The 129,802-nt window shown below is 31.3% G+C and overlaps 9 protein-coding genes, 3 long non-coding RNA genes and 2 pseudogenes across 14 annotated transcripts; 9 read left to right on the top strand and 5 right to left on the bottom strand.

The window, feature by feature from the left end:
• The first annotated feature begins 19,380 nt into the window (after window positions 1-19,380).
• On the top strand, window positions 19,381-20,186 carry LOC140174624 (uncharacterized). Its single transcript, XR_011864361.1, has 2 exons — window positions 19,381-19,508; window positions 19,717-20,186. It is a non-coding gene; the product is annotated as an uncharacterized lncRNA (long non-coding RNA).
• Window positions 20,187-23,205: 3,019 nt separating this feature from the next.
• Window positions 23,206-24,522, top strand: LOC112705442 (F-box/kelch-repeat protein At3g23880-like). Its single transcript, XM_025756272.1, has one exon. The coding sequence runs from the start codon at window positions 23,206-23,208 to the stop codon at window positions 24,520-24,522; it is 1,317 nt and encodes a 438-aa protein (XP_025612057.1).
• Window positions 24,523-31,807: 7,285 nt separating this feature from the next.
• On the top strand, window positions 31,808-33,112 carry LOC112705441 (F-box/kelch-repeat protein At3g23880-like). The gene has a single exon (XM_025756271.1). It carries the CDS (start codon window positions 31,808-31,810, stop codon window positions 33,110-33,112), a length of 1,305 nt encoding a protein of 434 aa, XP_025612056.1.
• Window positions 33,113-38,625: 5,513 nt separating this feature from the next.
• Window positions 38,626-44,577, top strand: LOC112705440 (F-box/kelch-repeat protein At3g23880-like). Its single transcript, XM_025756270.1, has 2 exons — window positions 38,626-39,594; window positions 44,536-44,577. Exons 1-2 carry the CDS (start codon window positions 38,626-38,628, stop codon window positions 44,575-44,577), a joined length of 1,011 nt encoding a protein of 336 aa, XP_025612055.1.
• A 2,748-nt stretch (window positions 44,578-47,325) lies between these two features.
• LOC112707877 (uncharacterized) lies at window positions 47,326-49,979 on the top strand. Its single transcript, XM_025759887.3, has 3 exons — window positions 47,326-48,229; window positions 48,361-48,592; window positions 49,511-49,979. The coding sequence occupies exons 1-3, from the start codon at window positions 48,069-48,071 to the stop codon at window positions 49,808-49,810; spliced, it is 693 nt and encodes a 230-aa protein (XP_025615672.1). The 5' UTR covers window positions 47,326-48,068; the 3' UTR covers window positions 49,811-49,979.
• Window positions 49,980-50,128: 149 nt separating this feature from the next.
• LOC140174874 (uncharacterized) lies at window positions 50,129-51,737 on the bottom strand. The gene is made up of 2 exons (XR_011864907.1): window positions 51,435-51,737; window positions 50,129-51,361 (listed from the first exon to the last, which is right to left on the bottom strand). It is a non-coding gene; the product is annotated as an uncharacterized lncRNA (long non-coding RNA).
• A 672-nt stretch (window positions 51,738-52,409) lies between these two features.
• Window positions 52,410-54,311, top strand: LOC112707876 (UPF0481 protein At3g47200). The gene has a single exon (XM_025759886.3). The coding sequence runs from the start codon at window positions 52,735-52,737 to the stop codon at window positions 53,992-53,994; it is 1,260 nt and encodes a 419-aa protein (XP_025615671.1). The 5' UTR covers window positions 52,410-52,734; the 3' UTR covers window positions 53,995-54,311.
• A 10,382-nt stretch (window positions 54,312-64,693) lies between these two features.
• On the top strand, window positions 64,694-65,887 carry LOC140174875 (uncharacterized). The gene is made up of 2 exons (XR_011864923.1): window positions 64,694-65,062; window positions 65,670-65,887. It is a non-coding gene; the product is annotated as an uncharacterized lncRNA (long non-coding RNA).
• A 3,328-nt stretch (window positions 65,888-69,215) lies between these two features.
• Window positions 69,216-70,994, top strand: LOC112707875 (RNA-binding protein involved in heterochromatin assembly dri1). The gene is made up of 4 exons (XM_025759884.3): window positions 69,216-69,353; window positions 69,509-69,895; window positions 70,293-70,411; window positions 70,682-70,994. Exons 2-3 carry the CDS (start codon window positions 69,516-69,518, stop codon window positions 70,390-70,392), a joined length of 480 nt encoding a protein of 159 aa, XP_025615669.1. The 5' UTR covers window positions 69,216-69,353; window positions 69,509-69,515; the 3' UTR covers window positions 70,393-70,411; window positions 70,682-70,994.
• Window positions 70,995-77,868: 6,874 nt separating this feature from the next.
• Window positions 77,869-80,098, top strand: LOC112705439 (profilin-1-like; annotated as a pseudogene).
• A 623-nt stretch (window positions 80,099-80,721) lies between these two features.
• On the bottom strand, window positions 80,722-83,623 carry LOC112707873 (vacuolar-sorting protein BRO1-like; annotated as a pseudogene).
• Window positions 83,624-94,881: 11,258 nt separating this feature from the next.
• On the bottom strand, window positions 94,882-99,434 carry LOC112707871 (acyl-protein thioesterase 1). Of its 2 annotated transcripts, none has more exons than XM_025759878.3 (10): window positions 99,133-99,434; window positions 98,400-98,491; window positions 98,091-98,211; window positions 97,101-97,137; window positions 96,932-97,001; window positions 96,625-96,729; window positions 96,063-96,213; window positions 95,890-95,972; window positions 95,491-95,584; window positions 94,882-95,288 (listed from the first exon to the last, which is right to left on the bottom strand). In XM_025759878.3, the coding sequence occupies exons 2-10, from the start codon at window positions 98,428-98,430 to the stop codon at window positions 95,198-95,200; spliced, it is 783 nt and encodes a 260-aa protein (XP_025615663.1). In that variant the 5' UTR covers window positions 98,431-98,491; window positions 99,133-99,434; the 3' UTR covers window positions 94,882-95,197. The 2 variants fall into 2 exon arrangements, with proteins under 2 accessions (XP_025615663.1, XP_025615666.1); XM_025759881.3 differs by lacking the exon at window positions 99,133-99,434 and adding an exon at window positions 98,716-98,898.
• A 13,635-nt stretch (window positions 99,435-113,069) lies between these two features.
• Window positions 113,070-120,038, bottom strand: LOC112707870 (pantoate--beta-alanine ligase). 2 transcript variants are annotated; one of them, XM_025759877.3, is made up of 6 exons: window positions 119,734-120,038; window positions 118,051-118,170; window positions 115,390-116,032; window positions 114,654-114,767; window positions 114,381-114,512; window positions 113,070-113,497 (listed from the first exon to the last, which is right to left on the bottom strand). In XM_025759877.3, exons 3-6 carry the CDS (start codon window positions 115,957-115,959, stop codon window positions 113,363-113,365), a joined length of 951 nt encoding a protein of 316 aa, XP_025615662.1. In that variant the 5' UTR covers window positions 115,960-116,032; window positions 118,051-118,170; window positions 119,734-120,038; the 3' UTR covers window positions 113,070-113,362. The 2 variants fall into 2 exon arrangements, with proteins under 2 accessions (XP_025615662.1, XP_072057626.1); XM_072201525.1 differs by lacking the exon at window positions 119,734-120,038 and adding an exon at window positions 119,387-119,556.
• Window positions 120,039-124,584: 4,546 nt separating this feature from the next.
• LOC112705437 (F-box/kelch-repeat protein At3g23880) lies at window positions 124,585-125,880 on the bottom strand. Its single transcript, XM_025756268.1, has one exon. It carries the CDS (start codon window positions 125,878-125,880, stop codon window positions 124,585-124,587), a length of 1,296 nt encoding a protein of 431 aa, XP_025612053.1.
• Between the last annotated feature and the right edge of the window lie 3,922 nt (window positions 125,881-129,802).

Genomic DNA, 129,802 nt, shown 5'->3' with positions numbered 1-129,802 from the left:
AAAAATAGTTCACCCCATAATTTAATAAATAATACAACCCTTTGGAACTAATAATTATGAAAATTTATCAATAAAAAAGTTAAACTAATGAATTAACTAATAAAAATTAAGATTCTGAAAATTGGACTGGTCATTAAACCACTCTAGTTATTGCATAATTATCAGAACCGACCTGGCAATCGACTCGGTCAGGTCACTGTATCACTGGTTCAATAGGTAGATCATAGGTTCAACCGGCTGACCAGGTCATAATTAATTAATTATATAAAATTTAATTTTTTATATCAAATTAATTTATTTTCTAATTCATTAATTAATTAGTATCTATTACATTATTCAAATATATATTAAAAAATATTAATATTAATAGATGTTATATAATTATCAATAACAAAAATATGTTATTGATTAATAAAAATTTTTTGCTTATCTTTTTTAATTTAAAGATATTTAACAAAGTTTAATTTTTTTAATAATTATATATAATTAAAAATAATTCTTTTTTAAAAAAAGTAAGTATAAAATAAAAAATAAAATAAATTAATATGAATACTATTCATTAGAATAAAAAGATAAAAAATATCTTAAATTTACATTACTAAAAGAATTAATACAGAAGTGATTAATTAGGATATGTCTAATAGTTAATAATATATTTATTAAAACACACCATATAATACTAGGAGAAAACATGCCCCAGTGGTTGCAAGGGCTCTTTTGCAACTTGAGTAACTCAAGTTCGGACCCCAGCAGCGCCTAGTATATATTCTCATTTTTCTGAAATTGAGTGATGCTGACATCATTGGTTGACCCGTTCTGGTTCGAGTCTCGATTTAAACCGAGTTTGACCGGGTTGTTTACTTATCCAGTTCAAATGTTAACCGGACTGGTTTAGAGTTCGGTTTATTAATTTTTTGGTCGAATTGGACAGTTTGGTCCGGATTTGATAACTATCTGTGTACTAGTTTATTGGTCTAATCGGTCTAACTATTGGTTCAACCAGAAAAATCGTTTTAGAATAGAATAATAAATAAATTATAAATAAACATTCTGAAATATAATTATAGTCTAATATAAATCTTAAAATATCTTCGAAATTTAAAACACTACATAAAATATCATCAACTAAATACATATAATCTTATCAAAATCCAAACTCAAAAGTTAAATAGTAAAAAAGCATATCTAAATATTAAATCTCAACATCATGGTTTATCAATCATCAAAATCCGCAAGAACTTGTTGCAAATCTGCTTCGGTGGGATTATCTCCACTTTCATTCTCTCTCCCCCCCTGAGCAGAAGAATCAAGAGATGCAGCATAAATTAAAGATCACTACTACCACCGCCACTTTGATATAAATCAGCATCAATTTCACCTAATAAAATACACATGTTATCATTATTACATTATAAACTAACAACATTCTAATAAATCATTATAAAATAAATATATTATACTCACGCAATAAGTCATCCACATTACTAGGAAGATCAGGCTCTTTCTCTACAACCTCTTCAGTCACCCAAAAGTCAACTAGACTGATGCTTTCATAATCAATTGGATCATATTGTATCTTTTTCTTTCTTTTTTCTTTTTCCTTTCTAAAAAAGTTAAATACAATATATGAAGATTTAATAATTTACGTATGAAACAATATGATATTTTATGAAACATATATTATCTGGATTTAAGACGCAAATTATAGGTAACATAAACAATGTCATTCAGTCTATCATGCTCCAATCTATTTCTTCTTTTTGTATAAATCTGGTAAAAAAGACTCCAATTTATCTCACACCCAAAAGAACCACATGCTTGGCTAAGAATGCGAACAACTATCTTATGTAAACATGGAGCAGAGCTACCGAAAGCCTCCACCATTCATCTACCAATTATAAAATCATAACATATTAGAAGTTATCAATTAAGAACATAGGAACATAAAACAAGTTACTATTAATTAAACAAATATTCAGCCATATTCTTACCAGGCTTAAGTTGAGATGCAGCTCGAATAGCTTCTGGTCTATCAAAACTTTCCTTCTGATCTCTATATAAATGTATTTCTTTCATCGCCTCAACTGAATCCAAATTGTTACACTTACAATACAGGGTAACAAGATCAAGCAAAGCTCGCATAACTTCAGGTGCTTCTTTATAATTTTTGTTGAGTTAAGAAATTAACTAAATTAATTAATGATGACAAACATTATTTTTGAGCAAAATAAATAATTAGTGTTGATTAATTATATCTACTTATTAACTAATTGTTTATTGTTGCAGGCCAAATGTTAATAGCCCAAATAGAATAAAAGGCATTCAGCAAAGAATATTGGGCTAAAAAGCAAAATAAAGAGCCCAAGCAAAAGCAAAGGAAGAAACCAAAGAAATTAAATCGGGCCATGCATACTAATACCCGATCCAAGCCCGAAATGGTTTCAGAATTGAAATTCCCTCTCTCTTGCTTATCTAAAAGCAACGCTCTTCTTCCTTCTAATCAAGTCACATCAAGATTTTAGAAAAAGCAAGAAAGAGAAAGAGAAGAAAAGCTTCTTCCACAAGCCATTAACCAAAGAAGCAAGAGAGAGAGAATTGAAGCTTGAAGCACAGAAGCTAAAACAGAAATCCCAAGCTAAATCAAGCTTAAGAAAGGTAAATCATATCATCTTGCATGCATCAGATCTTCACCCTTTCTCCCCTACTCTCTGCTCTATCCGAAAATGGCTTTGAAGGGAAAGTTGCTCTCTGCCCTATTCTGCTGTGTATCTACGGTCTTAATCAAGACTTGGGGACCAAGTTGGTATTCAAGGGTTCAGATTTGGTTGACCATTGGAAAACAAGTTCAGTTACTTCTTCATGGCTTTCGGACAAGTTGAAAAAGTCAGAAGCAAAGGTTACTCTTTGATGTTAAAAATGAAAAAGTGAATCTGTGAGTTGGTGAAGCTCAAGGCTCAAGGTGTTGACCTTGGATGAAGAACCAAGAAACGTGCATGAAGATAAAAGAGGAGCTTGCTGTTCATTCAAGACAAGGAGAGAAAACCAGTGAATAGAGGCTTTGTTCTAAGAGAGCTCTTTGAAGAAGTTCAACTAACTGGACAGTGTAACCTAATCAAAGGTGCATTCCGCCAGTATGAAGAACTGAATCAGAGGCTTGCTAATCTGGTTTTCGCATAGCAAAGAGGCTGTTGATGAAGTCAATCTCCTTCATATTTTACTGATTGTAATGTACTTTTCAATGTTTATCTTTCTGTAATTTCTTGAGAGAAAAGGCATTGTGAGAAAGCTTGAGAAAAAGCCATGAGTGGAAAATGGCTGAGAGATACACTTGAGAGAAAAGCCTAGAGTTATTTTCTGATTTCTTTAGGTTGGTTAAGTGTCTTGTACTTGTTTGGTATCCCTTTCTTAGTTGGGTTAGCACTAAGAGAAAATAGTTAGGTGTTAGCATAGCCAATGTCAAGTTAGGCTAGAACTTGAGTGTGAAATTGGTGTATGTAATACTGTTAACTATAGTGAAATTCTTCCATATTTGTGGAGGAGACTGGATGTAGGTTGCATAGCACAAAGCAACCGAACCAGGATATATGCTGGTGTTAGCTTTTTCTTCTCTGTCATGTTCTGTTTTCTGTTATTCATGAGACAAAAATAAATTGTCTCATAAATTTCCGCTGCTGAGTTCAAACAGAATCAGATTTGTAGCCTTGCTTAAAAAGGGTCAAAACAGCAAATTAAAAAGGAAGGCATAGATTCAACCCCCCTTCTCTAAGCCTACCACAACCTTCAATTGGTATCAGAGCTAAGGTCTCAAGAATCAAGCTTAACCGCTTGGAGCAAAGATCCAATGGCGAACAACTTGGGCACAACCACAATTGCCTACACCCTCACTGAAGGTCAGTCAAACAACCGACCACCTTTCTTCAACGGGAAGAACTATTCCTACTGGAAAGAAAGGATATGGATCTTCATCCAATCCATTGACTACAACCTATGGAAGATCGTTGTGAGTGGTCCAAAGATCCCAACAAAAACAAGTGCTGATGGAGTGGTGACTCCAAAAGAAGAAGCTGAATGGAATGAAGATGATAAGAAGAAGATAGAGCTGAACGCGAAAGCAATCAACCTTCTTCACTGTGCTATCAGCTTTGAAGAGTACCGGAAGGTGTCTAGATGCAAGACAGCCAAAGAAATCTGGGAAAAACTCCAGGTTACACATGAAGGCACCAAACAAGTCAAAGAGACGAGGATTGATATGCTGCGAAAAGAGTACGAGATGTTTAGCATGAAGGATGGAGAAAGCATTGATGAAGCATTTGAGAGATTCTCAATCATAATCAACAACCTTGATGCTATGGGTACAAACTATGCAGAACAAACCTTGGTGAGAAAACTCCTTAGAAGCCTCACAAAAGAGTGGGAAAACACTGCCACTGTCCTAACCGAAAGTAACAACATAAGTCCAATAACCTATGATGAGCTGAGAGGAAAACTCCTTGCCTATGAAGCCACACACACAAACACAGACTCAAAGAAAAAGGGAATAGCCCTTAAGTCACAAATAGAACCGAAAGAGAGTGAGTTAAGTGATGGTATTTCAGATGACGAGCTTTTGTTTTTTGCTAGGAGATTTAGAAGGATGTTGAAGAGCAAAGGCAAATACAAGGGCTCAAGTTCAAAGGAGCACAAGATAGACTTGAGCAAGGTGACATGTCATCATTGCAAGGAGGCTGGACATTTCAAGTCAAACTGTCCAAAGCTCAAAAAGGAGGACAAAGGAAAGAAGGAAAGGAAGAGAGTACTCATGGCAGCTTGGGAGGATCTTGAGAATGACTCAAATGAAGAAGAAGAATCTGAAGGAGATGACAAGGACTGTTTCATGGCTGGAAACAACAATCTCGATGAGGTAAACTATTATGATTTGACCATTGAGGACTTGCATGCTATTATCGATGATCTTACCTCAAACACCTCAAAACTGCTTGATAAATACAATGAATGCAGATCTGAAAGAGATGTGTTAAGAGCTGAAAATGAGTTTTTAAAAGAAAAAGTGAAGGAAACTGAATGTGCTTTAGACATCATTGAAGAAAACAAATTTCTAAAATCTGAACTTGAAAAATTAAAAGGAAAGCACATTGTGGATCCCTCACATGAGTTAATTGCTGAAAATGAAAGATTAAATGACAAAATTAAAAGGCTGAATGGTGACTTGGCAAAATTTGCACAAGGTTCTAGTAACTTGGACAAATTACTTGCAAGTCAAAGACCATTGTTTGAAAAATCTGGTTTAGGCTACATAGCCAAGGAAGATGCTGTTTCCAACACTTCCTCTATAAAATTTGTGGCCTCTTCATCAAATACTAAATCCATACCAAATAAATCATGTATCGGATATGTTTCCACTTGTGAAGAAAAATCTGATGAAGAATACACAAATAAAACTGAAATTTCACCAAGAACTGGTCCGAGTTCAAACCGACCAGGTTTGGGCTATGTTTCGAAAAATGAGGTTGTTTTCAAGAAACCATCATTTTACAACAAAACCTCATATTCGAAAGGCAATAATGTTCAAAAAAATTCTGGTGAAAATACTCTTGCAAAGAGGAATAACTTGAATAAAAATCAATTTGTTAAAAGAAATGTATCTCTTCCAAAAACCAGAAAATTTCAAAGCTTTAATCATTTCAAGCAATATAACTCACATCAGTTTCAGCAACGCACTCAAGAAAACCATTGTGTTAATTGCAAGAAATTTGGTCACTCATATGTACAATGCTTCATTGAGAAGAGAGTTGTAGGAAACAAAGTATACAATGTTGTTTGTGATTTCAATGCACTTGGGCAACCAAGATGGATTAACTTCAAAGGATCCAAATTAATTTGGATACCTAAGGCTACTTGAAACTCATTATGCAGATTTGCCTAGCATCCAAGAACAAAAAGGACATGTGGTACATGGATAGTGGATGTTCAAGGCACATGACTGGAAGGTCAACCTACTTCATCAAACTAAATAAGTATGATGGAGGTTTTGTGACCTTTGGAGATGATGGTAAAGGTAAAATCATTGCTGTTGGAAAAGTAGGTAATGAGCAATCTACTTTCATTGATGATGTGCTTCTTGTTTGTGGTTTAAAGCACAATCTTTTGAGTATCAGCCAACTATGTGATTTAGGATATTTAGTTGTTTTCAAAAGACTTGAATGCTGTGTTGTTAATGAAAAAACAAATGAAGTTATGTTTGTTGCAAAGCGTTTCAATAATATGTATGGACTTACTCTTGATGAACTAAAGAATCAAAATGTAGCTTGTCTTCACTCTAAAGAATCTGAAAAGTGGTTGTGGCACAAGAGATTGGGCCATGAAAGTATGTTTCAAATAAACAAACTTGTAAAGAAAGAGTTAGTGAGAGGTCTTCCTTTGATTAAGTTTGACAAAGATATCACTTGTGATGCTTGCCAAATGGGAAAACAAACAAAAAGTTGTTTTAAACCAAAGGAAGACATCTCCACTAAAAGACCACTTGAGTTGCTACACATTGATTTAATTGGTCCAACAAGAACTCAAAGCCTAGGTGGTAAACATTATGGTTTAGTAATTGTGGATGACTATACTAGGTTTGGTTGGGTTTTATTTCTTGCTCACAAAAATGAAGCCTTTTCGGCCTTTGAACCTTTTTGCAAGAAAATTCAAAATGAAAAGGATTTGAAAATCTCTTCTATAAGAAGTGATCATGGAACTGAATTTGAAAACAATTTGTTTGAATCCTTTTGTGAGGAATTTGGAATATCTCACAACTTCTCTTGTCCAAGAACACCACAACAAAATGGTGTTGTGGAAAGAAGAAATAGAAGCATACAAGAGATGACAAGAGCCATGCTTTGTGAGAGTAATGTTCCAAAATTCCTTTGGGCTGAAGCGGTTAACACAGCTTGCCACATTTTGAATAGAACAATCATAAGGAAATTTTTGAAGAAAACCCCTTATGAACTTTGGAAAGGCTACCCACCAAACTTGGATTACTTGCACATTTTTGGATGCAAATTTTTTGTTTTAAATAACAAAGAAAATTTGGGAAAATTTGATCCAAAGGCTTATGAGTGCTTGTTTGTAGGATATTCCACAACTAGTAAAGCATATAGGGTTTATCATCAAGATGCTAGAATTATTGAAGAGTCCATACATGTTACATTTTGTGATACTAACTTGGTGCAAAGCATTTTGGAAGATGGTGATGCAGGAAATCAAGCTCAAAAGGATGATGAATCAGCTCAGAATCATGGAAAAGAAAATTCTGGACAAGCTGAACCAGAAACAGCAAATGCTGAAAATTCAAGAGACAATTCCATTCTGTCTCATGAACCTAAAGGAAATTCTGCAGACAGCAGCATACAGATTCCATTGGTGACCGAATCTGCCTCCAAGTCCACTAGACCTCGTGAATGGAGGTTCTTAAAGAATTATCCTGAGGAATTTGTCATTGGGGACGTCTCGCATGGAGTGCAAACTAGGTCTTCCACTAGAAAGGCAAATGAAGGTTCAAACATTGCCCTTCTTTCACAAATGGAGCCTCAAAACGTCAAGGAAGCCCTTAGTGACCCATCTTGGATTAAGGCTATGGAGGATGAGCTTCTTGAGTTTGAAAAGAACCAAGTGTGGATGTTGGTTCCAAGGCCAAGTGGAAAGAAAGTGACCGGCACCAAGTGGATATTCCGGAACAAGTTGGGAGAAGATGGCAGCATTGCAAGGAACAAGGCAAGACTAGTGGCACAAGGATATGACCAAGAAGAAGGAATAGACTTTGATGAATCCTTTGCCCCTGTTGCCCGAATGGAAGCCATAAGACTTCTCTTAGCCTATGCTGCATTTTGTGGTTTTAAACTATACCAAATGGATGTGAAATGTGCATTTTTGAATGGGGTGATAGATAGAGAGGTATATGTGGAGCAGCCCCCTGGTTTTGAAAATAAAGAGCATTCTAATCATGTTTTTAAATTGTCTAAAGCTCTCTATGGTTTAAGACAAGCTCCTAGAGCTTGGTATGAGAGACTTAGCTCTTTTCTTCTGAAAAATGGTTTTCAAAGAGGCACCACTGATACAACTCTATTTATCAAGAATTCTAATGATTCTTTTATTTTAGTCCAAATATATGTTGATGACATTATTTTTGGATCAGCTAATGAATCCCTTTGTACTGAATTTGGAAAGCTCATGACAAGTGAATTTGACATGAGTATTGGTGCGCGAAATTGTGAACAATACTTTTTCACAACTCTCATAATCCCCGGTCATGAACCCCAAAAACTTGGTAGTTCAGTACCATGGCATTACACAACTTCGCACAACTAACCAGCAAGTGCACTGGGTCGTCCAAGTAATAAACCTTACGTGAGTAAGGGTCGATCCCACGGAGATTGTTAGTATTGAAGCAAGCTATGGTCATCTTGTAAATCTTAGTCAGGAAAACTCAAATGGTAATGGTGATGAACGAAAATAACACAAAGGTAAAGATAGAGATACTTATGTAATTCATTGGTAGGAACTTCAGATAAGCGCATGAAGATGCCTTCCCTTCCGTCTCTCTGCTTTCCTACTGTCTTCATCCAATCCTTCTTACTCCTTTCCATGGCAAGCTTAAGCAAGGGTTTCACCGTTGTCAGTGGCTACCTCCCATCCTCTCAGTGAAAGCGATTGCATATGCTCTGTCACAGCATAGCGGAATTCATCTGTCGGTTCTCAATCAGGCCGGAAGAGAATCCAGTGATTCTTTTGCGTCTGTCACTAACGCCCCGCCCTCAGGAGTTTGAAGCACGTCACAGTCATTCAGTCATTGAATCCTACTCAGAATACCACAGACAAGGTTAGACCTTCCGGATTCTCTTGAATGCCGCCATCAGTTCTCGCCTATACCACGAAGACTCTGATCTCACGGAATGGTTGGCTCGTTTGTCAGGCGAGCACTCGGTTGTCAGGCGAGCAACCATGCATCGTGCAATCAGGAATCCAAGAGATATTCACTGGAGCCTTGATTGCTTGTAGAACAAGAGTGGTTGTCAGTCACTTTGTTCATGGGTGAGAATGGTGATGAGTGTCAATCATCACCTTCATCAAGTTGAAGAACAAGTGATATCTTGGACAAAGAACAAGCGGAATTGAATGGAAGAACAATAGTAATTGCATTAATACTCGAGGTACAGCAGAGCTCCACACCTTAATCTATGGTGTGTAGAAACTCCACCGTTGAAAATACATAAGCATGAGGTCTAGGCATGGCCGAATGGCCAGCCTCCCAATGATCTAAGATAGCATACAAAATGAAGATAGCTACCAAAGTCCTCTATCATGATCTAAGAACTAGATGTCCAAAGATGAAAATACAATAGTAAAAGGTCCTACTTATAGAAAACTAGTAGCCTAGGGTGTACAGAAATGAGTAAATGACATAAAAATTCACTTCCGGGCCCACTTGGTGTGTGCTTGGGCTGAGCAATAAAGCAAATTTCGTGCAGAGACTCTTCTTGGAGTTAAACGCCAGCTTTAGTGCCAGTTTGGGCGTTTAACTCCCATTTGGGTGCCAGTTCCAGCGTTTAACGCTGGGATTTCTTGAGGTGACTTTGAACGCTGGTTTGGGCCATCAAATCTTGGGCAAAGTATGGACTATCATATATTGCTGGAAAGCCCAGGATGTCTACTTTCCAACGCCGTTGAGAGCGCGCCAATTGGGCTTCTGTAGCTCCAAAAAATCCACTTCGAGTGCAGGGAGGTCAGAATCCAACAGCATCTGCAGTCCTTTTTGGTCTCTGAATCAGATTTTTGCTCAGGTCCCTCAATTTCAGCCAGAAAATACCTGAAATCACAGAAAAACACACAAACTCATAGTAAAGTCCAGAAAAGTGAATTTTAACTAAAAACTAATAAAAATATACTAAAAACTAACTAGATCATAACAAAAACATACTAAAAACAATGCCAAAAAGTATACAAATTATCCGCTCATCAAGTATGATGGGTGAACTTAATTTCTTCCTTGGGCTACAAATTAAACAAACTGAAAATGGTATTTTCATTCATCAAGAAAAGTATGCCAAGGAATTAGTTAAGAAATTTGGTCTTGAAAGTGCCAAAACCATGGGAACTCCCATGCACCCGAATTCTAAATTGGATAAGGGAGAAAATGAGAAAGATGTTGATGAGACTAGGTATAGAGGAATGATTGGTTCTCTTATGTACTTAACCTCCTCTAGACCCGATATTGTGCAAAGTGTTGGATTGTGTTCTAGGTTCCAATCCAAACCTAAGGAGTCACATCTTTCTGCAGTTAAAAGGATCATTAGATATGTTCATGGCACATCCAACTTTGGTCTTTGGTATCCTAAAACTAATGATTTTTCTGCAGTTGGTTATTGTGATGTAGACTTTGCTGGTGACAGAGTTGATAGAAGGAGCACTTCTGGTTTATGTTGCTTTCTTGGAAAATCCTTAAACGTTTGGTCAAGCAAGAAGCAACCAACAGTGGCATTATCCACTGCAGAGGCTGAGTATATAGCTGCTTCTTCTTGTTGTTCTCAGCTTTTATGGTTAAAAACACAGCTTGCTGATTACAAATTAAATGCTGAAAATATTCCCTTAATGTGTGATAATATGAGTGCCATCAATATTTCTAAAAATCCAGTTTTGCACTCTAGGACCAAGCATATTGAAGTGAAATTTCACTCTATAAGAGAACATGTCCAAAAGGGGGATATTTGCATTCAATTTGTTAAATCAGAAGAACAATTAGCAGATATTTTCACAAAACCATTGGCTGAGGATAGATTTTGCATGCTTAGGACGTGTCTAGGAATCTTGAGTTATGATTCCTTGTTTGAAAAACACTGATGTATTTGCTGGAGCTTTTTGTCTCATAAACAGGCATGAGACAATTCTGGGCAAGTGATGAACGTTTCCATCTTGTCAGTGTGATCTGGGTTTGTTTCAAGTAAATCTCAATCTGAGCCAACCTCATTATTCAGATCAAGAGTGGTCCAAGTGTGTTTCATTGATTTCATACCACCTCAAGGCCCAAATGTGAATGTTACAATCTTGTTTGTTTTTTTTAAAGGCTTTCACTAAATGTTTTGTGGCCCAAAAGGTTTTCAAGTAAATTTAATTTTGGCCGAAAAAGGGTTTCAGATTAATTTTGTTGTTTTCAATTTTTTTTATCTTTAAAATCAAATAAAATCTTTCTTTTATGAGGTCATGTCGTGTCAAGTCTTTTCAAATGGTGATGCAGTTGCATGGTTTTGGAAACTTGCTTTTGGGTACGGTTACCAACACTCCCTCTCTTCCCTCCATAACTTCTCCTCAACCCTTCGGTTTCTTCCCTCACACACCAATATGAGGAAGAAAGTCATTGCAAAAAGGGCTCCTCGTGAAAAGATATACAAACTACCTACAAAGCCTTCCACTCACTCTCAAGACCGAACCTTTACCCCTTCTCCTTCTCCTCCAACCTCTCCTCCTCGGTGTGACCCCATGGCTCGGACCAAGAACACTCCAAGGTTTCCAGCCTCTGCCAAACCAACTCCACCACCAAAGGCAACGCCTACCAAACCTGCCTCTTCAAAACCTGGCTCTTCAAAGCCGCCCTCATCCAAAGGGAAGCGTCCGGCGACGGAGGAACCTGTTCCTGAGCCACAACAACCCAGGGCAAGGTCAGTTCCTGTGCGTTCACAGAGAGGTAACACTCGAGTCCCACTCAACAATGTTAAAGAACCAGAAATTGGACCATTTGATCACAAAGCCCATTTTATGACCTCTCATTCAAACTATAACCCCTATAGATTCAAATCTGCCATGAATAATGACTTTTATGAGGGAGTCATCCAGTATCGTACCCTATGCTCTTCATTTCTCGCTGATCTGCCATCTTTGAAAAGAAAAGGTTTTCCTTTTGTTGACAACTTAATTTTTCTGGACTGGAATCATCTTTTTGACATCAAAAAACCTGTTTATCCATTGTTGGTCAAAGAATTTTATGCAAACATGACTTATCATGAAGGCACTGCTCATTCGTATGTCAAGGGCCGAGATATCATTTTAAACAATGAGACCATCAGTGAAGCTTTGAAGTATACTGATGTTGGGCCTTGTGCATATACATCGGTTAAATGGGATGAAGGAGTTGGTATTTCATACAATGATGCCCTGGCTAGTATTTGTGAACATGTTTCCTTGATAAATGGCATTACACCCACACACAAAGCCCTAGGATATGAACGTGCTCAGTTGCACCGAATGGTCAACCACATTATACTTCCTCAAAGTGGTTCATATCAAAGGGTTTCATACACTGACACTCTTGTTTTATATGCCATTCTCACCAAAACTGAAATTTCATTTGCATATTTGATGGTTAGATACATGTTTGATTCTGTTAGGAGTGAAAAGGACAAAGCTCTACCTTATGGCATGTTTCTAACTTGTATTTTTGAGTATTTTGGTGTTGACTTGAAAAATGAGAAATATGAGAACAGACATTCATACCTAAAAGGGGGTGGTTCAGTGAAACAGAACAAAGGACCCACTCGATCTGAACGAGTCGTCCTAGATGATGAAGATGAAGATTTTGTCCCTGAGGATTCTACTGCTCCTTCCACTGAGGGCACTTCCATCTCCACTGGGAAGAAATCCACTCTGCTGAATGTAGTCAGGGATGTTGCTCAAGAGTTTGTCTCCCAATCAAATCACTTAATTGAGTTGAGCAAAGAGAAAAGGAAGCTGGCTAGCAAGCATGAAAACTTCCTGAAGAAATCAAGGGATAGGGTGTCTGTACTGATGACCTTCATTGATAATCTTCAAAATGATGAAGATGTTGCCACTGATGTTGATGAGGATGATGTTTCCGAGGGGAATGGTTCTGATGTCTAGGATTTGTCTCATAAAAACTGCTGCTGCTCTCTGTTTTGTCTCATGATTTCTGCTTCTTTTGTTACTTTTGAACTATTTCTTTTTGGATGACTGTAATAACTCTTAATATTGGTACACTTTAGGCAACTTTATTAGTACTTTGGTCTGTGATCTAACTCTTTTCTACAGGATACAAGACTTTGTTTTTGTTGCTCTTATCCGCCCTTGATGACAAAAGGGGGAGTAAAAGCAATAGGATAGGATATGATAGTAGATCCTAGTACCTCTTACTTAATCTTGCTGCATTAATACTTGTTTTCACATGTTTTCACATGCTGAATTTATTTGCTGATAATAGCTTGATGTTGGGCTGATTATGTGATGTTGCTCATTTGATATCCCTTGTACAAGATATATTGTACATAACTCTTTATCGTGCTTTCTTTAAGAACAATGTGAAACAGGGATAAAGAGGAAAGCATAGATTCAGGGGGAGCTATTGTTGAAAAAGAAAGGGGGAGCAACATAAAAGCAAATGACAAAAATCAAAGGGAGTTTTCTAAACCTAACTCAAACTTATTTCCTTTTGATTATTGCTTAAATCATGTTTGTCATCAAGGGGGAGATTGTTGAGTTAAGAAATTAACTAAATTAATTAATGATGACAAACATTATTTTTGAGCAAAATAAATAATTAGTGTTGATTAATTATATCTACTTATTAACTAATTGTTTATTGTTGCAGGCCAAATGTTAATAGCCCAAATAGAATAAAAGGCATTCAGCAAAGAATATTGGGCTAAAAAGCAAAATAAAGAGCCCAAGCAAAAGCAAAGGAAGAAACCAAAGAAATTAAATCGGGCCATGCATACTAATACCCGATCCAAGCCCGAAATGGTTTCAGAATTGAAATTCCCTCTCTCTTGCTTATCTAAAAGCAACGCTCTTCTTCCTTCTAATCAAGTCACATCAAGATTTTAGAAAAAGCAAGAAAGAGAAAGAGAAGAAAAGCTTCTTCCACAAGCCATTAACCAAAGAAGCAAGAGAGAGAGAATTGAAGCTTGAAGCACAGAAGCTAAAACAGAAATCCCAAGCTAAATCAAGCTTAAGAAAGGTAAATCATATCATCTTGCATGCATCAGATCTTCACCCTTTCTCCCCTACTCTCTACTCTATCCGAAAATGGCTTTGAAGGGAAAGTTGCTCTCTGCCCTATTCTGCTGTGTATCTACGGTCTTAATCAAGACTTGGGGACCAAGTTGGTATTCAAGGGTTCAGATTTGGTTGACCATTGGAAAACAAGTTCAGTTACTTCTTCATGGCTTTCGGACAAGTTGAAAAAGTCAGAAGCAAAGGTTACTCTTTGATGTTAAAAATGAAAAAGTGAATCTGTGAGTTGGTGAAGCTCAAGGCTCAAGGTGTTGACCTTGGATGAAGAACCAAGAAACGTGCATGAAGATAAAAGAGGAGCTTGCTGTTCATTCAAGACAAGGAGAGAAAACCAGTGAATAGAGGCTTTGTTCTAAGAGAGCTCTTTGAAGAAGTTCAACTAACTGGACAGTGTAACCTAATCAAAGGTGCATTCCGCCAGTATGAAGAACTGAATCAGAGGCTTGCTAATCTGGTTTTCGCATAGCAAAGAGGCTGTTGATGAAGTCAATCTCCTTCATATTTTACTGATTGTAATGTACTTTTCAATGTTTATCTTTCTGTAATTTCTTGAGAGAAAAGGCATTGTGAGAAAGCTTGAGAAAAAGCCATGAGTGGAAAATGGCTGAGAGATACACTTGAGAGAAAAGCCTAGAGTTATTTTCTGATTTCTTTAGGTTGGTTAAGTGTCTTGTACTTGTTTGGTATCCCTTTCTTAGTTGGGTTAGCACTAAGAGAAAATAGTTAGGTGTTAGCATAGCCAATGTCAAGTTAGGCTAGAACTTGAGTGTGAAATTGGTGTATGTAATACTGTTAACTATAGTGAAATTCTTCCATATTTGTGGAGGAGACTGGATGTAGGTTGCATAGCACAAAGCAACCGAACCAGGATATATGCTGGTGTTAGCTTTTTCTTCTCTGTCATGTTCTGTTTTCTGTTATTCATGAGACAAAAATAAATTGTCTCATAAATTTTCGCTGCTGAGTTCAAATAGAATCAGATTTGTAGCCTTGCTTAAAAAGGGTCAAAACAGCAAATTAAAAAGGAAGGCATAGATTCAACCCCCTTCTCTAAGCCTACCACAACCTTCAATTTTCATTAAAAAAGAATGAAGGATTCAGGAAGTAAGCTGCCGCATAAATATCTTGAGTTGTAATATCTATGTACGGATGATATGCAGTCGTGTTCTGTCTAAACATCTCTTTAATTGCATCTTCTGTCCTTAGCATTTCTTCATCAATATATCCCAAAGATGATTTGTCATCAGCATCAACAAGCCTCATCAATTTAATCAGAGGGCCCACAAGTCTACATACAGTAAAGCAATCATCCCAAAATTTGCAATCCAAAATAATAGTACTCACAGCTTTACCAATAGCACTCCTTCTTAATTTGTGATTAGTAAAAATTGAATCTACAATCAATACTTGCAAATTCTTTTTACGGTCAAAGATGCTCTTCAATGTGATAAACACAGTTGCAAAACGGGTTGTACCAGGACGTACAATTTCTTCCCAATAAGGTATTTTCTTAGCCAAGATAAGAAAATTGTATGATTGTACACAAATACTGTGATCTTTAAAACACGTATTGTAAGGTTAGAAATATACGTCATGCTACTTATATCTTTTAAAATAAGATTAAGGCAATGAGCAGCACATGGTAACTAATAAATATTATCATATTTTTTATTGATAAGTCTACTAGCAGCAACATAATTAACCGCATTGTCAATCACAACATACACAATATTATTAGAGCTAATCCATTCAATCACCTTATAAAATAAATTACACACTTATATAATAAGTAAATTTCTTCACTTTCTAAGAAATTTTACTATAACAAAATCTTTCTCGGAGTATTTAAGTTAAAATTGAATGTGGACCACCTAAAATGGATTTCGTCGCTCATCCTTACAAGAGCTCAAAGTAATTAATAATAATAAACAGCAGTAATTATTTTTAATATGTAATTAGTTTTTCTTTATTTGTGTTATTTTGTGTATGCAGGGATTCGAGTTATAATGAAAGTGTCTTTGCCTGTTCATCAACACAACAAACAACATGTAAGTTTATATATAAATTCCTCAGATCTCATATATGGAAGTTAGTTAATTTATTAGAAGTTTAATTAATTCGAATTATATATTTGTGAGTAGAGAGGAGGAAAGTGCTGCTTAATTGAGAAGTAGTGGTAGTGAGGAATCAAATAGTATTGGCTGCAAATTCAAAGAAATTAAAGCTAACTAGCTGGCTACCTTTTGTTAATTATTATTATCAACTCATTTTCATTCTTCTCTGATGTCCTCTTCATGTTTTTGGTTTGGCTAAGCAATAAAGTACTTGCATTTATTGACTAGCCACATCATCTTATTAATTATGGAAAAGTATAAGAAGACAATGTATGTTTTATACAATGTGTACAATAGAGTTAATTTGAAATTAAAATTAAATTATAAGCAATTAATTAATTTTGAATAGTTTTCAATTTGAAATTTAAATCAAATATTAAGATTATCGTCGGTTTTGGAAACAAATAAACTATCTCTCTCTCACCTCTCTCTCTCAATACGATTTGTCAGCGTTCTACGTCTTTCTCATGAAGTCTCGCCGGTTCACTAATGCCACGGTCACTAGCTGCCATCGAAAATCGCGCCGACACTATTCCGACTGGCGCCGTTGCCGCACAGACCACCGCCAAAGGAAGACGCACATATTGTGTGGATTGAACTAACGGCACTGCAGCAACTCGGACGTCCAGCGCCTCCGTCGCAACCGGTGTGTGCCTTCTTCCCGACACCGTCCTCACCTCCTCCGATGCGCCTTCGCTTTCTCCCATTCTTTCAAGTCTCTTCTCATCGATGATACCACTATGCTCTTCTTCTTCTTCGGATTCAAGCATGGTTAGCTTCTTTCATGATTTGAGCCCTATGCTTTACAACAGTGCTGTTTTTGTCATGACTAGTCCTTTAAAATTATGTTTCACCACAATAATAGTTTTTCTGTTTATTCATCTTCTTCTTCTATTTTAATGGTCAATTTAGGATGGTCATTTTAGTAGGTATGTGGATGGTTATTTTATTTTTATGTAGATGATTATTTTGATTGGATTGAGTTTAGTTATATATAATTAAAATATGTTAGATGTTCAATTCATTAGGTATGCAAATGATTATTTTTATCCTTAAGTGGATGGTTATTTTTATTAAGGATGAGTGGCGTGTGACAAGCCAAGTAGCGACGGTGAAATAGAATGATTATTGATGAAGGTGAGGTGCCCGCCAGTTGAAAAAGAAAAGAGTATTAGAGGGTCTCAAATTGTTATTTTTTTTTTTGAAATAATTAACTGAACTTTTTAAAAATTTGAAATTTGAAATTGAAAAATTTGAAATTTGAAATTTGATGTGAAATAACTCAATAAGAGTTTTAAAATTTATTATTTTGTGGATAATTTTCATTTTTAACTTATATTGGGCTAAATAAGCAACTCATTGTACACATTGTACAAATACTCTATTAGCTCCCGTAACTCATTAATTATATATGATATGGCAGAAACTCACCTGCAGTCGACTGCAGGTGAAGTTGCTTCTGGATGGCTGACACGTGTTACTCTATGGTTTAAAAAAAATTGGTTTATTTTATATAAATGGTTTATTTAAAAAAACCGGTTTGAATTGGACCAAACAGTTACTTTTATTCCCCTCTTCTTCGTTTCGCACGTAAAATTCGTTCTCTTTCAATCCCTTTTTCAGAACTAATATGAAACTTTCAATTAGGTATGTTCCTTTTATTTATATTTCTCAATCAAATTTATTATTTCAAATGTATTTCTTAATTTATGTTTTTATTCATTCCTCTGTGAATGATAAAAATTATTTAATAAATACGTACATATTTATGTCATCACATCATTTTGATGTTCAGGATCATAAATGTCAAGATAATTCATGGCAATTTCATGTGATGGAAGACAAAAATATAATTATGGTATAACGTAGACTAGTTGATAGCATGAGCATTGTTGAAATTTTGGCATGATCTCTTTCATATTTGTTATATGTCTCTTTAGTTAGTGATGTTATAGTTTATTGTGATGATATGATGGTAGTTTAATTGTATGAGTTAGGTCCTTTTTATTTGGTTGAATTTTTTTTATGGCTATCCTATTTTTGATGGCAATGTCAAAATAAATATTTTCATTAGTTGTTCTTTTTTTTTTCTCTATTTTTAATCAATTTTATTTTGAAAAAATTTATTAAAAATTTTTGTTGTAGACAAAATTAATAATATTATGTTCAATTATTTAAGGAGACCAAATTAATATTTTGATTAGATACTTTTGTTTTATTGAAAATAAATTCTAATTTCATTAAAAAATAAATTCTAGTTGATAAGTAAAAACACAAAAACGTGCATGACAGGAAAATCATAATTTCTAGACAAGTAAATTATAGACTTATTATCTTAAAAAATAATTTATTTATAGAATAATATTGAAAAATCAACAATAATTTACATGAAAATAGTTTATTAGTAAAATAAAAGTTAATTGATTGATTACCATAAAATTTAATTTAACGATAAATTTGCAATTGAACATATTTTTACCGCTTAATTTAAAATCTGTTTACAGCTTAATTTAAAAGCAACTAAAAATGTAAGTTATGGAAAACAAAACAAAACTCATCAAGAAAATAGAAACAGAGACAAAAAAAGGACAGATGATATCATTTATGTCATTTCTATAAAATAACCGTGAATTTTGTTTCTTTTTCAGAATACTAAATTTTACTTTTTCAAACAATTTGTATACATATATTTGACAAAAATTAAATAAAAAAATTTTAGATAAATTTAAAGAAAAATTGGTCAATATGAATGAAGAAAAAGAACATATCAAATTCATCTGTTAGGAATTTAGAAATAACACGCAGAAAGAATTTAAATTATTTTAAAAGTAGTTATTTGATTTATTCAAACCGATTTTTTTAAATAAACCATTTATATAAAATAAATCGGTTTTTTTAAACCATACAGTAACACATGTCAACGATCTAGAAACAACTCCACCTGTAGTCGACTGCAGGTGAGTTTTCACCATATAATATATATTAGCGCTATGTTTGTATTGAAGGAAAGCAAATAGAATTTGTTTATTATGGTTATGACCGGTTTTATAATTTTGAATTGCTGATACATGTTGCAAAGAAGTATAAAAGAAAAGCCAAGAGGTATTGGGATGTCTTCTACAAGCTCCCCAAGGACAAGGTAAAATATATTTTTTTAATTAGTATTAATTATAAGCATTTTTGTCATTGATTTCATTGTTTTTGGAATTATAAGCATTTCAGAGTCCAAGGGTACCTGGTATGCGCCATCATTTTGGTTGCAAAGGAGGTGCTACTGCTAGAAGCTCAGACTCAGAATGTTCTCAGACTCATCATGTCCATTCCTATCATGGCTTGCAAGTGAGCCTTTTATTACTTTTTGTTATTATTAGTTTTCTTGTTGCTAGTAGTAGTATCTGGGATTTTCTTTTGAAAAATATGTGGATGTGTTTACAATTTGGGTTAGGAAGTTAAGCTTGTTCTATGAAATAATTGTAATCTTGTTAGCACTATTGAGAGCTGAAGTTCTTGAGATCATTTTATTTATACATTTGCAAATTCTGTCCAGATATATTTATTGATGAGCAGGGACATTTAATTCAAACTTGCTGGGGCTACATGCATCAAAGCCAAGTCTACTTTGGTCGATCCTTCAGCTTCTGCCTCAGGCTTATGATAAGAAACTTGTTGGTTGATGTCTTTCTCCATCTCTAGATGCACATCATCACCTGACTACTCAGCATCAGGAGTAGTTTAATCAAGTGTCTGTTTGCCATTGGTTTCAACCAAGCTAGAAAGTTTTCCTTCAGCAGCATCTTTTGTTTTCGAATCTGATGAGCTTTCAACCAGGCTAGGACCTTTTCCTTCAGCAACATCTTCTATTTTTGGTTCATCTCCATCCTATTTTTTAGTGACAGGAAAGAGTAAACAGTATCCCAATCATCTTCGCCAAATTGTTATGAGAATTATTTGCAAACATGAATATATGTATGTGAAACGATAGCTAAACTTAATTAGTAGATTTTTACTATTTACTAAGGTTTTGTCTTTTTTTTTTTATTGTGCACAAATTTATTTAATCTATATATATACACACAAAAGTAACTCTATTGTGAATTTTATATTTGTGAATTTTCATGCCAAAAGCAACCCTTTTAGGTGTTTTATATTTTTTCAAAAAAGCAACACTTTTAATGGTTGCATATTTTAGACCAAGAGGCAACACCTTCTGTGGGTTGCATATTTTGAAAAATAGCCTACACTTTAAAAGGTTGAAGACTTAAACTAATAGGCAACACTCCAACGTGTTGCATATTGAAAACTACAGTCAACGCTTTAATGGGGTTGCAAAATTAAAAGAAGAGGCAACATTTTTTTTGCTAGCGCGCGGCAGCCGCAGCTGGATCATTGTCTGTTTTTAAGAAAAGGCAACGCTTTCAAAGGGTAGCTTTCAAAAGCATTGATTTTAAAACAAAAAGCGTTGTTTCTGATCTAAGGTAACGACCGCATCTACAAGACTACCTAAAACATTGTTTTAGGTTTTAAAGTGTTATTATAAATCAAAGGCAACTCTTTATCAAATTTTAAGTAACACTTTCTAAATGTTGTCTCAGTTTAAAAATTTTATTCTGTGATTCTTAATATTAATTTGATTTATATTCTATCATGGATATGTGTAAGTTTCACAAGTATCTCAATTTTGACTATTAATAAATTTACTCAAAAAGTCAATCCACTTTAGAAGTAATTTTGTTTTACCTACTGTGAATATAATATGAAGTTACCTTAGAAGGAAAAACATAAATATAAACAAAACAGGATTGTTTTCTATATTTATTTTAGACACTACAAAAAATATCGATATAATCGACGGTCAAATCGACAGTTTTGTCGTCGATAATATTAAAAATTGACGGCAAAAGCTGACGCTTTTAAATAAATCGATTTTTTTTAAATCTAATAAAATCAACAGCTTGTCAAATCGTCAATAATTTTTTAGTAAAATTGATAACTAATCTAGAGTTTGTCTGGATATATTTAACTTATTAAAATAAGTTAATGAATTTTTTTAGTGTGTTTGATAAATTTTTAATAATAAAAATAAAATACTAAAAATATTAGATTTGATGTTAAAATAAAAAATAGAAACAATGAATAAAAATATAAAATTTAAAATAAAAATATTTAAGATCGAGAATACAATGAAGAGTAACTTTTTGTAAACAACGACTCAAGTATTGATGTAATAATAAATTTAAATTAATTAAATTAATTAATTAAATAATTAAAATAATAAATTAATTATACTTATTTGGCTCAATAAAATAAGTTAAATAAATTAAAACATCTTGTAAATATTTCAGGCAAAAACTATAACACTTTTAAAAACCATTATCAAAATACATAAGAAGAAAAAATTAATACAAATTAAAATAAAAATAATTTATTTATTCCAGTCAAATTAAATAATTAATATAATTAATTAGTTATAGTTAATTTGGTCAAACAAAATATTATACATTTAATATTTATCTCAAACAAATCAAATAAATGATTATTATAACACTTTTAAAAAGTTATTAATCAAAAATATAAGATACAAAATTAATACAAATTAAAAAAAATCAATTCATTTATTCTCGTCAAATCAAATAATTAACGTAATTTATTAGTTATAATTAATGTGGTCCAAAAAATATTAAATAATTTGATATTTATTTCAATTAAATTAAATAACTAATTAATTAATTTATTTATTTAAATAAATCAAATAAAATAAATTAAAAAAATACATTTAAGAACATACCACGTCACCTATATATACTATTTAATCGAAGAAATCCAATTTTAAGAATATAGCATTGATTCATTTTAATTACAGGTGGATTCCATCAAATAAAATGCGTATTTATGATCTTTTCAATTTTCAAACCCTAAATATTTGTTAATAATTTAAAATTTGAAATCCTTTTTAGTTTCAATTTTCAAAACTAATTTCATCAATATTTAATTACAAATGACAACAACCTAATTAAATCTCAATTTAGTTTCGTGAAAATAGAGAATAAAAAAAATTACCAATATAAAATGGTAAGAAGGCTTTCTTTTTAAGATAAAGAAAATTGATATTGTTTTAGGTGATATTAAAAGTATAAATTAAATATGTAAAACATAAAACTATAATAAGTTAAAGAGTCTTGCTAGGAAGCTAATGTAATGATATCATTCTTCCCAAAAGCTTACGCTAATAGAAAAAAGTAACATTAATGGTTATATCTCTAGGATTTGGATCCTCTAAAGTTTGAATTTTATTTTAGAGAGTAAAGTGTGATCTTTCACCATTGATTTCATAGGTGAGACCAAGAATAAATATAAAAGAGAAACTATTCAATGATAGAAGATCACACTTTACTCTCTAAAGTGAAATTCAAATCTTAGAGGATCTAAATCCATATCTCTAATACTCTCTAAACCTCCATTGTACGCATTGTACAAATATTCTATTGGCTCTCCATACTTTCCCTACGTTAAATTGTGAAACTATCTGATTAGTAAAAATTTTATTTTATAAAATTAGTTGCCTTGTTTTAAATACTATCTGCAGGAATTGTAAAAAGTTAAATCAAGAATCTACCCAAAATTTTTAAAATCAATTCTTTCTATAAATTTATTCACTTTAAATGTTTGTGTAATTATATATTTAACCAAATCATTTAAATTATTTAACGGTTTTCAACTATTAACATTAAATAAAGTTAACTGCATCTGGGTTTTACCTGAGTATATCGGTATCATAAAATTTGATATATAAACATAAATGATAAATGATTTAATCTTATTCTCTAGTATTGCATGAATATAAAAACTTGTGATTTTGATCAACAGATTATTTTAGTTTAGATTTGACTAGATTGAATTGGATCGGCCCGTTTGTGATTTTGATCTTGGATTGAAGCCGGGCCAAAGATCCATCAAGATGTTAATGATGATATTGAAACTGAAAAACCTAAATAGAACAGAACAGAACAGAATAGAATAGAACAGAACAGTGGAATAGATGGACAAACACATGCAGATCAAGAATAAGGAAGCGAAGAGGAATGCGTCGAGAGGGCTGGAACTGGTCAGTTGCTCCAGGGCAAGAACGCGGCAGCTGGCAGACCTTTCGGAGGAGATGATAATGGAAATCTTGCTGAGGCTTCCGACAAGGACGCTTGCTACCCTAAAGAGCGTGTGCAGGTCATGGAGAAACCTCATTTCAACCCCCGACTTCACCCGCAACCACCTTCGTCGTTCATGCTTACGCGATTCAAGCCTGACTCCGCCACGGATTTTTTATTGCACTCACGATGGTTGGTATGGTGGTATCGAATCTTTCTTCGAGCCGTCAATGTTGGACAATCCTTCGGAACCTACTAAAGTCGCTCGCTTCAGTAGGGGAGGCTACAGAATCGTTGGTTCTTGCCATGGATTGTTATGCTTCTTTGATAGCGATGCTGATGATGACCACATCCATGCCATCTTGTGGAACCCCTGTACCGGATTCATATTCAAATCACCGCAAATCAACGGCAAACCCTACTTTTCTGGCTTTGGTTACGACCATCTCAGTGACACCTATAAATTTTACGCAACGATAACGAAGAAAGTGCCATCTGGTGTTGAATCTAGTGCCAGAATTTATACATTTGGACCAACTTCGTCTTGGAGAAGAATTGATGATACTCCATCTAGCCTACTTTGTCCCCGAACAGCTTACGATCCTTGTATGGCTGATAATTTGAAAGGGGTATTTTTAAGTAGTGGCAAAGCATGCACTATTAATTGGTGTGTTTATGATGTGGTTCTTTATTTTGACTTGGGTAAAGAGACTTATGGTCGTTTTACCCTGCCTGATAGGGATTTAAATTATGGTTATTCCTGGACTCACTACACCAGCTTATATGTCTTGAGAGACTGCCTTTCTGTTTGTTATAGGAAAACACAACGTTGGATTGTGTGGCAGATGAAGGAATACGGAGATGCTAAATCTTGGACTACATTGGCAATGATTCCCTTTCATCCGCAACTGTATGATCCTTTACAACCTCTCTACATCTCAGAAAGCGATGTGCTTTTGGTCATGTCTCGATCTTTTAAATTAGTCTTGTGTAACTTAAACGATGGCAGCATAGATTTTTCACTGATTGACAGCTGCTCTAATGGCATGGAGTTCTGTCTTTATCTTTCTCAATATTCAAGTTATAGAATGGCTTATATTTTCCATGAAACCTTAGTTTCACCCTATGGTCTTCAAAGTAACTCATCCAAAATGCTGCTGCACTTCATCGAGTCTAAACCCAAACCCAAGCCCAATCTTAGTTTTACTTGGTGAAGCCTTTCTCGCACTACAAACTTTGTTATTAATGTTATTAAATTTATTCATCTCAGTACTATGTTTATGTTTCAATTGGAATTTACTGCTTTAAGAACATTCGTTTGATCTTTTTCCTTTTCTAGTAAAATCATTCTTTGAACACTTTATGCACTGATGAGAAATTGTATTTGCTCGACTAAATCCCCATTTTGGTCCCTGAGATTCACGCGATTACTCATTTTGGTCCGCGAAATTCAAAATTACCTATAATGGTCCTCCAAATTCAAGTTTGGGCACCAATATGGTCCTTCGACTCTTTCCGGTGATGATTAGGCAAATGGAGTGCTGAGATAACACCCTTCCTGTCACGTTGGACACTGTAACGGCTAGTTAATGTAGCGAGGGTTGTATTTGTATCCAATTTAGTTCCTGTTATTAAAACTTTGTCATTATAACTCAGATAAATAATAAGATAATTAAGGTTTCATGGACTAAATTGGATACAAATACAACCCTCGCCACATTAACTAGCCGTTACAGCGTCCAACGTGACAGGAAGGGTGTCATCTCAGCACTCCATTTGCCTAATCATCACCGGAAAGAGTCGAAGGACCATATTGGTGCCCAAACTTGAATCTGGAGGACCAGTATAGGTAATTTTGAATTTCGGAGACCAAAATGAGTAATCGCGTAAATCTCAGGGACCAAAATGGGGATTTAGTCGTATTTGCTCTTGCTTGGTATCATTATTTATCCTTGAAAACCATCGATCATAATAATTTTACATCAATATACCTCTGTTTTGTGGAGAAATAGGGATGCCCAAGATGGATTTCCAGAAATCACCATCATTTACTGGTTTCAGTTTGTTAATTTAAGGGGAAAAAGAATAGTTCCGTAAGTATTATGGTAAAAACTAGTATAAAGTTGCACCTTGATGATTTCTAATAACAAATCCAAACTATCTTTACTGTACTACTAGTTTAAAGTTGCCACTGAATTTTTCCGGAGAAATTAGCACTTTCCATAATACTAGAGAAAGCCTTGGAGAAATTGCGCACTTCACACAATTTGCCTCTCAAGCGTATCCACCTTGTCGTTCACCATTGATGGCAAAAGATCAACTTGCATTTGATTAACTAATAGTTAAAATTTGAAGGACAAAATAGTATTTAAAATGCTAAAGCACATTATAGTACCTGAAATACATCATTGCATTGAGGCGTGTTTCCCCTTCCTCATTAAAGATGAGCTCAAGACTCAAGAGCATGCTGCCTGCAGAAACTGCTCTGAGGCGGTCTTTTTCTCAAAGTATAGATTGTAATAAGATGGCTTTTATCTACCATGAAAGCTTAGTTTCACCAAATGGTCTTCAAAGCAACTCATCCAATTTGCTGCTGCGCTTAGTCAAACCCAAGAGACTAAGAGATAGAGATCAAATTAAGTTTTTGTATTATGTTTGTTATAAAATGTATTGAATTGAGTTATGTCTCAGTATCATGTTTGGTTTAAGATAAATATAAATACTCAGAAGTAGGTTTGAAATTTAAAAGGTTAAATAAAAATATTTTTTAAAAAAATATTTTTGAAGTTTCAATTTCTGGGTTTTCACTTTGTGAAGATACTGAATAGATTGAATTTTTTGTCTCAAAACACCAAACAGAATAATACTTATCTCAATCTCAGCAGAAAACAACCACAACCTTAAAGCATATTTCAAACCTTCACTTGGTGAAGCCTTTCAATCCTACCAACTTTGTTATTGATGTTATCAAATTTATTTATCTGAGTACTATGTTTATGTTTCAATCAGAATTTACTGTTTTAAGATAATTTGTTTAACCTTCTTCCTATTTTAGTCAAATAATTTTTTGAACACTTTGTGCACTGATGAGAAATTGTACTTGCTCTTGGTATCATTATTCCTCTTTTTACAAATCATCGATCGTAATAATTTTAAATTAATATACCACTGTTTCGTGGAGAAATAGGAATGCCCAGGATGGATTTGAAGAAATGACCATCATTTACTGGCTTCAGATTGTTAATTTAAGGTGAAATAGAATAGTTCCTTAAGTATCATAGGTAAAAATTAGTATAAAGTTGTACCTTGGTGATTTCTGACAACAAATCCAAACTATCAGAAAATATTTGTTGGTAATAGCAAAGCAGTAAAATGATATATGGTCTGTTCCCTATCACTAGTGATTCTGTTTTTCTTGTTTGTGGCAATGTGTAAATATATAAGCAATATGTAATGCCTTTTTGGAACAACCGTTATACTTGAATGTTGTTCGGTTGTTCTTATTCACTTGGTTTAATCGGTTATTTATTTATCCACGAAAATTAAGTGATGATTAAGTGCAAATCAAATCATAATGTGGGTATAATGATGATTTAGGGCTTGTTTGGGTGAGCTTCTAAGAAAAGCTTTTTTCGAGTTATCTTTTTTAAAAGATCTTATAGAGAAGTAAAAGTAATTTTATGTTTGGATATCTCATGTAAAAAGGTCTTTTTATCTATCAATTATGTTTGGGTATAACAATATAAAAGTACTTTTTTGTTTATTTATTACATGAAAAACATCTTTTTTTTAAGGAAAAAAGATCTTTTAAAAAAAGATGTAAATTACAGCTTCTCAAAAAAGATCTTTTTTTTATTTTACTAGTGCTTTTACTTTTACTATTAGAAATTTGCCAAACACGTTAAAAAATAAAAGATCTTTTTTTATTGAAAAAATATCTTTTTTAACAAAATAATGGCGCCCAAACATGCACTTAATATGAGGTTCTCTTTAGGTACAAATATTATTATTAGCTCAATGAACTTATCTTGCTAAAACGAAGCTAAACCAAATTATCTTGTGTTCTGTCTCTGTCTTGGCTGTTAATAGGGAAGGGGAGTTGAGTATGCACTATTAATCATGTGGCTGTTTATTTTGATTTGGGTAAGGAGACTTATGGTCATTTTCCCCTCCCTGATATGGATTTAGATGACTATCTTCACTGTACTACTTGTGGTGATCGATTAAGTAATGTTATGCTCATGCATTCAAGATTCTTAGGCTTTAGGATAAAAACACTCCATTATGTTAAATTGTTTATGACTGATTGTATTCAAGATTATTGTTGTTTGGAATAAAAGAAAGGAATAGATTAATGTATTATGTCTTCATCCTTTTAAACTTGTCTATTTTTTTCCATTCATGTCCGGCCAACATTTATTAAGTTGGCTTATTAAACTCAGTATAAGTAACATATACAAAATTGGTGACAAGGCTGTTTAGACTTTAGAGAAGGGTCTGTGTGCCAATGTGGTGATCGATTAAGTAATTTAATTAATGTCCGAAATATTTGTTTCTGCAATAAACTATTGTACCAACATAGTGTTTCTGCAATATTGTTTCAATCAATTTATAAGGAAGCTTATGGAATGCAATTAAAGAATCAAAACCAAATTATCATGTGTCCTGTCTTCTTCAATTTGCCTAAAGACATTCAGTTCAATATTCAGGTGATGAGATCTTCTGGGACTTGTCTTTGGCTGGTTCTCCTAACTCTTGGGTCAAGTTGGTAAAAATCATTGATTCATAGTTGGTAATGTTATGCTCATGCATTCAGGATTCTTAGGCTATAGAATAAAAATACCACATTATGTTAAATTGTTTATCATTGATTGTATTCAATTAGCATTTTTTAGCTTTCCCATTTCTTCCTCGGTAATTCGGTATAATTTAGATATTACCCCACCCCCTATTCTTCTTAAACTCATATAAGTAATGTATACAAAATTGATGACAAGGCTGTTTAGACTTTACAGAATGGTCTGTGTGTCAGAATAATTAATGACCATCGTCAAGTTGCGAAAGTTTCATGAGATTTTGAAGCATTACATAGAGGCTATTGAATGCTGATCACGATTTCTCCTTTGTTCAAATACTGCATTTCAAGTTATAGGTGCTTATGTTATAGTTAGATTCTGAGTTGCTGTATAAAAATAATAATAAAAGAAGACAAGATTGCACTTGATTTAATTAAAGCTTCTACAATAAATACATGGAAGTTTAAGAACAGTTTCCAATGTTCTATTTTGTAGTTAGATTCATCCTTTGTCTTCAAATTTATGTTTCAACACTAGTTTTCTAATTATGGTATTCTCATGTCTGTAGAGCCAGTAGAGTGAGGTAGTAATTCGAATTAAATTGTATAAAATTTAGATTATACAAGGATGTCTCACATACATAAACTTTTTAGAGACTTTATTCTTGATAAATGTGATACTTATAAAAATTGAATGTTAAGATATGTGTGGTTCAAATATTACTTTGTTACTTAGATTCTATTTTCATGAAAATCAAATATACTTAGGAAGAAATGGTAATATTTTGATTTCCTGAAATTAAATTTTTTGAGAATAACTTTTCAAATTTTGAACCAAACATGAAAATATGATAGTTCCATCTTAAAATTTTTAGAAGTTATTTAAAATTTCCTAACCACACACTCTTAGGGTGCACTCATATTTTACATATGATTCTTTTTTTTTCTTTTTTGAGCCGAGCTTTATTTACAAAATTATCAAAATCAAGATTTTTGTTGTTCATGCCTTTGTTAATTTTACTGAGGCTTTTTTTTATTTATATTTTGTTTTAAAGCTACTTTTTATATGTTGTCTTGATTCCTTTTGTACTTGATCTTTTTTTTGTCTATTTGTTTCTAAGGTTAACTCAGTTTTTATTTTAAATTTTTGTCTCTCTCAATTGCTTTTGTGATTTGTGTGGAGAATGGGAAGCAACATGGTGCTTCAATTTTTCATTTTTATTAAGGACTACTGATGATTTGAATCCATTATTCTACTGTGACACATGGTTCAAATGTACCTTGACAAAAAATTCCGGTGGGGATCTTTGCTTTTGTGAATCGAATATTGAAAGAGTAATGATACATAATTAGTAAATATTATTATTATTGGCCAGCAATAATTTATATCTATATTTACAGATATTTTATATACAAAAAGTATATAATTTGTACTTATATTTATTAAAATACTGCATACATAAAGTAATATAATTTGTATCTATGTTTTTTCAGAATTTTCATATATAAATTAGTAAAATTTATTTGTTAAAGATAATTTAATATTTATGTTAGCTAAATAATGATAAAAAATACTAAAAATTGTTAGCCTCCAAAAAATTTATATATTGAAAAGCCATTTGCTTCCCTCAAAATGCTTTTCCCTCGTTTACATTTATGTATGGCAACCATTTAGGCACATATGAATTGTTGCTTAATCTTAATAAAAAATAAAGAATAAAATTTTTTTTAGACACATTTAGGTACACCTAAAAATTATCATGGGTTAATGTATCTAATATTATTTTTAACATATATTCTTAAAATGAATTTAAAAATAATATATATTATTTATTAAAACAAAAAATATTTTAAATATTATATATATATAGTAAAGTGAAATTAATTAAGATAATAAATGACTTATATTTTAACTAAGAAGTCTTGATTTAAATTTTAAACATATCAAGATTAATGTTGATGATTCCTACTTTTCCATCAACAACAATGCTGCTTGTGGCGGAGTTGTCCGAAATTATTTAGGCAGATTTCTAAAGGCGTTCACATGTAATATTGAAAATTGTTCTATTATGCATGCAGAATTATGGGGGGTCATTAAAGGACTCCAACTGGCCATCACCCACAACTAAAACTATGTTATCATGGAATCAGATTCTCTCGATGCTATCAACTTCATTAAACATGGATGCCCTGCCCTTCACTCTTGTGCATCGCTTGTAAAAGAAATCCGAACCTTATCAAGTCGCATCCAACAGGTGCATTGGAACTACATTCCCCGCGAAGTAAATTCACATTCTCCGCGAAGCAAATTCAGTGGCGGACATTCTAGCAAAGAAGGGACAATCAATGCCGCTAGGTCTCCACATCATTGAAGATTCTATTCCTGATATTTTCAATGCTCTTTCTTCTGATTATATGGGTTCTCTTAGATTAAGAGGGACTCTTTAGGTGGTGTTTTTTCTTTCCTTTTGTTGTTTTATTTTTCTGTTGGGGTCGTTGACCCCCTTTCTTCACCAAATTTTTTTTTAAACATATCATAAAAGAGAGCCACTTAAATAAAGACGTCTAAAACGTCTTTTTTTAAAGATGTTTCATAGTAATTAAAATTCAATATATATAATTGATTAAACTGTGTTATTTTTACCAATATTAGATCAGATAAATTAATTTGGCCAAAAAATCGGTGAATCAAATCTTAAATCGATCTAAAGTAATATTTTCTTATAGAAAATGACTACAATACCCTTATTATAGAAAATGACTACAATACCCTCATTTATTTAAAAATGTAATATTAAAAGATTATAAAAATTAAATCAAGATTCTAATCAAAATTTTTAAAATCGTTCCTTATCATAAATTTTTTCACATTAATGTTTGTGTAGTTATATATTTATTGTCTATTAAGTATATCGACATTATAGAATTTTTGACATATAAATATAAATTATTTGATATTATTCTATTGATAAAATTGTGAAAGAATAGGGAAAGCAAAGAAATAATTTTTATTGATTATTGATTGATTGAATTGAACATGTGTTGTAAACTATGAGGATAAAACTAAATATATATAGAGCATTGTCCTATGAAAAATAAAAGTAAAGATAAGATAAGAAGAGAAGATAACATAAAGATAAGATATGATAAAATTGTGAAAGAATAGGGAAAGCAAAGAAAGAATTTTTTTATTTTTATTTTTTTTTTAAAGCAAAGAAATTATAACTGAATTTATGTATTCTGTTGGGCTGAATTTGTGGGTCACAAGACTTCTTTATTGTTGTCATGGGCTAATATAGAAGATTAGTTTAATATCTATTGTATTATTGCATGAGTATGAAACTACTCCAGTCCTTTGAGATTTAAATTTAATTGAATCAATTTAAAAAATTTATCCAAAACCCTGTCAAATTGTGTAGAAAAAGTATATAAAAAATGGGATCCAATTTATATAATTTATTTGAAACAGATTCAACTCAAATCTTTTATGATTATGATCAATATATTATTTTAATTTAGAAGATTTGATTAGATTCAATTAATTGGCCGTTTGTGATTTTGAACTTATATTGAAAGTTTGAAATCGTCTATACCATTGAGATGCTAATGATAATATTGAAACGTGAAAACCTTCATATAAATAGAATACAATAGAATATTAGAATCGATCTAGTCATCTTGCAACGCAAACTCAAACTGAAACGATGACGTTACTGTTCGTAATTATGAATGACGCGGAGAAGAACGCGTCCAGAGGGCTGGTACTGCTCCGTCGTCACACGGCCACCGCAAGAACGCCGCCGCTGACAGACCTTCCGGAGGAGTTGATCATGGAAATCTTGCTGAGGCTTCCGGCAAGGAAGCTTGTTTCTCTAAGGAGCGTGTGCAGTTCATGGAGAAACCTAATTTCCACCCCTGAGTTCACCCGCAACCATCTTCGTCGTTCATGCTTACGCGATCCAAGCCTGACTTCGCTACGAATTGCTTGTTACAACAGTTTGCCCCTCAGAAGAAATGGTGTCAGATACGACAGTTTTGGAATTCTGTCCGTACGGTCAATAATGGAGAACCCTTCTGAACCTACTAAAGTCGATTACTTCAGTGGACAACGCTACAACAGAATCGTTGGTTCTTGCCATGGATTGTTATGCTTTTTTTATGAAGATGGCGACCAGAATACGCATGGCATGTTGTGGAATCCCTGTACTGGATTCACATTCCAGTCACCGGAAATCAGCGGTCAAGCCAGCCTTTGTGGCTTTGGTTACGATCATCTCAGTGACAGCTACAAGCTCTTTGCAATTTTAAGGAAGAAAGGGCCATCTGGTTTGGAATTTAGTACCAGAATTTATACTTTTGGACCAACTTCTTCCTGGAGAAGAATTGATGATATCCCATTTGTCCCAACTGACGAACCTTTCATGCCTGATAATATGGAAGGGGTATTTTTTGGTAGTAGCCGATCATGCACTATTAATTGGAGTGTGAATCATCGGATGGTTGTTTATTTTGACTTGGGTAAAGAGACTTACGGTTATTTTTCTCTGCCTTATACCGATTCAGATGATTATTTTCAGAGGATGAGCACTTATTTATGTATCTTGGGAAACTGTCTTTCTGTTTGTTATGAGCATTTGAACGCACAATGCTGGTTTGTGTGGCAGATGAAGGAATATGGAGATGCTCAATCTTGGACTAAATTGGCAAGTATTTCCTTCCATCTGCAACTCATAAATTTGGGTTTTCCTTTACAATCTCTTTACATCTCAGAAAGTGATGTACTTTTGGCCATTTCTCCCTCTTTAAGAATAGTTTTGTGTAATTTAAAGGATGGTAGCATATATTTACCTGACAGCATGAATTTAAAGGAGAACTATCCTAATCTTTCTCAAAGTATAGCTTGTTCTAAGATGGCTTATATCTACCATGAAAGCTTAGTTTCACCAAATAGTCTTCAAAGCAACTCGTCCAAAATGCTGCTGAAAAAATCCAAGTTTATTATCTCTTAAAACCTGTGTGCACCTTCATTTGGTGAAGCTTTTCTAGCACTAATTCACTACCAACTTTGTAATTAATAATGTTATCAAATTTATTTATTCCAGTACTATGTTTATTTGTGTATTGATTAGGAATTGTACTTGTTTGGTATCATGTTTTTATTTGGCAATTTTGCATTTAATAAAAAAACAAAAAAAATTCCTAAATAAGTAATTCACCACTCTTTTGAAAAAATTTCATACTACCCTATACCGTCAATTTAATACTTGCATCTTTATTTGCTAAACATGCTTAGGGAACTTTGATATTATCTTAACAATATGATTCGATTATAGCTATTTAAGATGATGATGTTTTATTTTTTATATTTCTGTAATTGAATATGTTCCTATAAAAAATTTAAATTTCTACTCATAAAATATTTTAAAGGTTTAATTACTTTGTTAGTCTCTGGAGTTTCGTAAAATTTTTAATTAGGTTCCTATACTTTTTTTCTTTTTAATTGGTCCCTTCATTAAATTTTTTTTTTCAATTAAGTTCTTTTTAGTAGTAATTGGCTTAATTTTATAGGACCCAACTAGAAAAAAGAATTGGTATGGGTACCTATATAAAAAAAAGTGTAAGGACCCAATTAAAAAAAATATTTTAGTGCAAGGATTCAATTAAAAGGAAAAAAATATAAGGACCTAATTAAAAATTTCGCTAAAATATAAGGACCAACAGAATAATTAAACTTATTTTAAATTAACAATGTACATTAAAATAAATTCAATTCAATTTAATTGTATTCTTTTTCATTTTAAAATTTATTTAAATTTTGGATTAAATTAAATGTTGCAAGCATAATGTTCTTTACTATTTATTGTTAAATATAACCAAAGAAAGAAATTTAGGATCAGATTTGTCTGTGTTATTAAAACTTTAACATTGAGAGTAAAAATTTTAAGTACACATTAGAAGTTTAGGAAGATTAACACTATCATTTAATTTTTTAATTTCAAGTTTACTCTTAATTTCTATATTTATTTTAAATCAAACATGATATTGAGACATAATTCAGTTTAGTACAAATACAATATAAAAATTTAATTTAGTTTATGTCTTCGATCTTAGTCTCTCTTTCAAACGCAACCTTTAGATCTTAGTTCGTAACTCACTAATTTCTCAAAAAATACTTGACATCCTAACTTTTTTATCTCCTTTTAGAGTTGCTCATAATGAGTAGTTTTTTTTGTAACAAAACTTGTAAACAGCATTAAAACAGAGAACACAGTGGGGGAGATAAACTTGTAAATATCATTAGAAAAATAGAACACATTAGTGGATAGAAATTAGATGCAAATGTATATAGTAGAATACATTAGTGATCCCAAGCATGTAAATTCTGTTGAAGCAATTGGATTTTCAACCAGTAATTGTGTGAATACATTAGTGAGTAATTAATTCATATATAATATAATTAATATAAAAATAAATTATATAGACATATAATATTACATTTATTACTATTTTTGTTTTGAGTATTACCTATCCACACTTTTTAGATTCAATACACATACACATATATAAATATGTGGTTAATGGAAAAAAAATATAGTTATATATATTTATCTAATAAATTCATTAGTTGTTCAAATGCACAATAATAAAATATTGCTGGATATATTTGTTTTTTGAATATAATTATAATTTTTAGTACTTTTATTTTTATTTTATTTTTTCATTGTTTAATTAAGTATATTAATAATATTTATTAAGTTTTACTGAAATAATGTTTATAATTAAATTAGATTAAATATAGAAAAGGGGTCAACTATCAATTTAATATCAAAAAATTCAGCCGCTGAGAAAAAAATCAAAGCAGGACGTTGTTATAGGGATGAAAAAATAAAACTATTAAAATGGATACTCATATATGTTCATGTGTCCAACTCATCTTTTTCCTAAAGCAATATTTTAATTCAGAAATAAAAATGAAAAATTGGAAGACCATGCAATTAATTCATACTGATAAATGATATATTAATCTTATTCAGCATTTTTCCATTTGGGTGTAATGATACTGACAAATCATTTTATTCATTTCAAAAGATGTTCTAATGATGCATTAATTGAGGCTTAAAATGAGTCGAATTGAGATGAGTTTAGTTAAATTTAAATTTATCTTATGAAAATTGAGATTATTTATGACTTACCTAATTAACAATCAGATGTATTTATAACGTGTAAACTCAGCTCACCAAAAAATTACTAAGTGGCTCAAATAATATGAATATAATCTATATATAATTCTTTATAACTTACATAAAAAAATTATCACTTATGTATATTATCTATCTATTAATTATGATTTATATTTTTTATTATAATTATGTAATCTGTTACACATTCAAATATTATTGTCATCTAAATTTAACTAAATAGACTCAACACCAACAAAAACCACTTTCATTAAAATTGCATAATTATAAGCGCGGGACTTTAAGTTATCGTCGTCTTCTTCTTCTTCTTTGTGTTTCTCCTCATCTTTCTTCTTTTTCTTCTTCTTTTTTTTGCTGCATTTTTTTTCTTTTTCTCCTCCTCTTCTTAGTGATTTTGCAGCATTATGAGTTTCTTTTTTTTCTTTGTTTGATTTTTCTTCTCTTTTTCTTGGTTTTATTCATCTTAAGAGGGTGAAACAACAAGAATTATTATGACAAAATAAAATAAAAAAAAGATAAAAAAATAGTAGAAGATAAAGAGGAAGGTTTTTGAATTGTGCAGAATAACGAGACTAAATGCACCTTAATTCATTCAGAATAAACCAAAATTACATCTAGAATGAACCGAAATTTAAATTCTGAATTCAAAATAAGCACAAACCAAGTGCACCTTATTTAAATCTAGAATGAACCGAAATTAATTAATGACTGCGTTAAAAAATAAGCACACAAACAAAATTGAATGTTCAAAAATTCACTTAAAAATTAATCGAAATTACATCCAAAATGAACTGAAAATTAAATTTCAAATAAATCGAAATTATTAATGATGACGATACACAAACAAACTCGTTTTAAAACAAACACATACAAAGTCACCTTATTTAAATCCAGAATGAATCGAAATTACTTAATAATTGCATTCGAAAACAAGCACACAAACAAAACGAAATGATCAGAAATTTACTTAGAAATAAACCGAAATTACATCCAGAATAAACTAAAAATTAAATTCTGAATGAACCAAAAATTTATTTGATAATGATGATATACAAATAAACTCGTTTCCAAACAAGCATATGTCAAATCAATTTTAAACAAAAACACATCCAAATCAATTTTGGATGAGAATAATATCATCAATATGGCAAAAATTCGATGATAACGATAACAATAACGACGATAACGATAATAATGACACGTATTAGAAGAAGACAATAACAATAACGATGACGATGATGACGAAGGAAAATGATAAAAAAGAAGGAGGAGAAAAAAATCTAATAAAAAAAGAAAAAAAAGAAAAAAAAAAGAAGAGGTGCTGTTGGTAGTAACAAAATTGAAAAATAATAAAAATGAGGAGAAGAAGGAGAAAATGTAACATCAAGAGTGAAAAAGAATGTACGTGTGTGAATTTAAAACAAGAAAAAAAAGCGCATAAATATAAAAAAACTTAGTTGAGCTTAGTTAATTAAATTATTTAGATGTAAAAATTTATTGTATAATTATATATAAAATTTATATGCGAATATAAAAATTATATATTATTACTATGAATTAAAAATATAAAATTCACAATATATTATTTATATAAATAATAATTATAATAAATAATATATAATCGAATTAGTTTAATACAAGTTTGAGCTTAATTCATTTAGCACATGAGTTTAAGCTTACATTTGACTCACAAGTTTGGCTTAAATTGTTAACAACTTAAATTTGAATTGATTCACGGGGTGACTTAACTCACTTTTAATCTTAATCATAACAAAAATTTAAAATAAATACATTAAAAATTTAAATTGTTTATATTTTTAATAAAAAGAATTTTAATTTGTAAATTTAATATGTATCTTTAAAACACACAATAGATAAATCTATTTTTTTAAATTATTAATTTTAATTTTTTTGAAAGTAAAATAACAAATGTTCAAGTATTCTCTGTATAAATGCTACAGTTACCTAACAGCATACCAAATTAAATGCATATTTATGATCTTTCCAATTTTCAAACCCTAAACAATTGATAATAATTTAAAATTTCAAAACCTTATCAGTTTCAAAACTGATTTCGTTAATAATTAATTACCAATGATGACACGTTTTTTCATTAATGGTGAAAATAGAAAATAAGAAAAAGAAACACACTACCAATAATTATAAAATGGTAAAAAAGGGTTTCTTTGCAAAATACTGAAAAATTGAGATTTTAGGTGACCTTAAAAAAATAAATTAAATATATAAACATAAAATATAAAATTATGATAAAATTTAAATTATAAAATTGTTTGTCAAAATAAAATTTTTATCAAATTAGTTCACTTATTTAAAATGATAATATTAAAAGATTGTAAAAATTAAATCAAGATTCTAATCAGATTTTTTAAAATCGTTCCTTATCATAAATTTTTTTCACTTTAATGTTTGTGTAGTTATTATATATTTAATTTATTGTTTATTAAGTATATCGGTATTATAAAATTTGACATATAAATATAAATTATTTGATCTTATTCTATTGTGTTGCATGAGAATGAAACTCCAGACCTTTTGAGATTTAAATTTAATTGGATCAATTTAAAAAATTAATCCAAAACCCTGTCAAATTCATGCCATTCAATCGTGTAGAAAAAGTATATAAAAAATGGGATCCAATTTATATAATTTATTTGAAATAAATTCAACTCAAATCTTTTGTGATTACGATCAATATATTATTTTAGTTTAGAAGATTTGATTAGATTCAGGCTTAGTTTGGTAAAACTTTTACTTTTTAAAAGTAGCTTATAAAAGTTAATTTTTAAAAGATGGCTTTTTAAAAGTTGTAGCATTTATGTTTGGTAAATCAAATCAAAAACAACTTTTAATAAACATAAGCAACATCAATTGTGTTTGGTAAAATAGCTTTTAAAATTTAAAAATACTATAATAGACATAAATGCAAACATTAAATTTGAAAATTAGTTAAGATATGAGGTTATATTAGACTTTTAAATTTTGAAAAGCACAAGCCAACTTTGAAAAGCTCTATCCTAGGTGTTTTCAAAAGTACCCCAATCTTTTAAAAGCTGTAAGCACAAGCACATGATCTTTTTGATTTACCAAACACAAAATGAGGAGCTTGAGCTTTTAAAAAGCACAAGCACATCTTCAAAAAGCTTTACCAAACCAAACCTCAATTGGATCGGCGGTTTGTGATTTTGATCTCGTATTGAAACCGTCCATAGATCCATTCAGATGATATTGAAACATGAAAACCCTAATATAAATAGAATACAACACAAACTCAAACTGAAACGACGACATTACCGATCGTAATTATGAATGACGCGGAGAAGAACGCGTCGAGAGGGCTGGTACCGCTCCATCGTCACACGGCCACCGCAAGAACGCCGCCGCTGCCAGACCTTCCGGAGGAGTTGATAATTGAAATCTTGCTGAGGCTTCCGGCAAGGACGCTTGTTTCCCTAAGGAGCGTGTGCAGATCATGGAGAAACCTAATTTCATCCCCTGACTTCACCCGCAAGCACCTTCGTCGTTCATGCTTACGCGATCCAAGCTTGACTTCGCTACGAATTGCTTGTTACAACAGTTTGCCCCCCAGAGGCAATGGTGTCAGATACAACAGTTTTGAAATTCTGTCCGTACAGTCAATAATGGAGAACCCTTCTGAACCTACTAAAGTCGATTACTTTAGTGGACAAAGCTACAACAGAATCGTTGGTTCTTGCCATGGATTGTTATGCTTTTTTGAAGATGACGGCCAGAATACACATGGCTTCTTGTGGAACCCCTGTACCGGATTCATATTCCAATCCCCGCAAATCAGCGGTCAAGCCATCCTTTGTGGCTTTGGTTACGATCATTTCAGTGACAGCTACAAGCTCCTTGGAATTATCATGGAGAACGTGCCATCTGGTTTGGAATTTAGTACCAGAATTTATACATTTGGACCAACTTCTTCCTGGAGAAGAACTGATGATTTCCCATTTGACGAGCCTTTTATGCCTGATAATAAGGAAGGGGTATTTTTTGGTAGTTCCCGAGTATGCACTATTAATTGGATTGTTAATCGTCGGGTGGTTGTTTATTTTGACTTGGATGAAGAGACTTATGATCAATTTCTCCTGCCTTATACTAATTCAGATGATGATTATTTTCGGAGGATGAGGACTTATTTATGTATCTTGAGAAACCGTCTTTCTGTTTGTTGTGAGCATTTGAAGGCACAACACTGGATTGTGTGGCAGATGAAGGAATACGGAGATGCTCAATCTTGGACTAAATTGGTAAGTATTTCCTTTCACCGGAAACTCGAAAATTTGGGTTTTTCTTTACAATCTCTTTACATCTCAAAAAATAACGTACTTTTGGCCATTTCTCCGTCTTTAAGAATATTTTTGTGTAATTTGAAAAATGGTAGCTTAGATTTACCCGACACCATAAATTTACGGGAAAATTATCGTCATTTTTCTCCAAGCATAGGTTCTAGGATAGCTTATATTTACCATGAAAGTTTAGTTTCACCAAATGGTCTTCAAAGCAATTCATCCAAAATATTGCTCCAAAAACCTAAATCTATTGTCTCTTAATAGCCTGAATGCACCTTCATTTGGTGAAACTTTTCTAGCGTTAGTAGTCCACCACCAACTTCATTATTAATAATGTTATCAAATTTATTTATTCGAGTACTATTTTTATTTTTCAGTTGGATTTATGATAATTCATTTGATGTTCTTCCTATTTCTGATGAAAAATTATACTTGTTTTATATCATACTTTCATTTGGCAATTTTGTATAATAAAAAAAAATCCTAAAAGAATAATTTATCACTCCATACTATCTTATACCCTCGACTTAATACTTGCATATTTATTTACTAAACATGCTTAGAAACTTTAATATTATCTTAACAATACGATTCAATTATGTCTATTTAAGATGATGATGTTTTATCCTTTATGTTTCTGTAATTATTGAATGTGTTTCTATAAAAAATTTAAATTTCTATGCATAAAATATTTTAAACTAGTAATATACATTAAAATAAATTCAATTTAATTTAATTGCATTTTTTCATTTTAAAATTCATTTAAATTTTGGATTAAATTAGATGTTACAAACATAATGTTCTTTACTATTTATTGTTAAATATAACCAAAGAAAGAAATTTAACATCAGATTTGATTGTGTTATTAAAACTTTAAAATTGAGAGTAAAAATTTCAAGTACATGTTAAAAGTTTAGGAAGATTAACACTCTCATTTAAATTTTTAATTTTAAATTTATTCATAATTTTTATATTTATTTTAAATCAAATATGATATTGAGATATAATTCAATTTTGTAAAATTTAATTTAATTTTTGTCTTTCGAGTTTAAACGCAACTCTTAAATCTTAGTAGCTCACTGATTTTTCAAAAAAATAATTCACATGGTAATTTTTTTCTCCTTTTAGAGTTGCTCATAATTATGAGTATTTTTTTTATAACAAACTTGTATATAAACAATAATAATAATAATAATAATAATAATAATAATAATAATGTACCATGTTATAACAGTACCTTAAAAAGAAAAGACAAGCCTTAACTCTATTATTATATTCATAGTACACCAGAATATTTTATAAATTACAACAAAATTAAAGATTGAGAACATTGTCTCTGCGATTCAAGCTCTATATCAATTAAAATTGGACTTGGTACATTAAAATGTTCAAGGCTTAACATAACAAATGTAAAGTGCAACTTACTTTTCTAAAATTTTCAGTAAACGTGTCTAAAATTTTTTATTTTGTTTTCTTTTGCATAAGCAGCAAGTAATGTGCTCCTTCTATTGAAACAGATACATGGATATTCCTGAAAATAAAATCACAATTCACAACTTAAATACCTTTGTAAATTTCTTAGGACCCCCTAGCTTCTCAAGACACATAAGTGAGTATACTGCCTCCCGACCATGTCTCTTTATCCAAATCAAAATAAAGAATCACATGATAAACACTTCGATTAATAGTGTATATCCTGCTATTGCTAAAAAAATCCATACAAGCATGGCATGCATCTTCTAGTAGGCATGTTCATCAAACAAGCATCACAATTTATGGTGCACTAATCTAGGCTCATTAAAAAGGTACACTTCACCTCATCTTATAAATCCAAACAACTCCTTTTAATTCTTTCTGCATGCCTTTATATAATAGTTTATGAAATTCGAAAAATCTTAGGGGCAGCAATTTTTACCAATTTTGGCGAAAACAAATACCAAATTTTTTTAAATATTGATTTATGTGTGGAAATTTTGGTAAATATCAATGTAAATCGTATTGACTTATATATATAATATTTATTGACCTTGTAATATTGCTGAAAAAGAAAAAGCATATGTAAAAGATCAGTATATTGAACATTACACTAATATACCGTTTAATTTGAATTACCACCTTACTCCACATACATGGGAATACCATAGGAAATTAGGGATGAAAACATAAATTAAAAGACAAAGGTTGAATCAAACTATAAAACAGAACGTTGAAAACATCTTTCTATTCTTAAACTTTCTTATATTTATAGTCCAACCTAAGCTTTAATGAGATCAAGTGCAATCTTGTCTTTCATTATTATTTTTACTCAACCATCCAGAATTTAACAATAACATAAGCACCTACAATTTGAAATGCAGTATTTGAACAGTTCATGATCAACATTCACCTCTATTTAATAGTTTTGTTACCTTGCCATGTTTATGATCCGAATCATCAATAGCCTCTATATAATACTTGAAGATTGCATTTCCTACATGCCCTTGTTTCCCAAGAATGAACAGTCATTAATTATTTTAACAAAGAGAACTTTCTCTAAACAGCCTTGTCATAAATTTTTTTATACATTGCCTATAATGAGTTTAACAAGAATGGGGTGGGGTAATCACTATATTATATTGAGGAAGAAATTGGAAAGCTAAAAAATGCTAATTGTTACATCAACAACAAATTTTCCATCAATTTTTTTTTTAAACTTCAGCTTTGCTATCTTAAACCCAGTACAATTTGTCATCAGTGCAAAAAAAGTGTTAAAAGAAATATTTTACGAGAACAGGAAGAAGATAAAACAAATTATCTTAAAGCAGTAAATTGGAATTGAAAATAAATATAGTACTGAGATAAATAATTGATAGCATTAATAACAAAATTGGCAGTGCTAGAAAGACTTCACCAAGAGAAGGTGAAAACATGCTTTTAAGAGTCAATAGGCTTGGGTTTTAAAGTAGAACCTGCTATAAATACCTCGAAGCTTCAGCGGCGGTTCAACAGGTAAAGGAGGCTTCGAGCGCGGAGGTGAGAGCTACCTGAATAGCATGGAGAAGTGGAGAACATAACAAAAAAAAAATTCAAATCAAAAGGCAACCAAACCTGAACCAAATCAAAACAAACCAAACCATCCATGAAACCAACATTAGTGAGCTTTCTAAAAAGTTCTCAAACCTCTCGGTCAATGATACACATAAATTTTTTCTTTTTTTGGTGATTAATCCGGCCAAAGCCTAAAAGAAGACTAAATACAAATTAAATGGGGCATAGAAACTCCTTGTTCATCATCAGCTAAGATGCTAATAACTTCTCTAGGAGGCAGGTCCCAAAAATAAAAGCCTTAGTCTAAGTTTAGACTTTTCCGAGCTAGGTAATCAGCACATCTGTTCTCTCCCTATAAATATTTACAAAAAGAAATTTTCAAGGTTTTTTTTTCACTGGTTAATGTTTCTGATCAAGGTACTAGGGTGTTTGTTAAGATCTTTTTTACCATTAATCATGATATAGCAGCTTGAGAGTTACGCTGTATAATTAATTTCCTTATTCCCAAAGCCCAAGTCAGATCTAGTCATTTCATAATGCCCCACAACTCAACCTTGTAAGCTGAACAACGACCGATGGGGAAGGAGAAGCCGCCAATCCACTTCCCGTCGCTGCCTCTGAGGAGTCCTCCCGCAACCCGCCTTCATCGTCGTGCCCTCCATAGTGCCATCTGTGTTCAGCGCGATCCAATTTGATGGTGGCCGATTCCATCTCACATGGATGGTTTCCTTCCGAGTTTTCAAAGGTGAGATTTTCTTTTTGTCAAAAGCTTCACGAATTTCTCGCACCCTTTTTAAAATCTCCCTGCTTGCATTGGGAGGTCTTTGATAACTGTTCTTATGAAGTTCTCTGTTTCACCAATTCCACATGTTCTAGCATGTGATGATGAAAGTGTCATTTTATTCTGTATTTGGTGAGGTTCCTAGTTGATTGTTGAGGTTTAGAGTGATCCAATCCTTCAAATTGGTTCCGAAGAAAACTTGCACAGCAACCGGTTTTATCACGTTCATCCAGTTGCTTGAGGCAATCAGACAATTTCTGAAAGCATGTAAAGTGTCTTCTAGCTGAGTTCTGCAACTATGGCATGTGTCATCACCACCAAAGGTGTGGACTTTTCTCTGGTTATTAGCAATCTGTCGTGTAAAAGTCTTCACATTAGCGTTTTAGCCTTCTGAGGCCCTTGCCATTTTCATATCTTGGTCCAATCATTTTGTTGGGGTTTTGTCCATTTCTCCAGGCCTTTGTATGTAGCTCCAATGAAAAAATCACCATCCTCCGTGTGCTTTCAGCCTATCTTGTCCTCATCTTGGTATAAGGATGGAGGTGGAGATGCCGTGATCTTGGCCACAATATCTTCCGGTAAGTATTCCTTTAATTTGCTAGTGTCCCATTTTCCTTTGTCATTGGTCCATTCCCAAACAGCGGATTCAGTGTCTGAAATGCTTTGTGTTGCGAATTCCAGCAGGCTATTTATATCTTCTACCCAGGGATCTCGCCAGAAGTTCGTTGAGAGTCCATCCCCAATCTGGCAAAACGTGTCCCTCTTGTATTCTGGCTAAACTTTGACTAATTCTTTCCATAAAGGTGAGTCCGTTCTTCTTGCTCTTGGTTGTATGATTTGTCTGTTGCCATTACAGTATTTGTGTCTAATGACTTCTGCCCAGAGAGAATCTGGTTCTTTATTAAGTTGCTAGATTATCTTCATAAGAAATGCGTCATTCATAACGCTTAGTTTTCTTAGGCCCAATCCCCCTTCATGCTTGGGGGAGCAGAGAATTTTCCATCCTATTGCATGAAATTTTCTTTGAGTTCCGTTGTCTCCCCAAATAAATCCTCTTTACATCTTTTCAATTTCTTCACATATTCCTTTAGGCACCCTTCCGTTTTGCATCTCGAAGTTTACACTGGGACTGATGGCTGATTGAGCTAAGGTGATCCTTCCCGCAAGGGATAAGAAGTTGCTCTTCCAACCTTTCAACTTACTATGAACTCTATCGATAACTGTTTTAAAGTTCTCCTTTCCTTTTCTGTTGTTGTTTATCATAGCTCGGCCCCAGATATCTTCCCAAAGCATTATTTTTCTTGAAATCCGTTCTACTAGTAATTTCCTGTCTGATGTGGGTTGTTGTGTTCTTGGAGAAAATTATGATGGAGTTGTCCTTGTTGACTTTTATCCCTGCAATGGCATGAAAGTTCTCCAACACTTCTTTTATTATAGTAATCTGGCTGACAAAAGCTTCCGCAGATAGCAAGAGATCATCCGCGAACATGAGGTGCGAAATTTTGGGGCCATTCCTCCCTACCCTTATAGGACTCAAGTTTTTCTCCTCCACTTCTTGTTCAATGTACTGTGATAGATAGTCCATGTAAATCACAAAGAGATAGGGGGATATTGGATCTATCCCTGCCTCACTCCCCTACCGAGTTTGAAATCTTTGATTTTGTTACCATTTCCACGATACGAGTGGTGTGGAAGCAATTGTTCATTGTCGACGGCAATTTTGAGGTGCACAAACACAAGCCACAAATACAGAAAAATGGATATAATATACTACATGATGTTATAAAATGTTGTTTTGGTTTTCTACCTCAACTTAAAATTCTATGTGTTGAAGGTATAGGTAAAATTGTGTAGGAAAGAATGTGAAATTGTGTAGCCATATAGAAGTAATTATTTCATTATATTGAAAAAGAGGGCATGTGTTGTTTGATGGACTTTACTTGTGTAGGAAAGATTGGCATTTTGAAAGTACAGCAAAAAAATTTTCAGCGATAAAATTGCTGGGACAGTTTTGTTGAAGGAAAAATTCTATATTTTTAGTATAGTATGCTGACTTCGTATGGCAATATTAAAGAACGACGCGTGGGGGGTGAAAATGGTTGTGAGACAGAGCGGAACAGAAAAAGCATTTCATTCTGCAATTGAGAATAATTAAACAGTAATTAGTTTTTTTTGGTCGATATACAATAATTAGTTTTATAATTAGGTGTTAGAGTAATGGGCCATTGATTTGTGGGCTGTAGGAACTTTATATTTTGAAATGCATATAAGGGCCATAAAGGATAACTTATTGGGTCTTTGTTTCATTTAACATTACCAATGAATGTGGCATGAAGGGAATCATTATTGTTATATTGATTCATGATTATGATGAAAATATAAAAATTAGTAAGATAGTTCGGGTTACTTTTCCTTAATTTAATAGGCATATCATGAAATGTGGGATGGCAATCAGTTTTTGTTTTAGATGGAATCATTGATTTTCCAGAATAGAAAGAATATTTTTTAAAGTACGGTAGAAATAGAATTTTTTGTTTTTGGTTAGGATTTATTAATAGAATTATAGTAATTAGACTAAGATCCGTAAATCAATTATACTATATATTATAAATTTAAAAGTATTATATTATTTATAAATTAATCAGATAATATATATTACTATTAAATTTAAAGATTCATTTATAAAAAAATTTAGAATTTGTGTATAATTTAATATAATTATTTAAAAATAAAAACAAAGAAAAATAAACAACAATAATAACAAAAATTTTGTGAAGTTGGTCTCTTTTTAAATATAACTCTTATATTTTTTAATACTTTTATATAATAAATTTTTTTTATATACTTTATCATAAAATATAATCAATTCTAAGAAGTTATGTTTATTTTTATTTATTTCTATGAATATTTTTTATAAACAAATTATTCAAATTTTAAAAAATAAATTATATTTATTTGTTGATATTTTTGAATAAATGGTGGTTTATAATGTAATTTTTGGAATGTTTTTTGTGTATTTAAATATTTTATTTAAAAAAAAAAGAGAAAGAGAAAAATTAATTAAAAATGAGAGGAAATAGTGGTTCAAAGTGCAGTGGTTTCACTAGAGTCACCAGAGAATAGGGGTGGTAATGGGGCGGGTAGGGGCGGGTTTTTGTTATATTCGATCCTGTCTGAGGGGCGAGTTTTTGCTATATCCGACCCTGCCTCGCCGTACAACAATCTGCATAGAACTCGTTTCGCTTCTACTCGCAGGTAGTAAAACATTGAACCCTAACCCGTTCCGTCCTATCCGCCTCTATAATTATTAAGATCCAATAAATAAAATTAAATTTCAAAATTTATATAACTATCATCACATACATTACATAAATTAAAGTAAAAATTTTAAATATGATATAATATTGTTAATCATTTATTAATATTTTACATATATTATACATATTATATATTAAAATTATATATATTATATATATAGTGGGGCGGGTAGGGACGGGTATTACCTAAACCCGACCCCGTCCCGCTAAAAATTTACCCCGATGTGGGGTGGATAATTATCCGCTCCGAATGGATAGGAGTGGAGTGGATACCCGCAGATTCAGGTGGTATTGTCATCCCTACCAAAAAAAAGTATACATTTAGGCTAGGATTCTCATTAATTCGTGTTTCTCACTTAGTCACTTGAAATTTTTTCAGGATTTTTTTTATTTTAATTTTTTGAGACCTTCTTTATTTTTTTATTTACCTTTTAACCAACATCAAACAACCCACTATATGAACGGGAGTCCATTACCTAACCATCTATAAATTAGTAATTATCTTCTAATTATTTATTCTCCACAAAGTAATCAAAATGGAAGTTATGGAATTACTTCACAGATGCCGTAGTCTTGTATTTACATTTATCTTTAACTCTCAGTATCTAACAATCACACCACATGTAAGCATGTAATGTTTATAACCACCATCAGTATCATAGAATTTCTCTGATTGAAGGAATTAGTTGTTAATTTCATACAAGTGTGAAACTCGTTATTGTGGCCAAAAATAAACATAGATTCGGCAGTGTAGTTGAATGAAAAGAGAGATCATTGCTAAGATAAAGAGCGAAAAAATGACAAAGAAAAGAATTGGCGAAGAATTATTAGGTGGCGATAGAGGAAGAACAACCATTTTATTCAGTATCTTTTGTTAACAAAAATGGAAGTAATTAACGTTTGGTTGTTTTTGTTAAATTTTAAATTTATTTAAAAATTTTTTGTCAATAATATCTTTTAAGTACTATTTTCTCAATTATATGAATCTTTTTAATACCAATTTAATAATTATTCCTTAAAAAACCCAAAAAAAATACCCGTTCAATTTTTTTTTAAAAAATTGATTAAAAAAAAAAGAAACGACTCATTAAACAACTCATTAGAACACATAATGCAATAGTTGTCCATTCCAACTCAGTCTCATACACAAAATTAATTAAGAAATGTTATCCATCGATTAAAAAAAATATATACAAAATACACCGCCGGCGACATAGTTTATTATACATCGGGCTGGTTACTGTGAACGGAAAGTAACCGCCACACCATAACATTGCGTTCCATCTTCTTCCACAGCCGCCATCACCATGCCCCCTTCCAAGGTCGTATCCAAATCATCGTCATCAACATCACCATCACCACCACCACCGCCACGATCATCATCATCGAAATCATGGACAAATAACATATCCTCTGTAGCAGCACGCATCTTCTTCGTCCTCATCATCTTTCAGATCCCTCTTTTCAGGTACCATAACATAAAAAACCTAAAATTCTACCTCTTGAATTGAAATTGCGGCACCAATTTTGATGACATCAGTTAACAGTGTTGTTGAGCATGTTTGAGATTCTCAATTCTATATTTTGGTTGTGGTGCAGGGTGACTTGCAGATCTGGCACGTGCACGACGCCATTGCACGTGACATCGTCGCAGTTGATTTCGAGTGAGATATTCCCTGTTCCTGTTGTGAAGGCTCTTCTGTTCCCTGGTGCTGCTGTGAATGGACTCATCCATAACATGACTGTTCCAAAATGGGGTGATTTGTTGGAATTGTATAACTTGACCAATGTTAAGGAAGCTTCTGCTGTTACTGATCTTCAACGCTTGGAGGTTAGTTAATCATTATGCCTTTTCAATTCATCATTTCGTATGTTTTTTTTTCTTCTTTGGGTGATAATAGTGATGCTATTGATGTGCTACTCAGTAGTTAGGAGGAATGTTATTGCCATGAAAACGAAACAAAATTGAGTGTAAAGGCCAACCAAATCTTAGGTGGATATTTGAGAAAAATTACTAGCCATTTATAACATTGTTTGTGTAAAGAGATCAGCATCTAATCTTACTCGTGTTTGTAAGATGAGACTCGTTAGAGTGTATTTTAGAGGTGATGAATTCATAGTTAGTAGTCAAACTTGATCTAGATTGTCTCATGTCTAAAATAATTATTAATGTCATTTTCATTTTGAGCACGAGGGGATCAAATCTTTATTGAACCATTCCCTTTTCAACGTCAAAACCTCAACTAGCAAAGTAGATGTTTGAATCAAAGATTCTTACCTTTATAACAATAATGATTGCATGTCTGTATCAATTTGTTTCCAGTAAAGTTATTATTAAATTCTTGTGCAGATGTGTGAATGTGATTCCATACCAAATAATATTTTTCCTTTGTATAATTATGGCCTCATGTCCATTTTAACCCCCTTCTTGGCTTTTTGCATTTTGCTATTCCTTTTTTCTTGACTTTAGCAAGGCCATAACCATATGATATGATATGATTGTCATTGGACGAATCAGTTCTGAAATTTTGAATCTCATTCAAGTTAGTTGGAAAAGTTAGTCCTGGAAAAGGGGACCATGTTGGGAATTTAATTTCTCAGGGTGTGCAATGATGATTTAATTAAATACGAACTTGATGTTCCAATTAACTTAGTTGTAATATATCGTTCCCATTCTTGATTAGGTTTCCGCTGCTATGCTTCTTCTATTCGTGCTCTTTATTCTTAATATGCATCAATTATTTACCAGGTTCTTGCTGGAAGCTACTTCTCAGTGGCAGGATCACTTGTGGGTATCCTAAAACCCGGAAAAATGAGCATGTTCGGGACACTTCTTATAGTTTGGGGACTGGTCAAGGAAGGAGTTTTGGGGAAACCAGTAAGTACTGATCCTTCAAAAGCTGCCTATGTCTATCCAACGATGATTCTTGCCTTGATCTGTGCTTTCGCATCTGTAAAGTATGATTTGAAGAAGGCTAATAGATTATCAGCACGTGCCCAGTCAACAGCTAGACCACTTTCTAGTTCATCTAAATCTAAGCTGAAATAAGCATGCTCATGTTGACAAGTCCAAATTGTACGCATTTCTCACAAACTAATTTTGGAACATATAGTTCAGTTTTTTTTTTTTTCAAGAATGATTGCTGTTTTAGTTTTCCTTAATTCTTGTACTTGGATTTGTTGTTATCTTGGATGTGTAAAATAGATTGTTTAGCAAATTATTTTTTGGGAGATGTCAATTAACTGATAAAAAGCTATTATTCTGCTGATTTCAGTTACTTATTTTGGACTAAATACCAATGAACTGATTTTTGTAATAAACTAGTCTATTGCAGTGGACAATTAGATGCATTAGAAATTAATGTAGTAAAGAGAAAGATGGTGTAATATGGTAATATCTAACGAGGAAAATGTGCACGAGGAGCATATAAATATTTCTCCTAATTTAATCTGTGACCTGTATCAGTGGATACAGTGCTACATTGATCATTATTTAGAGGAGAAGCATGACCACAACATATTATAACTCATCATTGACATTAAGGAGATGAAAGAAAGGGAAAATCCAGCCATCGGTGAATGCTTGCATATGTTAGGTTCCCTTTGATACCCAATTACCCATAGGCTGAACAGAGATGCTTTAACCCCGCGAGGAAATTGTTTTGGTTCCTTCCACCACTGCAACCCCAGTATCCAAAACATGCATCAGAAGCGACTGCGACTAATTCTTGAATTGAGCTGAGACAACTTCAGGTTAGACATTGGTTCACCACATAGAATAGGTCAAACCCCATGTTCGATGTTGTTACTTCAACACACTTGATCTCACCCAGGAGGAGCTTGTGAAGGTGATTCTAGTTTATTCTGGTTTCATTGTTGAGCTCTTTTGGAGGCACCATTATGTTAGGGAGTTGGGTATTATGGGGTGTCCAAAGTCTCACATCGGGTAGTATGGGATGCTTGATGTTATATTTAAAGAAAGTGGCTCTTTCTTTTTAACAACAGATTATTTAAGGTGTGATTTTCCACTTTCCTGTTGCTATTTTCAGTGTTTCAATAGTTTTGGTTTTCCCTATAATGGTGACAATGATATCATCATAAGAGTAAACTACTTCACTGATCTGCTTAGAGCTTTTTGGTTGAAACCTATTGGAGCAATCATTGAGGAAATGTGGTAATGCTTAATGGACTTGACATCTTCGAGCAAGATTCTCGGGATCCTGCAGATTGTAGCAGAAGATGGGACTGAGTTATTGTTTTGCAACTTGATACTGTTGGAGCAGTGACATTACCCGAACGAATCCTAGTTTCACTGGATATGTTGCTGAACTGGGATTCCTTATAAGCGCTGTGAACCTTCCGAGGGATGATGATTCTGTTGGAAAGCTCTTGAATGGTGTTTAGAAGAATATTGCCTATGTGAATGCTACTGACCATTACTACCATCTTTGCAGAGACTTGGTTATTTTTTTTTAATAGATATTTTTTGGACTGCTTTTCGGCATAATTATTACAACAGTTTGAAATGTTTGCATCCATTGTTCGAATTATTCTTCTAATTATCTCGGCAATTCAAGCAGTTTGTTCTGTCATTCAAATTCTGCAGCAAGCCAAGTCAAATTATAAGTTTATATTATATTACTTTGTTTTTGAATTCTAGGGAGCATAATTACCTCTAGGCTTGAACAGTTGAACCTTTCTTTTCAATAGAGTTTCACCCTGTCTCTGTAGACATATAATAAGACCGAGTTATTTGAACATCCGAAAATGCATATCAATTAGATAGCCAACATGATTTTGGGGTGGAAAACAAGAATTGGAATGTTGAAGTGATTTCAGACTAAAATCTAATGTTCCCTTATAAAAATAATAACAAAAAACAAAAACACTAGAATAGTAAAATCTAATGGTAGTAAAGTAAGCTGTTGATATGAAGGGTGGTAGACATCTAGGAGGAATAAAGGCTCATGAACAAAGCAAAACAACATTAACATGAAAAGTCCCCCTTGAAATGATTCAAGGAGATAGTTTCAACATATTTTAAGATGTCTCTTTCTCCGTATTCAGGTTTTTTTCTCCTTTTTTTCTTGTTCAATACTTATATTTTATTGTCTTTCATGATCATTTAATAGCCTCTTCTTATTCATCACAAAGAAAGTACTTATCACTACTAAACGAACATATTATTCACCTCATCTTATCTTTAGTCCATCACAATTATTTTGCATTATTAACTGCCAAATCCTACAACAATATACCCACTACTTGATTTTCCAGCAAACATAAATATATATTTTGTTGCAACAAGTTGTAAATTTTAATCAATTATTAATAATTCTAATCAATATTTATAAATAGAATTTAATTAACATATATCTTAGAAAAGCATATATTAAATTTATTTATTATTAGAATAAAATTTAAAAATTTTTATTTTAATAAATATATAAAAAAAATTAAATTTTGTATGTTTTTTATAACAAAAATTTTAATGAATAACATTAAAATAAGATGTCTTTAGGATATATATTAGAAAAATCGTTATAAATATATACAAACTGCATTGCACCGGTAAATTACTAGTTTACAATTAATTACATACACCAAAGGTTATATGTGTACAAAATCAAACTGCAATATTCAGATAATATTGATGGTTTCATTCAAGTACTACTTAGAACTAATAAAACCTCAAATAACAATTTCAGTCAAACATGGAATCAATCATAATAGTGTGATGAAACTTCCTTAGAAGTTGTTTGTGTGCTTCCCATACTACCCCATTAGAGAGACCCCACACGCAACACCACCACAAGAGGATGAAGATTGAAAACTAAGCTGTCTTTTCTTCGACCCCAAAACTTATTGGTCTGGTCAATGGACTCACCTGCACAGCTCTTTTCATTTTCTAGTTGTTTGCTTCTTCACTCTTTTTTCCACTTTCAAGTTATCGATTTGCCTTAGTTGAATAGCATGGACCACAATCATGTTATGAATGATATTAGGAGGATGCTGCAGGGTGCAGAGCCACCATTGACCACCGAATGTTGCATTTACAAGGTGCCCTTTGATATCCGCAGGCTCAACCATGATGCATACACCCCAAAGGTTGTTTCCATTGGACCCTTCCACCATGGCAGCACCAGGCTGCAAAACATGGAGAGACACAAGCTTATATACTGCAACGAGTTCCTCCAGCGAGCCGGCGGCACAACTCTCGATTTGGACAGTTTTGTCAGCCGAATTGAGCAGGCCGAACCCGACATCCGGCGTTTTTACTCCGATATTATTCCCTTGTCACCTGAGGAACTTGTCAAAGTAGTGCTTGTTGATTGTACTTTCATATTTGAACTTTTCTGGAGGCATTTTTATGGGGATTGGTCAAAGGATGATACCCTCTTATGGAAACCTTGGTTGACAACCAACATAAGATTGGATTTGTTGTTGCTTGAAAATCAGATTCCTTTCTCAATTCTTGAGGACCTTTTCAATCATTCTGGTGTTGGTAAGGTCCATTCATTTCTTGATCTTACCTTTGATTATTTCGGGTACTACAATAGCTCTAATTTGACTCCTCATAATGTTAAGATAGAACACTTCACTGATCTGCTTAGAGTATTTTACTTGAAGCCTTTGGAATCATTACCTTTCACCAAGGGTAGGACTAATGAATCTATGATACAGCTTAAGAGTGCTACCGAGCTGGTTGATGCAGGAGTTAAATTTGATGTGAACACTAAGAGCAATTGCGCAATGGACTTGAGATTCTCCGGGAAGAAGGTTCTTGAGATCCCTATGTTGAGAGTGGAGGATTGGACGGAGACATTGTTTCGCAACATGATGGCATTGGAGCAGTGCCACTACCCGGACGAGGCCTACTTCACCGACTATATTGCTGTCTTGGACTTCCTTATAAACACTAGTAGGGATGTGGATGTGCTGGTTGAAAAGGGAATATTGGTGAATTGGTTAGGGGATGCTGATTCTGTTGCCAGTTTGTTCAATGGTCTTTGGAAGAACATTACTCATGTGAATTTCAGTGAGCATTACTATACACTTTGCAGAGACTTGGATCTTTTCTGCATAGATCCTTTGCATAAAATGAAAGCTACCTTGTGGCGCGATTATGGCAGGACTCCATGGCAAGCTGCTGCATCCATTGCTGGATTCTTACTCCTAATCCTCTCTTTGATTCAAACAGTTTGTTCTATCTTACAGGTTGTGCCGAAATAAAATCAAAACAATTGAATTCTGGTGACACAATCACCCATGTACTTGAACCTTGCTTTTGCATCGAGTTTAAGCCTTATAGAGTTCTCTTTTAGCTTTATTCATTTCTTTATTTTATATATATACACATCTTATTTCTCTGTCTCCTCTGTTCGACCATGGTCATGGACCACAATCAAGTTATGATTGAAATCATCCGTGACCATGGAATGCTGCCTTAACGATGATGCTTACACCCCAAGGTTGTTTCCATTGGACCCTTCCACCATGGCAATCCCAGGTTGTTTGGTAACATAAATAGAAATCTATACATTTGATCATGTTATATTGTTAATGAGCAGTATTGCAGTAACATGCTTAACCCATCCTTTTATTTATTAAATATATATGAACATAACAAATATAAGTCAAAATAGTACATACCTGACACTCTATGATGTTTCAAATTCAAGTAGCATATCCAGTTATATATAAAAGTATGGAGACTTAAATTTTCTAATGTGTAACTGTCTCAGGCTGCAAAACATGAAAAGATACAAGCTCATTGGGTTGGTCTAGTAGTTAGCTCACTAGTCTGCTTGAGCAAGTGTTGGGAATTTGAATCTTGTTTTATGCATGCAGCAACTCATTGGCCAAACCAAAATATACTGCAGCATTATTTTAAGTTTGTACTTTCAATCTTCATAGAAGGTATCAAAGGTTTGATGTTTGCAATTATGTTGGCTGAGATTGTATATTCAGCATTTTCATGTTCTTGCATATATAATATATTCTAATGAGAGAAATTTAGCTCATTTCCCTTCACCTCACAAATTAGAGGGATGAATCATTCCTCTTAGAGTATAAGGTATGTGCTTTATAGTTATATTGTTATTGATTCAAGAGAAGTAGAAAAGTCACATTTTGGTTCTGAGTTCTCCAGATTTGCCATGAAGTTTCTCTGCTCATGTCTGTTCTCACCATTTTTTCACTAGATTTTAAGCAACACATCTTTTAAAATTAAAATGCTTTTTCACCTCTAATATTTTGTTCTATGTAGAGGAAAGAGCTAAATCACCATTGATTTTAAAACTAGAAGGTCTTAGAGACAATAAATTAAAGGAGTGATTATGTTAATTTATCAGAAAACAATCAATTGATACTGCAAAGAACAATATAATCACCATTGACATTGAGTATGAATATCTCGTAATTAGAGTTGTTTTCAGCAGAAGTTGTTGGGCCACTTCGGGAAAGAATCAAGCAAGAGAACATAAGATGAGAAGACACCACATCTAACTCAAAACCTTAAGATGTCAAGTTAATGGGTCTCTCATCTTATAAACTCCTCACTCTTCCATGCTTTCTTAGATGTGTGACTAACTTCAACACTCCTCACACTTGCAACACTAACAGAAGTGATAATGGCATGACATTCTATGTCCATTTTGTGTGCATATAAAAGAGAGAACATGAAACCATTACAATAAAGATTAGATAAACAATATAGTTATTATAAATATGAAATCAAATATAGAGAAATTGTAGCTATTCTCGAATTCAAACTTTTTCTGGGGCAAACAGAGAGAATTGTGAAGGTAATATTAAAGCCTTTCATGGTGAAAAAAGGCATAGGAGAACCATTGGATCTTCAGGCTACTCCTGATTGATTCTTTAGACAATAACTATATTTCATTTTGTTTTCAATTTTGTAATATAAAAAATAAATAAAAAAATTCGTCTTTAAACACTAGCTATATTCATAAACATATCTCATTTGCATTGACAATGAAATAAGAAATAAATGAATTATGTAAAAATATTTGAATAATTATTTGAAATGTACAAAAACAAAATTCGATCGCTAGAATTTTAATAACGAAAATGTCTCATTTTTTTTACTTATTCTTATAATAAAAATCATTAAAATCTAATATATAAAACCTATTTGGAGAACATATATCTTATCTCTTGTTATTTTTGTTATATTTTTATATTTTTTGAGAGTCTATTATCATCTATATCTTTCAAAATACAAATTTTTTAGAGTATCATTTCCCTTTCTCTTTTGTGAGAAAGAATGAAAGATTTTCCAACAGATTTTTTTTAACTGGATTTTTCATTTTTTTTTGGTATACAGTTATTTTTTCATGGATTATAACCCCTTGAATATGACCAAATATAGCCCATTCTCTTTACCCAATACTAGGATTAAATATGGGCTATGTTTATCTACATGCAAACCCAATCCATTTTTTAACAGTATTTCTTTTTAAAATCCAAATCCAACTTCAAAAATAATTTGAAAAAAAAAGATCAAGTCAAACTGAATGGACCAAATATTTATTTTCTGTGTAAGTTTATATTTCAATATATTATAAAAAAATTTAAATTTCAATAATTTTAATCGTTAATTTTAATTATATACATATTTTATGATTAAAATTAATAGCTAAAATTATTACAACTTCAGTATTTTTCATATATTTAAAATTCTTCTTGTATTATATATGTAGCAAAGTATTGTCATCTAATATTATTTCAGATATTTTAAAACATTTTAAATGATATGTGTCGTTATAGATTATACTATAAAAAAGTTTTTAAATATATCCAATCCATGTGGCTGAGAGTCCTCACAGTCCAGATACAACGACGCAATTATCAGGGGCGCGCTCCGAAAGTAGCTGCTTCAGCTTCAGCCACTCGAATTTTCAATATTCCTTTTTATTTCTCATCAAACGAATGGCATCTTCTTCTGAAAATCCTAGCTATTCTTAGCATGATATCTCCAGAAAATATTTGTAATTCAATCTTTTGATATACCGTTATTTTAATAATTTTTAATCATTAATTTTAATTATATATATTATATATATTTTTTATAATTAAAATCAACAGTTAAAAATTACTGAAATACTAGTATACACTTAAAAATTTTTCTATACTATATAAGTGAATAAATTTTTTCAATCAATTAATTAAAAAAACCTAAAAACACATTTTATTTGGCCTTTTTCTCTCTTCCTCTTCTTTTTCTTCTCTATGCTGCTGAATTTTTTTTCCCTCTTCTTTCTCCTCTTTACTTCTTCGTTCTTCTTTTTTTTTTCTCTCTTGATTGTTTCCTTTTTTTCTCTCCTTTATGCATTTTTATCCTTCTTTTTTTACTCTCTTTTTTTTTTAAGTATTTTTTGACAATTTTGTATTATTCTTAAAAAATTATATGACTTTAAAGAAATTTATATTTTATTTTTCTGTTGATTTTAAGAAATTTTTGTATTTATTTTCACAAGATTCTGTGTTGATTTATAAATTATTAATATTTAAAAAAAGGAACATGTAGTTTTTTTTTTTTTCGAAAACTTGATTAAAAACTTAGTTGCAAGCAAAAACACTTATTCACCTAACATTTCTCGCTCCTAGAATATATATAACAATATAGTAACTAACTAATTTAATATCTTATGTTTTCATGCTTGCTCATACTAAAAGTTGAAATAGAAAATAAACCAGAAAGGCAAGTACAATTAAATACATATGAAAAAAAATATTTGGAATATATATTTTCTAATAAAATTTATTAGGTCTCTTTTCTCTTTTCATCTATCACACTTGCTAGCTACTATGTTTTATAGATATATAACTATTGTAATTACAAAATTTAAAAAGTAATTTAATAGTATGCATGAATAATAAGTATACTAAATAATTAATTATGAATATTATCCTAATTAACGGACAGAATAAAATAAAAATATGAATTCCTTTTAAAAAAGTAAATTAATTATCATAATTTTATAATCTTTTATGAAACTGTTGTCTATCATTATTAAAAAAATAAAAATGAGAAAACATGAATCATAATATAGAAAGAAAATATTTATTACCCAACGAATTGAACTATAGCTCAAATGACATAGTCTCTCGTATTCATGTAGAGGTCGCAGATTTGAGTCTCTCTATCTTAAAAAAAAGAATATTTAATAATAATAATAATAATAATAATAATAATAATAATAATAATAATAATAATAATAATAATAATAATAATAATAATAATAATAATAAGTGGTGAAGAACAATAAAGTCTGAATAATGAAATAATATGTAAAATAGCTAGATTATCATCAATTAAACATAAAGTAAAAAAACGGCTAGGATTTTTTGTCACAACTAAACTATTCTTCATTTAAGAGGATGCAAATAATATACAAATTGAAGTTTTTAAATATTTCAATTTTTTAGTGAGATATATATTCATCCTCTTTAACAAAACAAATAAACCCCATCAATCCTTAGAAAAAGTGTCCGACTACCTATATGAATTAATATCTCAATTATATATACTTGAGAAATATTAATATAATTATATTATTATATAGTAAAATTATTGGAGTATTTGAAAGAATTATTCTGATCTCTCTTAGTAATCTCTTTCATATATTGGTCTATTCTTTTAGTCTCTCTCAAATTTCAATTTTATAAAAATAATTCCAGAATAATTAGGAGGGAGAATTAAACCTAATAATGAAGCTTGCATTTTGTGCACTAAATATATTAGAGCGGATTGAGTAGAAAACCTGAAATAAAAATAAAAGAACATGGACATTTGAGGAGTCCCAGAGAGCATATTAATAAAAGATATTGGAGGCCTAAAAAGTAAAAGAAAAGAGAAACTTTTGTCATTTTGATGGCGTCACTCACAATATCTTTCTACCAACTCACGTGCATGCAACCAAAATTAAATAAATAAATAAATAAATTTACAACACATAGATACATATATAAATTTTTAGGTTTTTAATATCCAGCGTTAATTATCAATATAATTAATTTGTAATTAGATATTAGACAAATCTCAAAACATCTATAAAAAAAATACTAGCTGCTGTGCATATATAAGAAAACTATATATATTAATTCATATACACTAAATGCATATTGAATATTTTAAAATTTATTATTAAGAACTACATGCCCATGCATGGACTGATGCACAAGTACACGTACCTAGTAAAAACACAAAAGCTTAGATTGCGTTTTATAATATAATATATAATTAAAATTTTTTAATCTGTTGATATGTACGTATAGTGTATCTAGTAATTTTTTTTTTTGAAAATAAAAAAGGAAAAGAAAAAGTAGAAAGCATGATTATGTATACGTTGGGAGTTTATGGGGTTTGGTCATGATAAGGTCATGCATAGAAGCATTTCCCAATGAGAGAATCGAATTAGTACTCTTTCACTTCACCTTTCTTTTTGCTTTCACAGCCTTCTTTACCATTCCCCAAGAAAAATGGGAGTCATTTCTTTTACTCCTGCAAGACTTTACCTTAGGTAAACTCATTATTATTATTTTTTATTATTAATACATACTATGTCAAAATTTATTTATCGTATTTATTTCTCCAAAAAATATCTAAATATATTTTATTTGAGTTTAATTTTAATATAATGACAATGTAAAATATTTTATATAATCGCTTAATTATATTATTTTTTAGATGACTAATTAACTATTTATATAATCAACGTAAAAAAATAAATTTTTTATTAATTTAATATTATATAATTAAATATACTTATAAAATTATTTTACATTTGATCATATATATTGAATTCATCTGATAGATTAATTAGCATTATATATATTAGGAAGAATGATTTTTATTAAGAGATTCAGCAGTGAATGGTACAATTTTTTTTCACATAATTTCTCACAAATTTCTTAATCCTTAAATTTATATATAAATTTTGTTCAAATTTTAACTTGTTTTTCTTTAGTTAATCTTATTTGAGATCCAAAAAGTGATAGACTATACAAAATATCAACAAAAAATATTTTTTAAATTTTAAATTTCTAACTTACGAATAAAATTTATATAAAATTGAACTCACTTTAATTGAGCTGTTGTCACAAATAAAATTTTAATTTTTGAGATTTTTACATATTCACCTACTTTATTGCTAAGGCTTATTTATTTTTACCTCTTCTCTATCTGTCTAGCTATCTAGCACTCTCTTTTTCGTTTCTTTAGTTTCTCATGTTTCTCCCAGAGGGAGAGAGACTTGGAAAGTCCAAATTACTATATGATATAAAATGCTAATAGATTCAGTAATAATACTAAACGTACGACTATTGTTTAACCAAATTTAACCAAGTTGGTACAAGTCGAATAAAACAAAAATTACGCATGCGCTTACAGTTTTTATTTCTGCGTTTTGTAGCATAAAAATTTTTGTTGAATAGAAAAAAAGTTTATTAATATAGCACAAATTTTTATTCATAACACAAATTTTTATATAGCACAAATTTATTAATATAGCATAAAAATTCACACATAATACAAATTTTTGTTGTGAATATATTTTTTTAGTTAGATGAATTAATTGTGGTCCTATAAAATTTTTTGTGTTGTGTATCGAAAATTTTTTGCTGTGCATATAAATTTTTGTAATATGTACCAAAATTTCTCTATTTTGTGAACACTAAAATTTTAATAATATTTTATTTATAAAATACTTTCACTCAAAATTGATAATTCTCAATCTGCTTCTCTTGTAAACAGAACAAATTGAGAATAGGGCAGAGAGAGAATAAATTGGAGTTAGAAAAGACAAAAGAGAATGAGAAAGAAAGAATAATACTACAAGAGAAACACCAAATAGTGGCGGTTTTAACCGTCGCAAAATCGCGTACCAACGATTTGAAAGCATTACGATTAAGAACACAGGCATGTAATTTTGCAGTGGTTTACAAGAATCACTGGCATAATCGGTCGTTTATAAATCCTAATTATAGCGAAAGCCTCATTAGCACGTTGATCTTTGTCTCCATTAGTTATCTAAAGTAAAATTTGGTCATGAATAATTGATAGAAACTAATTTGTAAAAAAAAATATATTTTTACTATAATAAATTAGTAAAAAATTGACCTTAGTTGGTCAAAACCAGAGCAATAACATTAAACTATACTTGTTACTTTTAAAATACATAATTATCATAATAACATAAATAAAATTATACTACTTCCAACGACAGATATAAAATTATACTCCTCCTGCACCATTCTCAAATTCATTTCTTACATGCACTCTCATAGAGTTGCAAAAATAATAGTTAATAAGAAATATCATAGTATCATGCAAGATATGTATAGCACATAAAAGTTAATTAATGAAAACAACTGCTCTTAATAATGTGTTCTGATCAAAGTTGTAGCAGTTAACGAAAGATTAATGTCTGTAATTAAAGATAAAGTCACCTTATTATTAACATCGCTTTTTGTTATATGATGATGTAAGGATGAGATTAATAGCAACATGACTAAGTAAGAAATTAAACAACTCAAGGGTGCACACTCGCACAGGGACCATAAATTTCCTTTGAACTTAAAGGAGGTGTGGATCGGACAATAATTTTAGCGGTTTTGGAACGAATTATATATATTTCGATAACTAGTTGATGCAAAATTTTAAAATATCAACTACGAACTATATAACATAGTTCAATAAACAAAAAAGTTACAATAAATATTGTTTATGCTAATTTCAGCAGATTTCATTTTATATCCATTACAACACCTATAAACAAGAACAAAATATTATAAAAATACTGTAACACTGAAATGCATCACTTTAATATTAACAGAGTAAATTTAACCATAATAGTGGATGAACCAAGCATAATCAATCTTTTGATAAACTCATAACCAAATCATCAATGAACCGTTCAACATACACTAGTTGAAAAACAATCGAATTAAAATTTTGAAAGAGTTAGAATCACACAACAACTGCTTATTAAATTCATGAAATAAAAGTTGAGCTCCTCCTCTTTTAATTGAGAAAAATTAGCAAACAGTTTGTATCCATATTTTATAAAACGAAAATGTTTGGTAGCCAAAGAAAATCAACCAAAAACAGTCATAACTTTCTTTATTTAGCATTCATTAATTGTTGTTCTTTTTTTCACTAATAACTATATTTTTATAGGTCAAACTAACGTCATTAAATATATAAGGGTTTATCTATCTTGTGCCAGAATATATATTAAGGTTACAAAACAAAAATAAAATTATTAAAAATATAAAAAAATTTAAGTTTTTAATAATGTATTTATTTTATATTTATTAAATAAAAATATTTAAAATTTTTCCCTAACAATAAATTTATCATGTACTTAAAAAATACATATTAGCTAAACCTAATATATAATATAATATTTGATTATACAAATTTTTATATTTCTCCTCGTTATTTATAAAATTTTTAGATCTGCCCGATAATTTTAAGAATCACTTTAACTTAACCCTTAATATCCACATGTTTTCCCCCTCTTTGTTATTCATATCCTAAGGCTTATTTATTTACTTTTACCCTTTCTCTATCTATCACTTCTTTCTTTCTTTCTTTAATTTGTCACAAAGAGGGTGAGAGAATATGCAACGATAATGAGGAAGGAAAAGAACATGACAGACAAAAAGCCATAGAAGTGTAACGATAGATGGTGGAAAAAAAAAAGAAAGGAAAGCGAAAAAGAAAAATAAAAAAGATGGTCAAGATTTTTGAAACCTCGAAGACTTAATTCTCTTTCATCATCATCATCATCATCAACTTCGACTACTTATCTTTATCGAAACTCTACCAAGTTTTTCGTAATAGTGCCTCCTCTTTCTTTGATGTTTGAGAATCGTTATACTATATCATTTTTAATTATTATTTTTAATTATTTGAAACGAAGGACGTTCCTTGAAGTAATAATGGCCATGCAACTTTTGCTTTAACTTCGCCTGCTACTGCCTCTTGGGCCTAATGCACATTACAATATTTTTATTTTTAATTTTAATTTTAATTTAATTTAATTACTATATATCCCACTAGATTTTCTTCACCTTCTGACATGCACGAGTGACCCTATATATATATATATATATATATATATATATATATATATATATATATATATATATATATTATCATATAAAGATTTTGATTTAGATGAATGCTCCCAACCCAAATCCTATCGCTATTAGTACCTTAGCTTGATGAATTGAATAGAGTAGTGTTTTTAGAGAAATTCTTGGCCAGTAATTTTTAGAGTCTTTTTAATAGAGTGTTTTTAGAATATTATTTTTTATATTTTTAAGAATTAAATTGATTTAGAATTAAAATTTATATTAGAGTTAATTTATGAAATAAAATTGATATTATTTTAGAAATATAATATTATTTTAATAAAAATTAATAAAATTTTGTCATTTATATAATTATGTTGATAAAATAATTAAAAATAATATAAAATTTCAATTCAACTAATATTAAACATTAGAGGAGAAAATTTTTTTTTTAGTTTTAAATTATCATTTATGACATAACATCTCTCAAATATTCTTGTAAAATCCAAAATAAAACAAAATTAAAACTAATATTAGAGATATTCTTAATATTTTTGTTTATTGTTTGACAGTACAAATATTAAATTATCTTTAACATAAATAAATTTTACTAATTAATGTAGGTAAACTCTAAAAAAATATAAATATAAATTATATTAATTTATGTGTCTAAACTTTAATAAATAATGTAAATATAAATTATATATTTTTATATGTCAAATTTCTATAAATAAATATATATATATATTGTTATTAATTATAAATAATGATATTTGTTGGACATATTACATTATTCTGATTAAAATATAAGGTTGAGATAAAAGTGTTATTCGTGTGTTAAAAATAGTAGTTCTACTTTAAAATATGATAAATTGTTATTAATTATTGGGGTCGTTTTAAAGTGTATTCAGTTCTTCTAAAATTGTATTTTTATTTTAGAAAAAAAAAGTACATTATTAATTACTATTAAATTAAGATAATGAGACTCATAAATAATAAATATTACAAATTTAAAGATAATTAAAATATCACTTTATTACTTTCTTAATATTATCATTTTAGAGGATTTTTTTTCCTTTAAAGCGTAGGGTTAGTGCTTTAAAATTTATATTCAATGATTTATCATGGTATGTTGGAAAATGGACACACATCTCAAGTTCATTTATTAAAAGGATAAATCTTAAACTAATCTCAACAATTTAAGGATCTTGTCCTTTGTAGTTTAGCCCTAGAATTCTTCTATATTCAACTCTAAACCTAAATTCTAAATATTGAAATTAATTGTGTAAATTAAAATAATTTTTAAATTTTTAATTGTACTAATTTTGTCAATGAAATTAATAAAAATATACCATATTAATTTCACAACTTTTTTTTTATATTAAGTGACTCATTATATTATTAAGGATTAACGTAGTATACTTTTAGCTTGCATAAAATAATAGGAATTTTCTTCTCTAAAACTAATTGATCATTCAATCAAAATTTAGTGTCACACAACTCGCTAAATAAAACCTATTAATTATTATTTAAGTTAATTGGCTAGATGGAGTCATGTATCCTAAAAACATATATTAGTTAAACTCCTTTATTGTTTATTGTGTTTGTGAATTAGGGGTATTCAAAACCGATCCAATTCGAATAAAATTGACTAACTGAACCAAAAAAATTGATAACCGAACAAATCGAAAATAAAAAAAATCGAAAAAAATGAAATTTTGCAGTTTTTTACGATTCAATTCGGTTTTTAATTCTGATATAGAAAACTTTAACCGAACCGAACCGAATCGGTTTTTTAAAAAACCTAAATTAAGCAAACCCCCAAAGGCCCAAATGATAGCCGCAGCCCGCAGCAACAACATAACCCTAACTTCTTTCCCCTTTGCCTCCAATCCTCTCAACTCCCTCAATGCCTTTTGCCCTTTCCCTTCCCCATCCTCCCTCTGCTCCGCGTCTCCGCCATTGCTGCCGGTGACTTGCGTCCCGCGGCCCTGTTCTCTCTTCCTCTCCCTTCCTCGTAGCACCGCTCTCTCTCTGTTGTCCTCCCCGGCACGGCTCTACGCAGCACGCCGTCGTCCTCTCCCAGCAGCACACCATCGTCCTCCACGGATCCACGAAGGCCGCAGCAACACGCCATCATCCTTGTAGCGCCTCTCTCTCCGTCGTCCTCCTTGCACTATGGAACATGAGTAAGGTTGGTTATTTTACTTCTGATTCAGCCTCTTGCTATTTTTTGCTTATTAATTTTTTCTGTTTTTCTATTAATTTTTTACTTTTTGGTTTAAGATTCTCCCTTTTTCTAATTTTTGCTGGCTGCTGCTACTATTAACTGTTTTTTTATTTTTAATTGTTATTGATTTTAATTTGTTAATTAATCATTATTATTGCTGCTGCTACTGTTAACTGTTATTGTTAATTGACTATTCTTATTATTGCTGTTTATAATTGATTTGAATCTGAATTTGTTAATATGTTAATTAAAAAGTGGAGACTCCAAATGTGATTTTGGTGGTATTTGTGTGGTTTTAATGAATTGTTGGTGTGATGAGGTTGATAATAAATAGTCATTGTTATTGTGAAAATTTCACTGGTAGAATAATTCTAAATCTGTTTTTGAAACCTTCGAATATGGTGCAAAGGGTACAATGAACATGACAAGTCTTCTTGTGTTATTGGTCTGATGGCTGCTGCTATTTTTTGCTTTAACTTGTTATTGATTTAATGATTTATTGTTATTCTGTTTTTGGGTTTGATTCACTATTGTGTTGATATTTAATGTTGTATATGTGATATTTTTACAGTTTAATCATAGTATGAAGAATAACATTGGTGAAACTGAAGGTAGAATTGATAGACATGTAATGCTCCTTCAAACAAATCTGTAAATATAAGATCACCAACAAATTGATCGATTGAATTATTTTTTCATTAATCTAGCTTTTTATTTATTATGATTGTTCCTTGTTATGTTTTATAGAAGTTGTATTCATTCTTGATCCTAAAGTTTTTTTATGTTTTATATGATTCTTTCTTTTCTTAATTTTGTATGTTTTATATGATTCTTCCTTTTATTAATTTTGTATCATTATGATGAGCTATGTGCTCATATTCATTTTTTTGAATTAATTAAAAAAACCGAACCAAATTAAATTAATTTTAATTAATTTGGTTTGGTTCGGATGATCTTGACAAAAAAAATCGAATCAAATCGAACTGCAATTTTAATAAACGATCGGATCGAATGACTTTTTTTTAAATAACCGAACTAAACCGTACCGCAAACACTCCTAGTATGAATGAGAGAGAGTGAAGATTTGTTTACACCAAGTATAAGTCAATTCACATACATCGTTGACTAACTTCTTATATGCGATAAATTTTATTAATTTAACTGTCATATTATCGTGACAATTAAACATACCAAATTTTAGAAAATTCTAGCATCAATAATAAATATGCAATCTATAGTTATATTTTTAGTATTTTAAAACTATATATAAAATTAAAATATCATAATGACATATAAAATCAATTCAAATTTTATAAAGTTTTATCAAATTGGTCTATACAATAAAATATTAAAGTTTAATGGTTTAATTGATGAAAAGTTATTCAATGATGTAAGTCAACAAAATATACACATAAATTATTAGATTGTAAAGTATCTAATGTTATGAATCATCTGATCTCTTGGAAGTAATTTAAGTTGTTATCAGGAAAGGCACATGAATACTTCATATTTATTGCATCTCTTCACGTGAATTGCATAAGGTTTTTTATTCCTTGGTCTTATTGAATATGAGTCATACCATCAAATTTATATAAATAATTTTATATTATTAATATTTAGGCTCAATATTTTTCTAAAGAACACTAACATGTCTGATATATATGATATCACATATATGCTATATATATATATTATATTACTTTGACTTATAATAACTGAGAATTTTAAGTCCAACCCGTCCCTAAGTACAAGAAAGGAATATTCAAAATTGAAAAGCAGCACCGATTTTTACCATATAGTTTGTTACGAAATCCTTATAAAATTGAAGGTTACATTGAGACATGATATATATATATATATATATAGTGGGAATAAAAGATAAATGGGGCACTATATGGGGTCAGCAATGTCGGATCTTATGGTCTTTCCTTGGAGTGTGAGGAATATTCATTTTGTCTGCTGATACAACAATGAATTCCGTTCCTTCTTATCCAATCTTCTCAGTGATCAATAACATGAACTAATAATTTTTTTTTTTTAATTTCCAATCTAATCTACTTATAATTAAGCTATTTTTTAATATATCCTTAATAGAGTATGAGTCTAAGGTAAAAGTGTGAAAGAAATAGATTCTCAAGAAGTGTATGTAGTGTTGTGACTTAGTCAGCAAACAATTATTCAATCTGTTATTCTGTTTGGCAATTCTATTATTGTCCCTAGAACTATACATATATATATATATATACTACATTGTATAACAAGAACAAGAAAAAGAAAAAGAAATATATAGTGCTAGTAAGCTTTTGCATGAATAGTGATTCAGCAATGTTGCACCTATTATCTAGTTTGGAGGTTGGGAATTTGATGAAGTTGGCAAGCAATGCAATCAGATTACAACAGATAAAGAGAAGCTTTGGAGAAAAAAGAGAAAGTAGATAACAGACAAGCCAGCAATGTCAACAGTTGCAAATTATATGGTCAGTAAATATTATTATTTTTTTGTCAATACTTATTAATATAATAATTTAAATTCATATTTATAGAGTTTTATATAAAAAAATAATTTGCACTTGTATTTATTTAAATTTATATATATGAATTAATATAATTTGTACCCATATTTTTCAGAGTATGCACACATAAATTAATAAAATTCATTTGTTGAAGACAATTTAATACTAGAAATTGCTTGCTCTAAGAATTTTTCGTCGTAAATAATATGTTATTAATTCAAGTATAACTCTTAAGGGTTTAATTAAGGCACATATATATTAAGATAATTATTTAAAATTGTTTATATAAAAAAATACAAAATTTAAATTTTTAATGTATGTGTGATGCATTTATTAAACATACAAAGATAGAGATATTAGAATAGCAGTGAAAACCTTGATGAAAACAAGCAGAATAAGAATGATATTTGATGAACAGTTTTTACCATATGGACTAATAAATTTGCTATGATTCTTTCCCCGCCACTTTAACTACAAATGAGGGTCCAAATTAATATATATCCGCAGTCAAAAAGCTATCATTTATGGACTACAAGATTTTAAAGATGCGGCATGGCATTGTGGTGTTTAGAGGTTACAACGCAGGCTAATTTTTACTTTATGTGGGGACAAAATAGTGCAGCTAGCTTGACAAATTTGAACAAATTAAATTACACTACTTAATTTCCACAACTTAATCCATTTATTTTAGCATTGCTTACGTTTTTTATTTCTTTTATTTTAAAATAAAGGTTTAACCAACAACAACATTATTAAGATGTTAAATGTAGAAAGTTTGTATTTGGAAAACAAAAAACTTTAAATTTCCAATTTATTATGTAAAAATGTATAAATGTTAGTCAAAATTTTCAAAATAGATAATATTATTAACTAGTGCTTTTTGGGCATTTATTAGCAAAATCTTTAAAATAATATGTATGAATTTATATAAGATAAATTAATAGATTTAAAAATTGATATATCTAACAATTTATTATTATTATATATATTAATTAGCTAGTGATACAAAGAATGCATGTATATATATACAGAGAAAATGCTTGCATTGTAATTTAAAAATGTTATTTGTATATCAAAATCAGTTATTAATGTATTTATGTATAAATATATATGTGATTTAATTTATTTTTAATGTATATTTATATTCTAACATATATTTTATACTGACGATTGACTTTATTAAATGATTTTGGTATACACATAATAATATAAGAAAAATTTCAAATGTACCAGAGAATACTGTTGTTCTAGTTGTTTTAACCGTTGATTTTAATTAATATATATTATATATAATTTTTATAATTCAAATCAACGGTTAAAACAACTGAAATACCGATATTCCGGATACACTTGAAACTCTTCCAATAATATAACATAGTTGTTTATAATTAACTGGTGATGGTTGTACTTGGCCACATTGAGAACCCTAAAAGATGGCAATTTACCGCAAACTTTAATTAATATTCATTTATTTAATATATATACTTGGTGTTGTATGGGATTGGGATGACATTTGGGAAATTCCTTTTACCCCTTTTCTAAATTTAGTTTCGATGATTTTTAATTTTATTCTTTATTAAAAGGAAGTAGCAGTCATGAGTGCCAAGTTAGCTAGTTTAATTTTCTCTCTCTGCTGTCTGTGTCTCTCTGTGAGTATAAAAGCAACCTCAACCTTTGAACTCAGCACCCGACAATCGCACATTAGCATTTCAAACTGTTCAAGATTCACTCTCCAAAACTAGGTGAATATATATTATTATCCCTTCTTCATTCATTCATTTTCTCATGCATATATAGTACTTACGTTCCAATGCAATATTCTGAATCATGCATATATATTTATGTGGAATTTGAACTCAAAAACTAACGTGGAATTTTGAAATTTTGCGTTGTGAAGAGAAAAAATGAGTAGGCCAGGAGATTGGAACTGCAGGACATGCAACCACCTCAACTTCCAAAGAAGGGAATCATGCCAACGGTGCGGCGAGCCCAGGGGTGTCGGTGCCGGTGGAGACTATGGCGGAGCCTTTGGGGGTAGAGGCTCCTCCTCTTTTGGCTTCACCACCGGCCCCGACGTTCGCCCCGGAGACTGGTACTGCACCGTTGGCAATTGTGGAGCCCACAACTTCGCAAGCAGGTCTAGCTGCTTCAAGTGTGGTGCTCCCAAGGAGGACTCCTCCGCCGCCGGATTTGACGCCGACATTCCTCGAACTAGAGGCTATAGCTTTGCCGGCACCACTGCTGCTCGCCCTGCTTGGAAATCCGGCGACTGGATATGTACTAGGTATATATAAAGAATAATATTTGTTCTTATCTTTTTAGTATCCTAAAATTCTTATATTATGTCATAAAATTATTTTTCAAAAATTTAAATTAATAAAAAAAAAGTATCTTTAACATATATTTATCTTTTAATTTGTCCTAACTATAACCTTATTTTTCCAAAATTAGACATGGGATATGATTTTATTTATATCCTATACTATCTAGCTTTAATTTTTAGCGGAAAAAAATATTTCTAACGTATAGAGAATAATATTACAAAATGTTTAGCAATTAAATAAATAGATTTTATATTTAAGATGGTACTTGGAACAATGCAAAAATCCACTATTTATAAAATGAACACTTTTTAGTTTGGTAATATTAAATGAAACAGTAATTAAGTATAAATTGGGCAGGTCTGGATGCAATGAGCATAACTTTGCAAATAGAATGGAATGCTATCGATGCAATGCACCAAGGGACTCTTCTAGTTCTAGGCCTCCCTATTCATCCTAGACTATACCTTCTCCATCTGGTAATAATTATCTAGCTTTTTTTTTTTTACTTTTTTTATGCAATTAATTAGATAATCATATGTTAATTATTCATGTTGGATTTCAGTAGTAATAAGTATAGTGAAGTCTCAAATTTTCACTTTAGGAATGGATCAAATAAGAAATATTCTATTGCATAAAAATATATTATAAATTCATTAGCTTAAAGTTTTTTTTAATCAAGATATATAATAAATATGTTATACTTAATTAATAACATGCATTAATATAATCCTTGTATTTTTTTTCAGGCTTGCTGTGGAAGAAGAGAATTGATGAGAAGCAATCCCTATTCGCTCTTAATAGTAGTGATAGTTTTTTTTTCTTCATCACCATCCAGATATATATCTATTTTTGCTTCTTTGATTTTCTCCATCTAGAAAGCTTTAATTATATATTATTATTAGGTGAATTATTATGATTTTGAATTTTTGTTTGGTACTGATGATGATTAGCTAGTTTCTTGATCTAATATTGTACTCTTTATTATTAATTTTTTTCCTACTTTAATTTTGTTTTATTTTTAAGTATCTACAATTTAAATATATCAATTATCAGTGTTACTATTGTGTTTTGAAGAGAAGAGATATAGCCATATAACTTCAATTCTTAACTTCACTATGATTTATTAGTGCAAAAAGTGTTCTTTAAAATATCTAATTATCTAAGATATTTGTATGTTTTTCAGGGAAAAATAAAAAGAAAAAAAAAAGATTCTATATCTTCTGTTGCCTTTTTTTTTCTTTTACTCTCAAAGCTACACATATATAAGCTTTAATTTATAGTGGAGACGTGGTCCAAAGAATAATTAGTATATATTATTTTTACTCATATATATCCATAAAGTATTTTAATTTCTTTAATATGATATAAGGACCACTTTGAGGTTGCACATATACCAATATCATAACAAAGCTGTTGGATTGATATTTAACTTTGTCAATTGAAATTATTAAAATTAAAATTAACTACTGTCCAAAATTTTGCACATATACCAAATGATGAGTGGCTTTGCATTGAGTTAATTGGTTTATATATGCTCAATTTTATTATAGGTATGTATTCTTTCGTAATATAATACATTTATAACTAGCAAAATAAAATTTAAAAAAAAAATCATATTTACTAGATTGTCTTAAATCGAAATTTATTAATATATGTTTTTTCTTTAATTTATATAAATCATTATACAGGAGCTAGTAATTAAATGTTATTGTTTATTCATGAATCGTGTTATCCGGCAACGATTTACAAAAATTATTGTACTACTTTTTTTAATAATAAACAAGGATTTTTTAATTTATTTTAGTGGCCTTATGTATATGCTGAAAATTTTATTAGAATTGAAGATGATAAAAGAGGGGATATGGAAATATAGAAAGAAGATTTGTATTCCTTTTGTAATATATATATATATATATATATATATATATATATATATATATATATATATATATATATATATATATATATATATATATATATAAAGAAAAGTTCGGAAATTATATTTTTCAAGCAATATCTAATTTCCTTCACTCTCTTTTGTTGTCCTAGAAAATGTTTTTGAAAATTTTTTGTAGAATAAATAAATTAATTCCCTAATTATTCAATTCAATAATTATATTTTTCCATAAATTTGGATGATTTAAAGGAAATTATACAAAATTATTTGCCAATACTATTTGTAATTGTTATTAGTAGTAGTATATCCGTATATGATTGAGAAATAGACCAAAATTTTCACTATGTGAAAGTTAGGTGATTACTGTATTTCAAACATTGGAGATGGAGATACAGAAAGACCCAACAATGCTAAGGAACTAACACCATTCAGCCAACAAGTATTGAACGGGCTAGAAAGTCAATAAAACAAAACTAAAACTAAAATAAAAATATATTTTTAATTTTTTTTTCTAATACCACAATTTCATTGCTTATCTACCATATTAGTTATTCTAAATTTTATATTTTAAATATTAAATTTTAAATCGTAATCTCTAAATTCTAAATCTTAAATCTTAAATTATATATTTTAGATTGGTTATATTTTGTTTCACTTTTATCTTTTTTACTTGAATTTTAGATTTTTTTTGTTTTATTATTTTAGATTTTTTTTAATGATCAATTATTGACTACTTTATTGGTTAAAAGATATTGATTCTCAATATTTTCTCTTTTTTTAGTAGGTTATTAGTTTCAATAGTCATCATATAAAGAGTAAATTTTTAAATTTATCCTTAATAAATTTTGTAATGATTAAATTAATGTAAAAAATAGTAAATAGTTTTATTTTTAAAATATTAGACATATTAATCTCTATAAAATAAATAAGACAAATTTTATATCTTGTTAATAATATTTATTAAACAAAAAAATTAAAAGTCCTTTAATTTACTTCCTTTGTATTTTATTTTATCAGATGTATTTTTATTAATATAAGAGATATTGTACAAAATATTGTGATTCTCTAAGATTGACTATTTTTTTTCTCAATATTTATCATTCTAATAAATGATATGTTTGTGGTGGAGTAATTATAACTTATATACTTATACCTCCCTTATATAGATTAAGAGAGATTTTATTTTTGATTCAACTACACATTCAAATATTTCTATTAACTAAGTCTAATTAAATTGACTCAAATTTAATAAAAATTATTCATATAATATACATATAAATTACACACTTCTTTTTTTATACACTTTTTTTTATATATTTTTTTATTGTCATTTTTTTATTGCTATTATTGTTGTTGCATTTTCGTTATTTCTCTTCTGATAATTATTGCCAGTTAACTTTGCTGCAGAGTTGAATTATTTGGACAGTATACCGACCTCGTCGCATGCAAAGCCATCTTCATCTAACAACCATGACCTGCAACAAAAATAATGACTTTTAATCAATGTTATTAGATACTATTGAATTTAAGTTGGTTTAGTGTTTTATATTTATTTTCTTCAAATTATCAAATTTTACTTTATATTGAATGATGCATTTATGACAATCTCATTATATAGGTTATGTTTGCATATATATAATTTGGTTTGTTATGTTATTTAGTTATTTTTATTTGGTTGAAAGTTCGTTAAATTAATCGATAACTAATAAATTAAAGTCGAATAAACATATTATTTTAAAAGAGTAAAAATAATAAAAAAAAGTTAAAATTTTAAAGGTAATCCTAAATTTGGCGGCGATTTTTAACGGCTGCAAAAATAGATCGATTTTTTATTTAGCTGGCATTTAGCAGCGGTTTGTAACCGCCGCAAAATTGATATACCTTTTTCGAACCCCCTACAATAGCGGGTAAAAATCGTCGCAAAACTATTTTTATTACGCAGCGATTATTCCAGCGATTGGCTTAAACCGCTACTAACCGTTTACTCACAGCCTATCTTCCAACGGGTATTTAATCGCCGCAATATGGTTCCAAAACCGCTGCAATCTTCCGGTAGTGTTGTATTCCTTTCGATAATTATTGCAGTATTTGTTATTTATTTTTTTATTTTTGTTAAAGAATGAAACAAAAAGAATTATGAAAAAAAGTGAAAAAAAAGAAAAATATGAAGATGAAAAAGATGATGACGATGACGAAGAAAATGAGAAGGAAGAAAATTTTGAATTGTACAGAATTTATTACAAAAATAGTAATAAAACTTTTTAACCATGACAAAAGAAATTTTTGAATTTTTAATACCGAAATTTCTTAACCGTGATACAAGTTCTTATTAAGAGGGTGAAATAAGAATTATGAGAATGTGAAAGAAGAAGAAGAAGAGTTTTAAATTGTGCATAATTTATTAAAAAATAGCACCAAAAATTTTTAACAGTAATACATAAAGTTTCTTAATTTTGACAACGAAATTTTTGTGTCACAGAATTTTTTGTAACCGTGTCATTTCTAATTAAATAACGTATTTTTTTATCATTGAACTAATTGAATAGTATTGAACTTATATATAAGAGGTCTAGCTATTTTTGTATCATTTACAACAAATTGATGTACCTTTTTTATTCCAAAATATATTTGAATGTATTTTATTACTTAAGTGAGTTATTAAGGTTTGAAAATTGTGATTCTTTAAAAATTTCTTGTGTCATTTATTAAAAATTTCTGTATTATTTTGAACTAAATGATGTGCTTTTATTATCATTGAATTGATTGTGTAGTATTGAACTAATATATAAGAGACTTAGTCATTTCTTTGTCATTTGCAATAATTTGATTTATTTTTTTAATCTAAAACACATCTAAATGTATTTTGTTGGTTGAGTAAGTCGATTTTGGACTTATAAGAGTTAGTCATTTCTTTGTCATTTGCAATAATTTAATTTGTTTTTTTTAATCTAAAACACATCTAAATGTATTTTATTGGTTGAGTAAGTCGGTTTTGGACTTATAGTCCTTTGAAGATTTTTTACGTTACCAAAAATTTTGGTGTCATTTGTTGGATATTCTAGGATTTTTTAATCACAAGATCATCATGTTAAATCATTAAGAAATAAATACTTGAATGTGGAAGCGTACTTGAATTTATGAGCATGATTAGCAGAGTTTGATTCTTTGATCTTCTTCAACTAAAAGTCTTCTGTATCTCTAATAAGGCTAAATCACAACTGCTCTAATGGAAAAAGAGTTACGAAGGTAGCTTTGGTATGTTGGGGACCAAAACTCTGAAATTATTATTTATATTTGAGTGTGGTATTTATTAAACCCTAAAATCTGAATAAAATAGTATCTCTAATTTTGTTCTCATTTAATTCTAAAACAAAAATAATTATGACTTATTCAATTCAGCATTTATGACGATAAATAAAATCATAATTATATAAATTATGTAATGTAAAATGGCATAATTTATGATTATAATTGATATATGTATTGTCCATACATAAATTCAAAAATTAATATTTTTCCAACATCATTCACAAAAAATTTGTGTCATTCATAAATTTTTTTGTGTCATTTACATCTAAATGATGTGTTTTTGTTATAGTTAATTAAATTAGTTGTGTGATATTTAACTAAGAAGATGATGATGATAATAATAATAATGATGATGATGATGATAACAAAATAGAAAAAGGAAAAAGAAAAAAGAGAAGAAATCAAATAAAAAAAGAAAAAGAAGAGAGCGAGAGAAAAAATAGGAGAAGGAGTAAGAGGTGACGACAATAACAAAAGAGAAAAAAAAACATATAGCAACTGTTTAAATATGAAAAAAAATAACAGAATAAACATGTACAATAATTTAGTTGAACTTAATTAAAAATTATTTGGTTGTATAACTTTTTTTTTTATTTTGGGTTTTATTTAAAGGTCTCATGTTTGGTATATTTTAAGATATCCTATTCTCATTTCTCAAGCTGATCAATAGGAAATCTCTTAAAGTTACTTTTCCACTGCATTAAAAGCATTTGATGTTAAGATTCTCTAATAAGGCATTATAAAAATTTGATAGTTGAGTTACCTTTATTATCATCCAAAAGAATGCTTAATTTCAGTTGTTACTTAAGAATAAAATCAATTTCTTTAGATAAGAAAGGGTTCAATCACTTTCTTAATCAAAATCAAGCTTCATTCTTCCTAGATTTTTATTTATTTATTGGGGTTAATAAAAGCTAGCATCAATTGACATAGGATTCCAAAACTTTTCAAGCTTATTATGAACACTTCATGGGTTTCCCCATTGACCTCATTGGATAGGTTTAAGAGCAACATATTCATTGGTCAAAAGTAGACACACTTCATTAGTTGTCTGTTACTACGCTCCATTATATAGCTTTTAACAAGATTCTTTGAAGTTCACTTTAGTCTAAGCTTTATGTTACTTCATTTGCTTTGCTTTGTTCAATCATCTATGTGCTTTATTAATTTGGTGAAGTACCTCCCTCTTGTTCTTGTCTTGCTCAATCATGTGCCTTGCATTTGTGCTTTAATTTAACCCATTTTTAGTACAATGCATATAGTCCCCCATTATCATAATTATTAAGGTAGTGTTTGGAAAAAAGACAGAGACTAAGAGATTGAGACTGAGAAACAAAAACTGAAATAAGTTTTAGTATTGTGTTTGGTGTAAAGTGGGAGATAGAGACTAAAATAAGAATGAAATTCTAATTTAATTTGCACAAAGGATAAAGTTGGAATTAATTAATTGAAATGGGAGTATTTTAGGTATAAAATGTTATTAAAATTTTAGTGTCTGTCTTCAAAAATTTCAGTCCTATGTATCCTTACTTTTTTAAAAATACTAAAATATTAAAATTTTAATACCAGTCTCTGAACCAACAAACATAATACTAAATCTCAGCCTTTCCGTCTTCATTCTAGTACCTCAAAATAAATATTACCTAAAGAAATAAAAATATGTATGCTAGCATATTAAATTTTTATACTCTTATCCTATATATAGAAGAGGGTTTTCTTCATACAAAATAATAGTATGATATTTATTTTTTGGTTGACAAAATAATATATATATTAGAGAGAGAGAGTTGAGGTATGAGTATAAAAAAAAAGGAGCAATCTCTAAGTACAAGTATTTTGCGCTTATAAATTTGAAGAGAACAAAATTTTTTAAATGTGCTGTTTATGTTACGTGCCTCTTTAACAGACTTTTAAATTAATCCAAATCAATTAACGCGTGAATATATAACTTCTATTTTTCAAACGATTTCTTTTTCTTTTTCGAGTTTCTTGCCAAATTTGTTCGATCTCCTTCGTGCGTTCTTTCTTTGCCTTCGATCTCCTTCTGTTTTTTTCGATTTTCATGGTTTTTGAAATCAAACTTTGAAATTGTTTTGAAGATAATAGAACTTAAAAAATACACCCAAATGATTACAGAAATACACCCAAAGGATTACAGAAATACACACAAACAGTTACAGAAATAAACCAAACGATTACAAAAATACAACCAAAGAATTTAAGAAATACACCAAATATCAGGGGGGAGACAGTATATTTCTTCTTGAAATCTTTTAATGTTTTGCTAGTTAAGGATGAGGCACATGGCAGAGATAATCTAGAAAAAAATCTAGAAGAACAATAAAATAGTACCTTGAATAATGTTTCTTTGTTTTTTCTGGTGATTTTTTATGGAGATTTGTATCTTTTCTTCTTGATTTCTTCTACTCTTCGCAGAATCGTAGTTTGTTTCGAATGTCGCTTGAATTTTGACGATTTGCGTTTTGATTGAGGAAGAAGAGGAATAGTGCAGCATAATAAACGTGTTGTAAGACGTATGCGTTGGACGCTCAATTTAAAGGAGTGGTACGCGTGTTTTTTTCTTGGACTTGGACCAATTTGTATAACTTGTAAGTCAAAAATACTTGTATATGTAACAGGCCTCATAAAAAAAATGAGTTCGCATAATTTTTCTAATTTTAATTTGGAATCTATATATTGAACCTTAAATAATTAAAAGAAGTCCTAATGTCTTATTATTATATGGTAATTATATATTAACTAATTAAGGTAAGGATGGCTTGGTGAAAAAAAAGATGCATGCAATTGATTTGTTTCTAAATTTATACTTATTTTCTAAGGTGTTTGCTACGGTACGATGATAAATTAATACGTACCGATACGTTTAAAATGTGGACAAATAACAATAAGTCATGTGGAATTTATTTTCCACGTCAGTATTTAATTTTTTCTTTTTTAAATATATAATATATCACCACTTTTACTAAAACACCCTTTTAATTAAATAAAAATAAAAAATATTTATTTATTTAATTTTATAAAATGACTTAAACATCCTTACTTACTTTATTTGATTAGATAAAAATATCCTTTTAAATTAATCAAATTTTAGAATTTATTTAACAATTAATCTTAATTTTATAATTTTAAATAATTAAAACAACAAAACAAAAACATATTAAAAAAACAAAAAATCAAAATTGTTCTTCATCTTCTCCAATTCTCTTTAACTCTTGATTATTGGTGCCCCCTCTAAAGAAAAGCAGTTAAAGACCCAAACCAAAGCGACAAAACCCTAGCCCGGCCGCTGTCTCCGGGTTCTCAGCGCTTCCGCTTCTTCCTCTTCCCCTGTCCGAAACCAGGTAGCTCGGCACGTCGTACCCATTCTCGCTGGCTTCTCTGTTCGTGGCTTGGAGCAGTTCGCCGTCGGATCACCGCTTGCCGTCGTCTCGCCGGTTGCCGTCGTGGCAAACCTACGTCGATGACCACCTTCTCTGCGAAATTGAAGGCAACCACCTCTCCTCCGCCGCAATCGTCGGCCAAGACGGCAGTGTTTGGGCTCAGAGCTCTAATTTCCCTCAGGTTATCTTTAATACTTCTCAATTTCTCTCTCCAAAACTCTCCTTCTTTCTTAGTGCTTTGTTTTCCAGATTCATCTGTTCTTTTTTTTTTAGTTAATTTTCCTCCGATTTATCAGATTTGATTTGCATGTGACATACTGACATATCCTATGGTTTTGGTGTTAATTTGATACATTCACGCTTTAACCATAGCTGTTTAGTTTTATCAACTGGAGCTAATTGATTAATTTTTCAGTTTCTTAATGTTTCACTTGTTAAGTGCAATTTATGCTATAAATTAAAGCTTGGAGAGAGTCATTAGGAATGACTTGGAGTTTGGACTATGTGATTATCTGATATGAGATGCATTCCTTTTTATTAGTATGTAACAACATAAGATCAATCATACACTCGTTATTGTTATATATGAAATCGGATATTCACATCACTTGTGCAAGTAACATGTGGCTGGGGATTTCAAGTGTGTTTGGTTCATAGCACAAGTCAAGTGATCCTTGCAATCTGAAATAGTTTTAGTTGATCTGTTCTTGATTGGTCTTTTGTGTTGTGCAGTTCAAGCCTGAGGAAATTACTGCTATCATGAACGACTTTGCTGAGCCTTGATCGCTTGCCCCCACCGGGTTGTACCTCGGTGGCACCAAATATATGGTTATACAAAGTGAACCCAGCGCTGTCATTCGAGGGAAGAAGGTACTGACTGTTTCTAATTATAGCTTGAATTTTGATTGCACAAGTTCATCAAAGAAAATACAACAATCTATGATAATGTGAATCTGCTAATCTGATTGAGTAAATTTATGATGTAATCATGGATTCAAATTGTGGTATGTGACTGCTTTAGGCCATAGCTCACAATGAATCAGCATCAGCGTAAAACTCATTGCTGCACCATGTCCATACCGTTGTTACCTTGATGCTGGTTTTGGCCATTGGTTGTTAAAATCTCAACTTGTCCTTGTCATGCAGGGTCTTGGTGGTGTTACCATTAAGAAGACGAATCAGGCGTTGATCATCGGAATCTACGATGAGCTGATGACTCCAGGGCAGTGCAACATGATTGTTGAAAGGCTGGGTGATTATCTCATTGATACGGGTCTTTAAGTCTTCTTTGTTATTTCATGTTATCTGCTTGCTTATTTCACTGGCTCCTATACAAGGCTTCGCATCGATTTGCCAAGAGAATGCTCGATTGTATTGTAATAATATTAATTAATGGTTATTCAAAGTCATGGGATCTGCGTCTAGGGAAGAAGTTATGGTGCTTGAGAAGTGAATGATAACTATAATCTCTGTTGTTGTGATTTTTAGCGGGTATCTGTATACATTTTACAAGTGGTTTTAATGCTACGGGCATAGATTGGCATAACTTTCTAAAACCTTATATCTCCCATCCTTTTTCTTCTCAATTTTATCTATGCCCAAGGAATATAATGTTATTATCATCACTGATTCACGGTTCTGTTAGCATCATAGTATATTTCCTTTTACTCTTGGAAGAAATGTTACACCTAATAGTTCTCATCAATTTTGAGATTTCTAAACTGTGTTCTTGGGGTGTCAAATTATGAGTGGAGAAAATGGAAAGGGATAGAAAATAGGGACAAAGAATCTCAATCCATTGGCTATGGACTTTTGATTAAAGTCTTATGTCTGCATTGTGTCTCCATTTAAAATTTGACACATGCATAAATTTCATCTCCGTTTTCGCCAAGAATTTGGCACTCAGAAACAAATAGGATAGAAACAAATATTTGACTATCCACAAGTACCAAAATATTCATGGCTTGACGCGCACAAGTTTTCTTTAACCTCAAGAACCAGATGAATTTTTTATTAAACATGGTTCAAATAAGATGTTCCCCTTAGGCCTTAACAACATAATTTCTTTTTTAATTCCCTTGTATTTCTTGTGCGTCTTACGATCCAACAATTTCCTTTGTTGAGTTTACGGAAATATACAACATAAAAGTTCACAAGGGACAATCCACATAGTACATTCTTTTAGAGACAAACAATCCCGAACATGATACTACTCATCACCATAAAAGAGGGTAAGAAATCTTTGAATATGTAGTGATACAAGTATATGTTTTCTGACGAGTTGGCATGTATAAATGGGGGAACCCCACTCTGCATAAAGTAGAAAATTGGAAATAAACCAACTGTACTTACAACATTTTTTGTATAAACTATTCACAAACCAATGACAATGCAAACTAACAAAATACAAATCCAGAAACGACCCAAAAAGTACATACCAATTCTCCACGCTGGTCTAAAGCTTCAAGATAACAGTTATATCTAAATCCAATTTGTTGAGGAGATAGCTGACGGAAAGAATAATCTCTCTTATTATAGAAGACGGTTGGATAACACTATTGCTGCTTATAGTATCCACCTTGATGAGGTGGAGGGTATGGAGATGGAACGGTATATGGAGGCCTGGGAACAGAACCAGGTTGCTGAGCCGGCGCATTATAGTATGGACCATGCCATCCAGGATATGCAGGTTGGCCATACTCTGCTGGTGCCTGCTGATGAACCTGATGGGGTTGGTATGGAGCGGCAGATGTTGGTGGAATGTGGTATGGAGGTGGAGGCTGATGCGCTACTGAACCATATGAGGGAGGGGGATGTCCGTAGGAAGAAACCGGAGGCTGCTCAGGTGGTTGATAATAAGGTGTTTGGGGACGAGGATCTGTTTGTTGTGTACTGGGTCTTTGGTTTTGGCTTCCAACTGGTGGGTAGCTACTACTAAAAGCACCTGAGTTTTTATCTTGGAAACTCAGACCAGCCACTTGTCTTTGAACATCTTCAATCATTTCTCTGCACTGGATGTTCCTTGTCATTACGAAGTCATTGCTCTACTGCTTTACATTTGTGAGCGCATCCTATCGAACAGAAATTTGCATAAATAGCAAGTACTTGTTTTCAACCATATATTTAATCATACTCAGATAATTTCTTGCATAATAGAATTCAATCAACACATAGTTGATAAGTTCTAACCTGCAGAGTAACATAGAATTTTAACCCTTCATTAATGTTGTCTTTTATCTCTCGAAACTTGGCTATGGCAGCTTCAATCTGCTTATAGCATTTTTCACGTGAAGCTGAGATATTATAAGGAAACCATGAAAAGATCAACCATCAGACAAGTAGGGTGACTACACCAAAAAAAAAAAAGAAAGGGTAGCATTCTGTATGAAATAATAAGAGCCATTTCAACTATTACCACTGAAATAGAAAAGAAGGTCCATTAATTAATGCATCAGTTTAAACAATTTTCTGTTGCTGGTTAATATTCAGTTTTGTGTACATTAAAATCAGATTCAATATTGAGGAGAACAACCAAATAGATATACCTTTATAGTCTTCAAGATTGAAGAGAGCCGAGAATTCATCATTCTGAGCCTGTAAACAGAAGCAAACGGTTGTTAGAATCACATGATTGAAGATTGTTGCTTGCTCACAATAATCAATGTAGTAAGTAAAAAAGGAACCCCAGAGAATTTTGTATTAAAAAAAAAACCACCAAGACAGTTTGGGAAATATTTCTCTTAGAAAGTTCTAATATGCATCAATTCTTTTTAAGCGAGCGCACATAATGCAATACCTGGATCTGCATCAACAGTTGCTCCTGTGCCTCAATATTTGAGCTATTTCTTCACAAATATGGTCATATTTTGCTATTTCCTTCTTAAAGAGATCCTCATGAGAGCCAGTGGATGTCATCAACTTTGGTAATATATCATCCTGAAGATATTTTTAGAAATACAAGCAAAGATAAATAGTACATGTTATAGATTCATGAATCACGGATTACATAGGATGGAAAAAATTCCACAAGAAGCATCCTAATCAGGTGTACCTTTCTTTTCATCTCTTTAAGCATGTCTTCAAGACCAGCCCTTTGGGCTCCAAGAGTTTCTACTTGCCTCTGAAATAGCGAGCACAAAATTTGATAAGAATTATAAACACATCTAATGCCAATGTTGTAGTCATTTTTTAAAATTATAACCCTATGAAACAATTAGAACATGTATTACTAATATTCCTTTTGTAAACTGAAATCCCTTTTCCTACTGCTAACTCTAATCAATACTCCATTGTCCCACAATATGACACAGATAGGATGAACTGAAGGACTGTAAAACAAAAATATTACTGAAATTGCCAATATAGCAAAAAATTTGTCACATATACCAGAAAATTCTAAGAGAAAAATAACAGTCATATAAATTATTGATTCAAGAACTGGTAGTGAATCTTATTCTTTGAAAATCATAATACACAATCATAATTCATAAAATAACCATAACAGGACCAAAAACAGCAACTAACCAGGCTCTGCTTGAGAGATCCCACAATAGCATCTTCATTTTGATCTAAAGACATAATCGGCCTTGCCAAGGTTGGAAGTGCGGATTCAATCTGGTAAAGTGCATAGGAAGTTCAATGACTGAGCAACATGTCCTAGCCACACCAAGAGCCAAATGAATCATAACAAATAGTACAACAATTTACCGGGCGGGCATCAAGGATTGACATGAATGCCGAATTTTCTCTAACCGAACGCTCAGGGTTTAGGGTTGGGTTTTTGAGTTCTATACTTCTTTCCAAGTTTTCAGAGGGAGAAAGGGCCAAAGGGTATCTATCGAAGAGGGGTTTTTGATTTCTGAATCTGTTTTTTTTTTTTTTTAATGAAGAAATAAAAACGACGGCGTTTGGAGGCCTTTCGTTTTGAACCGGTAACACTCCAAAAGCCGGGCTGGTCTAAAGCAAAAAGTTTGTACCTTGCAGCAAAGAAATGAAGGCTTCAGCAAGATCCGGTGTCAAAAGAGGAACTTTAAGCATCAAGTTGATGTTATTTCCTCCAATGTTGACAGCAACAGAAGCATGGATTCTCACCGTGACATAGAGGGCACCCAAGCTGATCATTCTGAAAGCAACAACAACATTTCCATTCAACAGGTGACTCACATGAATCAAAATGTAAGTATTTCTTCCTCCCATTATACAATGGTTGCCCATAAGCATAAAGTACTAGGTTTAATATTCTTTCATTGATCAGACTGCTACAAAGGAGCTAAGCAAGGAAAGTGCTATGGCCATGATAACAGTTACTTCAGAACAACAAAGTCCAGTTTCTGTTCTTGATCTGCAATTTTACAGTGAAGACCCACCTTCTCCAATAAAAAAGAAGACAGAAATCTCAAAAGATTTAGGTATATTCTACACTTAAGTTTTTGTGATATTCACATAAAATCATCTATAGGAAAGGAGTTTGGATTACATTTTAACTCTTTCATATTTATATTTCTACAGATGAAGCTTTAGCCACTCCTGATAACATAGGGCATGCATTGGACCTTCCTCTTTCATTCAATAACACAAAGGCCAACTTCAGCAATGGAACCAGTGATGATGACCTTCAAACTCAGAATTTGGATAAAGTTCTTTGGCAAAATGACGATAATAGCGAGAAATTCACCAATTGCAGAGAGAGAAAAGATTCTGACCGTAAATACATAGTAGAAATATTGCTCGCATCAGGGCTGCTCAGTAGCCCCAGCTTAATCCAGGCAGTTCATTCACCAGGTCACCTGATAAACCCAAAGTTGTTCTTTGCACTTGAACTATGAAGACAAACAAGCTGCAGTTCAATATGAAGCACAATGCTGGGAAGATTCTTAGGATAAATAATCTTGAAGAAATGCAAAGAAAACTCATATTTGATGTTGTCAATGAGATTCTAGTACAAAAAATTAGTGCCTTAATATATGTATATTTTGGCTAAAAAATAAGTTTGAGATTCTTAATATGCAAGGAAACAGGCAAGCATTGTTTATAAGCCTAAACCAGTACAAGTGATGTGATGATAAATAAATATTTGAGCCTTAATCATTTAAAGAACCTTTACAACTCATGAAACAGCTTGAGTTATATGAGAAAGTGGCAAGAAATTTAACTTTGTTAACCAAAATATCATATAATAAAGCACTCTCAATCATTTTTAACTATGTCACATCACAAGAATGGACATTGGATAGGACCCAGCCAAGTTAAAGGCCACAGGATGCATACCTTTGCAATGGAAACAATAAGATCAATGTCCTGCAGGAATGCAGAACGTGTAATATGCCAGCCATTATCAACACGCTGTAACATGGTTACCGTGTCCATCGGGTTCTGGATAATTGAGTGATAGTTAGGAGCATCTTCGTCTGAGACTGGATAATGGAAGAGATTATATCGCTTGTCATATAATATCCTGCCACAGAAACAGAAGAGACAAAATCAGAGAGCCAGAGAGAGAAGCTTTATGTGTTCAATTAAATATGACAATGGCCCAAGTGAAGCCAAGAGTTCATGAATTTAGAACATATTAGTTGCACTTGTCTTACTTGCAATGCTTATTCGTCACATACTCACATCAGTTATATCAATTTAAAACAATTTATAGATATTTTGGTTGGTGTATTTTAGATAGCATTCAGAGCTTGGTTAATAATTAAGGACTTTAGGATCATTCTGCAACAATGTCATTAGAAGTTTAAGACATCAATCAAACCAAGAACAGGCCAAAAGGTTAAGAAAAAAATGTTTTGAGAATTGCATAGACCTAGTAACAAATCTGGCATACTGAAGCATCCACAAGTATGTTAACCTAAGAATCGTTTAGGAGTCATATAATTTGTTTACTTAAAGGAATCACACAAGCTAGTGTTAACCAAAACATCATCAATCATGTTCTTGTCACTGCTTTTCAAGATATAAGCATGAGCCCACAAACCTAAAGACAAAGCACCCAATCCAGTACAGGAACTAATCACACTTTGCATGGTGTAACCGTCAGGATCATGAATCCTCTGCATCTCACAGAACATTCTCAATGCAGTGTCATACTCACCAGCACTTGCATAAGAGTCAATCATGATGTTCCATGAAACCTCACTTCTCTCGGACATTTTCTCGAACACCTTGTGTGCCAAGTCTAGAAACCCACAAGTTGCATAAAAATGAATCAAACTGTTACAAATATGAGTATCCGATTCAAACCCAAGTTTCAATACATGAGCATTTACCTGTTTCCCTTCAGAAAGAGAGAACAAGTAAGCACATGCCTTTAATACAAAACGGTATGTGTAATTATCAGGAATAACCGCTGCACTTTGTTGTTCTCGTTCCATCATTAACATTGCTCTGTAAAGTTCCATGGACTTGTGTTTTTGATCTGCGGTTCTAGCATAGGCTCTTATGAGTGTGTTCCACGTGAAGGAAAAAGGAACAGAGATAGCGCCGGCGACGATGGAACAGAGCTGCTCGACGGAAAAAGGAGGCGACCCCGGCGACGATGGAACCGAGCTGCGCGACGATGCTTTCAAAGCTGAAACAGTAGCTGCACGATGGTGGAACAGAGCTGCACGATAACGACGGTGGCTTCGAAGCTCGTTTCGGCGACGGCGTCGGGAGATGGACGGAGGTGAGGTAGTGAGATCGATGACGGAGAGAGGAAGGAGGAGCTCGAGGGTGATGGGAGGGATGGGTTCGCGTTTAGCGTTGTGTGGAGCTAAGGTTGCTGGGTTGGGTAATTAGCTAGGGCATCTCAGTAGATAGGAAGAGGAGAGAAGAAGATGAAGAAGACGAAACCTTCAGACAGAGGCCTCAACGAGAAGATTTCTGAATGCACATGAAGAACAATTTTAGTTTTTTATTTTTTTAATATGTTTAATAAAGATGAAGAACAATTTTGATTTTTTGTCTTTTTAATGTATTTTTATTTTGTTGTTTCAATCATTTGAAACAATAAAATTAGAATTAATTGAATTTTAAAATTTGATTAATTTAAAAGGATATTTTTGTCTAATTAAATAAAGAAAGAATGTTTAAGTCTTTTTATAAAATTAAATAAATAAATATTTTTTATTTTTATTTAATTAAAAGGGTGTTTTAGTAAAAGTGGTGATATATTATATATTTAAAAAAGAAAAAATTAAATGCTGACGTGGAAAATAAATTCCACATGGTTTATTGTTATTTGTCTACGTTTTAAACGTATCGGTACGTATTAATTTATCATCGTACCGTAGCAAACACCATTTTCTAAAGGTTAATTGACATTGATCACCTTTGACATTAAATAATAAGAATTTTTTTCTTCATTAAAATTAGCTATTAAAAATTAATTATTAATAAAAAATATATGTTAAAAATAAATTAAATAATAAATATATTTATACAAAAATATATAATAATTGAGTTTCGTATATGTATACACAAGATAGACTCAGGTTAATAAGAGAGGAGACTTACCCCCAAGAGACGATGAAAAAAAGTTTATAGTTATATATGAGTGAATATATTTTATTTTATTACTATATTGTCTTTGTCTCCACATTAAATTATAAATATTTTTTTTGAGAATTATGTTAAAAACATTAATTTGCTAAATTTGTGTGCAGTAATATATATTTTGTTAAATTTAATTTAGTATAAAACTAAAAATAAAAAATAATAAATAGTGATAATGTCTTTTTAATTAGTTAATTACTTAATTATTAAACTAAACTTTAATTTTTTAAATATAAGTGAAATTTTTACTATTTTTTTTCAAAAATTAGTTGAGATAAGAAAAAATATTTTTTATTTATTAAATAATAAAAATATAAAAAACTAAATTTTAATTACCCAACATTAATTAATTTTTCTTTGTTAATTGTAAAAATTCTTATTTTTTAGAGGATTGAAGATTATTTAAAATATTAGATAAATAAAATAATTTAAAAAAATGGCTGGTTTTGACTGAAATTAGTTAAAAAAAAACTAACTTCCTAATTGAATTCTAATTAATATTCTTTGTTTTAATTCTTATACATAATTATTCTAAATATAAATAAAATTATTAATTTTTTTTAATGCGTATATGTAATCTTAGTTTTGAATTACAAATATTTTGTATCTTTCAAATTATAAACATGTCATATTTAACAAAATTTATTTTAGCATGTTTTTATTTCCGTTACAAAAATTTTCTGAATCCATCGTATACAAATAGCATTTTTTTTATTTACATTTACGTGAGAATAATTATTCCTTACCATCCATCCACAAGTGGTGTTCATGCTTGTACTCTTTATGGTAAAAAAAGCTTTACAATTTTGTATTATGTGTGAGTTAGTTGGATACATGCAATTGTAATAAAGACAAGACCTACGAAAAACCCTTTATTTGCTCATGAAAGCAAAACAAAAACATCTTTAATCATGAAGATTTGTAATGTCAGTTGGGTCCCAATAATAAATTAAAACACCATCAATCAACACTAAAATCCAACCCCTTTATTTGGTTTTAGGAAAAATCTCTTATATATACTGTGGTAGTCAAGGATTTAGCAAAAACAAGAGAACTTTTTTGTTATCCAATTCAATGCACGAAAAAAATGAGTTACACTTTCAAAAGCTTTGATTCCCTTTCTTTTTTCAACCCACAAGCTTGCATGTTTAAAGGTTTCCTTTTTCTTCCTTTCAAATAAAATATATGGTTTTAACTTTGATTTATTTTTTCAGGTCAAACCATATCACTATATCCAACTCCAATATTATATATTTGTAATTGAGATGTATTTTGTTGCTCTATCACTCAAAACAATCATATAACCAAAAATGCTAAGTGCATATTAAATACTAGTTATTATATATTTGTATATAAATATATATTATTTAATTTATTTTTTATGTGTATCTTATATTTTAATATATAATTTATATAAATAATTAATTTAATAATTAATTTTTAGTGTATATATAACATGGTTGAAATATATGATAGTCTACAATACAAATACATTTTTCAAAATAAGTTGCATTTACTTTTTTTTTTAATTAAAATTTTCCTCCTTGAATTTGCCTAGTTTTATTGAATCTCCCAACCCTCTCATTTGATTGTATAGTTTTTTATTGTTTGGACTTTGGACTTTTTCTACTCCACAAATAATAAATAAATAAGAAGAGGAAGAAAGATTCATGATAATGGAGTGGATTTTGCCATTTTTTTACCAAGTAGTGACATGGAATTTAAGAATGCGAATTAAAATATATAGTTACTTATTTTTATAAATGATCAAATAAATTTTTTTAAATTTACTTTTGCAAGTTTCGATTTATATTTTTAACCCAGACTTCTTTTAATTTTAGATAGTGTTAATTTTGATTGCTAAATGCCAACATAGCATTCTAACATAATTAAAATGGTATTTTAAATTAGTTGATTCGACTCCATTTAATCTCTCTCAGTATATAAGATGGAAAAATATTGATCCTTCTATTCTTAGTTCATTTATTAGTAAAACCATAACGATATATGGAGAGAATTTTAGGCTAACAACTAAGCCTTTTCAATAAATTTTCAAAATGAAGAGACTTAGTCATTGTTGTTGATGGTAAATATCATGAGTAACACTGAAAATTAAATCCCCTTTTTCTCCTCGTTTAAGTTTCTTTTTTTTTTTTTTATAGGATTCTCACAATGATATGAAAAAAATTAAAATAAGAAAGTCTTTTTTGGGTTATTAAAATAAGACATTTGTTTTGGTTAATAAAATAAGAAAGTTTCTTTTTGTTTTTGTTTTTTGTTATTAAAATAAGAAAGTTGTTATCCATATTAATATTGTTGGGTCGAAAATTGACGTGGTCCAATTAATTTTGGGCTGGGCTTGGAATATCCATTGGTCTCATAAAGTAGAACCCATACTCATAAAAAATAACGTACTGCTAAAAAATGTATCACTATATTATCATCCCACCAAAAAGAGGAACCTGATTAAAACCCAAAGATTATGTCAATAAAACTAATGTCTTCATCAGTATCTTGCCCAAAAAAAAAGTCTTTATCAGTCAACCATTGAAAAAAAATTGGCCTCAAAAAGAAAAAAAAAAATCTCGTATTGGTACTAAAAACAATTTAAATAAAAAACTTTAGTTCCCAACAAATATTTATCTAACATTTTTTGAAAATTATTCTTATCAAACATATTAGTCTTCTGTAATTTTAAAAGCGACTAATTTTCTTATTATAATATTTTTTAACTTAGTTATCTTATAATAAAATTTATTAAGAACTTATTTGTCCTAACACAGTATAATTTATTGAAAACAATGAGGGATCAATTTTTTTGATAGAAATAATTATTGAAGACTTTTAAAGAATAAAAATTTATTAGAAACAAAATATCTAATTTAAATTCTTGAAGATCAATTTGGATATTTATTTAAAGAAAAAAGATTTTCTATGTCAATTTGTGATTCATCAATTTGCTTTTTGTGTATTGTCCCCCCCCCCCCTTTTTCCTTAATAAATAATGATATTTCTATTCTTATGAAATTTTGTATAGAATTAAGAATTTAGTCAAAACTTTAAAAGTCTTTGGAAAAAAAAAGTAATATAATACTCAAAAATTTTCTTTAATGTTTTTCATAAATTAAAAACAAAATTCCAATATTTGAATGGTGCAATAAATAGTTTTGAAAACTTGCGTAGATTACAAGTAAAAGAGGCACAACTTAAAAAAATGTTTATTTTTAATTTTTGGGTGCAATAATAAGATTCATTCATGATATTGGTTAACACAATAATTTTCATGCATGACACGTACACTACTCTGAGCTCAGAGCTTTCCCTCTTCTTCAAAAATGGATTCCTCTCATGAACCTTCATCATCACCACTATTTTCTGTACCATTTCTCTTCCTTTCTTGAAGTTCTTTCATTGCTACTTACTATTATGATCTTTCAAGATTGATGATATGATAGTTAACTAATAATGACAAATGAAATGTGTCACAATTTTTGTCACCTTTTGTTGCTAATAATTTTTTATGCATGTTTCTTTCTTTTTCATCCCAGGATTCTTCCAATAATCTCAACAATAATAATGAAATAATGGATCGTCCCTCTGATGATCTAGAATCTTCCAAGAACAAGAACAATGAAGACACTACTACTATTCCCTCCTCCTTTTCCCCTTTTGTATGATTCAATTCAATTTCTCTATTATTATTGTTATTCATATGTTATATTCTGTTCTTGAAGTTCTTTATCATCACTAATTTAATTATAATTCTTTATTACCTAATATAACTTATTACATTGTATATCTTCATCATAATGTTCAATAATTAACTAGTGAACTACGTGACATGCATTTATTAATTTATTTATTTAATTTCATCCCAGGGATCCTCCAATCCCAGCATCAGCAATGAAGTAGAAAATTCATCTCCATCAAAGCATCATCATGAACATGATCATGATCTTAATGATGATGATTACTTTCTTGGTGAATCATACACACCAGAGCTTGTTCTGTCACCAGAAACCCAATCAATCTTATTAAGGTGAATCATTTTCACAACATTAGTAACAACACCATTCCTTTTTTATTATTATTATTATTTTTCTTTTGTCTAGTGTTGCTGTTTTAATTTCTTGACACAAAATTTGTGTGTATTATTATTGTTTCTAAAAAAGTGGCCTACGTATTGGAGACGATGGTGATCTTCTTGAAGATCTTTGTGATAACAACTTCGAATTTAATGTGGAATCATCACAAGAATGGATAGATAGCAATTTGTTTGCAGATGAGATTCTAGGAATCGAACCTTCCCTTGATCATTATTATTCACCCTACCCCACGGTAACAATAATTAACCCTACCATACATTCTTGCTGTTCATTTTTATTTATTAGAAAAATGTGCATATATGGTATAAAATATATGTTAAACTATAAAAAAAAAATCAATCACCAAATTAGTTATTTATATAGAATATATGTTAAAAAATTTTATACGCATTGAAAATAAGTTAAACTGTATATGTATTTATATGCAAATATATAGTAGCTGATTTGGTGACCGATTTTTATTGTGCATATAATATTTTTGTTATTTGTGCAACAATATAATAATATTAATAATGTAGGGTAATGAAGAGGACATTGACCTTATGGAAACAGTGCAATGTGATGATGAAGTGAATAATAGCGACCTTGTAATAATTGATGCACCAATTCAGGAAGAGGAAGCACCAAACTTCAAGTTGAAGCCTTTTGGTTTGCATTTGAATAGGCTCATAAAATCTACAAAAAGGGTTCATCCTGAGACACATGAAAATGTTGTAGTTGGGAGTAGTAGTAGTAGTAATAATAAAATAAAAAGCATTTTGATCTCACAAGGTAGCAATGGAAAATCAGTAGTAAGAGCTGTTGTTGATGAGACTCAGAGCCATCAAGACACCACTTCCAATGATTGTGTTCTCATTTCTCATGATCTTAACAAGTTAGTGTTCCTCTTCTTGTTTCAACATATGTTTCATTCTCTGTTTTCATTTTTACCAGTGTTTTATATATTTGTAAATTGCTGTTTTTGTTTTGAGAACAGGACAATAATCCAAGAGAATAGTGAGAGTAATAATGGTTGTACATGTAAGAAGAGTGCATGCTTGCTCCTGTGAGTATATTATATTAGTAATGCTTGTTATGATGCACGGACACTGACATGAACACGAGACACGTTAATACGTAATAGTATTTAGGTGTCTAAGCGTGTCGGAAGAAAATTTTTTTATTTTTTTATTAAAACACGGTTTGATACAGAAGATACATATGTTGGACAAGTGTCAATGAGTCTCGTATCAGAAAATATCGATACTTTCATAGCTTGTTATTTTGTTTAAATTCAATTTTGATGCAATTTTTAGGTGCATTCAATTACATAAATTGCTTTAATAAAAATAATTACTTTTTATATATTGACCGAATAAATAATCATCTAAAAGATCAGATGTAATTGGATAAATATGTAAATGTATCAAAATTAAAGTCTATTTAAATGTTAAACCGTATCTTGTTTCATCAACATTAATGCTTGTTTGTTTCATTATTAATTATTGCAGGTACTGTGAATGTTTTGCTGCTAAAGGTTATTGTGCAGAGTGTTGTACTTGTGAAGGATGCTTAAACAGACAAGAACATGAAGACAAAGTTAACGATGCTAGGGACAAAATCAAATCTCGTAATCCATTTGCATTTTCTCCTGAGATGGTTCCATCGGTATAACTTAACACCCTTGCTCTTCACCATATATGCATTTTATTTGAAAGCTTACAAAAGGGTATAAATGACTTTTCACATATATCCACAAAAATACTTTAAAGTAGCATTATATTTTCTATACAAAAAAATAATTACTAGTGTTGCAATAAATGTAGGCTAGTAACCAAGAAGAAGAACATGAAGCAACCAAAGATACATCAAGAGAATTGAAACCAAGTAAATTCTTCACTTATTTGCCACGTGTCGGTTTAGTAGAATCAAACACCATCAGCACTAATTCTACAAAACATGATGATGATGATGACAACATTTCTAAAGAGAAACGTAACCAAACTGGTGGAGGATACAAAAAACAGTCAGTATTCTTTTTCCTTACAACTTTATAAGTTTAATTATTCTATAAGTTTAGTGTAATTGTTATTAATTAACATTAATCTGTTTGAAACAGTGCATCAAACACAAGTGATGGTAAAAGAGGATGTACATGTAAGAAGAATAAATGTGTGAACCTGTAAGTAAAGTACATATTTTTGCAAATGTAACACATGTAATTTACATAATTAATTGAATTCTTGTATGACATGGTTTGCTATGCAGTTATTGTGAATGTTTTCGTGCTGAAATCTACTGTTCTGAGGCTTGTGCTTGCGAAGGGTGCTTAAATAGAGAAGAACATTTACACAAAATTAATGAAGCTAAGGAATATATTAAAAGGCGTTATCCATTAGCATTTGCTCCAAGGATTGTTCAAACTCATCTTTCCTCCCCCAATAATACGGTATAATAACTTTCTTTATCAAATGATTAAAAATAAATAATTTTTAAATATTTAATATTTATCTTAAAAAATAAGTTCATTATTTGATGTATGGTGTGTAGGATAATGAAAATGTTAAGACAGCATCATCATCATCAGCAGCAGCAAGGCACAAAAGAGGTTGCAGATGCATAAAGTCAAATTGTATGCAGAAGTATTGTGTATGTTTTGAGGTAATTTTATTTTTATGGAGCATATGCATATGATATATATATTCTTTAATAATCTATATTTTATATCCAAATTATATAAAATTATGTGATTCATTGGTATCTTTTATTTTCTTCTCATTCTTTTCTCTCCAATAAAACACTCTCTCTTTTATATATATATCTTTAATTTATTTTAGGTATTTAATTTCACAATAGATTAAAATTCAATTATTCTTAATTTTTTATGGCAATGTGTTAACCAATCTCCTTCATCTGGTCCACTACAATTGTCTTTATTTTTTATTTTCTATTTTTTTTTTAATTTTTTACATTTCAACTTCAAAAAAGGTTGAGGTTGGATGCTCCAGTCTTTGTGAATGCAAGGAATGCAAAAATCCATATGGCAAGAACAAAGGTAAATTGGTTCTTTTTATTAGAAATTTGAAATATAATATACATAACCTGAAGAAAACATAATTTGGGTTTAATTTTTTTATTATATAGAAACAACCAACGCCATCAAAAAAATTTAAAAAGATAGAATCTTTGTTGTGAATTGTGGTGTGGTAGTTGAATAATAGATTAATAAGACCAACTTTAATTCATTCAAATATTAAGAACAATGGTACCTAGCTAATTCTATTAATAAAAAAGTCTTACCATAATTAAAAAGTAAGACTCTAGGATTTAAGCATATTGGGCCGTCTAATGGGGATTGTATTAAAGTTTTCTTTCAATTATTATTATTAATTAGAATTTAAAACACATAAAGAAATTTTGAAATTTCATTTTTGGATTTCAGATTCAGGTCATTAGCAAGATGCAGAAATGGATGGCAATGAAGAGCAAATAGTCCCACCTCCATCAACATGATTAAAAATTTATGAATAGCAGTAGTCTAATATTAGTTTTTAAATTGCATTTAAGAATAAAAATGTATACATGTAGCTATAGTGAACAAACTTAAAAATAAATTCCCTGAAAAATAATTGCTTTAATTTGCAAATAGTTGGTCAAACCTGGTATGGGTTAATTTTCAAGAAAAGAAAAAGGAAGGTAGCTAAGGAGAATAAAAAAAATAATCAAAATTTCACTTTATTTAGTACAGGAATACAGAAAACAACTTATGTATATTATCCATCCTAAAATGAAATAAACAAAATTTGCTTGGTGTATAGGAAATTATCCATATACCCCCCCAACCAAAGCATAATTTCCCAAAACCCCAAATCTAGAAACATAGTAGTAATCAAATCCTATAAGACAAATATAGAAACTTTATTTATTTAGTACATGAGAGAGATGAAGCAGCTATACCAAATTACCAATATACCCCCAAAACACCACTATCTATTCTATAGTGCCTCTTCCATTACCCTAAAAAAGCATTCTTCTCTAGTTGAACCTAAACCCCTCAAGTCCCAAATTTGCAGTTAGCCAGCTACAAACTTCATCAGTCTCTTCAGGAACTGTATAGTGACCCAACCTGCACACCACCAAACAAACACCATATTATTATTCCAGTGATGCTAGGTAACCAACTTTTTTCGGCCAACATCGGCCAACTTTTTAAAAATTATTTTATTTATCTTAAATCTAGACCCAAGATCATAAAACATTGACCTTATATCCTAAATTATAAACCTAAACCTTAAATATGATAGCCTTTTACAGAATGAAGCTATTACCCATTATAGCTCCTAAATATAAGATTCCGGAATCCGGCCGCACTTAAGGCCCCTGCGGATTTCTCTCCGAGTTCATATGCAACCACATCGTCCCCTGCGAAAAAGAATTCGATATAGTTTTAGTGGTATCATCAGGTATGAAAGTCAACCCTTTTTTAGACAAAACTTGATGAATACGTAATCAAGTAATGAACACTTGTTTTAGATGTTCAACCAAAATGAAAATGTTAAAATGGTTGATTTAAAAAATTCAGTTAAATTCAGTCCAAAAGAAGTTCAACCAAACTAGTATCTCAACTTTCATATACATCAATTTAGATGAACAAAATAATTAACTCTTTTATATCCTAAATTAGTAGAAAGGGAAAAAAAAAAAGTAATAATAGCAGGTATGAATACCTCTGCCATGGCAGAGAAACAAGGGCAGCGACGCTGCACGCCTTATGCCATCGCGTGATCCTTCAATTCGATTTCTCAAGGCACTGTGTCAGTTAAAGAGGGGAAAAACAAACTTCAGAACAGTTCATATCAGCATAAAGAAAAGGAAATTATGAGTGGCATAGAAACCAAACCTTGAGCAAGGAAGCCAGCCACTTAATGAAACAATTGCACTTAAGTTGATAGGGTAAATGTTTCCGTTCGCGTAGCGCCCCGAAACATGGCAGACAGCTGAATGAAGTGCAGTTGCAGCACCCATACTGAAGCCTCCGATACCGAGTTTGACTGTACATTCAGCCAGCAGTAGCATTTTTAAGTAAAATTACAAGCAACTTGGATTTGTTAACATTTAACAACAGTCCCATGTTTAGAATTCTAAATGTAGCATTTGACTTTGCTCTAAACAATTTCTTGTAGACTCTGGTAGCATAAAATTAAAGATGCATAAGCAAAGACACATTAATTATTATGATTACTTTCATAATCTCAAAATCTTGTTGATAATTTCACTGAATAGTCCTCTAATACCAGCAAACCATCTTCTTTCATTCTTCATTACCATGAGTGCAATTCATAAATCTAGCCATAAGGGTGTTAACTATTTCATATATTGAGTTAACCAGTGAACCATATAATCAAGTGAAAACATTATGGCGGTTGCAATATCGGTATAAATTGTGATCTTGGAAAACCTACTATTTGGAGGCTCGGTCGACAGAAGGTTGGCAACATGTGCAGCAGAAGCATCTAATCCCTCCAAATCATCTGCAGCATTTTCCGAAATCTCCCCAACATCGAACCCTGGTAGAGATTCCTCAACAAATTAGACCATTCTCGACAGTTACAACATCGAACATACAGTATGCATGCAAGGAATTTTATTAATGTCAACAATGAAGTGTAGAAAGCAAATCTTGCAGCCAAAACAAAATGGAAAAGCCATAAAGGAACAAATGATGTCTTCAAGTGAATTATGTTGAATTTTTTTAGCACCAAATCTTACAAGCACTGTAAGGAAATCCACCGAACAGGGCTAGAGGTAGCGTAGGAGCAGTCGGGCAAATCCATTTAATCTGCAGCATAAGTTTCAAAAGAATAAATGGCTTCTACTTATCAAACAAACATGTTTTCCAAATATATTACATTAATGATGTACTTATGTTTATTCTTACATTTGGAAGAGGAAGAGTTTCAAAGATTTGGGACCAGCTGCAAAACAACACAAATTCCAAATTACTAATTCGAAGAAATTTTCGAACTTTTCAACCATGCATAGAAACAAGATAAAGTACAAAAAATAAATAAATAACAGTCATAGAACAAGCTGCAGGCTACATGTTCTGCAAGTAAAAAAAAATGACACTTGAAACTATGATAAAGTTTCCTTCAAGTTACACATTAAAATTATATTAACCTCCTACCTAATTTTGGGACCGCGTATTAATAAAATGGCAATTAGAATTTCTATGCCTAACTAAGTTTTGGGAACAACATAGATGGTGAAGTAGTGGTCCCATTCTCTAATATTTCTAATCTCAGAGTCAAGGTTTCCTTTACTGAAAACTTTCATCAAGAAGAAGAATGCTTGTTTTCTTTTAGAAAAGATTTTTAATAATAACTTTTTGGTGGACAGAGCCTTTTGTAAAAAGAGCAAATGGAACTTATTTAATAACCAAACTTCTCACATCAGAATAGGACAAGATTTTGACATTCCCTTAGAGATGTTAAATTTAATTAGAAGAAAACAAACACAGCATTCTTATTGAAGGCATATTCTCTAGCACAAGGCAGAGGGTATCCACTAGAGTTTCCACTGAAAAAGTGTCACCAAACTTATTCAAATGATTAAAATTCCAAACACCATTAACTCCAAACTGTTGAGCCATGCACATTGACAAGGACAGTCATTTGCACATGTCTTAGGACAAAAAATACAGACACACTGAGATAGTAGAGACAGAAACATTTTGCCTGTCTCTTTCTCCAAGAGGTTTCGATACTCTAACGTTTCCGTATTTTTTGTCCTGAGAAAAACTCTTCCACAAAATCCATGTCATTGATGATGTAATCGATATTCGAAAGCCAAGTAAGGAAAGAGCATACATCACTAAAACTCTAGTAATTGCATAAGGTTAAGATATTGAAAGTAGCGAAAAACAAACCTCGAGCCATTATCACCGAGGCCATGTAGCCAAACTATAGTTGCTTGGTGCCTCCCTTTAGGCCTAACTACATGAGTCCTTCCGAACTCGAAATTCCTTCTACCAGCTCCATTTCCACCACCTAAAAACAAAAGACATTTTAGTTTTCGAAATTCTTTTACATGGTCGTCCAATCAAATTCATTCTTTTGGATGATTCATTTCACTAATGCGGCACTAAATGTTCATACATATTAAATCCTTAAAGAAAATGTCAGAAGCAAATAAATGTAGTGAAATTCGGGCAATGGAAAAGACAAAAAAAACTAACCAGAACTCATTGAGGTGCTGTTGTAGCTCATATTCTCTATAATCTCAAAAATGCTAATGTCACTGCCACAAAATGCTTAAGATGATGAACTTCTGTAATGAATGTAGATCACAAACATAAGCAATCCCTATTTATACCCAAATGGGAGGGTGACAATAAAGCAAAATAATAATAATAATAATGATAATATCAATGAATCTGCATCAAAGGCTATGAAGCTGAACCCTCCTAGAAATTGACAGAAAGTGAAAGGCACCTAATAAAAGGAGATACAAAACTAAATAAGAATAAAAATAAAATAAAAAAAAGTCTCAACTCTTTATGAGCTAGAATCCACGGCAAAAAATGAAAAACTATGTAGCCAAATGTAATGCACAAAGAGAATAACATTGGAGAATCAATGCCCGTGGAAATTGAAGTAAAGCAACATCAACTATAACAACAAGAAGAATATTTGGCAGCTAAAAAAAACCATTTTTTTTTCTTTTTTTTAATGCCCATTTGCCAATCTTCCATAAATGGTGTGCTATATATACCGTTAAAGCAAAATGAAGTTGAAAATTTGAACTTTTCACTTGTGGAAAATGAAGTGTCCTTCATAATCCATGGTATGAACTTGCCTAGATATTTTTTTCCTTTTTATATAAAGAAAAAAATAATAAAATAAGAGAAAAAGAAAATATGAATGAATGAACATAAGAAGGGAGAGTAAAGTTTTGTTCTTTGCACCAACCTTAAACACTTCAAGCTGGTGGGAAAGGGAAACAAACCCAAAAAGCATAAGGGTTTTTTTTTTCTTTTCTCTTTCACTTCACCTCATCACTTTGATTTTTGTCTTGGTTTGGTTTCGTTCCCACAGCTTTGTGTCTGCACTTTTTACTTTGTCTCTTCACACTTCACACTTAACACTTAACACTTAACACTTCATAGTTCATAGTACTCACAACACAACACAAAACCCCAGCATCAGCATCAATCTCTTGTTTCATTACAAATTTTATTTACTATAATGCCCTTTGTTTACACATGAGACATGAAATTACTAACACGGTAACGGATTTTTTTTATAATAAATAAAATATATGCGATTATTTATTTATATATTTTAAAAAAATATTTGTATTTTTTTTATTACTTATTTCATTTGCAATGGCAATATTTATATTCAAAATCATATGACTATATGTTTACAATAGGATTTGAACCAATTTAAAAAGTAAAATTATATAATTTATTATGATTTAGATTATTTTAATTTGATTTTATTTTCTAATTTAATTCAATTTTATTTAAAAGATTGTAATTTATATGTATCAATTTAAATTTATTTTATAATCAAATTATTATAATTTAGATTAAATTTATTTATTTGATTTTGAAAAAATAAAAAAAATTACAAAATTTTTTACTTAAAATTCGGATAGAATTTAATTTAGATTATGATGTTTTTAAATTTAAAATTTAAATGAAATATAATTCAGTTTTTAAAAATAACAATTTAAAATTTTCAAATTTAATTAGATTTGTCAAAGTTCTATCACTACTGTGTAAATACTTTAACAAATTAAATAAATTATAATCTTTTCAAAATTTATTTATTTTGTAACTCTAAGTAATTCCTTTTGCATTTTTTAGACTTTTATTAAGAAAATATGTATAAAAAAAGTTAAAATAGAGTTACAATTATAATAAAACTTCATAACTAAAATCTAATTTAATCAAATTTATATTTATAATCAAATAGATTTACAGTTATAAAAAGAATAAATAGTATATATACATATAGCACATGTTTTTGTATCCACATAAATATTTTTTGTATATATAAAACATCTTCTGTAAAAGATTATTTTATATTTTGTGATTAATATTAATAAAATTTGGAAAAAAATTAATACTATAAATTTTCATAAAAGAACTATATCTATTCATGCAATTTTCTATTAAAATTTTATCAATTGAAAAAACACTACTCACCAATATGCTACATATCAAAGTACACTAATAAAATTCATTTACTCTTTTTCCGCGTCCTTTTTTTTTTCCTTTAGAAGAAAGTTCATTTACTTTTGTATGTTTCAGAAATCGAGAACACCGGTGGGTTATCTCTTTTCCCATTAATTTAAGAAAATCAAAAAGAAGAAGAAAGGAAAAAGAAGAAGTTGGTTTCACACCACACCATGCGTCAAGCGTTTGCGTTTTTAATTTTACTATTTTTAGTTTTTTTTTACTAGTGTCCGGTGTCTATTTACAGAAATTAATTTAATAATGGAGTAAAAGTGGTGTGATTCAAATATATAGGTGTATGGTGTGTTATACATAGATGTAGACTTACAAGTTTATAGATCTGTAAAATACAATACACATCTAGTAAAGAAGGAAAAAAATAAACTGATTGTTGCAAAATAGTAATCTGCCTTTTGCAGAGAGGTGTTGTTAATTTTATAATTAGATTTTTTTAGTATAAAATATATTAGAATTAGTTGTATATTTTTTTACAAATTAAAATTATTCACAATTAAAAATTTAATTAAATTTTTTTCACAAAAATAGAATATAATATTATTGATTGTAAGAATTAAGCAACAAATATGAGATGGTCCAACTTTGGACAATACAATAAAAAAAAAACAAAATAAAATGGGACATTCTCTCATTACGTACTTTAAAACAACTGAGACTAAGAATCCAATAGTTGCTTCATTAATATAGTGTCTTTGCAGCAAATTTCTCTTCCATCTTATTTCTGCTATGGAGAAAATTTCAAAAGGAGAGAAGCTCTTGTCTACGAAAATCTTCATATTACACACTTTCTAGATTTGTCAAAGGATGAAGGTTGCATTTGCTATTTTTTTTGTTTTCTCCCTCTTCTCCCATCATCCTTCCACTCACATGCACCCACCATTTTTAGAATATATCGTCATCTCCTACTATTTCTGATGGTTGGATCCTTGCCAAACATCATACTTGTCTTGATTGAGAGCATGAGGCCAAGTAATGGGTCACCGATTTAGAAGAATTTGGGTATCTAGGGCATTGTGGCGAAGCTGTTGGAAATTGGCGGTTTAAATTCAACTACACTGGAAGACCATTGTGAAGAACACGCCAGAGAAAATTTTTATCTTTGAGAGGGCATTGGATCTTCCAAAGAGCTCTCCACATTTGTTTCTATTAACAAATTTCTGGTAGTGATTTCGGTGGATCGTGGAACATTCTGTTAACAAATTTTTTACTTTTTAGCACTTTGTCCAATAGCGAGTGAGGTCAAGAGATGATTCTCTAGCCTTGTTTTTCTAGCATAGCTAGGTTAAAGGTTTTTAAATCCTTGAAATTTAATCCCCCCCTGAGTTTGAGGTCTACAGATTATATCCCAACCAATTTAGTATTGTATTCTTTCATTCTCCTTTTGTCCCTACCAGAATCTCATTATCATACGCTGTATGTCCTCTATAAGAATCCCAAGCAGCTTGAAACACCCCAATATTTATATCGGAATGGCAATGACTATGACTTTAATCAATATTTCTCTATCTACCGCTAGCTGATAAGGGAGATTTTTTTCAATGCTGTAATTTCTTCGCCACCCAATCCTTAATATAATTAAAGGTTGCCTTCTTCGATCTCTGTATCACTGAAGGCAGACCCAAGTACTTATCTTGGTTCCCAACATGGGAAATATTAAGAATATCAGATAAAGTATCTTGGGTTTCAAGAATAGTATTTTTACTGAAAAATAAGGATCACTTTTATAGATTAACCACTTATCCACTCACTTCATCACTATAAGATTATAGAATTTGGGCTATGTTAGCACATACTTGGGGTGTTGCCTTACTGAATATAATTGAGTTATCTGCAAAAATTATATGAGTAATGTAAGGACATTTGTAGTTCAAACGTATTCCAGTGATCTCATTCTTCTGTTCTCCTCTATAGAGCAGATGGGAGAGTCCCTCTACACAGAATAAAAATAGATAGGGAGAAAGGGGATCGTCTTGTCACAATCCCCTACATGGCTTAAAATAACCATGAGGTTGTCCTTTCACAGCAACAGAGTAGGAAACAGATCGTTACACATTCCTTCATCTACTCCACCCACCTTCTACAAAAAACCCAATTTTTTAATAATAGCCCAAACGAATTTTCATTCAACCCGGTCATAAGCTTTACTCATATCTACTTTCAACGCTAGTTCTTCATCCCCAAACCTCTTATTCTTCAAGAAGTGCATAAATTTATGAGCAATCAATACATTATCACTAATAAGCCAGCCCTTTATAAACACATTTTGATTATCACTAATGATTCTGTTCATAGTATGTTGTAATCTATGCACCAGAATTTTAGAGATAATTTTATAAAAAATAGTACTAAGACTAATAGGCCTCACCTGGTTCATCTTGCTAATGTTGGGAACTTTAGAAATTAAACATATGTGCGTATGATTGAAGGCTCTGAGCATCTTTTCTCCCTCAAAGAAGCTATGAACAGCATTGAGAACATCCCTTTTAATAGTGTTCCAGAAAAACTGCTAGAATTTTGTAGTGAATCCGTCCTCTTCAGGTGTCGAGAGAGGATTAATAGAAAAAATCGCATCTTTGATTTCTTGATCCGAAACTGGTCTAGTTAGAATTTGATTGGTATTATTATCTACCCTTCTATTCAACCCCTCTAGCTCCTTAGTCGGTTCTTTTGGGTTAGAAGTAGTAAATAGGTTTTAAAAATATTGCTACGCAATACTAGCTATTTGTTCTGCATTAGTACCAACCTCACCCAAATCACTTTTCAGCCTGTGCAATTTGTTTTTGCTGCTCTGCATACGAAATTTGGCATGAAAGAACTTTGTGTTCTTATCACCCCAATGAAACCATTGCACCCTGGCCTTTCCTTTCCAAAATCTTTCTTCCTTCTCATATTCATCTTCTAGTTTCTCCTCTAAGATCCAAATCATAGTGGTGTCAGACTCCGCACCTTTATCCTTCTCTACATTCAGCTTTGAGGTTAATTAAGCAATGTTTTTTTTGAGTTAGTAGACGAATTTTTCTGCCATGCAACCAAATTGTGTTTACATTGTTTAAGCTTGCTGAACAATATAAACATCGGAGAACTTTCAACCTCCATATGCCATGAATTTACCACCACATGACTAGCTTCTTTGCTGTCACACTATCTTTCCTGGAATCTGAACCTCCTCTTTGTTTTAAATCCTGCTCTATTCAAAGAAATCAGAAGCAGTCTATGATTAAATCCTGTGTCATCTAAGTGCACAACTGAGCTATTTGGGTAATTTTGTTTTCACTGAATGGAGGCCAAATATCTATCCAATCTCTCTCTAATAAAGTTAACTTCTACCTGTTTATTACTCCAAGTGAACATACTACCTTCATATCCAAGATTAATCAGGCTGCCTCCATTAATAAAGTCTTGAAAAGCTTGAATAGAAGATATAGATTTTATTCTTCCTCCTTTTTTTTCACTAAAGGCTGATATAGCGTTAAAATCACCAGTAATCAAAATATTTTCTCCAGCTGTTTCTAGTATATTTAAGATCTGATTATATTGAATGTTTCGTTGGGCCTCCTTTTTATGCAAATGTATTCCAAAAATCTCCAAACTTCTGTTCTGCACATTGTCTCTCCATGTGAAATGAATAAAAAAATTAATATGCTGAATAATATTAATATCTTCATCGTCCTTCTATATTAATACTAGCCCTCCCGCTATTCCTCTTAGTTCAACACAATAAAATCTCTAAGAACCAACTTTTCTACCTTATTTTTCCACAACAAAGTAGTATTTTTGGTCTCGTATAAGAATACCACTTCGTGGGAATGGGTCCTACATAACCCTTTGATGCTATGAACTGTCAGGAGTTTTTTTAAACACCGGGAGTTTCACATCATCATCTTCATGGGCCTTGGGGTGCCGCTTTTGGGATGGCACCCTAAAGCTCTTCAGAATAAAATTCAGTAGATGAAATAGAGTCTTATTCCTTAAAATACTCATCTTGCTGCTCCGAATTTCGCTTAACACCAACAATCTTACTCCTACCTTTGTCACTTCCATATTTCTCACCAAATGTTTAATTTTTGGTTGTTTACTACTTCTTTTAATACCTCTCTCCGTGCTGCCTATGTAAAACACCCTTACTTTTTCTATCTGAATCAAACCCTTCATACCTCCTGAAACCGGTTCTGATATAGTGTATGGAATAATGTTTTGGTTTTTCAGCGGATTTGAATTATGATACTGAGCTGATGGTTTTAAAATGTTAGTTTGGTTTAGGTGTATTTGAGAATTTGATGGATTATGAATACAGTTGGGGTAATGGTCATTGAATGATAGGTTAAAAAGGGTTTTTAGAAGGCTTATTCGTGTAGGTTTATTGTGAGGTTGAGAGAAGCTTGTTTCCTTTCCACGTGGATTTGGGTGTGAATTGTAAGAACCCGATTTTTGGTAAACAGACTTTTTTGATTTTTTTTAATTTATTTTGCAAAATCTCGAACCACGGTCCAATAAGAAATAGTAAGGCTGACCTAACGGTAATAAAAAAATGAAAATTAAAGAAAAAGAAAAAATAAAAAATAAAATGGAAAAAGGTCATTAATAAGGTCAAAATTGACCTTATGATGGTAATTAATCTCCTAAGCCAAGTTTGACTAGTAAATAATAAATATTAGCTTACTATTAGTTTATTTTTCTCACTAGAGACTTTTTGAGTCGGGAATCCACTTTTAGTGACGGTTTTGCGTGCGTCGAGAAAAACTATAGTAACCGAAAACCTCAGAATCAATGGTCAAAATAATTTCTACCCAACTAAATATGTCTTAAGATTTATATTAGTCATCCATTCATGATTTAATCCTTTAATAATAAATATTAGTCATTAATTATTTTACCACACGGTAAAATTTACTCCGAACTGAATTTCTGACTAATATTCTGCAAACGACCCCTAGAGACTCAAAATCTTCTTACTTGCCACCCAAGTAACTTGTCTCTCCTTCTCAGTCTCTGGGCCAAGACTATCTCTGCCTTTCACCTCTCTCTGCTCTGTTTTTAACCTCAAGTAACTAACTGCGGTTAACTCTAGATAAGCTCGACACGCAAGCGTTGACCAGGCTTTCTCGTTTTCACGCCCCTTATTCATTGAAGCCCAGCTTTGGCTACAAAAATTTCAGCCACTTTTACCACCATAAATTCAGTAAGACTTTGATTTTTTATTTAAGGAAGCATTGGCCACAAAATTCACAAAATACTTTACACATTTTTACACTCTTTCGACCGAATTCTTGAGAGGGAAAGACAGAAAATTCTTGCACTTGTTCTCTGTGCTGCAGTCCCTATTACAACTCTTCTTCCATTGTTCTTCATGTGTTTTTCAAGGACTCAAACCATACAAGCACAAACTGTTGCCTGTTTTCGCTAATCCTTGTGTTTATACCGAAATTTTGGCTAGGTAAACCCCTGTTCTTTCTCCTTTTCTTTTTTATTTTTAAAACATTAGATATGATGAATTCCTACTCTCCTTTATATATAGATAACTCCTCTTGATGTACCCATGGATCACGCCTAAGGAGTTAGAGAGATTCGATCTCAAAGCGGTTGAATTTCGACATTTTTGCGACACTTTAGGCCAAAAACGAAACTCACCACCATCACATGTGTTTCTGACATTGTGTGTATGTTTTCTAGTGTGTGAAAGGTTTACTAAATGAATTACATAAGAAGTAAGCGTTAGGATTAGTTAGAATATGTTTGTGCTTATTTTCGGTGTTTATATGAGCCACTTTTTGGTAATTTTGTGCTTGATTCTTAATTTTGAAAATTTAGTGATGCTTCTCTTATTTTGGACTGTTATTTGAGTGATATATGAAGTTATTTACCTCTGGAAAGCACTTGAGGTTTAAGTTTCATGCCTTAAAAGTCACTAAAAGTGGATAAAAATAAAAAACTGCACCCCTGAAACTCAGCCATTAAATGATCATGAAAGGCACATGTATAAGGGTTAAAAAGAGATTAGAAAACTGATTTTAATCTTATGAAACAAAGGTGTAAAGTAAAAAGGGTGTTATGGTCATTTTTGGATAAAAAGAGGGTTAAAAATGTACTTTAATTGAAAGATAAGTAAAATTCTGAACTTAGAGTCATCAAATATAAATTAGTAATTATATAAATTAATTGGGTCAAAATTATAATTACAATAAAGTTTCGGGCCTAAATAAAAATTTTAGTAAAGGTTAGAAGTAAAACGATAAAAAGCGGTAACTAGAATAAGTAAGTAAATTAATAAAGGGTAAAATAATCTTTTAGGTTCCTAAGGGTAGAATTGGTATTAATTAAAGTTATTATAGATAATTTGGTCATAAAAAAATATTATGATTAAACCGGTAACATTTTGACGTTAAATCAAGTTAAACAATAAAATTAGAGTACTTAAGGGGCATATTAGTAATTTAAGATATAAAGTCAAAATATAGAAAATTATTAATTAACTTAATGGAAGGTAAAAAGGTCTTTTAGTAAAAATATGAAAGGAGAATGATAAAGTAATAACACTAGTGGTGAAAGCGTCACTAAAAGCCTAAAGAAAACGGTAAAAGAGAAGTCACGTACAAAATGGAAAAGTTAAAAATATATAAAAGTACTAAAGTAAAATAGTAAATGTGACAAAGGTCGAGATTTAAAGAGCAGAGACCAGGCACAAGTTTTATTTAAAAAGAAGGGGAGAGAGAAGTCCCTTAGAGATAAAGTTTATTGAGATGTGCCGCGAAAAAAGAATTGTAAACCCTAAGGTGCTAGAAGTTGTCTAGAGGCGGGTATTACCCACTAACTGCTAAAACTATGTTTTCCCTTTGTGCGTATATTATGGTGTCAAGTTTTGCGACGATTGCCTGTTGTCACGGACTGGTGGTATGCTTAACCACATCGACATGTATGCACGGACGGACACAATTGGGAAACCATATTTAGGACTCGGTAACGTCGGGTTGCGGGTAGTCAACCGACGCATGAGCTCATGGCCTGCATAGGACCAGGCATGCATCATACTTGGTTGCTGCATTATCTATATTTGTGATTGCTTATTTGTGTCTGTGATTGTGTTTTATCCATGCTTCTTGTATTTTGTGCTCGTTTACTATTCTGCTATATACTTATACTTGTACTTGTTTGTGTGACTTACCGACCTAACTGTAGAAGCCTTAGACTTAGACTGCGGAACCCCTTAGATTTTCCTGTGTAGTACCCTGTTGGGAACTTTAGGTTCTCACCCCTTACTTCCCCGTTATGCAGATGCAAACCAGCGAGATTTTCTTTGAGTTTTCAACCTTGGGACTAGCGAGCAGCAGTAGCATTACCGGAGAGTGAGAGTGACTTCTTTTACTTTCACACAGCACTTCTGTGTTTCTTTAGCTACCAGGGATCAATGATCAGCAGTAGTTATAATACTAGTAGTAGTAGTAATAGTAGTAATAGTAGTAGTAGTCTTTGCCCTCGCTCAGTATATAGTTTTAGAGGGCTAGGTGCTTTTGCAAATATCTATAAAAACAAGTTAGAACGGGTCCTAAAATAGGGTGACTCTTGTGAGTCGAAGCCTGTTAGTATAAATATGGAGTCCGTAAATATTTTCATGAATAAGCAACGATGTAATACGGTGTGAATTATGATGTACTAAACGAGTCTTCGGGCATTTATGATTTGTTTTTATGTATTTTATATACTTCATGTAGATATTATCTATCTAATTATTACCTATTCTATTATATCTATATATCTGACACGCGGTCTCGATTAGCACTACAGGCTCATATGTATATATTTAATATAATGTCTGGAGTCTCTAGAAAAAGCCGTGTAGTAGCACCTGGCGGCTAGCATTGGTCATGACGTGCTAGAATCTGGGTCGTTACATGAATTCTCCTTTTGCTCTTCCAATCTCCACCCGATCTAATCTGCTTTCAGCTTTATACTCCACCTCTCTCTAATATCCTGTTGATTGTCAGACAATTCCAGGCACTCTCCGCAGTTTCTTGTTTCGTGCCCAATATAACTTGGGTGAACGCAGATCGGATCGGATATAGCCAAAATTTTGATCCGATTTGCACTAAAATCATCGGATCTAATATCCGCAGTTTTTAAGCTTGGATCCGATTCGATCTGATCTGCACATTTGCGGATCAGATATTGGATATCGGATATATCCGCAAAACACAAAAAATATTATTAAAATCTTATTTTTATTAAAAAAATATGAATAAAATTTATTTTTTCTATTCTTTTAAATATGTTTACTCTTAAAATAATATTAAACATACTTTTCTTAAATAATAAATTAAAATAATACAACATATATAATAATTATTAGTTGAAATAAAACATAAAAAAATATTTACTTATTTATTTCTTTATTTTTGTAGATACGCGGATATGCGGATACCTACTCAAAATTTGCAATATGATCCGATAGTCTTGCGGATCGAATCTATATCCGCAATTTTCGAATTGGATTCAGGTAAACATCGCGGATATGCGGATCGAATCCGATCCATGAACATACCCCTAAATATAACCACAAAAACCACAAATGATCCCCAATTTTTCATACTTCAACATAATTTCAAAAACTGCATTATCCGAATTAGCTACTTTTATTGATTGACGTAGTGTTTTAGTCACATCCATATTAACCCTTATTTTCATAATATGGTCCTCCTTGCCTCTCATGGCAAATTTATCAGCCTCCTCCATTATCTCCTCCAATTTTTGACCAATCCTCCGAACTGCTGTTATTGTTTTACAAAATTCAGGCAATCCCCACATTTGGATCCATACTGGAATTCGAGTAAAGTCTTTCTGGTCCACTTTCATACCTAGCTGCCATCTTCTAAGGTGAATCATATAAATTCTTAAACGGCCCTGGAGATCTCCTTTCCACCCTTATCACATATGCTTTCTTAAAAAAGAAAAATTAGAATATATTTTTTCCATACACTTTGACTCTAAATCCCTCATGTTGATTCCAGATCATTTCGAAGCCTCCCTTCATTGTCCTTCCGCTAAACTCTCTATCCGCCATTAACCTCCCTATTGAGTTTTTAGAGCACATTTCGACTCTTTCTCTCACATTCGTTCTCCACCTCCAATGCTACAATCTCCTCCTCTTCTGTTCCAAATAAATTTGGATTCTGTATAACTCTAATATCAGGACTTAAGTGATGTAATAGGAAGGAGTTATGAAAGAGAATTATAATATTAAAGAATGATAAAATTTTACTGTTCATTCATAATGTTTGAAAAAAGTCTGAACTCTTAGTGATTAAGATCACAAAGAAAGAATAGAATTAAAAATTAGGATTCACAAAAAACTCTATCAGGGTCACAAAAAATCTTAACACAACAAATTTAACTAGATCTTTGATCGTATAAATTTTGGGAGAAATATTTTGTTAATTTTAATGTTTTTATATGAAAAAGACCTAATTACAAAATTAAAAATAATTTAAAAATCTAATTAAAAAATATAGAGACTTAATTAAAATTTTGATAAAATTATAAAAAGCAACAAAATAATTAAATATTTAAAAAATTAAAACGCAATTTTGACCTACTACATACATCTACATCCAAAAAGTTTGTAATTATTAATTGGTGGCCGTATCTAGATATCTCAAATTGAGATTGTTATTAACAAACATTATTTATGAAGTCAACTCATCTAAAAAATAATTAAAAAATTCACCACTAAATTATTTAATGAATGATACATTTATTAGTTTAATTGTGAATATATATATTTTACGGTCTCACACTCTCACTTTAGATTTACTCCTTAAATAATAGTAATAATAAATAAAATTAAATTTCTACATACTATTATGTGTAAAATATTTTATAAAAATATTATGTATATACAAAAAATCAGTTACTATTTATTTATATATAAATATACTTTTTGTTTTAATATTTTTAATTGATATTTTATATTTTAATATTAATTTATACGAATGATTGAATTGATAACTAATTTTTTAATTATGGTTGTATAATTGATTTTTTAACATGCATACATATAATCATATACTGCTATATGTAAACAAAAATGTAGTTAAAATATAACTTGCACAACTGTTTTCATATTTATTGTGCTCTGCTTTTATGTATGTAAAGGAAAAAATTATGCTTCAAAAAAAAGTAAAGAGTATAAGGCTCTTTGAAAATTAAATTGCTATTATTAAAGATTAAAAAATAAGAGAAAGGAAAGGTAAAACACTCTCTCTAAATTCTAAATTTTAAAATTAAATCCTAATTAAATTTTAATTTCTAATTCTTAAATTTTAACCATGTATATAAAAGATAATAAATGAAAAATAAATTTATTTAATTAACAAAAAATACATTATTTATTACTTAGTAAAATATATTAAGAATAAGCCGTGGTATTATATATATATATATATATATATATATATATATATATATATATTCTTTTCTTTTTTTTAGCAATGATAATAAAATTAAAATTATTTAGCAAATAATGAAGATCAAGAACTAAATATCATATACAAAATTACCATTTCAAATAGAATACATAAAAGATTAATTATTATTAAAGTATAGAGTACTCATCAATCAATCGCTTACCGCCTTTGCTAGCAAGGGTGTTGAGTTGAAGTTATATATTACATTATGAACATTCCTCCGATTTCATGAAATATAAAGTTTAGAATCTTAAATTTTACTTGTTTTTAGTAGTCAACTCTTGCCTAGAGCCACAAATACAATCCGCAAAAGGAGAGAATCAATTAAGTTGATATATAGTAGCACCAAGCTAGCTAAGGAAATTCAAATTTTATCTCAATTATTCGTTGGCATACAGCAAACAAAGATATTCTCATTTCAATAGTTTATTTATGAATCAACGTACAATATTTTATTTATGAATCAATGTTTTGTCATATGTGTATAGGTAAACTTTTCGTTATTTACAGGAATTTGACGTTTATTTTCTATTTCTCATTATAAAAAATTTTTTTAAAGGTGAAAATTCATCTATAATTATCTTTATATAAAGTTGATATTTAAAAATTATTAGATAATTTAATAAGTTTGACTAAATTATTATCTAATAATTTTAATTATTAATTTTACATAAAATAATTGTACGTAATTTTTTACTTTATTTTAATCCCAAAATAATGTAAAAATAATATTAAGAAAGTAAGTTGTTATTATATATGTATAAAAGAACAGATATATCTGTTGTATATAATAGGAATTAGAAAGAGTTTGCTATACTTTTTTTTAAAATGGCCTTTATTATTATATATATCAATAAAGTATTTTTTATTATTTTAAAATTTGAATTCAAAATTTATTAATTAGCATATAAAGCATTTATTATATTTTAATTTTAATATTTTAGTATTTATAAATATGAAGCATATAGGAGATAAAAGAATATATATTATAAACAAATAAATGTACGTCCTAGAAAGGTAACTAGCCATAATATAATGTTTCTAGGTAGGCTAAGTGTATCTTAATAATAATATGACCGCTATCTCGGAACTGTGTGAAAATATTTAAAAATAGTGTTTGTCGGGCATCTTCATTCAGCGGTTTAAAATTAAAACTATTAAATAACGTTGTAGCAGATATTCTCCATGCTAAATGACACAAGTTCAGACACTACTGTTGAAGTATTTATATTTTATTTTTAAGGTTCATGAAGGTTGACGTTACTCATATACGTTGCGGTTGATGCTTAAACTAAATTAAATTAATTAAGTCGGTGTTCTAGTTCGTTCTCTAGGGTTGAAACTCGAAAAAGTTGTGGAACAGTGACTTGATAAAGTTATTACGCGTTGTTGCTGTGATGCGACCATAGGAATAAGATGATATATTATTCTACATTATTGAATAACTTAATAAATAAAATCCAACAAGAACAACTAAAAACAATTATATATATAATAAATTATTGACTAAAGACAAATCTTTAAATAAAATTTAAATATACAACGAATTAGTTATTCATCTATTGAATTTCGGATACTGTCTTAAAAAAAAAAAATTGAACTTATAGAAAAAAAATTTGAAAAAAAGAAATGATATATAGAACTAATGCATCGAGAAAGGACCTGAACAAAATTATTAAATTATAGTATTGAGCAATACTAGAGGGTCACTAAATTCATTATCTTTTTTTGGTGTCTATTCATTATCTTTGAAATATTTGAAATTTCGGGAGAGACTTATCTCAAAATATAACATGCGTGATTTTTGATATTCTAAAAATAATAATCAAATGATACAATCAAAATTTATATATAACCATTGTCCTCACTTTGTTACACCTTTTTCTTTGCTTTTTCAAATAAATGCATTTTTTTTTACTTTAAATAAATAAATAAATAAGGCAGCCCGTTTAGGTTTAGTGATTTCAAACTGGCCCAAAATGCAAATGAAGTCTTGCCGGACAAAGTAGATCCGTGTATTATAATATCTAAATCAAAAGTTGTCCAATCCATCCGACAAAAAATAAAATTAAGCGGATCGACCCATTTTAACAGCCCTGATAGGTGTGCATCGAACGTAGAAAAGTATGTTGATCCTAGTAGCCATGTGATATGAGGTGCTAGAAAATTTTGCATAAACAAAGCTTACCCATTAAAGAAAGAAAACAAAAAGTCAAACACTTGTATAACATTCCCGACAATTGTCATTTACAAATTCTCTTTTGCAAATGATACTTTTTCATTTTTTTTCTTTCTATAGTTTATGACTTTATTACACTATTGTCACGGAGAATAACCATCGGTGTGTTCTATTATTATCAGCCAACTAACAAAATAAACCTACCAGTAATGAAGAGTAATTCATACCAAGAAAGAGGGGAAAAAAGGTGGTGTATCATTGCATTGTGCATGAGAGATAAGATGAGACATGGTAGCTTAACTATATCATTTCCTCACATCCATTTTTAAGTTAATTTCCATGTTGTCTATAAGTCTCACTTTCCCAAACCATGCTGCAACACACAAGACAACAGGGCCATTGATAAACTCCACTTTCTCCAAATTCTCTTGATCAACAATCTGCAGAAAAAATGCATCTATCTAGTTAGCATGCATTGTCAATGTCTTTTCACTATTCTCTCTATTTCTTGAGACAAAAGTGTCTTTTCAATGTTCTTAATTGATTCTTTGGAAGCCACAGTATACACTATCCCCAAAGAAACTTAGGCATTACCCTAGTGTTTGGATCATGCATGGACAGAGACAGAGATTGCGAAGACCCCAAAAAAACAAAAACTAATTTTGTATCCTATTTGGTATTTGGTAGTAGTGAGGGACGGCGAAAGAAAACAAGAGACTTTTGCAATAGTGTCCATTGTCCCTATTTTCTGAAGATACAGAAAATAATAGATTCTTTTAAGACAGAAAGGCAAAATCCCAAAAGTTGAAATGTGATTACACCAACGGCATGACTCTAGAAAATTGTGTTGATGATGGATCTTGCTGCTAACTGAAATTGGTGCATAAAAAAGAAAAACAACATTTTGAGTTGCATGGATATTCTTTCAATTTACGTTACTCCCTCTATCTATGTATAGTGCAAAGACTTCTGTTCTCTCAAAAACTTTTTTATATTAAAAATTTGTCCAACATTGTTATTTATAATAATAATTATAACCATAATCATGTTAAATCATCCAATGAACTCTCAGGACCATCCATAGAAAGAATAAGGACAACAGCAATGAAAGCAAATCAAATTTCCCTGACCAATTATACAATTAGGATATCTTTAGCAATAATCATATTGCACATCACTTATAAATATCTAATAATATATTGACTGAGACTGAATGTTTTTGAAGATGAATATGTAATTAAACTATAGACTGCCTGCGCATTCAACAAAGTTTATGTGATTATCTCATTAAATAATCCAAATTAATTGAACACAAGAACTCACCTCAACATAATCAATCTGTCCACCAGCCTCAGTAATACATTGGATCACTAAGTTTCTCAACTTCTCAGAATGCACCTGACCATCTGCTGCTGCTGATTTAGCTTTTAACAAAGATTTATTTATAGATAGTGCCTGCAACGGATTGAAGAGAAAAAGGGGGGGGGGGGGGGGGTGTTAGTTATAGGTATTAGGAGAACAATATTAACAATTTTATAAGGTGTAGTGAAGTTAGAAATCTCAAGGATGACATATCTGAATAAAATAAAATCATACATTTTGCCTGTCTTTCATTGAAAGGCGCACATTACGCGAACTCATTGCCAAGCCATCATCCTCACGGGTTATTTCAGAACCAACAATTTTAATGGAAAAATCAAGATCTCGAACCTACAAGAAATTAATCAGTCAGTGTGTAAGAAGTATGAATCAACATCCAATTATAGCAACGAGTACAGCATCAAACCAATCTAGCAGACAATATTTTCTTCAATACTGTTTAACCACCCAAATCAAAATGCTATAATTCACTTAGTAGAAATTATCAGCTGAGACAAGGAAAAACTTTCTTCAAGCATTGGCATCACTCTCATGAAAAATGATTTTAGATCCCTGCTTACTAACAAAGTTTGTCTGTCTAAACAAAATAACAAAGTGATATGATTACTCATTCAAATCAGATAATTCCCAATGCATGCAAAACATGAAAACCACTGTCAACCCATGTATTGGGTAAAGAACAACAATAAAACTTATCTTAGAGATGAGACCAGCTACATGTATACCAGGCAACTAAATAAAATAAAACACAATTAAATTCTCAATAGTTGGGTATCTAATAAGCAGTCATCATTGCAGTCCATCTACTTTGTAGCAGGAACAGATATCAACACTATTGTTAATCACTTAAAATATGTCTAACAGAGTCTAATAATATAATTAAAATCTGTAGGTGTGTGTGTGTAAAATCAGGAAAAAATTAAAATTAACGGAACTTTCAACATATTATTACCATTCTTTGAATAATTCGCCACTGCTGATAATCTTTTTTTCCAAAGACAGCTACATCAGGCTCCACTATATTAAATAACTTGGTCACAATGGTAGCAACACCTCTAAAAAAAATAGGTCTGCTATTTCCACAAAGACCCTTTTGAAGATTTTCAACCCTAACCCAAGTTTCATGCCCAAATCCACCTTGATCAACACAAGACACCGTTTTGTCACTCTCAATTGCAACATTACTATTCCTCTTATCATTTCCATAGTCATACAAATTGTGGGGATGGAAGACAACATCAACACCACCAGGAACAGACATAAGCTTTCGGATATCACCATCAAAGTCAGAAGGGTATGTGGAAAGGTCTTCATTTGGTGAAAATTGCCCTGGGTTTACATAGATTGATACAGCTATAACATTGGCATGCTTGTGAGCTTCTCTGACAAGAGTAAGGTGGCCCTCATGAAGGTAGCCCATGGTAGGCACAAGTCCGATGACCTTGCCCTGGCATCTCATGGCCCTTGACCATTTCCTCATCTCGTCCTTGTTAGAGATCACCAGTGGCTCTTTGGGTGCCATCGGATGGCGGTTTGGAAGCAGCCTCGGAGTGATTTGCTAATTATCTCAATTAGGTGTGTATTTTCCCCTGTTTCTGAAAAAGATCAGAGTTTTCAAGTCAAAATGAAGAAAAAGCATTGGGATGAATGTAAAGATGCTGGAGTCATTCCAATGCCTAGACATTCTCATATGTTCCTGGAGTTGTTAGAGATCTAAATAGTTTAGATATATCGCTTAGATAGAATTTTTGTGTCAAAATAATCCTCTCGTTACAAGCTAGCTTTTTGTGATTAACTTAATACATGCAAAATTTCTGGTCTTGTTGGTAGGTGTAGCAACCGGACATGCCCCCTTGGCCCACCATAGCCCGCCACTAAACAGCGGGCAGGCCTGCCCGACCTAAAATAACAGCATGGAAATTCTACCCTGCCCTCTGATTTTTGAGGGGTTGGCTTGCTCTAAAGGAGCTTTTCAATTTTTTTTTCAAATTTGGAAAATTTTGAAAAAAAAAAAAGGTTATTGTTATCAGGTTAGTTAAAATGAAAATAAATTTCAAAACCTAATAAGAAATACTTGATAAAAGTGTCATTGTACTTGTACCATACCATGCAATTTCTAAGGTGCAGACCCAAGCAACCTCAGGTAACCCATCATCTTTTCCAACTCATTTATTTAAAAATTTATTATCACAAATAATTACGTGCCTATACATTGCTCAGATTTATAACTTTTTATTGCAGATGGATGCTCATGGCCGACGGCCAAAAATCCGCTATAGAATTATGACAGATGGCATTATGGGAAATGACGGAAATGGCGGGTTACCTAAAAAGTTACATGTATGGGCAAAAAAAAAAAAACATGCAGAAAAATTGCATACGTAATAAATTATAATATCTAATCAATTTAAACAATTTCCTACTCATAAGGCATGCAATTAATTCAGCAAATTCAACATATAAACATAACATCTAGTCATAACACACCAAAAAACATAAACATAGGACTTAGAGAGAATTAGAGTCGGGGGCTGTTGGTTGTCTTGAAGTAGACATAATGAATCTATGTAAATTGAAATAAAAGATAGAAAAAGAGAGGTAAAGGAGGATGGAAGAAGAGAGATTTATAGCACTGAAACATTGAAACAGGGGAAAGAAAAAGGGAATACGAAGCAGGAACAGACAAATAGAAATGAACCAGAGGCGAGCAGCGGCTTCGGTTCGACAGAACGGCAGGGAGGGACGACGGAGAAGGAGGAAGTGGAGCTGGACAGTGGTGCCTGGCACGCTTCCGGTGGTTATTCCGGCAGCAGTGCAGCCCAGAGCAGAGAGGAAGAGATAGAAGAGAGTTTTGGGACCATTAGAGGGGAAGAAGCTGTTTTCTGAAGAAAGGAGGCTGAGGAAGGTGAGTTGTTGCATTTAGGGTTTCCTAAATTATCACAATAACCCTCAAATTTTAACCAAATTCCCAAACACGTGCTAGGTTTTTACCAACTACTCGAGTTTGGCCAGCTACACTTTCTTTGCCCTTCACATGTGCTATGTTCCAGCTGCATTATGAAGGCTAATGCTTGAAATGGCACCCCAAATGTTGAAATATCCTAACCTACCTACATTCAAATACCCAAATTTTTTTTCTATAAAAGGGAGTCCTTTAAGCTGAGAAGGGAGAAAAACAACATTTAAGAGCACACATTGTGTAATCTTTGTTAGAAGAGTGTGAGAGAAATCCAGACAGTTTTGTTGAATCATTGCTAGACCATATCAAGTAATGAATCTTATAACTCATTGTTTGCATTTTTATTACCACCTATTCATCATCACCAATATCTCCTACAAACACTCCATTGTCACTCACATTCCCAACATGTACTAAGCACAGCAGAGCAATCTATTTTAGTGACAAGAGCATAACAAATGACAAATCATTATGTTATGCACATTCCAAGTGAACAGAAACTTGGTTTTCCTAATTGGTTAACATCAATAAATCAACAAGATTCGATTATGCAATTTAAAATACCATTTCCGTTTTCCTCAAGCATAGACAGAATAGGAGTTCACTAATAAGGTAGATTTCTAGCACAAACAAAAAGATTTTTTTTTCTCTTACCTATAGTTTTTTTAGAGTGCAAAATTCTTAGCACTATATTTGTATTTCTGTAGCATTTCCCACGTTCTCCACAGCATCACCATGCCCATTAATATCCATTTGATCAATTGCAATGGCAACCTAAACATATATATATACCAGAATAAGAGAAAAAGTTAGTACTTGTGGTGAATATTGCTTACTTTCAATAGTTCGCAAACATAACTAATCCCAACCTAAGGCAAACGAAGATCCAACTTTCAATCTCTATTTGCAATAAATTCAACAAAAAATTCCAGATATCAAATCGGGAACGAAATAAATAAAACAAAAAAGTAATTAAAAATGATTCAACTATTTCAATCATTTATTTGAAAGGGAAACCTAATTGAGGGGAGTAAAGAGACGGATCAAGTAGCATATGCTAGAATCAACTTGGAGTACTTACAGGATCAGAAAATTCAACTCATGACTAAAAGATATATTTCAAGATCTAATGCTCATAACTAGACATCACCATCATCCCTATCTATTACCTTTTTATTATTTAGCAACATGATATATATATATATCTTTTAGTCAGCACAATTTGTTTTTGGATGCCCTTTATCTCATCAAGTATATCTCAACCTTTCTTTCTTCCTTTTTTTTCCTTAACTCATTGTCTCATTTTCTTCCTCAACATCATTTGATTGTAAACCATTATTTTGTAATCCAAAATGGGACCAGAGTGAATCCAGAGATTATGTTTCTTCTTCTCAACTTTTTCAATAATGAATAATAATATTCACCGCGTTCTAATATATATTGCAATTAATAAAATTAATATAGACAATAATAGAAGACAGGAATATGGTTGGTTTAACAAGCAGTCATAAATAGCATAGCCATAAAGGAGTCAATTTACATGAACAAAAGATAAATCAGAAGATGGTCTAGTGAACCTAAATGGCAAGCAAAACAGAAGCAAACTAAGGCATTTATCCTTCCATTTGTCTTTAATTGAATTCAAATGACAAGCAAATCAGAAGCAAATTAAGGCTCCAGAATGTCAATTACTTCATTCTGTCACAAAGCAGCAAGGTTTAATCATACACAAGCAAATAAAGGCTCTATTTGGACAGAACAAATCACAAATACTAAAGAGCTCCTGCCTAATTGAATCAAGCTTAATCACAAACTGTATTTTCATCTCATAAAGAGGCAAAACCGTAACTAATCTAATAAAAAAGAGAGATGAACAAAGAAATTTAAAAATTCAACTAAACCAAATTCTTAACAGATAAGTCATCAATAATCAATTAATCGGAAATCAAGATATCGAAAGAAGCAAAGAAAAGTAGAAGAAGAAACAAACCAATAATGCCCATTCCATTAGGGAAATTCTAATGCCAGAGTTTTAACATTCCAGAAAACGACACAACACACCATACAAAATACCATAGTTTATAAATAAATAAACTTAATTTACAGAAGAAGAGAAAAAAAAATAACGAATATTTCGATAAAATAAAATAAGAGACCCAAATCTACGTTCCAGAAAAGAAATGACGACTAACAGGCTACTTTTGTTTTTGTGGAAAGGTCAGATCATGACATTAAGACAGAGACAATATAACAGAGACATTAAAAATTATTTTTTGGATATTATATTTGGATATAATATACAAGACACTATAAAACATGAAGAACGAGAACGCATACCTAAGTTTCTGAAGGAGGCGGTGTCCTTTGCGGTGCCGGCAGCAGAGTTTGGAGGTTGCTGGTGGATAGAAAATGATGGTAGTTGGTTGGTGAATTAGAGAAGAGGGTAGCAGATGGTTAGCGCGGAAGAAATTGGAACAAACATGGAGTGCTTCATCTTCTTCGTTCTGAAGATGATAGGTTATGGATCAAAGAGTAGGAGGTTTTTGTGTTTTGAGGGAAAGAAGAACAGAGAGTAGATGACAGGAGATGAAGAGATGCTTCCGGTAAATGCTAAACGACGTAGTTTGAGTCAAGGCCTCCAAATGATTAAAACGGTGTCGTTTTAATGTGTGATAATTTGTCACTTAACATTTTTCTTGACAAAATATTGACAGAATTTGTTAATTGATGAAAGGACAAACACAAATAATTTTAAATTTTTTATGAATTAATTTAATTAAAAAATTATTCGGTAACAAATTTGATAAATAATTATTTTTAAAGACTAATTTTAATTAAATTTTTAAAAACTTAACAAAAATTAAAAAATTAGAATATTTTATTATTTAAAATTTATTTTTTATAAGTATAATTTTAATTTTGTTTATTCATTAAAATACTTGCGACCGTCGGCAGAAACACAAAAGATAAATGAAAAAAATTGGTGCTTTTTACCTGCTTGCTATTAAAAATAAGAACAAATTACATTACTTGTTTTTTTTTTTTTTTAATCAAAGAGCTAAACACAAGACGCTATATAAAGCATATTAAGAGAAGAGAAATTGAAAATAAACAACAAAATCAGTATGTCATTTTTAATTTCTCATGTTATATCTGGTATTGACATAGTAATCAATCACAATTCCATTTCTGGTAGTTTCTGAATGAGAAAATTTTTCAATAACAAAATAAAATAAATTTTTATTTTTTTAAACATAATTTTTGGACTTTAGTTTTTAAAATACGATATTTTTTTTAAAATACGAACTCTATAAAAATTGACAAGTTTGTCTAATTCCGACGAACTCTATAAATTTTGTAGAGGTCGCCTAACTCCCAGGAACTTCCTTTTAAATTTTTTGAATTTTGCATTTTTAATCTATTATCATCATTTTCAAATAGTATATAGATCTACAAACAGTATATAAGAGTACACAAAAATACATGGACAACAAGCATGTCTCGTAGTATGCCCTAAGTATTATATTTGTCTACCTTTACAAAGCGAACCCGACAACTATCTTGAAATCATCTATGAGTCCTACTGAGAAATTCACAAAACCCTTTCAAGAACCAAGAGTCATCTCAATCCTTTTTGCTACTCCCTTAAGAAGTTCACCTTTGGTATTCACGAGTTTGAATCAGTCATTCCTTTCAGTGATCTTCAACTCAAGCCTCTTTACTTCATCAAGCGTAATAAAATTGTGTGTAACACCAGTGTCGAGTATAGCCATAATAAATTTTTTATTGATAAAGGTTTTGACATGCATCAAGCATTTCTTTTCTACAGGACTTTACCTCTTTACCCTTCACAACATTTATGAGTTGGACAGATCCAACAAATTCAGTCACTTGTGATTGAATCTCTCGTTTTTTGGCGATAGATGCCAAAATCTCTAGTTTGGGATAGTACTTCATTTGGTGTAGTCTCTTGTACATGAAGCATCCTCATTTGGACACGAAAGCTAAGCTTTCTTCTTTTTTCCTTACTCTTTTTTTGAAGAGTACTTTTCTTTTTTCTTGGTTGAGAAACTCTTCTCCTTGCCTCCTCCACCTTTAGTAGAATTAGACTTGGAAGAAGACTTGGGTTTAGAGTATCCTCGATGACACTCGGTGAGCGATTCAACCACCAAAACGGATTCATCGACATTATTAACATTTCTTCTTTGTAGTTTTTGCTTTGCCCAAAGGTTAGAGTCCATCAATGAAAAAGAACAATGTTTCCTCTCATATTAAGTTGGGGATTTGAATAATAAGAGTAATGAACTCTTTTACGTAGTCGCTAATCGTACTATTGTGCTTCAATTCCCTCAATTTCTTCCTTACTTCACAGACCACATTTTTAGGAAATAATTGTCTTTTCAACTCCCGTTTGAAATCTTTCCATGTGCCTATGTTTCAAGTACCATCCTTCATATTTTCACATCTTTTCTTCACCACAAAGTAGCATTATCAGAAAGGTAGAGAGCTGCAGTGGGGCGTACCTTTATTGCTTCTTCGACCACCCCTTGACCTACAAAGTACCTCTCCATTTGTCATTGGAAGTTCTCCACCTCTCAAGCATCCCTCACGCCCTTGAACTCCTTTGTCTTTGGGAGATCAATCTTTGTCATCTCCCTTACAATGGTTGGTCGAGATTTTGCCTCATCGAACCAAACTCAAACTTTCTCAAATAGTTTCAAGGAATTCTCAAGTTTCTTTTCAATTTGGAGCATGCTTTCTTTGAAAACATCTAGTTCTTCCAATACGTGAATCTCGAGAGTCTCTATATCGTATTCTATCCTTTGGAAGCGCTCATCCATAGAGGATAGAACATTCTCCAATATCGAAACTTTCTCTTCTAAGAAATTAGAGTTCTTACCTCTAGACTCATTTGAAGAGTGTACCTTCTTGTTTCCCCATTGAGAAGGAATAGTATCCCTTCCCTTTTGAGACTCAACATGCTCTATGGCTACACTAGAAGCCATACCCACAAACTACTTGTGCTCCCTCTTAAATCTTGCTATGATGCCTCTTAAATCTTGCTATGATGCCAAATTGTCACGGAATTGGATATACTCCAACGCTATCGTATCGGCACTCAGATTTACTCAACCTCTTGAGTTAAAACCAAGTCAGCTTAACCCTCAACATTTAGCAAGAAAACTAAGAACATGAGAAAGAAAACTTTGGTGGAAAGAACACTTTATTACTCAAGTGTTTGTTACAAATGATTCACTCACTCAAACTTTAACTCTCACCCATATTTATAACTATCCACCTCCTCAATGGATTGTTAAAATTAAATCTAATCAATGGTCTAGATTGATTATCTAGAACCTTCACTACAAATATACATCCTACTACATTTCTCTAAATACTTAAAGATTATTCCATATTATTCTTCATATTTTTATACATCCACACTCTTTTAGAATACTCTACGACCTTTCAGAATTTTTTAGAATCTTCTAGAGTATTTTAGAACCTTTTAAGATATTTTAAAACATTATGAAACCGTCTAAAACATTTTCAAACATTCCAAAAAATCATACAGACATCCTTAAATTTAATCTTTTAAAATTTTGCGTGACAAGACTCATAGAATCCACTTCAAAAATTCCAAAATATAAGAAAAAAAATCGAATAGCTATGATAGAATATGAAGACCAGTAAAAAGAAAAAAAAAACAAAACATAATCACCATTATCAAATACATCACCAGGTATTGAAAACACAAAATACAAATATATGATACAGAAAAAATTATAGATCAACAAAATAAAAAAACAACTAAACAAAATAATGAAAACAAAAACTCAGCACACGACAAAATAAGTTCAAAAATCATGGCACATACCAAGAAATGCAGCCTAGGAAGGCGAATAAGATGAGACAGAACAAAAAAAGGGGACCATCGAACAGGTCAAAGAAAGAAGAACTGTTTAACCACGACATGCAACCATAGAGAACCGGAAAGACCCAAAAGCCAATTTGGAATTTGAGAGGCAGAAGAAATCAAGAACAGATACGGAGAGTGATTCGTGAATTTTATTTACATTTATTTACATTGAACAAACCATTCTCAATTGAAAATAACAATGGTCAATAACACATGTACTGGGGGATATGTGGAATAAAATAAAAGCAACACTACTCAATAACACATATATTGACAAACTGGATCTGCTTGGATAGGTTGAATAAAAGCAGAAAGATTGGAAACATCAATTTTCAGCAAAACGTGCATTGAAAACATGGGCAGAATAAAATAAAAAAAAATAAAAAATACCAGGGAATAAAATGTTTAAAAAACTCATGAACGAAGGAGGAGATATCACATTAGCAGTCAAACCACCGGGTTTAAAGATTTAACTTATGATTATAATGATTATGATTATGATTTAATTTGAATTACCACCTCACTCCACATAGGAAATCAGGGATGAAAACATAAGTTAAAAGAGAGGTTGGATCAAACTATAAAACAGACGATGAAAACATCTTTTTATCCTTAAACTTCCATATATTTATAGTCCAAACTTTAATGAAATTAAGTGCAATCTTGTCTTCTTTTTTTATTATTTTTATACAGCAACCCATAATTTAACAATAACATAAGCACCTACAACTTGAAATGCAGTATTTGAACAGATCATGATCAGCATTCACCACTATTTAATGAGTATTGTTACACCTTGGCATCGGATTCAAATCAATAGCCTCTGTATAATGCTTCAAAACCTCATGATACTTTTGCACCTTGAAGATTCCATTTCTTATAAAGAGACCTTTCTCTAAATAGCCTTATCATAAAAAAATATTATACATTGCTTATAATGAGTTTAAAAAGAATGGGGTGTGGGGAGGAAGAAATTGGAAAGCTAAAAAAAGCTGATTGTTACATCAACAACAAATATTCCTTCTAATTTATTTTTTTTAAATTCAGCTTTTTTGTCTTAAACCGAATACAATTTCTTATCAGTGCACAAATTAAAGTGCAAAAAGAATTATTTGACAAGAACAGGAAGAAGAACAAACAAAATTATGTTAAAGCAGTAAATTGCAATTGAAAAATACACATAGTAGTGAGATAAATAAATTCGATAACATTAATAACCAAGTTGGTAGTGTTAGAAAGGCTTCACCAAGAGGAGGCGCAAACAGGCTTTAAGAGTCAACAGGCTTGGGTTTGGGTTTGATGAGGCGCAGCATTTTGGATGAATTGCTATGAAGACCATTTGGTGAAACTAAGCTTTCATGGTAGATACAAGCCATCCTATACTTGACATATTTATCAAAAACAGGATTGTTCTTCATGCCGGAGCCGTCAATTTCACGAAAATCTACGCTCTCATCATTTAAGTTACACAAAACTATGCCGAAAGATGGACACAATGCCAAAAGAACATCACTTTCCGAGATGTAAAGAGGTTGTAAACAACGAAAAGGATCTGAATAAGTGAAATTTTCATCGACCGGAATCACTGCCAATTTAATCCAAGATTGAGCATCTCCGTATTCTTTCATCTGCCACACAATCCACTTGTATACAATACACTTGAATGTATTCTTATGCTCATAACAAACAGAAAGGCAGTTTCTCAAGACACACAAGTGAGTTAACCTTTTAAAATGAGGATCTAAAGCTATTTTACCTTCAGGTAGAGGAAAATGACCGTAAATCTCTTTACCCAAGTCAAAATAAAGAACCACGTCATTAACAATCCAATTAAGAGTGCATAATCTGCTACTACCAAAAAATTCCCCTTCCCTATTAACATCCCAACAAGGGTCGTCACTTGGGATATCATCAATTTTTCTCCAGGACGAAGTTGGCCCAATTGTATAAATTCTGGTACTAGACTCAAAACGAGATGGCCGCCCTTCCGTCCTTATAGATGCAAAAATTTTGTAACTGTCACTGAGATGATCGTAACCAAAGCCACAAAAGCGGACTTCGCCGCTGATTTCCGGAGATTCAAATGTGAATCCGGTACAGGGGTTCCACAAGATGGCATGCATGTATTTGAAGGCATGTGCATCAACCAAACATAACAATCCATTGCAAGAACCAATGAATCCGTAGTAGCGTTTTTCCGTGAAGCAATCGCCTTGATTAGATTTGGGAGGATTGTCCAAGATTGAGTGTACGGAGAGAAGTCCGATACTGCCGCATCTGACGTCATTTCTGTAGGCCCCAGTGAAATAAGCAATTTGTGGCGTATTCAAAGTTGGATCAAGTAAGCATGAACGACGAAGGTGGTTGCAGGTGAAGTCGGGGGAGGAGATTAGGTTTCTCCATGAACTGCACACGCTCCTTAAGGAAACAAGCGTCCTTGCCGGAAGCCTCAGAAAGATTTCTATTATCGTCTCTTTCGGAAGGTCTGTTAACAGCCGCGTTCTTGGCGTGGGACAACTGACCATTTCCAGCCGTCTCGATGCTTTTTCCTCCGCAATCCGCATATCGTCACCCCTAGCCGCTCAGTTTCAATTTGAATTTATGTTGCAACTTGCTAGATCGATCCATCTATTCTATGCTATTTATATGTAGGTTTTACTTCATTAGCATCTCCATGGGCCCTTTTGGCAGGCTTTTCAATTCAATGGAATCCAAATTGCTAATCCATATTAGATATAGTTTTGTTTTACATACAATTGCATAAATTAAGATAGGATACAACTTTTTCTAAATCGATCAATTAAATATAAACAGCAGAGTAGTTTTATACCGTGGTGCATGTGATAATAAATATAATAACTAGAAGGGAAAAAAAAAAACTAAAATAACTATTATATTATTAAAATGTTTTTTAAGAAAAAAACTTAACTTGATTCCTTTTTTAAGGAATAACTTCCCTTGCAAAGCTCAAGGCGTGAAATTTGCTGGCAAGGTGCTCTTGCTGAAACTACGCCTGCTAAAGCGGTATGAATGATTCTGCTTGTGAAACAAACATTTTAATTGCTCTCTCTTGACTTTTGTGTTGTTCTTCCCTCTCTAATTTAAACTTTTATGTGTACTCAATATACATGATTTTATTTTTAGCATAGATTATATTGCTTAAGCTGTTCATCGTTCAATTTGCGCCATTAATCCTTGGAGATGATGTAGTTGTTGTGCTACTAATAATCTCATTTTTAATTATTATATTACGGGAGATACTCACTTAAAAACGTCTAAAACATTTTTTTTAAGATGTTTTCTAGTAATTAAAATTTAATACATATAATTAATTAAATCATGTTATTTTTGTTAAAATAAGTCAGATAAATTAATTTGACAAAAAATTAGTGAATCAAATCTTAAATGGACTACAATATTCTTATTATAGAAAATAAATAAAAGACTCATATTATATATATATATATATATATATATATATATATTTAAAAATCCTAAATGCTAACCCTATAAGTAAAATGCTAGAATTTAGAATTTTTAAAATTAATATATATAATAGGAGTATTTTAATCATTTTCTATAATAAGAGTATTGTAGTCATTTTTTATAAAAAATTATATTAATTTAGACCAATTTAAGATTTGATTAACTATTTTTTCGGTCAAATTAATTTGTTTAGCCTAATTTTAACAAAATAATATGATTTAATCAATTATATATATTAAATTTTAATTACTAAAAAAAAATATTAAAAAAATGTTTTTAACTTCTTTTATCTGAGCGGCTCTCTTATATTATTTGTGCTATGCTATTGTGTCAAAAATTGCATAAATCAAGTGGGGCCAAGAATTGGTTAGGTAAGCATCTTTTGGATAAAATATTAAACATGATGTAGTTTGCTTTATATTCCAAAAGTCAGAAGTGTGTTATTCTCTATTCTCTATGACAAGAGATTGTGTAGTAACCAAATCTACTAAGAGCAAATTGAAAGAAATTCATCATCATGAGTATGACAATGACTATAAGATTAACAAATAATATATATGGCATTGTTTACAGCAATGTATAATGAAAAAGTATCTCACGTTCTTTTAATGTATGGAATTATGCAGGATATACTCATGTAGCTATGAATTTAAGAGTTTCACTTAACATATTCTTCAATATGCCATGCATGTAATGTAAGTCTTGCCTGGCACACAGATTGTTTCAGCACTTAGTCATATTCTTTTAATGAATGATTTGCTATTTGTTATATCTTTATTCTATGACTTGGTGTTCTCGTATGATAATCACTTGCTACACAATTATTATTAGCATAATTTCATAATGCTATATATGCAATGGAGGGAGAAGAGAATTGATATAGATTACACACTAATAATCACATTTTTTGGATATATATAGATTGATGATCATATCAGTTAAAGAATAGAATCATGGACCGAATCAGATATTATTCATGCATGATGAAAATTTATATTTGGTTATATAGTATCTATAACTCCGCCTATGTTACACTTGCGGTACATAGCCGGTCCCAAGCCCGGATAAAGGAGGAGGGTTGTGTTAGGTCTTCGGCAACCAACGTAAAAATATAGCCGAACCCCCCATGACATGAATCAAAGACATTATTGCGCTAAAGCTAGGTCGTTACCCGGAAGTAACGCGCCGTATGGCTCGAGTACGGTGTCAAAGCAAGAGCCGCTGCATCGGTGCCCGGATGTAGTGTTAAATGAGCAAGGGTTCTCGCGTTTTCGTGAACGGACGAGGGTAAATAAGCTAGTTCACAAAGGAAAAGGTAAAGGTCGAAGCGACAAAAGGTTGAGATTTGGGACATGGAACATAGGCACTGTAACAGGAAAGTCCATGGAGGTGGTGGATACCATGATAAGGAGGAAGATTAACATTATGTGCCTACAAGAAACGAAATGGGTTGGTGCAAAGGCTAGGGAGTTGGATTCTTCTGGTTTCAAACTTTGGTATACAGGAAAGGTGAAGAATAGGAATGGAGTTGGAATAATTGTGGATAAGCAGTGGAAGAAGGACGTAGTTGATGTCAAGAGGGTGGGAGATCGGATCATCTCTATCAAACTTGTGGTGGAGGGAGGTGCTTTTCATGTGATTAGCGCCTATGCACCGCAAGTGGGTTCGGACGAACAACACAAGATAAGGTTTTGGGAGGATCTAGAGAGTTTAGTTCAAGGCATATCTTTGGGAGATAAGATTTTCTTAGGAGGAGATTTAAATGGCCATGTTGGGAGAGAAGTGACTGGATATGGGAGTATTCACGGAGGCCATGGTTTCGGGGTGATCAATGCCGAGGGTAAAACTATTTTGGACTTTTCCTCAACTTTTGATCTTCTCATCGCAAATACATGTTTTAAAAAGAGAGACGAACATCTTATAACCTATAAGAGTGGCATGACAAGCTCTCAAATCGACTTCTTCTTGTTGAGGAGAGTCGACCGGAAATTTTGCATTAACTGTAAAATTATCCCGGGAGAGAGTTTGACAACACAACATATGGTGCTCGTCATGGATTTTCGCGTTGAGCAAAAGTTGAGGAAAAGACATCATACGAAGAACCCAAGGACGAGGTGGTGGCGGATGAAAGGTGAGGAACAAAGAAGCTTCCTAAGACAGGTAGGAGAAGAGGCAAGGTGGGATGGGAATGGAAGCGCGGAAGAGATGTGGAGGGAGATGGCAGAAGTTATTAGAAGAACAGCAAAAGAAAGTTTTGGTGAATCTAAAGGAATAGGACCAAGAGACAAGGAGTCCTGGTGGTGGAATGCGAGTATACAAGAAAAGATAAAGATAAAAAGAGAATGCTTTAAAGAGTGGTCTTTATGCCGCAATGCAGATAACTGGGAAAAATATAAGGCGGCTAAGAAAGAGGCAAAAGTGGCTGTAAGTGAAGCAAGAACAAGAGCATATGAGGGTCTCTACCAATCTTTGGACACGAAAGAAGGAGAAAAAGGTATATATAGAATTGCAAAGAGCCGGGAAAGAAGAACGAGAGATTTGGATCAGGTTAAGTGCATAAAGGATAAGGATGGAGAGGTGTTGGCTCAAGAGGAGAAGATTAATGAAAGGTGGAAGAGCTACTTCTACGAGTTATTTAATGAGGGACAGAAGACTCTTCCGAGCCTTGGTCGATTATGCACAAGGGAAGAAGATCAAAACTTTGACTACTATCGAAGGATTCGAGACTTCGAGGTAAAAGAGGCTCTAAAGCAGATGAAAAATGGCAGGGCAGTAGGACCTGATAATATCCCGATTGAGGTTTGGAAGGGTCTTGGAGGAAAAGGCATCAACTGGTTAACCAAGCTTTTTAATGAGATTTTAAGGTCAAAGAAGATGCCTGATGAGTGGAGAAAGAGCACCTTGGTACCTATCTACAAGAATAAGGGGGATATACAAAGTTGCGGAAATTATAGAGGGATTAAGCTTATGAGTCATACTATGAAGTTATGGGAAAGGGTG

This window comes from Arachis hypogaea, chromosome 8 (genome assembly GCF_003086295.3).
Source record: "Arachis hypogaea cultivar Tifrunner chromosome 8, arahy.Tifrunner.gnm2.J5K5, whole genome shotgun sequence".
NCBI lineage: Eukaryota > Viridiplantae > Streptophyta > Magnoliopsida > Fabales > Fabaceae > Arachis > Arachis hypogaea.
This window is presented reverse-complemented; position numbering and strand designations above follow the sequence as displayed.

What these genes read in the sequence shown, in the direction of transcription:
- LOC112705442 (XM_025756272.1), top strand. Translation starts at nt 23,206, where the DNA reads ATGGACAAACACATGCAGATCAAGAATAAGGAAGCGAAGAGGAATGCG.
- LOC112707871 (XM_025759878.3), bottom strand. Translation starts at nt 98,430, where the DNA reads ATGAGCTACAACAGCACCTCAATGAGTTCTG. An exon ending in CTCGGTGATAATGGCTCGAG is followed by an intron (nt 97,138 to 98,090) that starts GTTTGTTTTTCG and finishes GTTGTTTTGCAG; the next exon opens with CTGGTCCCAAATCTTTGAAA. An exon ending in GTTTCTCTGCCATGGCAGAG is followed by an intron (nt 95,585 to 95,889) that starts GTATTCATACCT and finishes TCTTTTTCGCAG; the next exon opens with GGGACGATGTGGTTGCATAT.
- LOC112705440 (XM_025756270.1), top strand. Translation starts at nt 38,626, where the DNA reads ATGAATGACGCGGAGAAGAACGCGTCGAGAGGGCTGGTACCGCTCCAT. An exon ending in CTCAATCTTGGACTAAATTG is followed by an intron (nt 39,595 to 44,535) that starts GTAAGTATTTCC and finishes ATATTCCTTTAG; the next exon opens with GCACCCTTCCGTTTTGCATC.
- LOC112707877 (XM_025759887.3), top strand. Translation starts at nt 48,069, where the DNA reads ATGCCCCCTTCCAAGGTCGTATCCAAATCATCGTCATCAACATCACCA. An exon ending in TTTCAGATCCCTCTTTTCAG is followed by an intron (nt 48,230 to 48,360) that starts GTACCATAACAT and finishes GTTGTGGTGCAG; the next exon opens with GGTGACTTGCAGATCTGGCA. An exon ending in CTGATCTTCAACGCTTGGAG is followed by an intron (nt 48,593 to 49,510) that starts GTTAGTTAATCA and finishes ATTATTTACCAG; the next exon opens with GTTCTTGCTGGAAGCTACTT.
- LOC112707876 (XM_025759886.3), top strand. Translation starts at nt 52,735, where the DNA reads ATGGACCACAATCATGTTATGAATGATATTAGGAGGATGCTGCAGGGT.
- LOC112707875 (XM_025759884.3), top strand. Translation starts at nt 69,516, where the DNA reads ATGAGTAGGCCAGGAGATTGGAACTGCAGGACATGCAACCACCTCAAC. An exon ending in GGCGACTGGATATGTACTAG is followed by an intron (nt 69,896 to 70,292) that starts GTATATATAAAG and finishes TAAATTGGGCAG; the next exon opens with GTCTGGATGCAATGAGCATA.
- LOC112705441 (XM_025756271.1), top strand. Translation starts at nt 31,808, where the DNA reads ATGACGTTACTGTTCGTAATTATGAATGACGCGGAGAAGAACGCGTCC.
- LOC112705437 (XM_025756268.1), bottom strand. Translation starts at nt 125,880, where the DNA reads ATGCGGATTGCGGAGGAAAAAGCATCGAGACGGCTGGAAATGGTCAGT.
- LOC112707870 (XM_025759877.3), bottom strand. Translation starts at nt 115,959, where the DNA reads ATGGCACCCAAAGAGCCACTGGTGATCTCTAACAAGGACGAGATGAGG. An exon ending in GGCGAATTATTCAAAGAATG is followed by an intron (nt 114,768 to 115,389) that starts GTAATAATATGT and finishes AATTTCTTGTAG; the next exon opens with GTTCGAGATCTTGATTTTTC. An exon ending in GACAGATTGATTATGTTGAG is followed by an intron (nt 113,498 to 114,380) that starts GTGAGTTCTTGT and finishes TTTTTTCTGCAG; the next exon opens with ATTGTTGATCAAGAGAATTT.